Raw genomic sequence first — 144,179 nt, 5'->3', positions numbered from 1 at the left:
ATTTGATTATGATGCATTGGAATCCTTGTATAGTGAGCACATCCATACAGGTGAAATTGATCACTATAATGGTTAGATAAGCAGAATTCAAGCATGTGTATAGAAATGATTCTGACTTAAGATCACTACACATGGTTGATCACTAACCGTGATCACACCAAGCTGGTTCCACTGCATGAACTTATCTTAACTAGTACATGCCTCATCAGCTCGATGAGAAACCGGGTGCTCTCCACAGTGAATACTGTCTCCTGCCCTGACTGTGATAGACTGCTGGGGCCTGGGTCTGACTGGGATCCAGTACTGCTGGGGAATGACTGGGATCTGCCTGACTCTCCCTCCACACACAAGCTTTGTGACTCCAAAAATGGCTGGCTGCCATTGTTCGCTCCTTAATCAAGAATGAAATGTAACTGTCTATGTCAAGAACAGCATGCAATGGGATATAACTGCACAGCTTTTAACTATGATAATTGGCAAAAATACGCCTATGCTTACAATACAATAAAATGGGATCCTCTCATAGTTACTATATACACCCATATCAAATTACGTTGATGATTTTGTCCCTTTTTGATATGAATGAAAAAAACTTACCAGGTGGAAGATGTAGAAGTACCCTTACAGTATGGCCTTCATCCAAAAAGTATAACCCCTGGAGGGACTGGTATAGGGGAGCCAAGAGGGGTTGGGTTCTGTCCACATCTAGAAACCCCTGCATCTCCTTATCTAGATACACTGTGTTCGAATGGAAGCTGATTTCAGTACAGCAGATGTACATGGATTGTACTTTTGATGATAAAAGTACGAGATCAGGCACAATGTGAGCTGGCTAGCTAAACATTGTATGTGTAATTTCGCTATGCTGAGAAATTGTACATTGCATTATTATTTTTTAATTAGCATTATCGTTTGCATGGTCAAGTTCTGGTTTACCTCACGTTAGATATGCCCAACATTTCCATGTAGCGATATACTTTCACAATATACATCGTTTCAGACACATAACATTGTAATACATAATCGTGTGTGTATTATTTATCATTATTATATTATTATTAATTTGATTCCAACGTTATATTGTCCTAAAGTCTATTTCTCACCGTGTACGACTTCCAAAAACACAGCATCCATGGGGGCTGCCATTGTTGCTTCGCGGGCTCTGTGACGTCAGAACTCGTAACTGGGAGTACATCGATCTAGTACGAGTTCACGGGTGGGAAGTCACGGGTTTGACTGCCGTTCCAGTGCACTTTCACGGGTAGAAGGAAAAAAACGAGTTACGGGTTGCCTGGAACGCGGCATTAGATACTAAAGTGATTAATTGAGTGATGATTTTTTGATTATTGAAGACACCTGATGATAATGAGCAGAATCACTGACGGAAAGAGAAACACAAGAAACACAAGAACTACAACTGACTTCAGCCACATTAAATCAACTGAAGATAAAATAAGACATTAAATCTCTCTTATTACAAACCAGATTGATTATATTTCTGACATCTACAGAAGTTCTTATCGAGAATTAACAGAGGTTTAGAGGGTGATGTTTTATTGAAAAACCCATTATGGTGACAAGTGTTTCATTTAGTTCGGCAGTTTGACTCTTGGTTTTTGATATCAGTTTGTGATTTTTGTAACAGTGTTTACACAAACACATAATTAGTTGCAAAAGAAACCATGACCATAAACTGTCTTGTGATATACCTTTCAACTGCATGAAGGAGAATTATATTTGATACATAATAAATAAACTTGGACAATTGTTGTTACTAGATTTCAGAAATCCTTTCTTGCCTGATATCAAATATTCAGAATTTTGTTGCTTAAATATATAGTGAAGAAAACCACTTCATTTTCAGAATATTAATCTCAATGACGGTGACATGCTTCAATGCATGCTGGGATATATAATCATCATGGTATAACACTCATGACTCCCATCATGCATTGCAGCATGTCACCATTGTTGAGATTCATATGATGATTCTTGATGTCTGGGTGCGTAAAAAAAAAAATTTCCACCTAAAAGTATTGAAAAATCTAAATTTAGGATGACTGATCTGCGGCAGTAAAGCATTTATGGTGAAAATCTACTAACATATCACCAAGTCTCTCAAAGATTAGTTTAGTCAAAAAAATGAGATTTAATGTCTTTTCAGTTGATTTCATCTAAGGCTGTGGCTGAAGTCAGTTGTAGTTCTTCTGTTTCTCTTTCCGTATAGAACTATAGTATGCTACAAAGAACGTTGGAGGATCTTTAACAAATTATGACTCAAACTATGGATGAACAAACAAAAATGCTTTTATAGTCACTCCAACACTTAATCAAGAAAATTAAGACTTGAAGGATCAACTGCAATACATTGGTCATACACAAATGCTAGAAAGAATGTTCAGGGATATTTACCAAATATTAACTCCATAAACTGTGCAAAAACTCTCTTAAGCACATGTAAAGACACTTGCCACTGAGCAAAGGCGTACGTTGAAAAGACGTCCACTGAGGAGCCAGAATGAAAGTTTTTATGACGTCTGTTTTTGACGTGTTCTGCATGTCCGATATAGACGTTCATGGAACCTCAAGGTTAAAAACTAGTTCAAATTGTGGACATATTTTCCATTTGTAATTGCAAAGCAACTCACAGACAGTGTGTGTTTGTCCAGATATCATGAAAATAAAAGAAACTTAGCTCACACCTTTAGACACTTTAGACAACTTAGCATCTGTAATTCACACATCTTTGGATCGTGAAAGAATCGTTGGATTCAATCCAGATCTTCTTGCTGTGATGAGACAGTGTTTCCCACTGAGACACTGGTGCTGCCCTTAATCACAGACATAAGACACACTTTGACTATTTCTGTCAGACGTCTACAGAAGCTCTTACTGAGAATTAACAGAGCTTTAGATGTTGATGTTTATGTTTCATTTGAAGTCACCATTGTGGTGGGAAGCGTTTGCTTTAGTTGGGCTCTTGGTCCCCGTATTTGTGTTAACTTTTCTTTGGCAGCTGTAACTGTGTGTGTGTGAAACACAATAGTTATGGCTGAGAAAGCAAAGATAAAGTGACTTCAGGTGTTGTCAGCTCCTTGTTGATGACTAAATCATCAGAAATCTAGAATCTGATGTTGTGCTTTTGAGTTTTATGTTCTTGTTTGGCAAATGATCATTTGAATCAAACAGGAGTGGTCCACTCAAGTGCCGTTATTCCATGCAGCATGTGGGCCAGATCAGTATGTCACAAGGGCCAGATCTGGGCCGACACAATGTTGCTATCTGGGCTGTCTCTTTCCTGGTCATATGCCTCTTCTACTGTCCTGAGATAGCTCACTGGAGGTGTTACAGGGAGTACATGATTGTAAGAGTTTTGGTAGGGTTGATTAAAATGTGTGTGTCCCTGCCAAGTTGTTTGGGGGCGTAAAGCTCGTGGGGGGTCTAATGCTAATCTGGCCTCATTTTCATGTGCATAATATAACATCATAAGGATGTTGCGACGCAATCTCATCTTGGTCAGTGGGTCTTTTATTAGCTTCATCTCAGTCACTACCTGTTTGCCAAATGTTTGATCGACATCCTTACTGGCATCTACTAGTGATTCAGACACATTTTTTTAAAATATTTACTTTCTCCATTTCAAGTTCATCTGATGATTTGTCTCTTGATGTTTGGCCTTGTAATGTGCCCTTTCAGGATTGTTGATTGTGACCTTGGGAGCCATGGATAAGTTTCGTATGATGCACTAGGAATGCATTGCACCATTGAAGCATGTCACCATTGTTGAGATTCATATGCTGATTCTTGATGTCTGTGTGCGAGTAAAACTCACAGGAGCCCAAAATATGTAAATGGTCGATTTTTAATCGTTTGATGTTCTGATTAAATTCTATTATTCTCTTGCTGTAGAATCATAACAATAAAACCAAATTAATAACATACTACCCGTATAAACCTACACCCACATAAACCCACATAATATAAATGAGTTAAGCAAATATACGATGATTATATTCTTATCATCAATCAGCTTACAGCATCTGATTATATTTTCTCTTGCGGTTCTCGCCATAACAAACAGACACAGCTGTCAAGAGAAAAACTAATGTTAAAAAGTCAAGAGCCTGACTAAAGCACACACTGATCGCCACAATGGTAACATCAAATCAAACTATTAAATAAGAAATCAACATCTAAGCCTCTTCTTAATTCTTAATACGAACTTCTTAATACGAACGTCTGACAGAAATAAAGTCAGTCTGGTTAGTAATAAGTGAAGCTAATGTTGATTGTGGAGTTGTTTAATCAGATCTTGAGAGATGTAATGTATTTTATCTTTTGATTTCATCCCAGGCTGTGGCTGGAAGTAGCTCTTGTGTTTCTCGTTCCTTCAGTGATTATGCTTGTTAACAGCAGGTGTTCTTCACTAATACAAAATCATTATTCAATCACTTAATTATCTCATTACCTCCAACACTGATTAAGTGTTACATTAAACAGCCTGTAGTGTGCACACTAAGCAGTGTTCATTTCATCTGGGCAAATCCATGTGGGGCCTACATGGAAACTGGGTGCAAAACTGGCTGGGTCCCAGTTAGATAGCCCAGGTCAAACCCATTTGGGCCCCACATGGCTCTGCTGGCTGGGTGTTTGAAAGCAGATACTATAGAAAGCTCACAAATGTATTTAAAAGTTGAAAAGAACTGTAACAACCAACTTACATTCAGTGTAGACTGAGACACCCGGTGAACAACAAATGGTTGTAGAAACTGCAGGTTATTTAAAATCCATTTCTGTCTGGTAGTTAATTCTTTGTCGCCGCTGCCACTCGGCTTTGAACGGAGTACTTTCCCATATTGTGTTCGGAGGGAAGTAGCTTTTGTTTGGACCTCACCAACTGTAGGTAAGAAATTAGATTACAAATATAGCACATTATTTCTTTGTAATTCTCTCACACTCACACACATACATACACAGTCACGCACAAACACACCCTCACAGTCAGACTCACACACACACACGCGCACCCAGACTCACTCACACACTAACTCACTAAAATCTCTCTAACACACACACACCCTCTCTAACACACAATTTTCTCTATAGCGAAGAAGAATAAAATGAATGATTTGCTATCTTAAAAGTTACAGCTAATTCCAGTACTCACCGGGTTGCTGAAGGGCTTCCGCTATCGTACACCAGCATTTTTCTTTTTGTAATCTGTCGTGGTAGTCCCTCGATGAAACATCGTTCAGGCAAGAGTACTGTTGCCACATCTCCACGAACCTTTCCTCCATTTCATAACTCCACCTAGCCGCACCATCATCTCTCTTGCGTTTCGCCATGTTTGAATCCTGCCAGAATATATATATTTTTACAGTAATTTCTTCACAAATGTATAAAATTCATGCATGTAATTTGAAATAAGGTCAACAATTACTTCAGAAAATATTTTTTTCAGTCAGAACCCCTTCTTTGACCCAAAATCCTGTCAGAATATATATTGTTTTACAGTCATTTCAACCTCTGTTGTCACTGTCATCTAGGCCTAATCACTTTAATTTGATTAGATTTATTTTTTTTGTTGTGAAGTCAGTTATAATTTTTAAAGTTTGTGGAAGAATAAAATGTTTCTCACCTCAGAAAATACTTTGTTGCTGAGTTGTTGCGGAGTTATTGCGAAGTGTGGTGAAGTAAGAAGGGATACAGTGATATTGAACTTGGCAGCAATCCAATCAGCCAATCAGAAGATATCGCCAAGGCACAAGATGACAAGTGGTAACGTTTGGCCAATGATTTCATTTCCACATGTCCCGACGTCCATTGTCGTTTACGAATCCCTACGACACCATACGTCAAATGGATCGTGCCAAATTCGGGCTAAAATCGTGTAGTCTGAACCAGGCATTATGGTAATTGAATAATATTCAAGATTTTAAAATCATGTAGTGCTCAAAAGGTTTAAATCTATGGCATTATTCATACACATGTAGACATCAAGAATCAGCGTTTTAATCTCAACAATGGCGACAATGAAAAGCTTCATGCTGCAGTGCATGCTGGGTACCACCAATCAAAACTCCCCCATGGATCCCAGCATACATTGCGGCTTGAATAAATTATGCATCTGATTTGTGACTAATTTTCTTTAATTCATACAATTTGCTTTTTTTTGCCATAACAAATGTGCTTTATAAAGACAGTTAAATCAATCAACGAAAAACTTAAGTTAATGAGTCAAGGGCCAAGATCCCAACTAAAATGAACACTTATCTCCATCATGGTGACCTAAAATTTCAATACCACGGAATTAAAAACTGTTAGTTCAATTAACTAAACGTTTTTAATTAAATGCTGTTAAAATCTTAAGTACATTAAACTGGAAATGTTTTGTTTTTTTAAACAAGACAAAATTAACTTTTTTAGGGCAACGAGTTTTCATAAATGTTTTAAGTTCAATCAACCGGTAAAGGCTTACAGTGTAGTTACTGTAGTAAAACCATGATTATAGATCGAAAACGACCCCCAACCTGTGGCTGGGGGATGGGGGACACTGGTGACTGTGGTGATGGCATTTGATCTTTTGCTCTTTTTGAGTAGATAAAATTGGGTATGGGTGTATATATATATGTGTATATGTGTATGTGTGTATATATATATATATATATATATATATATATATATATATATATATATATATATATATATATATATATATATATATACACACACATACACATATACACATATATATATACACACACATATATACATATACATATATATATATATATATATATATATATATATATATATATATATATATATATATATATATATATATATATATATATATATATATATATATATATATATATATATATATATACACATGCACAGCAAAAACTCAAGTGTTAAATTAACACTCCTCAGAGTTTATTTGACTCCACACTCAAGAGTGTTAAAAGTAACTCTGAAGAAGTGTTAAAGTTAATGAGATAATTAAGAGATTAATTAAGTGATGATTGACCATTAGTGAAGACACCTGATGATAACAAGCAGAATCACTGAAGGAAAGAGTCACCATTTTTAAGTCACCATTATAGTGATCGGTGTTTGCTTTAGTTGGGCTCGTGATCCTTGACATTATATCATTAGATTTTGTCAAGCCGCTTTATCTGATTTATAGTGGCCAGACAAGTTCAGAGAAAATGTAAGCAGATGATTTTGGTTACGTTTTGACAAAATCTTCATAAGCTAAATCAATGATTCCATTTAGAGCCTAATCTTTGAGTTAGTTTTATTTTATTAATTACAGCATTCCACACAGAGACATCAAGAATCAGCATATGAATCTCAACAATGGTGGCCATCAAAAAGCTTTTTGCAGTGTATTCTGGATGCACCAATGGCTCCCAGCATGAATAAATTATAAGATTAATTGTTTTAGTATTTTTTTTATTGTAATCGTTTTTTTATTTTTGCTTTTTAGTAGCTTTTTTGACTTTTTAGTAGCTTGTTTTGTGATGTTCAGAGTTGTTTAGATTCATACGCTGATTCTTGATGTATGTGTGTGTGTCTAAAGCAACACAGTAGTTGCAAACTTTTTTGTGCAGAATTTCATGCTATAGTTTCACAGAGGTGTTGTACTCAATAATGTAATATCACCACATCACCCACACAATTAGAGGTCTCAGAAACATATTAGATCATCAGGTCACTAAATGATGATTACATTAATAATGTTAATCAAAACAAAATCAACACCTGAACAGATTTTCTCTGTGCTTTATTTGCCATAACAAAATGTGTTTTTAAACACACTATTATAGAAGCTAGAGAAAAAAAACTAATGTTAAAAAGTTGACCCTTGACTTGAAGAGTCCAACGAAAGCAAACATATTGGTGACTTAAATTGGCGACTCTTTCCTTCAGTGATTCTGCTTGTTATCATCAGGTGTCTTCACTAATGCTCAATCATCACTTAATTAATCTCTTAATTATCTCATTAACTTCTCTTGAACTTCTCATTAACAACACTCTTGAGTGTGGAGTCATAGAAACTCTGAAGTGTTAATTTAACACTGGGGTTTTTGCTGTGTGTGTAATATATATATATATATATATATATACACACATACCCATATTTTTTTGTTGTTGTTGTTGTCAAATAATGAATTAAATATCTCAACCAATATATTCCTTTAAGTTTGATGGTTTAATTAAACTTGTTAATAAAAGCAAATGTTGTGCAAATATGCAAATGTCCCCTTGGATATCACTTTTGGCCACTACTGTAGATTTGACAAATGTATTGTGTGAGTTTTAACAGCAATGTGGCATTTGTTTCTTTTGTGTCTTGTAGAAGATGGATTACAGTGCCCAGTTCCATATGGAGGTCACCGGTGAGCTCGCCCTAAAGCCCTCACCTGAGGCAGCGGCTCTTGCCACTGCCTACAGAAAAACATCCACCCCGGGACACTCATGGCCTGCTGCAAGGGTCAAGGAGGAGGCCACTGCTCGTGTGGCAGCAGCGGGAGGTGATGCGTCCGATCACCAGCTGGTGCTGAGCAAAAGCGCCCTGCAGTTCGGTCAGTACAGGGGCAAGACCTTTAAATGGTTGCTCTCCAACGATGTTGGTTACGCAGCCATGGTGCTGGCCGTGCATCAGCGGGAGCATGAGGACAGCGACACCACCCAGTCTCCCCTCATGGACAACAAAGATGCGTTGCTGTGGTATGCTGGCCTGTTTCTGAAAATGGTGGCTGCCATCCGCGAGCGCCGGGTCAGAGAGGGACATGGTACACCAGCCCAGGTGCTCGTTGGATTCGGCAACTTTTCCACGTGTCCTTCACGAACATTTATGAGGCGATGGACCGTGACATCTCTAACAGAGACAGTAGAGAATGTGTAGTGTTGGGGCTTGAGCTAATTCTGTGTCTCTCCATTTCAGCTTCATCAAGTGAGTGAGAAAGCAGATTGCCAGGCCGGGCACGAAAATTGAACTTTTGCAGAAGTACATTCGGAGACGAGACGCTGAGACGCAGTCAGAATCAGCGCCTCCAAGCATGACTTTGTGTTGTTTTTGTAGGGTTTATATTACAATTCTTGCATGAACTCAACACAGTTATTGAACTGAACCCATACTTGACTTGAGATGATAATCTTTTCAGAGCTGCTTTAAAGCAGAGTTTGTATTTGTCTCTTTAATTATCTTTGCATTATTTTTGCATCCTTCTTTGAAACAATCTGAATTGTGTTAAACATTATGTTAATAAAGGCGACAACTTAATTAACACTATTCATCCTGATATTAACAGTGACTGCCTCCAGCTCAGCTTCTGCACTGGAACCATCAGATGAAGATCTGCTTGCTGCAGCGGCCCACATGTTCCAGGTGAGCGTTATCTTTCTCTTTAGTGGGATTAAATCCAGTGTTTCCATTGTTCAGGGGGGGCGCCCCACCCTCCCAAAACGCCCCCCCCCCCAAAAAAAACGCCCCCCCCCCCCAAAAAAAATATTTGTCATTACGGTCGACAAAAGGAATTGCCCGATGGTTCAGTGCCAGCGTGAAAGACACTCCCAGAGCTGCATCTTCACGGAAACTGGTCATTTGCGCATTTTTAAGCCTTGCCAATTTAAATATTCAAGCCAAGCGCTCATAGACGAGAAAGTGTCTCTCAGTTTGATACTCGCAAAGGGCAGCAGCACAACACACACACACGCACGGCCACGCGTCTCACAGCGCGCGAATATTCACACAAAATTATATCAAAATGCCTGTCTTGTTGAGTATCATCGTAAACATAGTCGGTTAGGTCTTTTAAATCAACGTAAACATGAAATGTGCCAGTCACCGCCAGCATTTATGGTCAAGTTTGTAAGTTTTAATGGTCCACAGAATATCTAAACATGCAATATATCAAAAGAAAGAACAGACCCACTGTTTTATTCCAGCTTCATATATTATTTTTTTAATCAACACTTGAATGTTGCAAGTTTCATGAAAAAGCAACATTTTGAACATAAAGCTGAAAAAAATCACGTTTTTGTAAAAGACTAACGTTACGTCTGAACGATGAACAAAACACAGATGTTGTAGATCGAGTCCATCAACACCCCAAAGCTTCACAGTCCTAGAACTCGTCCTGGGTTGACAGTTCATTCAATAACATTAGGCAGTTGTGATGTATATGCTGTTTAATGGTGATGCTCGCGTTATTTTAAATGGTAAATGGACTGCATTTAAATAGCGCTTTTAACAGACCTACGGCCATCCAAAGCGCTTTACATTTTGCCTCACATTCACCCATTCACACACTCATTCACACACCGACAGCGGTGTCAGCCATGCAAGGCGCCATCCAGCTCGTCGGGAGCAGCTGGGGTTAGGTGTCTTGCTCATGGACACCTCGGCACTTGGTCAGTTGGAACCGGGGATCGAACCACCAACCTTCCGGTTTGTAGACAACCTACATGAACCACTGAGCCACTGCCGCCCCTATTTTACACATGCATCTGCTTATGATATCGCACGTTGCTTCTTCGGCAGTGTTTTGATCAGGAGATTCTGTTCTCGTGCAGGAAATGCGCTACAGTGCCCCCTACTGTATAACAGTGAACACACGGAAAGCCGGAAAATATCGTCATTGGCTATATAAATATTGAGATAACAAAAGACAAACAAAAAAAAAAAATCACTCACTGCTCTTGACTGAATAACTTTTAATAAGGATTAATCTGTATTTTTATACAGTGACATATCATTTTATGCAGACTATACAGTGATATTTTACATTTGATTACTATTTTTGTACCTGACAATCTAGTTTAGACTTACATGAAAATAACTGTTTATTTCATTTGTATGTTTGTTCTGCTGTATTTATTTGTGCTTTTGCTCATAATTTGATTATTTGTTCTTATTTTATTACGGACGGTCTTTAACAATATAAAAAAAAATATATGAGTTAGGATATTAGTTTTTAGAGTCATAACCTTATTTATTAAGCTTATATGGCTCAAAAACAATACTAGGCCTATTTTATTTTATTTGTCGTTTTTTTTTGTGGTGCGGTCAGTGAAAATTCTGACAGACCCTGAAATATACCCCCCCCCCCAAAAAAACAACAACAACACGGATTTGCGTGTAGTAACTTTAATGGTAAAAATGTAAAAATGCAATGGAGAAGGTGACGAACCTAAACAGGCAAAAATTAGGTTTTTTTCTTAAAAGCAACAAAAATCCAGAGCAAAAACTCAAGCTAAGCCAACCTCTGTTGTGTTGTAAATAGTTGTGTGATGTATAAAAAAAAATGTTGTTTATATTTATTTACCAAATTAATTTATTTATTGTCTATGGCAACACAGAGTATCCGTAACACTCCCGCTCCGCGACACTATGTACGCGTATGTACACTATATAACCTGTTTTGTTATTATGTATTATCAGCCTTCAGATGGAGGTTTTTGGAAACAGTTAAGGTAGGAAGTGTACTACACCTTCTGGCCGTACCAGCTAACAGGGCTTTCTTTGTTCTTTTTCCTGCTTTTAATAAAATTTAATGACACCTTTTAACACTCTACAGCTTTTTTTTTTCCCCAACACGGCTGCCATTTTTCCAACCTGCTCAGCTTTGAGCATCTATCTTTTTATCATCATCTTTTTGTCATCACATTTTCAATCATTAAATGGATGGCTACAGCTGCTATCACTAATCTTAGCACAATACTAATTTTAAATAGTAGTACTAGAAAATAACACTGAAGGCCTGTTCACACCGGGATGATTTTCGTGCGCGTTTATCAACGACTTTTAACGTCTCGTGACTGAACAATGGGCGCCAATGTGAGTGTGCACACCGATGCGTAAAACGCCAGGCGTAAAAGCGTCATTTAAAAAAAAAAACACCTCGGGTTCGTTTTTTTATTTTGACACGGCGCATTAAAAACTGGTCGACCAATGAGATCAACGCTTTTGTTCACATGCCTGGAGCTCCTGGAGCTGCGCTTGAGCGCCACCAAGTCGTGACAGTAAAACACGACTTGGTGGCGCTCAAGCACAAAACGGTCTTGCCGAGCACACATTGATACGACAAAGAAGTAGTAAGTAGACAAAGAAGATAATGAGCTGATAATGCTGCCTGCCAGTTAGCAAAAAGTGTGTGAATGGTTTTGGCCATAGACATGATATATCTGTGGTTTTGGCAAGCACGTAAATACTGTCTCTCTTCTTCTTCTGTGTGACAAGCGAGTGTCAGAAGCGTAAAGTGCCGCAGCACCACCTTGTGTACCGGAAGCGCTATCTACTGAATGTGCACGTTCACTTGGCGCATCGCCATTGAAAATCGCTTGGGTGTGAACACTCAAGACACGCTGAAAAACGTCACGAAAAACGCTGGCAATAAGCGCGCGTGATATTCATCCCGGTGTGTACAGGCCTTGACCTTGATGGTGCCACTTCTATGCATCTCATTTCCTTTTTCCTTTTATGCCATGCCGCTGATGTGACTCAACAACCACCCAGTCAGCCAGAACCTCTGCCTTCTGCCATGGGAGCTGCTGCGCCAGCGAAGCAGCCTCTGCCCACAGAAGTAGTAAGTAAAATGCTCAGATGGGTAGCCAAAATCAGAAAAAAACAGACCCATGATTTCTCTTTTTCTTCCCCTTACAGCTGCTGCTGCCTGAAGGCTGGAGACAGACCCTGCCCAAAGAGCAGCATCTGTGGGTCAGCAAGGCTCTTTTCACCAGAGACAAGTCTGGGTCACCTGACTCCTTTTATCATGCCAGGCTGTGCCTGTGGGTCCCGTACCGCTTGTGGTCATACAGGCTGCTTTGCTCACAGCCCAACGGTCACCATCTTGGCTTCCCGTTGACAGTATGCGGAATGTACAAGACCGTCAGGAGGGTCTTGGATATCAGTGGCTGGTACTTCATGGCTACAGAGTACCTTGAGTGCCGGTCCTGCAAGAAAAAGCTAGCAGCCTGGTCCCAGGATATTCTTAACCAGCTAGATCCTGTCCACAGGGAAATGTTTCCTGCGGTTTTGACCTACAGGTTGGTACACTATTTAGTCTGATATTGAACTGTGCTTTTTATTTTTTTTATCGTGCAGGCTGTCCTGGGATAAGGAGATTGTCAGGTGGATGCGGGGGCACTCATTGGTGAACAGTGCGACTTTGGTGTACCGAAACCTGTGTGTCAGGCACAGGGAGCAGTGGATTGCCCAGACGACCCATTATCTCTCTGTGATTGGAAAGTTCACCCATGCCACAGACCCTAGCAGTCTCGCTGCCCAGCTTCCTCAGATGACACCTGTGCCTTGTCCGGCATGGCTGCTGTCAGTTTACGCCAAAGACGTACTGACACGGCTGCCGGAACTAAAGGCAAGGGTGACTTCTATATATGGATCCATCCAGAAGATGGATTCCACTAAGAAGGTAAGAAGACACATGCTCATAACATCACCATTAGTAGAGCTTGGTGTAGGCTGCATCACCTTTTCTTGTGGATTTTTCTGTCACAAAATTATATTTAATTCAATGTAAACAGACGGGTCTTTCCATATTAATACTTCTTTTCATCCCATTTCAGGTCACTAAGAAGCTGGCTGGTGAGGCTGCTGGCACAGCGGCATGGGTCACGGATGTGGGTAACGAGTTTGGCCAGGTCCTCATCTGTGTCCTCACTGAGGCGGAGGAAGATGGCCTGCTCCCCATGTGCTCCAGACTCGTGGAACGCTACCGTAGAGCTGGAGAAGCTCCTCCCCAAGTTCTCTACGTGGACCGCGACTGTTGCTCTGCCACTGGGAAAGGAAAGTCGGCAGCAATGTTTACGGAGTAGGACCGGCTAATTTTCAGGCTGGATGTGTGGCACTTCATGCAGAGGTTTGCAATAGGAGTTACCATAGACAGCCACCCACTTTATGGCCCCTTCATGAAACGCCTCACCGCTTGCCTTTTTTAAAGGGATGCTTCGGATGTGGACAGGCTGAAGGAGGCCAAGTGGTCGACAGGATGCCAGCCCACCCCCAAAGAACTTGCAAAGCATTGTCGTCGCCGCACTCGGGGGGCCCAGGAGACCAAGCAGCTTATTGAAAAGCTGCTTAAAGACTTTGGGGAGGCAACAGACACCATGGGCATCAAGCTCCTTGACCAGGAGAGGATGCAGGAGATCTGGAAAACCCAGCAGTGCCACATAGACTGCATCCAGGACACGCCAGGTGTACAGCTGTACAGGAAGACAGGACAGGTGACCAAGGAAGGGGTTCTTCTTCCTTCGTACCACTATGCACGTGGCTCAACATCTCTGGAGGGGTTCCACCTGCACCTGAACCGCTTCGTGCCAGGTTTGCATTACTCAAAAATAAAGTTTTTTGTTTATTTGTGTGTGTGTTTGCACTATATATATATTTTTTTTTTCATTTCTGAATTTGTTTTTTAGGTACAAGTGCAAATGCTCTGCATTTACAAATGTACCTGTTGGAAGGGCTGGTGCAGTGGAACGAGGCATGTGGCGCTGCTGCAGTTGAAGGCGCCAGTAGGCAGGACATCGGCTATGGCGGCCCGCTTCTCCAGTACTGCAATGCACTGAGTCAGCAGCTTCTGGGTCTGAAACTGGCTCAGGATTACACCAGCTCTGGTGCATACACAGGTATTGTGTTCATGCAGACATTTTACTTTTGCAATTTTTCACCTGTGTGTTATTAAAAACATGTATGTGATACTCTCTTTATTTCTACTATTTCTACAGGAGAGCTCATTGGTGTGGAATACCTGTATTCCCAAACCAGCAGAGCTTTGCAGGAGGACTTAGGTTGCTGATCCTGACATTCCGGATGGGATTCAGGATGAAGACCTGCAGGGTGATTTGGAAGGGGATGAGGGGTTTGAGGACATATGCCTTGATGAGCCCATTGAATTTATGGAGCTTGAGGGCAATGTCCTGCAGCCCCTTCAGGAACAACCTATGGGTCTGTCTGCAGCTGAGTCTCCCTCTCCTGCCACTCAGAGCCAGGTAAATGAATACCCATAAACACACTGGCCCTCATTTATCAATCTTGCGTAGAAACGGGCGTATATGTTGGCGTAAGATTATGCTTACACTCCTCTCACCGCCTGATTTATGAAGCTGTGCGCACCTCTGAAATCCAGGCGTACGCAATACCTGCCCTTGATAAATCACTGCATGAAAAGTGGGATTTTCGACCCCGTAAACGCCTGTAGACTCCCGGAAATCTCCCTAATTTTCGGCAGTTTTCGACAATTTAGAGTCGCGTTCGCTGTGCCACAAATTGTCGTACACATGCAAGGTCATTGTTATAAGAATGTTTTCCAGAATTAATGAAAAAACTCTGTATTAATACATTTTCCTGGACAGAATGGAAAATGTATTTAGTACAAAATGCTCACAAATTTGATGGGATTAGGATTGATTGTCTTGATATAGTCAGTTTATGACAGTTTACAAAGAAGGGAGTATAACAACAAACTGATTTTAAGAAATATATTAAATTAACAAGAAAATGAAACAAAAGATTGTTAAGAGGTGAATAAAATAAAAAAAATGTTGATGTATTTTGGCTGTGCGTGTGTGTGTGTGTGTGTGTGTGTGTGTGTGTGTGTGTCTGTGTGTGTGTGTGAGTGCGTGTGATTGTGTGTATGTGTATGTGTATGTGTGTGTGAGAGAGAGAGAGATAGAGAATCACAAGTGTCCGGAAATCAGTCCACAGAGCAGTCCTTCCAGAAAAATGCGGCTTTTTTTTGTGATTGTTGCGGGCAAAAATCCTTGATTATGCGGCACGTTTTCTTAAAAAATGCGATGAAAAATGCGGGATATTTATGCAATTTTATGCGATAAAATTGCGGGAACTTGCAAAAACTGCGGTTTGATGAGAGAGAAAAAAAGCACTACATCACAGAAAGTGCTGGAATATTTAAGTTCTCATCTTGTTTTATTGAAGACCTTAATAATGGCTCAAATTTACAAAACATTTAGTCAATCAAGTTCTGTAGCTTTACAAAAGGAATATGCTACAACTTCTGAAAAAATTAATAAATAACTTCCTGTTTTACAGATGTCGCTATACAAAACAGACATTTGAGTGCTTCCAATGCACAGTGCAATCTCTTAAAGGGTTAGTTCACCTAAAAATGAAAATTCTGTCATTAATGACTTCCCTTTATGTTGTTGGACACAAATTAAGATATTTTAGTTGAATTCCGATGGCTCAGAAAGGCCTCCATTGGCACAATGTACACTCCCAAGACCCATAAAAGGTAGCCTACTAAAGACGTCGTTACAAAGTCCATCTCACTACAGTGGTTCTACAATAACTTTATGAAGCGACGATAATAGTTATTGTGTGCAAAAAAAACTAAATAACGACTTATATAGTGATGATTTCAAAACACAGCATCATGATGCTATGAATCAGAGTCGATTCATGATTCGGATCGCGTGTCAAACTGCTGAAATACGTGACTTTGGCGATCCAACCCGCTGAATCGACTCATTGATTCATAACGCTTCAAACCGCTGAATCAACTCATTGATTCATAACGCTTCAAACCGCTGAATCGACTCATTGATTCATAACGCTTCAAAGCTGTGTTTTGAAATCAGTCAGCACACAGGGAAACTGCTTTGCTCTTTTGCTGTTATTTTTGTTGGCCAATGGGAGTTTGTGCTGCATCATGGTTTCACCGGTATCTATGGTTTCTCCACGGGGTTTGAAGCTTTTCGATGACGTTCGCGTCGGGTAATCACGTCACTTCAAAACGTTCCCATGGCAATAGGCGGAAATGGCGGCTCTTGTGTGAAGTAAACGAAAATTTTTCAACTTTCTGCTAATATATATGACTTTTTTTGCAACGAAAATGCGGGGATTATGAAATCATGATAGCCCCGCATATTTTGCACGCGGAAATAGGCAATTTATGCGGCGAAAGTGCGGCGTATTTGAAAAAATGCGGCCCCCGCATGAATATGCGGACTTTGGCTGATTATGCGTTAAATCACGCGATCGCATAATCGCGTTTTTCTGGAGGGACTGACAGAGGGGCTTAATTTATCCCTATATTCTTCAACCTCATTGAGGTTTCAGACCACCAGCTCCAGAAAAACCTATTATATTTATTTTCACTTTATTTAAGTTAATGGGTGTGGCAAAAGTGCTTCAATTACATATAGGCATAACACCGTAACTTTTTGTTTTGTGTGTATTTTTTTTTACATAACATTGGTTATTGCTAATGACATACAGAGTAATTAATCTACACTGTTAGCCCGGACAAGTTGAATCTACTTAAAAAATTGGAGCAAACTGGTTGCCCTAAAATTTAGTAATGTGAACTAAAACGAGTACATTTAACTTAAAATGTTTTAGTTTAAAAAATTCAGAACCTAGATAAAACTCCCCCTGCTGCTACTCTGATTTGCATTTGTGTAGCTCACAGCATGTTCATTTACATGTTAAAGCCTCCCCTAGAATTAAGGGGAGGGGGGGGTCATGGGGGGACAACTGCCAAGCAAGGCCCACGTCAATTTCCGACAATTTACGGCAGTTTTCGGTGTTGCCTGCAAATTGCTGTGCACAGTCGTAAACCTGAAGTTTCATGGCAATCTACAGTGCCACATACTGACGAAAATCCCACTTTTCATGCAGTGAATGCCGCGGCTGAAAATGATCGTCATTAGAATAACACGGCCCTATAAATTCAAGTCTCGGCCTCCCCCACGCCCTCATTATACGGCATGGACACATGGAAGACGGCAAAGAAGCGAAACTTCTCTGACGTGGAGATCGAGACCATCACCAGGGAAGTGGAAAAAAACTAAATTGTTTTATTTGGGAGTTTAAAGAGTGGGATTAAAGGCGCCCACAAAAAGGTGCACGGTGGAAATCCAGTTTAAATAGCTGTTTGGATGAGAAATTACCTATCACAATTCATTATTTTACAGCACGTTTTGAAATAATTAGCATTTAATTTCGTATCACGTCACAATTATTGGGGTGTACAATAGTGATGATGATGTGATGTGGAGTACCATTCATTCACATTAATAATTGCATGACAATTTGTAAGATTCTTCTTCTTATTATTATGATTTGTATTATTAATGACGCTTATTGTTATTTAGAAGAAGAATGACGTTATTATTATTTATTTTATTATTATTTAAAAGAATAAGAATGTCACTTTTATTATTTTGTCAGTCCGAATTATTTTCAGTCCCAGTCCGTGCGCAGCTGCAGGGCCTAACCAACGTCAGGTAAAGCGCACAGGCTCGCAACTGGAGGAATACATATGCCTACAAATCAAATGCTTTTATAAAGGCACACAAATTAAACATTGAAGTCCATGTTGCACAAAAATAAACACTGAAGTTTATAATTACTATATCCCTCTTCGCACGGGATTAGTATTATCTGGGGAGCTCTGGTGATTTGTAATAATTGCAGAGAATGTCTGTGATCTTAATCCCGTACGAATCGGCCATGTCTGCCAAGTAAAAATTCCCCCGCAAATGACATACCATATTTCACCAAACACAGAGGTCCTGTGATAACATTAGTCCCGTGCGAATCGGCATCTCTGTGATTTGGCCGGGATTAGGCGGATCGTATGTAATTGTTGCAAGGTTTTTGTGTCCTGTGCGCATTTCTATCTTTATCTTTCACAAAAAATGGAGCATATAATGGCACCGTGGATGGAGGAAGTGAAGAGAGGAGAGGCAAAATGAGCAAGGACACTAAATGTAGTTATTGCAAATATGTTTATTTTCTTTTGAATATATATATAAAATATATATATATATTTTCCTTTTTCTAATGTCTGTGTACATTTCTGCTTTATTAGATATGTGTGCAATACTTAAAGTATACCAAGAAAGAGTGACTCAAAAAAATCTATTGAATAACAATATTATGACATGTATCAGGTTTTATAATACCTTAGTAATTTTATTCCATTACATTGCAATACAATACCATTTAAATATAATACAATACGATATTATTTAAACATAACAAAAGGTTTAACATATTTTTAAATAATTTATTATACATTAAATATGATTTAAATTACTTCAAATATAAGGGTCCTGAATGTAATTTATGCATATGGTATGAACAAGACATTTTTTGTAATTCACATTCAAACTATACTAATAAAATACTATTTAAATATAATACAATAACATTTAGATAGAATATAATTTTTTTTTTTTTTTTTTTACATACATTTAACTATTTACACATAGTATGATTTTTTTCAATTTACAATATAAAAGGTCCTGAATAACATTGATGCATAAAGTAAAAACAAGAAATGCTATGGAATTGACATAAAAATTCAAACGTTGAGTGTTATAAACAAAAATAATGTTTAACTATATATAGATTATTATGACAAGCTGTTCACTGACAAGCTGAGCCATATCGCATTAATCATCACGGACGTATCGCCTGCGATAATTAATGCGATATGGCTCAGCTTGTCAGTGAACTACGGCTCTGTGTAGTAAATGCCGCTCTATCTGAAAGCAGGTGATGGCGATTTACTACTAATCAAGGAAGGGGCTTTACTGACGAGATGCGCCTAACAATGTCATGCGATATATCGCCCAGCCCTACGCAGAAGGCGTGTTTCGCGCGGCGCGAAGGACGCGAATCCGCCTCATTCGCGCATCCAATTCGCGCCATTTTGAGCGTCTTGCGCGATACGCGCGTTACACGCGGGTGGTGCTTTTGTGCATTCACACATTTGACGCGAATTCGTGTCTGACGCCCGAGTTGAAAAATTTGAACTTTGCCGTCAATTCGCCCCGCGTTAACCAATCAGGAGCCTGCTCGCTGCGGTCACGTGGTAAAGTGACGTGATGAGAAACCCTGCATAATTTAAAGATACTACTATTGTGTAACAAAATTTAGTTTTAAGACTTTTTCAGGTGAGAATGTAGTTGTTTAAAGCTCAATTCTGTGGTTTATTTATAAAGAGAGCGCCTATTTAAATTAATAATCTTGTGTTTTTGGAGTTGTGAGATCCAGGCGATCACCGGGCACTCAGCACTCATAACCCCGGCGAGAGCAGCCTTTCCTCGGCCAGTCCTTCTGCCGTTTGCCGCTGGCTCTGATGTCCTGTAATGGTGCGATCTTTGGTGTCATGAATCTATCATTTGTTGTCTGCCAAATCGTTTTGACTGAGGGCAAAGAGAAGTTTCATAACTTGATTTTTTAAGGATATTTAAATATACATGCAGTGAAGATAATGTAGGAGTTGCCTGGACCACATTTGTGTGGCTATTAATGTTTAATATACATTTGTAATGAAAATGAAAAGAGGCAGAGTGGTGTTTTATGACATATTTCTCCTGAAGCACCTTGAACGCGTGTCTATTTCGCTTCAAACACTCGATTTCTACGCGCGTCCAATTCGCCGCAGACCCACAAATGCATTCAAAATGTTTGCGCGTGAAACTAGACGCGGTAGACGCGATTTTGCCGCTCTATTTGCATTTGGTGTGAACGCAGCATTACAGCGCTTTGAACCAGTTGGTTGGAAATTAAGTGACTTACCACCACCTCCTGGTGGTTTATTGTATTTAAAAGTATGTGTTTAAACCAAGCCTGCAGTGCTCCTGTCAGAAACTGAAGCTTCCGCGCCTCGATCGCCCCCCCCGGTGGCCGGTCCCAGTATAGCTCCTAAACCCCACCCCTCCATGTATTTGAATGGATGCGAGACACACTAAACAATTCAATTACACTTCAAATAATTGTTTCCTAAAGATGGTTTCTGTCATTTTAGGCAGTTTTTATTACGATAATTTCATTTCAAGTGTTCGTTTTTTAAATAAGTGTAGTTTTAGTGAGTTATTTGATGCTATAAAAACGGGGGGGTGTGAAGTCATGATTGACAGCTGAGATTGACGGCTTCTATGAGTGAAGTTGTCACTGAGGCACTAACAGACTTTTTTCGGGATTTTTGGGAGGAGATTGGAGCTTTAGCTTTAATTTCTAAATTTCCATAACTGTTTATTTCACACCAACAAAATGAATTATTCTGCATCTGCGAGAGTGTGGGAGGGCTTTTGATAATCGCGCCTCTACTTCCTGTTCTCTACTGTGCAACTCCGGTCCCGAGATCGCTACTGCGCAGACTCGGCCCCAAGATGTCAGCGCCGTGAGCGGGCCTATGAAAGCTTCAACTATGGTCAGCGGAAGTCAATGAAGTCGCGTCGTCCATATTTTTTTACGGTCTATGGTTTAAACATTTCTTATTTGTATAGGCCTATTCAAAATGTTATTTAACCCTTAAAGACAGAGACAGCCGCCCGCGGCTAAAAATAACTACCGTTCTAAAATGTTTAATAACTTTTAAACCGCTAATCCAATCTGTATGCTGTAAAATACAGCATAAAGAGGAGAATCTCAGCTTTCACATTTTTCGCGATTGATTATTTAGAGGCTCTGTGGTGAGCGTGGATGCGTCATCAAAATCTGCAGCATTGATTCGTCAAGGAAACGCATGTGGGTTGTTCCCCTGAGCCAAACAGAAACGATTGTTGATCATTAGTTCCACCCACCCTATAGTAAATTTTTTGTCTGGCTATCACCAGACCAAGCTCAATTTAAGATTGAACATTGGTCTGGAGAGTCTGCAATGTATTTTCTACTGCACAAGAGGCGTGATAAACGCATAATTCAAATTCAAATGTACGCAATTGGATAGTCCTTCAACCAATAAGACCACAAGAGGCATGATCAACGGGCCACGACCCATCGCTTCTTTATCCGTCATCGTGTTAAACCCGCCAATAGCGCCCCAGGTGGATAAGCCAGTCTGTGATTGGTTCCCGCAAAAGTGTAACAGAAGCAGTAGAAATTAATGTACAGACTGAGCTGCAGGGCGAAATCAAATCGAGGGCATATCAGGCTGGGTTTACCCAGTCTAGTACATTTTTTTATAAATATTTTTTTAAGCTGAGGAAAATGTTACTTCCCAATAAATTAATACCACCAAAAAGCTTGGTTATACGATACTTTGTGGGGATAAATTGGGCTTTTGTTGTTACATTACACTGTAGTGGACATCAGTGAACATCTCAAATATGTTATGAAAGATACAACAGAATGATTTGATATACTATTTTACTTTATGCAATATGTGTGTAAAATGGCCATAACTAGTTGGTGTGACCGGTCTGAATCGTCGCTCTGCATTGTGTTGTGTTGGCAATTAAAGGTGGGGTAGGTAAGTCTGATCTAAAACAGTTTTGTCCAAATTTGTTTAAACTGTCTTTATATTTCAATACATAATTAAAATTTAAGTACTCTGAAAAAGAGAGTATAAAAATCGAGTGACTCTAGACTTTTTAATCTGCAATAAACACTGCTCATTATTTTCGTTCGGGCCGAATCAAGTGATTGGCTTGGGCGCCTGTCACTCTCTCTCGTTACCATGGCAACCGCCGCTTTTGCTCCAGGATCTGCCCACATGCGCGCACCCCACTGTTACCAAGTCGGGCTACTTCAAACGCTGTTGCCGCGGCTGTTTTTCATGTCCGCGGGTTGAAGCGACCCCAATTATGTGATGTTTTGCCCCGGGATTTGCGAATTTTAGCAGGCAGCCCTACCAAAAAGACACATATTTTACCCCCCAAACACAATTTTTACCGGAGAAACACGATTGGGCTTGTTTTGGGCTAGTTTTGAGTAGCAATTGGGCGGATTTTGTTGTGAAAACCTGGCAACCCTGGCCCACCCGTTTGATTTGAGGAGTTCACGAGGCTGTATTTCTGCTGGACAGGTAATCTTTCATTTTGATTATTCATTTTTTTGGTTTATGTTTTCATGAAGCATGTCTCACTAGCACACGTAGCTGCCTTATATAGCTAACATAACATTACTTAGCATAAAGTTACAATGTTATACACCTAGCGAGCCATTAGTTGAGATGATAAATACTCAATATGCTTAGCTCAAGTTGATCGCTGTTGTGTAGAATTTCGCAAAATGTAACTTTAGATAACAAAATGCATGTGTAAAAAGCTAGTAGCCTACACCGCATCCAGGAACTTTTTTTAGAACTAAGTTAGCTTTAGATACTACCCTCTGTCTAAACTCTTTTACCATGTTCACCGGAAACTTTACCTGTAACGTTACGTTTATTTCGGCCCTTGGTTTGTTTTTATATACTCTACCTATGTTTTTATCTTGTATCTGTGTGTGTCGTAGACACTGTGTTGTGTGTGTATTTTGAACTTTACTAGTATCATTATTCTAGCTTGAGAGTGAGTACTAAAAGACATCTTATTTGTTTATATTCATAATGATAAAGTTAGATTTTTTTTATTACATGTGATTCTGACATGATGTCACTATATGCACTCCGCTCCTTGTTCTCTGCTCGCCTCAGGTAAATTACTGTGCGTTCAGACCGCCGCCGGCGAGAGCGTCAAACTTCGCTCTGGCCGCCATGCCATCGACGCTGTAGAAGATTCGTGGACGCGCTGCCGCTCTGACGTAGATCGAATGCTTGGTCTTTTTTGAAACGGCATTTAAAGGGGCTGCAAAGCAAACATTCATGTTGACCGGCATTTGTGCTGACTGACCACAAGTAGGGTAGAACCGTATAATATAACCTCATGAAATCATTTAAATGTGAAAGTTTAAAAAAAGCAGATCGATGGAAAGAACTTAACAATTATAGTTACATGTTTGCTAACGAAATAAACCAATTAAAAGCCATTTGTGTGGTGGATAAATAATGTTGCACGTCTTCTTATCAAACCCGCAGCACCAGCAGTGATCAACCTCCTCTATTTTGCTTGGGAACTAATGTGGTAGGAACCGAAGTTTACAGCGCTGCGTTCTCTAGAATCATCTCAAGCGGAGCACTACTACATTCCCATTGGTTGCCGCCGGCTGCCGCCGAACCGCGTCATAGCTCATTACCATAAAGTTGACCTGACTTCAACTCTCCTTGACGCCCAAATCGTCCAAGACGCGCCGCGCCGCTCTCGCCGGAGCTCGCCGCCGGGCTCCCATTGAGAATGAATGACTTCCAGCCACTTTGACGCTCTCGCCGGCGGCGGTGTGAACGCACAGTAATGCGTCTTCCAGCTGACGGTCAGCGTAGCGCGTTCATGTGTTTTGGGGGCGTGGCTTTGGAAAGAGCCCAGAAGGGAGAAGGTGGAGTGAATGGAAATAATGAACTGTCTTTAAAACAGTCGTGAGAGGTCTACAGACACTCAATTTTTATACTTTCTTTTTCAGAGTACTTACATTTTAATTATGTATTGATATATAAAGAAAGTTTAAACAAATTTGGAAAAAAAGTTTTTTAACCAAATCCTACCTACCCTACCTTTAAGGCAGACCGGACAACAGAAATTCCTCAGACCATTTTTTATTCTGGGTGAATAAAAAAAGACACGTTGTGAAAAAGAGGCCTTCACCGTTTCACCATTGGCATTTCCCCAGCCGCGCTTACCACAAACTGAACTTCATATTACAATTTTCAGATTGCATATGACCAGATCAACAATATTTAACATTTTTCTTAAATTCAAAACAATATTAACAGGAACATGGATGTAAAACATACCTGGGTGAATAGGCCTTCACCGTTTCACCATTGGCCTGTCAGTCAAAACGGATAATTTTAGCCACAGATCTTGGTAAAACACATTTTTAAAACGAATACATATCATGTTCCATTAGCCTTCAATAAGATTAAACTTCATTTCTAGCACAAAAAAATTGATATTTAATGGCAAGAAACAAACTCATTGTTAGCTTCTTAGAGAGAGCTCAAACAAACCTCACCTTTCCCCAGCCACGCTTACCGCGAACTGAAGGAAAGCAACCGGAACTCTTTTCTTAAAGGGGACAGGTACCATATTCAACAATTACAACAAACACTTTAGAAATGCATATATAAACATAGAAAACAGCTCAAATAACAGAAAATAATATTAATAGAATACAAAATAATTGTGTAAATTGATAAAGGGAGAGATTTTGTGAAATTAATAAATTGATATAACATCTGTTACATTGGCAACATTTTCATTAGAATATCTAATATTTCATGGGAATATTGATACGTAATTTATTTTCCTGTTCACTCATTGTCTTCCAAAATGCCTGATTTACATGCTTTAAGTGCTTTTAAGTTGCTCTGATGTCCACTACAGTGGATGCACGAAATCGGGGTCCTATTTAGTTACATACACTCTAAAAACGCCAATTAATAAAATGTTGGAAGAGCAAAAAAATATATGTTGAACTAATTTTCTTTCTTGTGCTTAGTTAAGAAGACATATTATATTAAGTCTGCAGAAATATATTTGAAAAACATTCAATTAATTGATATTTTCAAATCCAGTTAACATTTAGAATTGCAAATGTTGACTGGACTAAAAAACGCAAATCCAGTCAATATTTTATAAAAGTAGGCTATTAAGGCCAACACAATATTTTACACACAATATTTTACTATGGAAAATATATTTTAGTTTGTGCTGTTGAAATGGGCTGTTAGAAATATTTTATATTATATATTAAAACAACATTTGTGAAATTAGATGTATTTTTGATGTTTAGTTTATGATGGTAGGCTTATCTGCATTATGATGAGAAGATGGATAACACTTTACACTTCTATATACATATTTAATATAAATATATAGTTCATTAACATATGTAGTTAATTTTTTTATTTAATCTGCCTAATTTTAATGAATAAATACGTACAAGAGCTCATTTGACTTTTCTGAATTTTCTGTATTGCTCGTTTGACTTCGCGGAAGGATCTGTATTGCTCGTTTGACTTCGCGGAAGGATTGTTACAGATCAAAGGACTTCGCGCAGTTCGCAGGTTTCTTTCACCAGGAGACAGCATATCAGCAGCATAATGTGTTGATAAAAGCGTAAACTATATTTAATGATATTTGTGTGGATATTTAACGTTAGAAGTGTTTTGTAAGTTATATATCCAAGGGAAATGGGGATATTTAAGTGATGTCTATGTCAAGTTCACTCGTCACCGAATAAATGCTCATATAAAACTAACGTTAACGTTAATTATTTTATGTAAAAACGTACAAAGTTGAACATATTCAATGTTTTAGTATTTATCAGCGTTTTATGAGGTAACGTTAACGATATTTCCCATGTCAATGAGAGCGAACGTTATTTGAGGCGCGTTTCCACCAGCAGCCGCGCGCAGTCCTACATCACCGGACTAATTTTCCTAATCTTCCCGGTACTTTAGACCGCAGTGGAAACGCAGACAGTAGCAGGTCTGGGGGGGGAAAGTTCCTGTAAAAAAAGGCTTTACGTTACGTTAACGTGGTCTTTAACCACGTTTAAGTAATACAACTTATGTTAGTGTTAAAAAACTGTAATACTATAATGTATTTTAGTCTTAATCTCAGCATGTTGTGTGCTACTAATTCTTCTTAAAGGGATCCCATGGCGTTAAGACTTGTATTATTTACTTTTCACTTTAGACATAACCAACTGTGTTTATGTAAACCTTGCGTGTATTTGACAGTATTAGCATGAATGATAACTTTGTCCAGTACTGTACTTTTTAATTGACCTGACAACAGTACATTATTAATAAACATTTAGAACACAGATTTTCTCCCCCAGGGGATTCCGACTCCACCCGACCCCCACCATCCCAGCCAACAGAGCCATGTGGGGCCCAAATGGGTTTGACCTGGGCTATCTAAATGGGACCCAGCCAGTTTTGCACCCAGTTTCCATGTAGGCCCCACATGGATTTGCCCAGATGAAATGAACACTGCTTAGTGTGCACACTACAGGCTGTTCAATGTAACACTTAATCAGTGTTGGAGGTAATGAGATAATTAAGTGATTGAATAACGATTTTGTATTAGTGAAGAACACCTGCTGTTAACAAGCATAATCACTGAAGGAAAGAGAAACACAAGAACTACTTCCAGCCACAGCCTTGGATGAAATCAACTGAACATAAAATACATTACATCTCTCAAGATCTGATTAAACAACTCCACAAACAACATTAGCTTCACTTATTACTAACCAGACTGACTTTATTTCTGTCAGACATCTACAGAAGTTCGTATTAAGAATTAAGAAGAGGCTTAGATGTTGATTATTTGAAAGTAATAGTTTGATTTGATGTTACCATTGTGGCGATCAGTGTGTGCTTTAGTCCGGCTCTTGACTTTTTAACATTAGTTTTTCTCTTGACAGCTGTGTCTGTTTGTTATGGCGAGAACAGCAAGAGAAAATATAATCAGATGCTGTAAGCTGATTGATGATAAGAATATAATCATCATATATTGGCTTAACTCATTGATATTATGTGGGAGGTTTATATGGGTAGTATGTTATTAATTCTGTTTTATTGTTATGATTCTACATTTTGTAACTAGTTCCACAGCAATTTCTAGTAATGATTAGAACAATTTAAAAATGACGAAACCCCTAATTAAAACGTTTTAGTTGAATTAATTATGAAACAATTTGAATAAATGTACATTTTAACGTTGAAGTCAAGTTTAAGCCAACTAAAAAATATTAATTCAACTAACTTTAAAACTAATTGAGTAAACATACATTTTAATGTTGAAGTCAAGTTTGAGGCAATTAAAAATAACTGGATTGTCATCCTCTTCTATTGGGGGATCTGGGCATCCCTGCTTTTTTAGGTAGTTGTGAAGAACAGCTGTTACAATGATGACAGTGCAGCATCTACTTGGTTTGAATCTGGTGTTTGGAAGAGTCGTTTTCAGTGCCTTAGGAAAACTCTCAAACATGTGCTCGACTAAACCCCTTGTGCGCATATGAGCCTGGTTGTAGCGCAGTTGTTCAGCTGTTGTTGGGTGCAAGTATGGCGTAAACAAGAAATCCTTCTGAGCATACCCACTGTCACCAAGCAAAATTCCATTATGATCTCTTCTTTCAAATGAAGTGTACAGAGATGAGTTGAGGAAAATTCGGAAATCATGAGTTGCACCTTTCCACCGGGCAACAATGTTTGAAAACTCTAACTTGGGAGTGCATACACCTTGGACATTTATGGAAAGCCAGTTCTTTCGGTTCCTGTATTCCTCAGCATCTGGAATAGAGGGACGCTTTATGGGAATATGGGTTCCATCTATGCAACCTATGACTCCTGGGAAATTTCCATATTCATAGAATAGTACCTTGTAGTTAGCCTGGGTTCTAGCATCAGGGAAGTTTATGTAATGTCCTTTTAATTCACAAATGGCCCTGCACACTCTGTGAATGACTTTACATCCTGTTGGTTCACTGACACCACATAAATCCCCAGTTTCTCTATGAAAGGTGCCACATGCCAAGAACCTTAAAGTTATGAGCACCTGGAGACAAACTGGAATAAGCTGTCCTCTTTGGGTCACAGATGAAAGCCTGGGTTCTAAGAGTGAAATTATCTCCACTGCATTTACTTTATGCATGCGGAAAAGATCTCGAAAACTTTTCATCAAAACGTTGCAATGGGTCACTTCTGTCTGCAAGAACTTGCCTGGCTGGTGGAAAGCGCTGATCATCATTCACTGTAAAAAAATGTATAATCTTCCCAACTCAAAATTTTCTAGTGACTGGTCACATCTAAAATTTTCAATTGGCCAAATTTAATTTCTGTGAATTGAATTTTATCCATTGTGGCAACAGTCTGTTAACATGGGCTCAATTAGAAATAATATGTTGAGCCAATGGAAAATTTTAATTTACCAACACTGTAAAAAATGTCAGGCCTCTCCAATTTAAAATTTTCTATTGACCGATCACATCTAAATTTTTCAATTTGGCCAACTAAAAAATTTAGATGTGATCAGTCACTAGAAAATTTTGAATTGGAGAAATGTTTTACAGTGAAACTGTGTGGCTGGTCCAATTAAATATTTTAAATTGTAGTAACAATTGTTTATTTCTCACTGTCCCAAAAGACAAAAATGACTAAAAACATAAATATATTAAGCAAAATACAGAAACAGACAACAGGGTTGACATTTTATCACATTACTTTATTAAAAAGTAAATTCCAACACAGGATATTTGGGTGAAAATACTCTGAATACATTCAAGAAGTCTTCTGCATAACAGGATGTCTTAATGTGACAGGATTCACACCCAAGATGGCGGCGCGAGTAGTTCGCGAGGCTTTGGGTCTCTCCAGATTCTGCAATTTTGCTGTATTTTTCCTGCTCATCTCGGGTCTGTTTGTTCAGAATAGTTGTGCCTTAACATCGTACACCCGTGGTGAGATTTTGGATATTGGTTTGCGAATTTCCGACAGTTTCATGGACAATCTTCGACTCCTTCCTGAGATCGCTAGGACACCCGAGGCTATGCACTCTACCCGGCCGGGCGGAAGTGCTCGCAGGCGGCGCCGAGATCGTAAACAAAGGCGGTGGAAACGCGGAGGACTGAGAGCTAAGCTAAGGCTAAAGCTAAGGCTAACCCCACATCGGCTCTCTTTACCCAGTATTTTCCTTGCCAATGTACGGTCGCTAGTGAACAAAATGGAGGAGATTCGACTCAGCATCACACACAGCATGAAACTTTTGCACTGTAACGTCCTAATCTTCACGGAAACCTGGTTACGGAATACCACACACCGCTATTGAGCTAGCGGGATGCCACCCACTCCGGGCGGATAGAATATTAGATGGCTCCGGTAAGACCAGAGGTGGTGGATTGTGCATTTACATTAACAAAGCCTGGTGCACAAACTCTGCTATTGTTGGGAGTCATTGTTCAGCTAACCTCGAGTTTCTCATAGTTAAATGTAGACCGTTTTATCTACCGCGGGAGTTCACTTCCACCATTATAACTGCAGCCTATATTCCCCCGGATGCTGATGCCAAGCTTGCTATGAAAGAACTTCATGCAGCCATCAGTAAACAACATGATCACCCGGAAGCTGCTTTTATTGTTGCAGGTGACTTTAATCATTCAAACTTAAAGTCAGTGCTACCCAAGTTTCACCAGCATGTTTCCTGCCACACCAGAGGAAACAAAACCTTAGACCATGTTTACACAAACATGGCTGGCGCTTACGTTGCGACACCCCTCCCCCACCTGGGACAGTCAGATCACCTTTCTTTGTTCCTCATCCCCAAATATGCACCCCTCATCAACCGTGTGAAGCCATCAGTGAAGACCATCAAGGTGTGGCCTGCGGGGGTTGATTCCACACTCCAGGAAAGGTTTCTACACACAGACTGGAGTGTGTTTGCTTCTCAAGCCACCAGTGGCGCTCACACGGACATTGACTTCTACACCTCCTCTGTATTGGATCATATCAATACCACCATTGACAGTGTTACAACCCAGAAACAGATCACCACATACCCAAATCAGAAGCCATGGATGAACAGGGAAGTGCGACTCCGGCTGAAGTCACGCAATACTGCCTTCAGATCAGGAGATGCAAAAGCCTACAGTACATCCAGAGCAAACCTGAAGAGGGGGATCAAAAAGGCCAAGCACTGCTACAAGCTAAAGATAGAGGGTCACTTTTCCAACTCTGACCCTCGACGCATGTGGCAGGGCATTCAGGCCATCAGTGACTACAAACCCCCCCACTCCACCCCCGCAGCCACTGATGTCAACTTCCTGAACGAGCTAAATCACTTTTATGCTCGCTTTGAAAGAGACAACAGAGAAACTGCCACCAAGCTCAAACCCTCAGCTGACCCACCAATCACACTCTCCACCACAGATGTCTGCAAGTCACTGAGCCGGATCAGCGTGCACAAGGCTGCTGGACCAGACAACATCCCTGGTTGTGTTCTCAGGGCATGTGCGGAGCAGCTTGCTGAGGTTTTTACAGACATTTTCAACCTGTCTCTTGCCCAAGCAGCTGTACCTTCATGCTTTAAACGCACTTCCATTGTGCCAGTGCCAAAACACTCTAACCCGAGGTGCCCTAATGACTACCGCCCTGTAGCACTCACACCCATCGTCATGAAGTGCTTTGAGCGGCTGGTCCTGGAACACCTAAAAGACTCTCTACCATCCACATTGGACTCACACCAGTTCGCCTACCGCAGCAATAGGAGCACAGAGGATGCCGTTTCCATGGCACTGCACTCTGTGCTCACTCACCTGGACAATAAAAACACTTACGCACATATGCTGTTTGTTGACTTCAACTCAGCATTCAACACTGTCATCCCAACCAAGTTAATAGCCAAACTTGGAGACCTGGGCATCAATACCTCAATGTGCAACTGGATTTTGGACTTGCTAACTGACAGACCCCAGAATGTTCGTTCAGGATTCACCTGCTCCACATCCATCACTCTTAACACTGGTGTACCACAGGGCTGTGTGCTAAGCCCGTTTCTCTACTCCCTCTTCACCGCCGACTGCAAGCCTGTGTATGGATCTAATTCTATCGTCAAGTTTGCGGACGACACAACGGTGATTGGTCTCATCAGCAACAACGATGAGACTGCCTATAGGGAGGAGATCCAGCACCTGGCTACATGGTGCACCGAAAATAACCTGCTCCTCAACACCACCAAAACGAAGGAGCTCATCGTGGACTTCAGGAAGGAGTCAAGAGGCACACACGACACCATCCACATCAATGGAATGGCTGTTGAACGTGTCTCCAGTTTCAAGTTCCTGGGGATCCACATCTCGGCGGACATGTCGTGGACGACCAACACCTCCAGCCTGGTCAAGAAGGCTCACCAGCGCCTCTTCTTCCTGAGGACACTGAGGAAGAATCAGCTCTCCTCGGCTATCCTGGTGAACTTCTATCGCTGCCCAATAGAAAGCATCCTGACCAACTGTGTGGCAGTGTGGTATGGGAGCTGCTCTGTTGCGGAGCGCAAGGCACTGCAGCGGGTGGTGAAAACTGCCCAGCGCATCACAGGGACTCCACTACCTGCCATCGAGCACATCCAGAGGAAACGCTGCCTGCATCGAGCTTGCAGCATCCTCAAGGACTCCTCTCACCCAGCACACAGACTGTTTTCTCTCCTGCCCTCCGGCAGGCGTTTCAGGATTCACCAGACCAGGACCAGCAGACTAAAGAACAGTTTTTTTCCCCAGAGCTGTCTCTTTACTGAACTCAAACCCCCGTTGATCCACTCCCCTCATATACTGATAACTCTCCTACCTCACATCCGCCTTCACTTTGTTATTTGCACTACCGACTGTTTATTACAGTAACAACTGTTTACTTATGCATTTTGCACTACCACACCGTAACTGGATTATGCTCATTTGCACTGCCGACTGTTATTTACAGTACCAACTGTTTACATTTGTATTTTGCACCGTACTTCTAACTGTAATATGCAATCACTTTCCACTGCACTTTTACACTTTTTTTCGGATAGCTTCTGTCCATAATTTATTGCACTACCTTAATCCACTGCCATATTCCTCATTTTAGCCTAACATATCATTGTATACCTCTATCTGTAAAATTCTGTTTATAGTAATAGCCATCTGTATATTATATTATATTCATAGTACATATCCACCTGTAAATTCTGTTTATAGTAATAACCATCTGTATATTATTCACTGTACATATTCACCTGCAAATTCTGTTTATAGTAATAACCATCTCTCTATTTATAGATATATTTATATATATTCAGTACATATCCATGTCCTGCACTTATGCAAACGTTGTATATCCTGCACTTGCTGCTATTGCACTTCTGGTTAGACCTAAACTGCATTTCGTTGCCTTGTACTTGTACTTGTGTAATGACAATAAAGTTGAATCTAATCTAATCTAATGTGGTGAAGAAAACGCAGCACTGCAGGCTAAAAACCTGCAAATAAAAATAAAAACTAACATTAATGACAAAGCTCCCCTGCATCACATCTGGCAAGAGACAGAACAGAAGTTTCTTCATTATATAATGAGGATGAGACGAATGAATGGACATAAGAAAACCACGAACTTGATGTGTTTGATATTAAAAGGCAATAACTTAAGCCCTGAAAGAGGCCGACGCCAAACGCACCGTGTTCAACAGTCGCATGCCGCACATATCACACAAATGACTTAATTTGCTTATTACCTATTGTTTTAGACATATAAGACATGAGGAAAATAAAACTATTGGCTACAGGCTACCATTAGATAATTATGTGGTAAACGAGAACACACTCATGAAACCAATGAATGCATGAACTCGTGATTCTACAAAATGTCTTTTAAACTTCATACCCGGTCATAAAGCAAAACTCTGGAGAATAATTTCAGTGCTAAATACTCACCAACGTCTTTGTGAGATGAATATCTCTATTCTCTTGGGAATGTCTGTTTCGGTCTTCAGCACCTGCTGGTTCGGCTCCGCTCGCGCTCCCGCGCTCCGCATTTGAAATCTCCTCACGAACGGTTTTCTTCAAGTGCATTTTGCGCATGCATATACCGTTTTTCGGACGTAGGACTTGTTCAGCCAACATGGATTTTTCACTTTGACTTCATAGATTGACTGAGCACAATCAAATATGTTCGGTGAATATACAATTTTAATTTTGAGTGAAGACCTTAAGCTATGATTAGTACAATGCATCTTTTTGCATGGCGATAATTATTTGGAAGTCATTTATTGGGCCAATATGTAATGATCAATTTGCACAATTTTTCCCCCCAATTTTTTTTTACAGTGTTGACATAGTCCAAGTAATCCATGTGTCCTCCAAATGAAGTTAAACCTGCCTCCTGGTAGGTTTAATTTAAGCCTCAATTTAGTCCTGAAGTTGCTCTAGTCTTCCTCCAGGAAATTAGCCTATTGAATTCTGGACTAGACCAAGTCTTAGACTTTTTAAAACCATGACAATGAAAGCACATTTCTGTTAATCTGATTTAAATGGCCATTTTAGTCTAGGACTAGGTTTAATCTTGGTCTGGGAAACCACCCCTAAATCTCTGAAGATCTCAGCAGAGGAGGACTAAACAACTCCACAAACAGCATTACCAGATTCACACATTAATACCCAGACTAACTTTATTTATATTGAAAATAATAGTTTCGTTTGAATTCACCATGATGGTGTTCAGTGTTTGCTTTTGTTGAAATCTTGACCCTTGACAAAAAAAATGTTTTGCTCTGGCTGCTTTAACTGTGTTTACAAAGTACATTTGTTATGGTAAGAAAAGCCAAGAGAAAATGTGATCAGCTGGTGTTGATTGTTTTTTGCCGATGATATTATCGTAACATAGTGACTGAATCACTGATCTCATTCAGAGTCTAATGATCTGGGCCCGGTTTTTCAAAAGGTTTAATCCGGATAAAATGTATCCGGATTTAGTAATCCTTTTTTTGCGATCCTTGATCACGTAATCCAACTTACTTTTGGAGTCAGTTTTTTAAAGCAACATCGGATTGGATCAATCTGATCCGGATAGGAACTTTTCAGGATCACCAAATCTGGATAACCAGTGCTCAAACAGGATAGGAAATCACAATGAAGAACTATAGATATGTAAAGAGCAACAAGTAGAATAGCCAGTGTGGGGTCAATAAAAGTTTATTTTTATTTGAAATGAAAACACACACATTTAAAAAAAACCAAAAACAAGAAAAAACCCACCCCATCCTCTTCCAGCAGTCCGCTCATCTGAGACCTACAACACAAACACTGTACATTGAGGATATTTATAACAAGTATCAAGTATCCCAGCCAGCACAGTCATGTGGGGCCCATATGGGCGTCACCTGGGCTGTCTAACTGGGGCCCAGCTAGTTTTGTCCTCAGTTTCCATGTAGGCCCCACATGGATTTGCCCAGATGAACTGAACACTGCTCAGTGTGCACACTACAGGCTGTTAAATGTAACTGAATCAGTGTTGGAGTTAATGAGATAATTAAGTGATTAATAGAGTAAAGACTGAATATTACTGAAGACTCCTGATGATAACAAGCAGAATCACTGAAGGACAGAGAAACACAAAAGACTTCAGACACAACTTCACAAAAGCATTATCAGCTTCCCTTTTTACCTATTAGATTGACTTTCTGTTATCTTAGTTTTTATTGATAATTCCCACTGAGCAAAGGTGTACGTTGAAAAGACGTCCACTGAGGAGCCAGAATGAAAGTTTTTATGACGTCTGTTTTTGACGTGTTCTGCACGTCCGATATAGACATTCATGGAACCTCAAGGTTAAAAACTAGTTCAAATTGTGGACATATTTTCCATTTGTAATTGCAAAGCAACTCACAGAGAGTGTGTGTTTGTCCAGAAATCATGAAAATAAAAGAAACTTAGCTCACACCTTTTAGACACTTTAGAAAATGTATCATCTGTAATTCACACATCTTTGGATCGTGAGAGAATCGTGGGATTCAATCCAGATCTTCTTGCTGTGATGAGACAGTGTTTCCCACTGAGACACTGGTGCTGCCCTTAATCACAGACATAAGACACACTTTGACTATTTCTGTCAGACGTCTACAGAAGCTCTTACTGAGAATTAACAGAGGTTTAGATGTTGATGTTTATGTTTCATTTGAAGTCACCATTGTGGTGGGAAGCGTTTGCTTTAGTTGGGCTCTTGGTCCCCGTATTTGTGTTAGCTTTTCTTTGGCTGCTGTAACTGTGTGTGTGAGAAACACAATAGTTGTGGCTGAGAAAGCAAAGATAAAGTGACGTCAGGTGTTGTCAGCTCCTTGTTGATGACTAAATCATCAGAAGTCTAGAATCTGATGTTATGCTTTTGAGTTTTGTGTTCTTGTTTGGCAAATAATGTGTTTATATACTATAACCTTGTGAATCCACTGTATCGGGACTATTAGCAATAAAATAATCACTTATCCTGAAAGATGATAAAACAGCATGTGCACATTGTTTTGAGAAGATATTTCACATAGTCACACGCAGACATCAAGATTTTGCTTATGATTCACAACAACGGTGACAATCATAACAAAAAAACTTAATGCTGCAATGCATGATGGGTAGCTTCAAAGTACAAAACTCATGCTTGATTGTCACCGTTGTTGTGAATCATATGCAAAATCTTGATGTCTTGTGAAATATTTTCTCAAAACAATGTGCTCCTGCTGTTTTATCATCTTTCAGGATGAGTGAATTGTTTTTTTGCTATTGGTGTCGATACAGCAGATTCACAAGGTTATAGTATATAAACAAATTATTATTTGCCGAACAAGAACCTAAAACTCAAAAGCACAACATCAGATTCTAGACTTCTGATGATTCAGTCATCAACAAGGCGCTGACAACACCTGAAGTCACTTTATCTTTGCTTTCTCAGCCATAAGTATTGTGTTTCACACACAGTTATAACATCCAAAGAAAAGCTAACTCAAGTACAGGGACCAAGAGCCCAACTAAAGCAAACGCTTCCCACCACAATGGTGACTTCAAATTCACCATAAATATCAACATCTAAACCTCTGTTAATTCTCAGTAAGAGCTTCTGTAGACGTCTGACAGAAATAGTCAAAGTGTGTCTTATGTCTGTGATTAAGGGCAGCACCAGTGTCTCAGTGGGAAACACTGTCTCCTCACAGCAAGAAGATCCTGGATTGAATCCCACGATTCTCTCACGATCCAAAGATGTGTGAATTACAGATGCTAAATTGTCTAAAGTGTCCAAAGGTGTGAGCTAAGTTTCTTTTATTTTCATGATTTCTGGACCAACACACACTGTCTGTGAGTTGCTTTGCAATTACAAATGGGAAATATGTCCACAATGAGCACATTCAAACTAGTTTATAACCTTGAGGTTCCATGAACGTCTATATCGGACGTGCAGAACACGTCAAAAACAGTCGTCATAAAAACTTTCATTCTGGCTCCTCAGTGAACGTCTTTTCAACGTACACCTTTGCTCAGTGGGAATTATCAATAAAAACTAAGATAACAGAAAGTCAATCTAATAGGTAAAAAGGGAAGCTGATAATGCTTTTGTGAAGTTGTGTCTGAAGTCTGTTGTGTTTCTCTGTCCTTCAGTGATTCTGCTTGTTATCATCAGGAGTCTTCAGTAATATTCACTCATTACTCATTAATCACTTAATTATCTCATTAACTCCAACACTGATTCAGTTACATTTAACAGCCTGTAGTGTGCACACTGAGCAGTGTTCAGTTCATCTGGGCTAGCCCATGTGGGGCCTACATGGAAACTGAGGACAAAACTGGCTGGGCCCCAGTTAGACAGCCCAGGTGACGCCCATATGGGCCCCACATGACTGTGCTGGCTGGGATAGATGTATTGAATATAAAAAAAAGACAATGTCAAATACTCCACAATAATTTCAGACTTCCTCATCTGATGTGGAGAGACCAGCTTGTCTGAGCGTAGCCTTTAGGAGGCGGATCTCAAGTCTGGCCTTGGTTTGCTGCAGTTTGGTCAGAGTCAGTTGTTCCTCTGCCAGACGAAGCTGTGCTTCTGCCCTTTCAGTCTCTTTTTGCAGAAGTGCCTTGTAATCATCATCTTTGTTTGATGAAGGGCACTTCAAGCCTTTCCTCTAAGGGTGCATTCCATTCTACAGGGTCCCCACGCACTGTTCACTGCTCCCTACTCCCTGAGCACGGTAAATCAGCTGAAGTGGACTTCGCTGACAATAATTGCTCATTTGGAACGCCCTGCAACGCCATCAAAGAAAGGCAACGACGGGTGCAGATTACGATATAACATAATATTGTAATTTACTTTACTTTCAAATTGAAAACCATATAATAAGCATATACAGTTAAAAAACACACAGTATAGGCTATCTAAAACATATAATCAAAACATTGTCCATTAGTTTTATTAGTTTACTTATATAACCTGTATTGACTATGAACAGATTTGAAGCTGCACCTGTCATTCAATATGAAAATACTTTGATTTGGTTAACTATGTTTGTAGGCTATTCTTAATGGTCTTTGTAGCGTCTCATCTTGTGCGCTTTCTTTCCCAAGTGCAGCTGCACAGTAAACATTCCTGTGGTAAATAAAGTAAAATATAAAACATGACAGCCCTCAGGTGCTTCTCAACACTTTTAATTTGTTTACATATTCATCAAATATAATATACAAATGTAACAGTTATTGCCATAACCATTCATAAATACTCTAGTTTGTATAATAACTATGAATATTCAAATGCATGTGTAAACTTCTTAATCGCAGAGCTGTTTAAAAACTCTTCCAACCAACAGCTCTGCACCATCATTAGTTCAGTCAGGTGATGCACGCGGCGCGCAAAGACATTTGGGTGATTTTCCCTCTCTACTTCCTGTGAAGTGATGTATCGATGTTCCCTTCTTCCCTGCGCCGTTCGCAGTACCCTTCGGACTGAACATGTTCGCTCCCTTTGGATTGGAATCTCACTTAAGATGGCAGAATACCCTCTGAAGTCCACTTCGCAGTCCACTTATGGTCGAATGGAACGCACCCTATGATCCTGTGGCAACTACCACTGGCTCAACCAATGAGGATCCAGCTTCTTCCTCAGGAACAGAGCTGAGATTCAATATAAATACGCTCTCTGGATCAGCCTCAGGAGGAACTGGCAGATTCTCCTCCTCCTCCTCAATCCAAGGCTCGCCATCCCCTACAACACCTTGAATACCATGGAGAGCTTGCGACTTCTCACCTCCAATGATGTCGAGGACCACATCTGTGTAATCTCCCCTCTTAAATGGCTTGTTGCCTGTTTGTGGGTTTTTGGCTTCAGCATGGTCCTTTGTTGCCCTGGCCTTAAAGGGGTGGTAAAACACATTCTTTTGAAGGCTTGACTGTGTTTGTGGGGTGCACTGTAACATGTGTTCATGCTTCGTTTTAAAAAAAATTGCCTTATTTTTCATATATTTGACCTTTATTCTACACTGCTCTGTCCCTCCTTGTAAAAACGGTCTGATGCTTTCCGGGTTGTATGAAGCCAGTCCCTCAAAAATACGCAATGGGCTCAGATTGGTTAGCTGGCCCAGTGTGTTGTGATTCGCTTACCGCAGTGCACGTTTGTCGGAAACGTCACGCCCCTTACCTTTACCGGAGGCTGTGCTTTGGTCAGTATTAGAAACAATGGCGTCAATAAAACCATTTGAGCCCGAATCAGACCCAGAACATTTGAGTGAAGATGATCGAGCAGAACCTTTTCAGTCCTCAAGAGTAAAGACTGCGGCTCTATAGTGATCGCTACTGAATGGCACTTTAACTTTTGTATTTTTAGAACGATTATAGCCAAATATCTGTCGCAAGAACTAACCCAAAACGAACACTAAGCACTGGCTTTAACTAGTAAGTTAGCCAAATCACACACAGAACCATTTTTAGCATGCCTGTAGATAAACAATACATAAAAGCTCTAATCAAAGAATCATTTACACTAATGCCAGGTTCGCTGTTGAGATTTTAACGTTAGTGTTTGTAACGTTAGGTGTTCGTCGGATAACGTTAAGTATGAATGAGCATTTAACAGACTGGTTTGCAGAACAGCGCTGTCATCTGTTTACTTCCTTGCTACAACCTATTACAGGAAAACACATCGATGAAATATAAATCAGACTTACAGGTTGTGGCCCGTAAACAGCTTCTGTTTGTAAATCCAGCTTTCAGGACAAGCCGTTGTGCATATCCTGTATTAAACTCGCGAAGTTTGTGGAAGTTGTCCTCCGTGAAATGTGCAGCGCGCGCGTCGTGCATCCACGCACCGGCAGTGTTTTTTTCAAGCAGCTGACGTTGTGCAAATCCGGCATTGAAATCGCGAAGACGGTGGATGTTTTCCTCCGTGAGATGTGCTGCAGGGAGCCCCGCGCGCGCCTGTTCCCCGTCTCAAACACACGTGCATATAACATGCTGTATGTTAAACGCTCTGCAACGCACCCCCGTCCCAAGGAAGGCTGAACAGAGCAAGTACCCCAGACCTGCAATCCGGATGAAAATAACAGCGTTTCCTCTGCATCGCGGCAACAACACTCCAGCCTAACTATACCACAACAGCGCCGCGATACAAAATGGCCTCACCCCCCCCCCTTATTTAATATTCTCGGAGGAGGGGTTTATGTAAATATTGAGCCTGTTGATGTCACCAACCCTGGAGGAATGTGTGTAGTCGCCTACAGGCCGTTTGCTGTAGTTCTTAGAAACTGATTTCTTTAAAAGCAAATATCTCCCTTTGCTTTAAACTTTGAACGTTGTAACTTTGCAGATGTTGTTTATGCTCAAGCAGCAACATTACACGCTAGCTAAAGTTAGAATAGTGAAATCGTGGTTTACCACCCCTTTAAGATTCTTCCACCGCAATTTGATTTGGTCTGTGGTCCTCCTCTGGCCAGACCCTATGGCATTCACATTTTCAGTGATTAAAATCTAAACATCATTTTTCTTTTTGTTGGTATCCTTAGCAGAATTAAAACTTCCCACTATTGTTCCATAATGGCACCGAACACCCTCTAGTAGTGCATTGGTTTCAGCAGCAGTGAAGTTACAGCTTCTTGAGTCCATGGTTCCGTTGCTTTACTATAGTGAACATTGTTCATCAATAATAGGCCTTGGGTCCAATTGCCTCAATTGAACACAAGCCAAAACTAATCAGTTGTAATAGGTGTGTTTGAAAAGACCAGCTACACAGCCATATAAATCAGCCTTTCTCAGAGGATTCAGAGAGACAGTCAAATGGCAGGTTTTGTCCACCGCCACCACCACTTTGCCAGGAGAGGATACCGTCAAAGGGTGTATGTTGAACGTACCAAGCCACTGGAGCAATACACCACTGAGGAGCTGTATGTCCGGTTTCGCTTTGGGAAGGCTGATATAGAGTACCTTGTGAACCTTCTCAGGCCAAAACTTCAACACAGAACCCAAAGGAGTCACAGTCTGTCTGTGGAAGACCAGATCCTCATTGCTCTCCAATTTGATGCATGTGGGACTTTCTATCAAGTTGTTGGTGACTATATGGGAGTGGTGAAATCAGCTGAGTGTGATGTGGTGAGAGATGTGTCAGTCGCACTGGCCAGCCTGGTCAATGAATTTGTTTCTTTTCCAAAGGACAACCAGATTGCCCAGGCCAAGCGCAGCTTTTTTCTTTTGGGGAATATGCCCAATACTATTGGAGCAATCAACTGCACAAATGTGCATATACAAGCACCTCGTGAGAATGAATGGGAGTTTATAAACAGAAAGGGGAGGTACAGCATCAATGTCCAACTTGTGTGTGATGCTGACCTCATCATCACCAACTGCGTTGTCAAGTGGCCTGGGTCTGTCCATGATGCACACATCCTGAGGGAGAGCGCTCTATATAGAGACCTCCAAACCAAACGACGGGATGGCATAATATTAGGAGACAGTGCCTACCCACTCCTACCATGGCTGATGACTCCTTTTCTAACAGCAAATACACCGGCGCAGGCACGCTTCAACACTGCTCATTGCAGAGCAAGATGTGCAATTGAGCGTTTAAATGGAGTTCTTAAGAGGTGCTTTGCATGCCCTAACTACCTGAGAGCGGAACCACAGAAAGCATGCAACATAACCCTTGCCTGTATTGTCCTGCACAACATCGCTACTAAGCCTAAGCGCAATGTCCCTCTCTGTGATGACAATGATGCACCTGAGCCCCTTGGAGACCCTAACCAACCTCCTGCATTCTGCCAGAACGAGCAAACAGGACGTGCAACAAGGGACGCAATAGTTAGACACTATTTCTGATTTGGATTTGTTTTGGATTTCAAAAATCAGTGATTGCCATTCTTTGAATTGTTTTGGTTATTCTGTAATCATTGCATGCATCACTAATAAATATTCTAAAAACAAAAATATTTCGATTGTGATGAATATATATATATAAATTTGTGACAGAATAAAATGTATTGTTTTTGCTCAATTTTGACAGCTGTTATTGATACTCCATATTGATACTGATACTTGATATTGCTGAACCTTCCCTATATTGAGTGAAACAGCTGAAATACACAAAGTCAAATCTAGTAAGTTAAAGGGTTAGTTCACCCAAAAATGAAAATTCTGTCATTAATTACTTACCCTCATGTCGTTCGACACCCGTCAGATATCAAGGCATCATGAAGCTTCGAAGCGTTATGAATCGTTGAGTCGAATCAGCGGTTTGAATCGCCAAATTTCAGCAGTTTGGCGGTTTGACACGCGATCCGAATCATCATTCGGCTCACTGATTCATAACGCTTCGAAGCTTCATGATGCCTTGTTTTGAAATCATCATCACTATGTAAGTCGTTATTTAGGGTTTTTTTGCGCACAAAAACTATTGTCGCCGATTCATAAAGTTATTTTAGAACCACTGTAGTGAGACTTTGTAACGACGTCTTTAGTACCTTTTAAGGGTCTTGAGAGTGTAAAGTGCCATTGAGCCAATGGAGGCCTTTCAGAGACATCAGATTTCAACTAAAATATCTTAATTTCTGTTCCAAAGATGAACGGAGGTCTGACGGGTGTCGAACGACATGAGGGTAAGTAATTAATGACAGAATTTTCATTTTTGGGTGAACTAACCCTTTAAGCCAGGGGTCTCCAAACTCAGTCCTGGAGGGCCACTGTCCTGCAGAGTTTAGCTCCAACCCCAATTAAACACACCTGAACCAGCTAATCAGTGTCTAACTAGGGCCTTGTAAGACACCGATTAGCTGGTTCAGGTGTGTTTATTTTGGTTGGAGCTAAACTCTGCAGGACAGTGGCCCTCCAGGACCGAGTTTGGAGACCCCTGCTTTAAGCTAACTCATTAAATTTGGAGACACTGATTACCTTAATTCTTTTAATTTTTAGAAAACAATAGTTATGAGTATTTTGAAATTATTTCAATTGAGTTCACTAAAATAAGACACTCATTGAAATCAAGAAATTAAGTGATTAATTAAGTGATATTGCACATTAGCGATGAACACCTGATGATAATGAGCAGAATCACAGAAGGAAAGAGAAACACAAGAACTACAAATGACTTAAGCCACAGCTTTAGATGAAATAACAGAATATAAAATAAGACATTAAATCGCTGAAGATCTCAGCAGAGGAGGATTAAACAACTCCACAAACAACACCAGATTCAAACATTACTAACCAGACTGACTTTATTTCTGTCATTTCTGTTTTAATGAAAATAATAGTTTAATTGAAGTCACCATGATGGAAGATTTAAAAGTGTTTGCTTTAGTTGGGCTCTTGACCCTTAAATTGTTAACATTAGTATTTTTCTCTGGCTGCTTTATCTGTGTGTTTAGAAAGCATATTCGCTATGGTAAGGAATACCAAGAGAAAATGTGATTAAGTGATATTGGCTATACAATGATGGTTGGTATAATCATCATGTAGGGGCTTAAGTCACTAATCTCACTCAGAGTCTTATGCTCCGGTTACAGCGGTTTTGTGTTGTTAATTATTGTAATATTCATAATGTTGGCTACATGACTCAATAGCACAATATCCAGCACTGTTGTGATAATTGATTAATCTTTTAGATTATAAAATCATGTAGTGTTCAAAAGGTTTTAATCAATGGCATTACTTAGAAACACACAGACATCAAGAATCTGCGTATGATTCTCAACAATGGTGACAATCAATGAAAAGCTTCATGCTGCAGTGCATGCTGGGTACCACCGATCAAAACCCCCTCATGGGTCCCAGCATGCATTGCTGTATGAATAAATTATGCATCTGAATTGTGAATAATTTTCTTTGATTCTTATTTGCTTTTACTTTTACTGTGTTTGTTGTGATTTTTTTGTAGCTTGTTTTATGTTCAAAGTTGATCTGTTTATCTGAATATTTTTTTTAATAGTCACCATTGTTGAGATTCATATTCTGATTCTTGATGTCTGGTTGTGTCCAAGAAGTGTTGTAGATTAAAACATTATATGCATTAATTTTATTCGTTTAAATCCTGCATATTGTTAGATTACCACAACCATCCTGGATTTTGTGCTGCAGAATCACATAAATTCTATTATGAATCGTACAAAAAAATAATAACACAAAACCTCTATAACCAGATTATTAGACTCTGATTGAGATCAGTGATTCAGTCACTTCATGACGATGATATCATCAGCAAAACCAGCTGATAACATTTTCTGTTGACTATTCTAACAAAAAATGGTTGACTAAACTCATCACTGCCTAATACTTTTAATTAATAATATTCACCAACAATACTTTCTTTCCAGAGATCAGACATTCTGAATTTAGATTTTTTAAATACATTCTAGGGAAAAAAAAGTTTAGACGAACACAGATATCAAGAATCAGCATATGAATCTCAACAATGCTGACAATAGGCTTGTTTGAGATGAGCGAAATCTGCACAGAACCGATCACCGGTGATCAGCGCGAGATGCATTCCGGTTAGAAAAGTGTCAGAGGGTGGTCCGCCTTGCTCTGATGTCATGCTGACGTATGTCAAAAAACTCTCGCGAGCGAAAGGCGGATGTGTCGGATTCTGCAGTCGAGCGCAGTTGCTCTCCACCGACTGCGCGGAGCAAAAGCATGATGGGAAACGACTTGCTGACGACACAGCTTAATGCTTATTGGTTTAAACAACCGTGATGTATGGTTCTTTTTTTTAAATGTTTGATTTTAAAACTCTGAGATCATTTTATGTGTGAATATTCCCAAACTCTCTAACAAACACTGTTGTCTTTTATGTGATTGTTGTAATATTTATAAAATATATATATAAAAACATGTATGTAGGCCTAATTAAAGTAAAAATGATTGATAAACACGTCTTTCGAATGGAAATAAATAACAAAAACTTTGGGTGTCTTGTTCATAATATTTATTTTCATATAAAAGTAACAGAACTTTAATTACATCCAGTTTATCAGCAACAAAGTGCACGAGATATCCGCGATATCCGCCTTTGATCTCGCAGGTGTCTGATCCACTACGAGAAGAGAGAACTGTCCGGCTTGCCTGCACTTTTTTCACTCCTCCCCTTACTGCAGTCGCCTAGTCTCGGCTGAACTGCAGGCGAGGCGAGGAGCATCTCAAACAAGCCTATACTTAATGCTGCAATGCATGCTGGGAGCCATGAATTTTATACTGTGGTAGTTTAGTAGGGTTGGAGCTAAACTCTGCAGGACATCAGCTGTCACAGGTCGGGGCGGGCCAAGCCAGACTGCACCCACCCCTGAAAAACCCGGGAACCACCTCGAGGAACGTGTCAAGGACCAGACAGACAAGGGAATAAAATACAGTTTATTTATATTAAAAAAATTGATGAATTGGATAAGTCCTAATTAAAATCTTCTTCTTGCCGCCAGGAAAGTTCAAGAGTCTCTAGACCTCCTGGGACAGGAGGGGGAGGAACGATCGTGGCGGACCGGAGGCCCGTCGAAGGGGAATCAGGGGGGGAATCCCCGCGCCGTCCAGGTAGGTCACTGGGTAAGTACTCCTCTACGGGATCCAAGAGGGGAGGTCGTGGTCATACGAACCCCATTCAGATTGGAACCAGGTAAGTATGCAGATGCGGAGGCGAAGCGAGTCACTGGTGTTACTCCGGGGGGAGGTACTCAGATGTGGGGGCAAGCGAGCCACTGGAACGATACAGCAAGGTTTAACTGTCCAACAGTATATGGAACATTCAACTGAATTACCTCTCTTCTTCTGAACAGGGTAAAGGCTTCCAATAAGGGCGTGTGGGGACCACCAGGCGGGGAGGACACTTTGGGGCAAAACGCTCCACTTCCGCTGAGCTCTGGAACAGTACAACAAGGTCTCAACGGTTCAACAGTATGTGAAGCTTTCCCACTGATATACCTTCTCTTCTTCTGAACAGGGTAAAGGCTTCCAATAGGGGCGTGTGGAGACCACCAGGCGGGAAGGGCGCTTTGAGCGGGACGCTCACTTCGGCCGAGCACTGGAACAGACACAGCACAGTTTCAACGGTTCAACAGTACATGAAGCTTTTCAACTGATATACCTTCTCTTCTTTTGAGCAGGGTAAAGGCTTCCAATAAGGGCGTGTGGAGACCACCAGGCGGGAAGGGTGCTTTGAGCGAAACGCTCACTTCGGCTGAGCACTGGAACAGACACAGCACAGTTTCAACAGTACATGATATATGAAGCACTCAGCATTAACGGGGCCGGGTCTTCTCAAAGCAGGAAGTTGGGCGGTTGCTTTATCAAAACCCTTCGTTAGAGACAGCGGGTGGAAGACTGTAGGAGGAGAGTGCACGGCAGACTTCTATTACTTCTCCACACACCAAGTTCACTTCACAGCACAAACCGTGGGAATCGTCACTTCAGGCACTGCAATTCCACTCGTACACCGTGCATTCGGGCCAGCACTCACCCACCGGTCTTTTCTCCCACCAGATCGGATCTAGTCCTCGATCAGGGCTTGACTTCGCTCCGGAAAAGCAGAAGAACGGTGCAGCGATCATCACATTCAGCAAGGAGAGGACAGAAGTTAGAGACAGATCATTAATTCACTCGATGTAATAGTTCACTCGTGCCACACATTTTCCAAACTCTCCACACCACTTCAGTGTTAGTGCATATAAACAACGGATCCGATACTCATCACTTGCGTCTTTCTCACTGCTGACGATATTCCTCAAGTCTTCGCTGACAAATCCTTCACTCCTTCCTTTCTCTTCCACAGCTTCAATCTTCCCCACTCCACAGCCCAGCCTCAATAAAAAGAACAACCCGCTGACAAACAGAGCATCATACGGGAGGAGATCCACCACACAGTCTGTTTTCTCTCTGTTTTTAAAGCCCCATCTGAATATGTGTCCCTCTCACAGCGTTCTCTGTAATTGCCCCACACCTGCTGTCACTCAGGCAATCAGCCCCGCTGCCATGGCAACAGATTCACAGTGCATAGAACGGATGTTCACTGGAAAATCCTGAATAACTGCATTCACCAGGATCTTAGTCCCGTTCGGTTTTTGTCACCCCGTGACATCAGCTCTCCAGGACCGAACTTGCCTACCCCTGACTTATGCTGCGTTCACACCAAACGCGAATTGAGCGTCAAAATCGCGTCTACCGCGTCTAGTTTCACGCGCGAACATTTTGAATGCATTCGCGCGTCAGCAGAGAATTGGACGCGCGTAGAAATCGAGCGTTTGAAGCGAAATTGACGCGTGTTCAAGGCACTCCAGGAGAAATATGTCATAAAACACCACTCTGCCTCTTTTCATTTTCATTAAACATATATATTAAGCATTAATAGCCACACAAATGTGGTCCAGGCAACTCCTACATCATCTTCAGTACATGTATATTTAAATATCCTTAAAATATAAAGTTATTAAACTTCTCTTTGCCCTCAGTCAAAACGATTTGGCAGACAACAAATTATAGATTCATGAGAGCAAAGCTCGGCCGTTAGATCTACACAAAACAAACCACTACAGGACATCAGAGCCAGCGGCAGACGCCAGAAGGACTGGCCGAGGAAAGGCTGCCTTCGCCGGGGTTATGAGCAGTGATTGCCCGGTGATCGCCTGGATCTCACAACTCCAAAAACACAAGATTATTTTTTTAAAATAGGCGCTCTCTTTATAAATAAACCACAGATTTGAGCTTTAAACAACTGAATTCCCACCTGAAAACGTCCTAAAACTACATTTTGTGACACAATAGTACTGTTTTTAATTTATGCAGGGTTTCTCATACACGTCACTTTACCACGTGACAGCAGCGAGCAGGCTCCTGATTGGTTAACGCGGCGCGAATTGACGCCAAAGTTCAAATTTTTCAACTCGGGCGTCAGACGCGAATTCGCTTCAAACGCGTGAATGCACAAAAGCACCATTCGCGTGTAACGCGCGTATCGCGCAAGACGCTCAATTCGCGTCCAATTCGCGCCATTCGCGCGAACTGGACGCGCGAATGAAGCGGATTCGCGTCCTTCGCGCCGCGCGTAACGCGCCTTCCGCGCCGCGGGACCTCCAGACGCGCGTCAACGCGCCTTTCCATTGACTTAACATTGAAATCACTCGCGCCTGACGCTCAATTCGCGTTTGGTGTGAACGCAGCATAAGAGGTACAAAAATGTACCCTTAAAGGGCAGCTATTATGCAAAATCCACTTTTACATGATGTTTGAACATAAATGTGTGTTGACAGTGTGTGTAAACAACCACCCTATAACGATAAAAATCCACCCAGTATTTTTTTTTAATCCCCAAAAATCATAAGCAGTGTTTCAGAACAAGCTGTTCTCAGATTCTCTGCAGTGTGACATCAACCCCGCAAGGTTTGACTGACACTGCCATTTTAACATAGATCCGCCCTGTGAGACCTGTATGCAATCTTCCATGCACAGGAGAGATGCATATGCTATATGCCCTCTTCCAAAGACGGGGTGGAGATATGCAGCTCATTTACATTTAAAGCGGTACACACCAAAACAGCGCTTTTTATAGACAGGCCTCAAAATACATTTTCAACACGTTATAATAAATTATCAGTGGTGTATTTTGTGCTGAAACTTCATAATATGTGACCTTTAAGGGTACCATCCCAGTGACGGCCACTTGTACCTTAAAAGGTACAATTTTGTACTCTTTTTTTTTGAGAGTGTACATATGTAATGTGTATTTCTATCACAGGTTTGGTCTTAAATTTCACATAATGTGGTATTAAAAAGGTCTTAAAAAGTCTTAAATTGAACTTATCTGTAGACACCCCGTGAATAAGTTCACAGAAGTATGTATGAGAGTTGGATGAGAGCTGTGGGAAGTTAGAAAAGAGAATGAGATCAGGATTGATTGACATGCAGTGATAGACTGAAAAAGTGGCTGAAAAGTGGTCACGTTTGGGTATAGGGGTGAGTTAGTGGCTAAAAGATATCTATATAATAGTCAAATATATTTACATAAAATCAATTAATAATTAAAATATGATATATTTGTATAGTTTTTTTATGTCCTGTAACTGAAAGGTACACCAGAAGCTTTGCATAGGGCAAATAAATTGTTAATTTAGAAAATTGCACTTTGTACATCATTTATAAAGAAGATCTGTAAATGATATGAAACACAGTTACATGTGAGTTTACACTTTATATGAGGTGAATGTGAATGATTTACTGCATTTGCTGGCAAGCAACAATTCTCCATTCATTCAAGGTGACTGATATTTTCAAGGTAATGTTGATTCCAGCAACCACTCATGCCTTTCTCACATGCTGCTTACACAATGCTGTCACATTTGTGAAAATACTTATACAACAGGTTCATAGTGTCGCAGAAAATATATTGTTCCAGCTTTAAAATGACCTGTTGTGTTAATTTAATACATTTTCATTTCAAAATATTTTATCCACATAATACTGACTGAAAAATAAAATTGAAAAAATTAAGATGAATCTCATTTCATATGGGTTTTCCCAATTTTCTTTCAATGACAGCAGCACTAAAGTGCTTGAACTCCAGAAGTGTGTGTAAAACCTGATGATCATGTTCTCCAGCATGATTTGAGATGATCTAAAGAGCATCTTATGAAGAGTGAGAATTTTATAAACCATGTACATAAAACATGATGCAATTACAAAATTACACAACTGAATAGATGAATGTCTATTAATATATTCTGTATACATACCAAGAACACATAAAACAATAAAGGTTTTAGAACAAACTATAACATTTTTTTATTAAAAACATTGTTTGTGTAGGAAGTGAGAACATGAGCAGGTGTTGGATGGTGCTGATAAACAAACTCCCCTCCAGTATATATAAAAAGAAAAACCAGGGCTCCACAATGCGACGTCCAGACATTGACATTGATCTACTGAACTGGTTCGTGTTACAAAAAATACATAATTGAACCATGTAAACTTTGTAATAATTATTTATGTATAATTCTGTTTTAAATTCTATGCAGAGTTCCAGTGTTCTTTGGCAAACAATGGCAGCCTGGACTGTCTACCTGTCTCTCTGTCTTATTGTAGCTTTGAGTGCTTCAGGTAAGACCATTATTCCACGTTTCACATCATACTGTTATTTTAACATTAACTGTAGCACATCTAATAGGCTATGATTTTGGCAGGCAGAGAGTATTTCTTTGCAAACTTTGCTAAAATAGAAGAATAGAATAGAAGTTCAAAATATACTGCAAAATGATTTTCTTCGTATTTCTGTCTTGTTCCAGTACAAATATCTAAACAGTCTTAAATCAAGATACATTTACTTAAAAAGAAAAATTATTTAAGATATTACATCTTTTTTTCTAAAATGTGTCGAAAGGAAGTGAGTTTTTGTTTAAGACATAAAAAATATCTGTCATCGGGGCAAGTTTTCCCCTTTTAATTGTATTTTTTTTCTGACCCCAGATTTTTATTTTCAGCTTGTTTTCAGCTTAAACTAACTTAATACACTGGGGAAGTAAATCAGATAATACAAATACAGCTGGAAACCTGTGAAAAATCAACCTTATTAATTATTCAAACCCCAATGCTTGATGGGAGCGCCAGTATCAGAAAAGTTTAATAGTTTTATTTCAATTTATAATGTTGATTTTTATGCTAATTTTCTTAAATTACTTTTAACTTGAACTGAGCAACTGAGAAGTCATGTTGCTTCTCATCAGTGGCGGCTCCAGGATTTTTTTTCTTAAAGGGGTACTTAACAGTTCAGGGGGGGTGCTAAGAATTTATTTATTTATTTAAGTAATTTTTTATTTTTCCAGTTTTGGAAGCTGGGAAGGACTACACAGTCAATTGGGAGGCCAAATACCCAAACTCTAGGCACTTCGATTGTTACCCTGAAGCGGGTTCTGATCAGGCCAAATGTGAAGCCCGCGGCTGCATCTGGGAGGTCAGAGAGAGAGGAGATTCAATATTCAATCCTATTGTTTACCCTATTTGTTGTGACACGGTTTGATTTGTTACTGTTCTAATGTGATTCAACACATTTATAGCCTTCAGATATTCCCAACGAGCCCTGGTGTTATTACGCCCAGACCCACGGCTACATCACCTTCAACATGGTTGAAACAGCAAGCGGCATCATTGTAGATATAGAGCGCAATACCGATTTCCCAAGCCAACGTTCTCAATCTCGAGATGTTAGCAAGCTCCGTGTGGAAATCACATACCTAAGTGGAAAAAGCCTACGCTGGAAGGTATGCTTTTCAAAATTTAGGATTAAGACCAAGACAATGACTAAATATACCATTTACATTTATGCATTTGGCTCTATTGTTGAGCTTTTTAGGAATTAAGAAAATAAATGATTACATTTATCACTGATTTTGGTCCTGTTGATCTAGATCTTTGACCCAGCCAATGCTCGCTACGAGGTCCCCGTTCCCCTCGAGCTGCCAGCCAGACCAGAGACAGAGGAAAAAAACAGACTGTACAGGGTTCAGATCCAGCGCAAGCCATTCGGGATCCAAGTGATCAGAAAGGGCTCAGAAGAAATCATGTGAGTAATACACCGTAATTAATCTGCTAACATGGAGTCCAGAGAGCTTCTTTTGGCAAACATGTGGTTCTTTTACTGTAGTTTTCACTACCCAGCCAGCAGAGCCATGTGGGGCCCAAATGGGTTTGACCTGGGCTATCTAAGTGGGACCCAGCCAGTTTTGCACCCAGTTTCCATGTAGGCCCCACATGGATTTGCCCAGATGAAATGAACACTGCTTAGTGTGCACACTACAGGCTGTTTAATGTAACACTTAATCAGTGTTGGAGGTAATGAGATAATTAAGTGATTGAATAATGATTTTGTATTAGTGAAGAACACCTGCTGTTAACACGCATAATCACTGAAGGAACGAGAAACACAAGAACTACTTCTAGCCACAGCCTGGGATGAAATCAAAAGATAAAATACATTACATCTCTCAAGATCTGATTAAACAACTCCACAATCAACATTAGCTTCACTTATTACTAACCAGACTGACTTTATTTCTGTCAGACGTTTGTATTAAGAAGTTCGTATTAAGAATTAAGAAGAGGCTTAGATGTTGATTACTTATTTGAAAGTAATAGTTTGATTTGATGTTACCATTGTGGCGATCAGTGTGTGCTTTAGTCAGGCTCATGACTTTTTAACATTAGTTTTTCTCTTGACAGCTGTGTCTGTTTGTTATGACGAGAACAGCAAGAGAAAATATAATCAGATGCTGTAAGCTGATTGATGATAAGAATATAATCATCATATATTGGCTTAACTCATTGATATTATGTGGGAGGTTCATACAGGTGGTATGTTATTAATTTGGTTTTATTGTTATGATTCTACAGCAAGAAAATAGTAGAATTTAATCAGAACATCAAATGATTAATAACACACCATTTATATATTTTGGGCTCCTGTGAGTTTTACTCGCACACAGACATCAAGAATCAGCATATGAATCTGAACAATGGTGACATGCTTCAATGGTGCAATGCATTCTGAGTGCATCATACGAAACTTATCCATGGCTCCCAGAATGCATTGCACCATTGAAGCATGTCACCATTGTTGAGATTCATATGCTGATTCTTGATGTCTGTGTGCGAGTAAAACTCATAGGAGCCCAAAATATGTAAATGGTGTGTTATTAATCGTTTGATGTTCTGATTAAATTCTATTATTCTCTTGCTGTAGAATCATAACAATAAAACCGAATTAATAACATACTACCCGTATAAAGTTCTCTTTCCTTCAGTGATAATGCTTGTTAACAGCAGGTGTTCTTCACTAATACAAAATCATTATTCAATCACTTAATTATCTCATTACCTCCAACACTGATTAAGTGTTACATTAAACAGCCTGTAATGTGCACACTAAGCAGTGTTCATTTCATCTGGGCAAATCCATGTGGGGCCTACATGGAAACTGGGTGCAAAACTGGCTGGGTCCCAGTTAGATAGCCCAGGTCAAACCCATTTGGGCCCCACATGGCTCTGCTGGCTGGGTATGGTGCACTTTTAGGGTTTTCTCAGAGTTAAAGAAAAAATATTTTTTTTTTTATAAAAGCCCTGTTTGCCTGCTTGAAGAAAGGTGTTCTCAATGTTTGGTTAAATCTGTTTTTCTTTAGATGGGACTCTGCCGTGCCAGGGCTCACATTCTCCGATCAGCTCCTTCAGATCTCCACACTCCTCCCCTCAAACTATGTCTATGGTTTTGGTGAAACCGAGCACCCCAGCTACAATCATGACCTCAACTATCACACTTACGGCCTGTTTGCCAAAGACCAGCCTCCAGGGGTGAGTGTCAGAACTAGTGCTGATGTTTTAAAAGTGTGATATAATGTCATCTGCACTTCACATCAGATCACAATACAGCCGACACTAGTGTCAGGTTGGACCAATCAGAGCAGGAATCACTGTGACCTTTGATGAAATTATAAATGAAGCTTATTTCAGGGCCATTACATTTTGGTTACATTTTGACTTTATCAGTTATATCTGTTTTTTTTTTACTTGACTTGACTTGACTCACTTCATGACAATGCCCAAAGAAAGAGAAGTAAAAGGAGAGCTACATGAAATAAGAGAGAGAGAGAGAGAGAGAGAGAGAGAGAGAGAGAGAAAGAGAGAGAGAGATGTAATGAGGCTAATTTAAACAGAGAAATTGAATTTGCAGGTTTCTTGCCTTTAAGCCAAATAAAAATCTCTCATTAACATTTAATTGTGTGTTAAACACTGAGGACAACTGAAATCCTATCACAAAATCTAAACTCTGACCTCTTTCTACCCATCTGTAGTTTAAATTGAACAGTTATGGAGTCCATCCCTTCTACATGGGTCTGGAGAAATCAGGAAACGCTCACGGCGTCCTCCTGCTCAACAGCAATGCCATGGGTGAGTCCAACCACACACCACACACGTGTGTCTCACTCGGACCCACCAGCCACAACCTGTGCTGAATACTCTAAGACCAACCTAAATATTTCTTAAACCAGCCTAAGATGGTTTGCTGGTTTAAACTGGTCTAGTTGGCAGCTTGTTCATGGACAAAAGCAATGCAGACACTTAATTAATAAACAAAAGCCTATTATTTCACAACTAAGGTTAGTGGTTAGAAAAGAAAATTATTGTTTATTTTAATTAATAAAAAGTCTATTATTTATATAATTCATTTTTAATTTATTGTATTTATTTTCTGGAGTTTTCTATTATATGTTATCTATAATTTAGGGAGATGGTTCACATTCTTTTTAGCATTTTATTAGACTAAATTTGGATGTGTGCATACTAATGAGTTTTTAAGAAATATATAATAAATTATATTTTGCTTAAAGGGATAGTTCACCCAAAAATGTTTATTTTTTATTTTTGGGTGAACCATCCCTTTAAGTAAAGGCTAGAATGTTAAGCCTATAAAAAAAAAATATATAATAAAAAATGATATGAGCAAATTAAGCATGTGCACTCCCAGGCACAGAATGTCAATGTGACGTCAGGAAGACATTGGACTCCAAATAAGCCAATGTCAGTCAGTTTGTTTAACACCAAGCTCCAAAATTGGGCAGATGTTGATTTTTGGTTGGAACTAACACCCAAATATTGTCAAGTAAGACAATATCATCTGATAAAAATGTTTCTTGCCATAATAAACACAGTTACAACAGTTAAAGAAAAACTAATGCTAAAAAGTCAGGTCAAACTACCCAACTAAAGTAAACACTGATCACCATAATGGTGACATCAAACTAAACTGTTTCAATAAAACATCAACATCTAAACCTCTGTTAATTCTCAATAAGAGCTTCTATAGTCGTCTAACAGAAATAAAGTCAATCTGGTTAGTAATGTGTGAAGCTCGTAAAGCTGTTTGTGGAGTTGTTTAATGCGATTGAGATTTGCAGTGCTTATTCCAACCAAAATTAAATGTCTGTCTGACGTTGGAGCTTGATGTCAAACAAACGTTGGGTTTAGACATCAACCCGATTTTCATTTTCAACCAAAATATGACGTCTGACTGACGTTGGATTAGTTGAAGTCCAATGTCTTTCATGATGTCACATTGACGTGCCTGCTGGGTTTCTATGTCCCACTCTCATTGCCATATTGTCATAAAGATAGTAATAAATATTATAAATAAAAATCAGTTATTTTCAGGGAAACGCACTGCTGTAGTAGTTCCAGGCAGGTCTTGACCACATTACAGTTCCATATCACTTCGCCAAATGATTTTAGTTATTTCAAAGGTCCTTACAGCCGACAAGAGCAAGAGAACCAAAACCGACACTGACCAAGCAAATAAATATAGTAAACAATAGGATAAAACAACATTATTTTCATGTTTCTGCCACAAATTTTAAATTTTATAATGTACGGAAACCACATAAAACCTCTCCCACTCAAACGGAAACCTCTCCCACTCAAACACACACACACACGTACAGTACAGACACACACTCGCACAGAATCGTGTTGTCAGTGCTGCTCTGATGATTTTATTAGTAAAATAGTTTAAGAACTTAAAAGCTACAAGACATTTCTCATTAGGGAGGTAATAACGCTGCTGTTCTTAAAGCAGATAAACTGATACATTTACAGACACTGCTGCCGAAAACTGTTGAGAGTCACACAGACTCGGGTAATTCACAAATGCTTAATATCTCTCTCTATGAGCTGAGGCCACACATTGAGTCACAGGGAAGATGTCCTCCTTTTCTTATTCTGCTCTTAGATGTGACCTTCCTGCCGACTCCAGCTCTGACCTACCGCACCATTGGAGGGATCTTGGACTTCTACATGGTGATGGGACCCACTCCAGAAGCTGTGGTTCAGCAATACACTGAGGTGTGTGTGTGTGTGTGTGTGTGTGTGTGTGTGTGTGTGTGTGTGTGTGTGTGTGTGTGTGTGTGTGTGTGTGTGTGTGTGTGTGTGTGTGTGTGTGTGTGTGTGTGTGTATGTGTGTGTGTGTGTGTGTGTGTGTGAGACATTGGAATAACATTGTATAAATTAAATACATAAATATTCATGTCACATAGACAGAAGGGGCCATTCAATTCTCTTAAGCCACTTGAATATTTCTGTTCTAAAATGTATTTTTATAAAATGTAAAAAAAATTGACAGATGATCGGCCGTCCGGTTCTTCCAGCCTATTGGTCGCTTGGATTCCAGCTTTGTCGCTACGGCTACGCCAATGATGCGGAAATCGCAGATCTTTACAATGACATGAAAGCTGCTAAAATTCCTTATGTAAGTGATCTCATCTTTTTGTGTATGCATGTGTGACTTTCAGTCTCCCCCTGAACGCAACAACAAACAGTGATGTAACTCTGACCGACTTTCAGAACTTGCATTGGTCATTAAGTTTAATGATCATAATATTTGACATTTGATCCCTCAAAGGATGTTCAGTATTCAGACATTGAATACATGGAGAGGCAGATGGACTTTACGTTGGACAAAGTGAACTTCAAGGGACTGCCTACTCTGGTGGACAGCATGAGGGCAGAGGGGATGCGTTTCATCTTCATTTTGGTACCAGCAATTTCTCAATTACTCGGAAAAACTAAGTTTCTTCCATTTTGGTAAAATGGTAAAGGATGTTGTAATGAGAACAGAGCTCATAAATATACCCAGCAGGCACAGTATGTCAATGTGACGTCAGGAAGATGTTTGACTCCAACTAATCCAACTTCAGTCAGACGTTGGATTTTGGTTGAAAATGAAAATTGGTTTGACGTCTAAATCCAACGTTTGTTTGACGTCAAGCTCCATGGTTGGGCAGATGCTGATTTTTGGTTGGAATAAACAAATTTCTGTCATCTACAGATCCAGGCATCTACAGAAGTTCTTATTGCAAATTAACAGAGGTTTAGATGTTAATGTTTTGTTGACATCACCATTATGGTGATCCGTGTTTGCTTTAGTTGGGCAGTTTGACATGATCTTTTAACAATAGTCTTACTCTTATTGCTGTAACTATGTTTGTTATGGCAAAAATTGCAAGATAAGTTTTGTTTAGATCATGTCAGCTACTTGATGATGGTGAAGATATAATCATCATACAGATATGATCATTATGTAGTGTTTGATTCACTTATTTTATTCAAAGTCTATTTTTTGTTTAGATATCATGTTATTAATTTCTCATTGATGATTGTAATAGTCCTGTGATTAACCAGCAATGTACGAATCTGAGGGACTGTGCACCTTAATGATACACACAGATATTAAAGAATCAGAATATGAATCTCAATAACGGTGACATGCTTCATGCTGCAATGCATTCTGGGTGCATTATACATAACTAGTCTACAGCTCCCAGAATGCACTGTGGCATTAAGCACGTCACCATTGTTGAGATTCATATGCTGATTATTGATCTCTGAGTGAGTCTTATAGATGGTGGAGATCAAAATGTTCAGTAGACAATGCAGCATTACAGTCTTGCTATAATTAATAGTTCAAAATGATCATGAATCAAAAGATTAGATTCTGGGTGGCATCAGTGAAATAAACCACTATATAATTATAACATTTTTATCATCAAGTAAGACAATATCATCTGATCACATTTTCTCTTGCATTTCTTGCTATAACAAACAAAGTTGCAGCAGCCAAAGAAAAACTAATGTTAAAAAGTCAAGTCAAACTACCTAACTAAAGTAAACACCAGTCATCATAATGGTGCTGTCAAACTAAACTGTCAACATCAACAACAAAACCTTAGTACTGTGTGAAGCTGGTAATGCTGTTTATGGAGTTGCTGTTTGTTCTCCTCTGGTGAGATCTTCAGATATTTAATGTGCTGCCACACATTTGACCCTTTTTTGCAACAGTAAGATTTTTTTTTACCCTGCTGGGTAAATGTATGTAGTCTGAAATCAGTATGGCCAGAAAAATGCAGTGAAATGTGTTCTGTAGAATAACTACATGCTTTATTTGTTTGTGCGCTTCAGGATCCGGCTATAGCGGCCAATGAGACTAAAGGCTCCTACCCTGCATTTGATACTGGGATTGATCAAGATGTTTTCATCAAATGGCCTCGTGAGCTCAGCGATGACATTGTGTGGGGAAAGGTATGACAGACGCAAAGAGGAACATATATTGATGTATAATGAGTCAATAGTTTTGTTCTCTGTTTGGTGTTCTTCATGTACTGCGGTACCTTGAACTCTGTATTTTTTCAACATTGGTTTGCTTGTGTTTTAATTTAAGTATAATATGATTATCTACGCAACAGGAAATGCCTGATAGGATGGAAATAAAGAAAGCTAGCCATTGCTCAACGAGGGATTGACAGTTAGTTTACATAAAAACTGAGTTTGTAAATTATTATTATATTATCATACCAATATCCATAATTTTCTCAAACATGATGCATGTTTTATAGTAAAACAAACCAAATGATGCCACAAAACATTGAAAAACCGAATTAATCAAATCCATTGCTAATGCTTACTGCTGTTTGTGCATCCTAGAGAATGTCCCAAATTGGAATTAATCAACCCATACTTCAGTGGAAGAATTCAGAATTCAGAGTTACTTAAGGTTAAGGTGGAACATTTCATCTGAAATTTCACATTAGTTGAAGTGATTTTATGATTAGTTTAGAGCATTTTGATTAGAGAACCTGTTCATTTGATGTTTTCAGACATATACAGTATGACGTGGACATGTACTGAAAGCAGGAATGATCCTGAAACGCTGATTTTAGCTGTTGTTTCTGTTTGTCACAGGTGTGGCCTGATTATCCCAATGTAACTGTGGACAATTCTTTGGACTGGGATACTCAAGTAAAGGTATCTGCCCCTCTCTCTCTTCTTCTGTTTTATTATCTTTCTCGATATATCACTTTCTTTCTCTTTCCATCTCTCTATAATCAAAGAACCGGGCTTCACTTTTGAAAACAGTTCTCTCGTATTGCGTCTAAACTCCTTTTCTCGAAAATACTGAAGCCTTTATTTTAAAACTCAGTGCAGCTGCATAGCCAACATAGTGCATAGCTATGAGCATGCTGATTGGCTGGGCTGCGGGAACTGCACGAACCTATGGCGAGGCAGCGTAACTGCGCAAACCAACCAGGCAGCGTCCCACCACCAGCGAGCTGAGCCCGCCGAACTGGGCGAAGCTACTGGCTATAAAAGCGGCCCATTTCGCCATAGAAATCAGATTTATTCTCCTTCAGCGATGATTCACCTCTTTGCTGATTTCTCCTGCTTGAAAGCCTTTTCGCCATTGACTGAGCCCAGCAGTGTAACGCAGCAAATCTTCAACAGCAGTTCAGCGGACGACACTTCAAAATTCCATGAATAATTATGTATTACGAATTATTCTGATTTTTAGAAAGCATTTTAAGAATACTTTATCCATCAACCGTTTAAAATGAACAACAAAGAGGAGTCAAAGAGGAGCGCACTGATGTAAACAGACCCAACATGCATGAGCAGCACAGTGACCATTGAACATGTATGTGTGCACAACAGCTACCCACAACCTAACCACAAGCTCAACTCTTCACCACAATGGTAACCAATATATATATACACCTGTAAGTATATATACTATTGTCAATGTTCAAAATAACTAAACATTAAACACTTAAACTCTAACAGGTCTTTCCATTTTCTTACAAAAAACAGAAAACTCGCAACTCTTCACAAAGGCATCAGTCTGAACAGCAACCGCACTAGTTGGCTCAACAAGAGTGAATTATGTTCAGGAAACATTCACAGAATATGTCAAAAGAAACTGGTGTGATCTTCAATTGGCTTTATGCACAGCTGCATTACTTCCTGAACTTCAGCCAGCTCCTTTGTTTCCTGTCTGCCATTATTGGACAAACTGATTAATCCAGGTGTGTCTGATTATTGTTGTGGTGACTACAGAGGTCAGGCACACCTGGATTAATCAGATTGTCCAATAATGGCAGACAGGAAACAAAGGAGCTGGCTGAAGTTCAGGAAGTAATGCAGCTGTGCATAAAGCCAATTGGATGAATTTTACTCATCAGTGCAATTAACCCAGTTGAAGTTCAAATAAATCAGTTCAACTGTGTGGAAATAGGTGTCATAATTGTATTAAGTTAGACCAACAAGATATTTTTTTTGAGTGTGTCCAACCCAACCCAATTTCTTTCAGTTATTCCGAGCTTTTGTGGCATTCCCTGATTTCTTCAAGACCAGTACAGCAGAGTGGTGGGGAAAGCAGATTAAAGACTATTACAACAACGTCATGAAGTTTGACGGACTTTGGATTGTAAGTGCTTTGTTTTGTTTTTGTTTTTTGTTGTTGTCATTTTTCATGTTGGACTGAATTGAAGTAAAGCAATTCATGAAATAAAATTGTATGAGATATTCTTTGAGGACATCTGTGCCATTACACGCCATTGTTTCTCTTAAAACAACTAATCTAACTTTAACCGTAACAATTAAATGCCTCTAAAATTGAGGAAAACAATTGAGTCATAAGAATGCTAATGAAAAAATGAAAAAAATCGAAGGATGTTGATTCAGGAATACATCTAACTTGACAAAGTCAAGTGGAGCTTTGCAAGAACAAGTGAAAGTTTAGCATAGCCACGCCCATTTATAGCTCATTTGCATATCACCACTGTTTTCTCCTTTGGATTCATTGTATGATAACACTGTCATTGTGTTTTGCTTTCTGAAGGACATGAACGAGCCAGCCAGTTTTGTGCATGGCACCACTGGAGAGAAGTGTCTAGGGGATCAATCTCTGGAAAATCCTCCATACATGCCCCGTAAGTTCTTATGAGCGCATCCTGGTATGTATATATGGCTACATAGATTTTACTACGCCATGATCTGCCTCTGACTAAAGATATTTCTAGCTGATTAGTAGTCATTCAGTTAAGCCATGAGTCGACTAATCGCATGTTTATTCTAACTTAAATACGAACTAAACCATAACGAGCCTTTAATATTTAGGCCCAATCCCATTTCTACCCCTTAGCCCTTCTCTTTCCCCTACCCCTTCGTTTTGCGCGTTCACGTGAAGGGGTAGGGGTGTCTCGATTCTTTTTTGGCTGGAGTGGTAGGGGTAAGGGGAAGGGCCAGATAGCCCTTCAAACGAAGATTTTTCAGGACCACACTTCGAACGAAGGGGTATGAGAAGTTTCCCTCCACCGGCTACCGTGCTGCTAGAATGTGTGTGTGTTGCCACTCGGGATCGATCACTTGCGTGTCGCCTGGCTGCCGTTTCTCCGTAGCTTGCTAAACTCACTATTTGGGTGATTTGAACACATATTAATAATAGTAAAAAAATATATATCTGGTCATCCTTCATAACGATATTTACATATCGTCTGTAAACTCTCGCGTTACCAAGGCAACGACTGACTTGACGTATAACGTATGAACATTATCGCAGCACCACAGTGGATAACGAAACCATATCCGTACCGGCCGGCTCGGATCAGCACGGAATGGAACGGTTAATAAACAAAGAGAACAGTTTGGTCCAATGGAAAAGCGGCTTCACTAGTCTTGTATGTTCTGTATCATTCTGTATCATCTTAGGAAACTCTGGCTCATATGTTTTTGAACTGAAAACGAGCGCCATTTTATTAAGTCCAAATACAGCGCAAAACTCTGATGGGAGTGAGTAATTTGTTAAACGTGCTCGCGCCTGATTTCTGTTAGATATAGCCTACGCACTTCATTGCTGTTCATACTGGTTAAATGTCACAGGATTTTATAATAAAAGAAACGGGGTATGATGACGTGTAATGGTACAGTAGTGGTGTCCCATTTCTTAGGGGAATATTTTCACCCCTACTCCTTGGCACTCTGTTTCAAGGGGCAAGGGGAACAGGTAGGTGTAGGGGTAGGGGAAGGCGAAGGGGTATAAAGTAGAATTGGGATTGGGCCATAGTCTTTTCCAGATATTTGAATTATTTATTAATAAACTAGTGTTTTCTGAGTCAGTGTCAGCTGCAAAGATAAAGTAGATGATGCTGACTCTTCATCTCCTGCGCCTTTACAGAGAAATGCACCTTTCATACGGATTACATAAGCAGCGTATTTGTTTTTTATTTGAATTGGTTCATTTAAAAGTAGACATTTTGAGCATTAAATTGATATGTATCATGCCTGTGAGGTAAGTATAAAGTATGAGTATGAGTTTTGGTTCATTTTTGTGACGCACTCCAAAAAGAAGTTCACAGAGACTGAGACGGTTTGTTTGTTTGTTTTCTTTATTTTACAAGGTACAACATCTTGTTATTGTGAGTTTACACAAATAAAACAGTTTTGAATGGTGTATTACTCTTATCTGAATGACCAAAAATTTTGAGTTGTTTCTGCTGTTATCAGGAAAAAAATTATAAACACAAATGATAGCGCTGTCCCTTCCATGTTGTGCAGTAAAGCGAGCTAATACTTTAGCTTCCACACTCTGTACAATCACTTGGATATGTGCCTAATAATAGCGCACATTTATCTAGGTTAATGTTAGAGTTATGTAAAGTTGCTACTTACATGTTTCAAATGGTAAGCCATATTTGAGGTTGATGGATGATAGGTGAAGGTTTAGATTTCCTGCCTGAGATACTGTAATTACCACAAGGGAGGTACATTTTCTGCAATTAACCAACGGATAAAATATTAAGCCTCTTCTCAACTAACATTTAGTGGACTATTAACGGGGCAGCCTAAACATTTACACCTGTAAATACCCAACATGAATCTGCCTATTTGTGATCTTTTTCCAGCACTGGAGTCCATGCACAGAGGTCTGAACCACAAGACTATGTGCATGAACAGCGAGCAGATCCTCGCTGATGGCACACGCGTCAAGCATTATGATGTCCACAACTTGTACGGTTGGTCTCACACAAAACCCACTTATGAGTGAGTTTTCTGTTCCTCCATATTCAATACTATATTTATTTCTTGGTTGTTCTGGAACAAGTTTTAATTGCTGTGTGTGTTTATGTGTATTTCACAGTGCTCTGCTTAGTACCACTGGAAAGAGAGGTGTGGTTATTACCCGTTCAACATACCCGTCTAGTGGTCGCTGGGCAGGACATTGGCTGGGAGATAACTACTCTCGCTGGGACCAGCTTCTGAAGTCCATCATTGGTGTGATGATGCTGCTTATTATTTGATGCTTCTTGGTATCTACATTTCAGTGTATAAACTGAGTATATGTATACATCAAAACCAAACTCCCTCTCCCTCTTTCTATCTCTCAGGCATGATGGAGTTCAGCATATTTGGTATCCCTTACGTAAGTGCCTCTCTCGACCTATTGATTCTTAATTTGTGCTTTATCAAATAATGTTTTAGTTCAGTTGGGTGTGATACATGAGCATGCAGCCATTACACTGACTCCAGAGTCCAGAGTTTATTAATGAATGAATTTGAGATCTATACACAGTAAATTCCCCGGTGTTGAATTAACACCGCTCGGTGTTCATATGGGAACCACCAGCAGGGTGTTAAAGTAACACTGAAGCAGTGTTATGCTGCGTTCACACCAAACGCGAATTGAGCGTCAAAATCGCGTCTACCGCGTGTAGTTTCACGCGCGAACACTTTGAATGCATTCGCGCGTCCGCAGAGAATTGGACGCGCGTAGAAATCGAGCGCTGGAAGCGAAATTGACGCGCGTTCAAGGCACTCCAGGAGAAATATGTCATAAAACACCACTCTGCCTCTTTTCATTTTCATTAAAAATATATATTGAACATTAATAGCCACACAAATGTGGTCCAGGCAACTCCTACATTATCTTCACTGCATGTATATTTAAATATCCTTAAAATATAACGTTATGAAACTTCTCTTTGCCCTCAGTCAAAACGATTTGGCAGACAACAAATTATAGATTCATGAGAGCAAAGCTCGGCTGTTAGATCTACACAAAACGAACCACTACAGGACATCAGAGCCAGCGTCAGACGGCAGAAGGACTGGCCGAGGAAAGGCTGCCTTCGCCGGGGTTATGAGCAGTGATTGCCGGGTGATTGCCTGGATCTCACAACTCCAAAAACACAAGATTATTTTTTTTTAAATAGGCGCTCTCTTTATAAATAAACCACAGATTTGACCTTTAAACAACTACATCCACCTGAAAAAGTATTAAAACTACATTTTGTGACACAATAGTACTATTTTTAATTTATGCAGGGTTTCTCATACACGTCACTTTACCACGTGACAGCAGCAAGCAGGCTCCTGATTGGTTGACGCGGCGCGAATTGACGCCAAAGTTCAAATTTTTCAACTCGGGCGTCAGACGCGAATTCGCTTCAAACGCGTGAATGCACAAATGCGTGAATGCTCAATTCGCGTTTGGTGTGAACGCAGCATAAGAGTTAATAAGATACTAAAGTGATTAATTGAGTGATGATTTTTTGATTATTGAAGACACCTGATGATAATGAGCAGAATCACTGACGGAAAGAGAAACACAAGAACTACAACTGACTTCAGCCACATTAAATCAATTGAAGATAAAATAAGACATTACATCTTATTTTATATTGATTTAATGTGGCTGAAGTCAGTTGTAGTTCTTGTGTTTCTCTTTCCGTCAGTGATTCGTAACACTGCTTCAGTGTTACTTTAACACCCTGCTGGTGGTTCCCATATGAACACCGAGCGGTGTTAATTCAACACCGGGGAATTTACTGTGTATTTGTGTTTCTCTTTCCACTTGCGTTCCAGACCGGCGCTGATATCTGTGGCTTCTTTAACCCTGCTGAATATGAGATGTGCCTGCGTTGGATGCAGCTCGGAGCTTTCTACCCGTTCTCCAGAAACCACAACACCATAAACATGCCAGTAAGAACACATACAGCACTTGTTTATGGGCAGATTGAGGATTTCTGGACCAGTGTGACGCCAACACTTGATTATCTTATTCTAAGCCTATACACTCTCAAAATTGTACCTTTTAAGGTACTTGTGGCCTTCACTGGGTTGGTACCCTTAAGGGTACATTTTTGTACCTCTTAAGTCAGGGGTAGGCAAGTTTGGTCCTAGAGAGCTGGGCCCGTATTTATCAAGCTTCTCAAAGTGCCATTTTAGTCTTAAGTGCTGAGAATTCATGAAATTTACTCCTGCTTTTAAACTTAAGTATAAAAGCAAGTTATCAAATTTCTTAAAGCTAAGACTCACTCTTACTCTCCCAGTTATTTAAGACAGCTCGAGAGGTCTCTCAAGTGGTAAGGAGTTGCCAGTAGGGGCTTGTGATGGCACTGAGGTGACAGAGACATGCGCAAATCTTTCAGGAGAGGAAGGAAAAATGTTTTTGAAATATTTGACGACGAGCGGTTTGGACTGAGCAAGCATCATCTTTTTCAGTGCTGGTTAAAAGTAGCGCTTCTTCCTCCCACCAATTCGGTATTCTTTTGGATTATATAATAAAATCTAGCCTATATATAGGCAGGTGAGTTAACAGCACACTGGTATAAAAATTGTAATTTGTAAGACATGGGGGAAAAAGTGTTTATCTTTCATTTCTAATGTGAATATCATAATGTATTCTCTTGAAAATTCTTTATTGTGTGTTGAATGCCAACTCCCCTTAATTCCTAGCCTGACAAGCCAGACCCACATCAAGATGTTGGGTCTGGAAACTCACCATTGACAGAGCTCAATCCGATGGGTGGGATAAACGGTTGTCTTTCAAATTCGCTCTGCATGTAATTGGATAGCGCCATGGGCGCTAACCAACCAGAGCAAAGAAGAAGGTGAAGCCGAGCTAACCAACATTAGTTGATAGACTTTCGCCGTATCCGGTAGGCAAAACTTCGAACATATCTTCTTTTCTTAAGAATGACTTGTGCCGTTCTTTGTTCTTTTCTCAGAGAAAAGCTTAACTCCAAGTCTTCCAGAGTCGCGAGTCGCGGCCAAAGCCGATTCAAAAGACCGCTGTTTGTCAGCTTCTTTGTTTACGAGTAGCACGCGGAACCTCTGCAACTCTGCCGTGATGTGCCATCATTATGTTAAGCCTGCCCACCGACTCTACACACGCTGTGATTGGCCTGACCAGAGTTTGGTTTTTCCAGCTCTCAGGTCTACCGAGAGTTGCTAGACTACACTCGTGGCAAAATATATTTTCTGCCGCTAGGGTGCGTCTAGATTTCTAGGCTACTTAATTCCACCATTCAATGTGAATTTATCTGAGAATATTCTTAAATAAGGACATCTATTCAGTGATTGGTTCATGCCTATGACATCATCCAAAATCCCGTTTGTGGCACAGCAAAGTGTCGTAAATCAACTCTAAGACTGACTGACATTGAATGGTGAAATTCCTAAGAGGAGTATACATTCAACACACATTTGACAATAAAGAATTTTCAAGACAATACATTATAATATAGACATTTAAAATGAAAGATGTTTTCCACCATAATTTTTAATTACATTTTTTAAACTGGTGTGCTGTTAACTGACCTGACTATATATGGCCTAGATTTTTTTATATAATCTGCCACCATGGATTCCAAAAGAAAACCGAACTGGCGGGAGGAAGAAGCGCTACTGCTTGCTGAATTAGTTGAACAGCATAATGTTATAAAAGGCAAGTTCAGCCCAACAATATCTAGCAATGACAAAGATGATGCCTGCTCCGTCCAAACAATACCGTTTAAGCTTTAAGAAATTTGATAACTTGCTTTTATACTTAAGTTTCAAAGTAACAAAATTCTCAGCACTTAAGACTAAAATGGCACTTTAAGAAGCTTGATAAATACGGGCCCTGAAGTCCTGCAGAGTTTAGCTCCAACCCTACTAAGCCACCACAGTATAAAACCCATGGCTCCCAGCGTGCATTAAAGCATTTAGTATGTCACCATTGTTGAGATTCATATGCTGATTCTTGATATTTGTGTGCGTCTAAACTTTTTTTCATCTAGAATGTATTTAAAAATCAGAGTTCAGAATGTCTGATCTCTGGCAAGAAAATATTGTTGGTGAATATTATTTAGTAACAGTTTTAGTCAGTGATGAGTTTAGCCAAACATTTTTCTTCATGATAATTTTTGTTTATGGCTTTTTTTGAGTTGAATAGATTATGTGTTTTGTTAACACTGTAACAAAAACCACAAACTCACATAAAAAGCCAAGATTCAAACTGGCCAACTAAAGGAAACACTGTATCACCAAATATTTTTAATAAAACCAACATCTAAACCGCTGTTAATTCTCAATAAGAGCTTCTATAGACGTCTTTCAGGGTTGGAGCCAAACTCTGCAGGACAGCGACTCACTTGGACCGAACTTGCCTGCTAATGGTTAATTGTAGGGGTAATGGTACCATAAGGACCAATTGTGTACCTTTAAAGGTACAGTTATACGTTTTGTTCCCCAAGGAACAAAATTGTACCTCCACTGTACCTTTTTGTCTGAGAGTGTAGGTAAGATGTTAGAATGAATGTACTGTCAGAGATCTTTAATCTTTTAAAAGCTCTCATGGTTTTCATCACATTATAACATTTTTTGGATCTAAAAATAGTTTTTTTTAGATCCTTCATCACTGTGCTGATGAAGCTCGGGTGAGAATCCCTTCACGTTTTCTTCAGAAGTGCTGAATGATTATGATCTGATGAGTTTCTGTGATCTTTCACAGAGGCAGGATCCCGTGGCCTGGGGAGCGGAGTTTGCTGCTGTGTCTCGTGATGTGCTGAATATTCGCTACACCCTCCTGCCATATTTGTACACACTGATGTACGAAGCTCATGCTCACGGAAACACTGTGGTTAGACCCCTGCTGCACGAGTGAGTGTTTCTCAAGAGTTCAGGCACACATGAAAATCACCCAAAACCATGAGCCAGATGTTCAGCAGAACGCTAATGCAGTTCTCTTCTTCCATGCAGTAGAAGTAAATGAGAGGAATTAATGACACTTCCACTATCCCTTTATTCATTCATCTTCACCCCTCTTTCACCCCATCTTCATCACACCATCTTTTCTTTCTGACACTATTTTTAGTTCATTCTTGCGTTTCAATTACATCTCCCCCAAAGCATCATGGGAATGACAAATCAGAACTTGGGCCAAATTCTCAGTTTAACATGCTCTAAACTTCTGTCTTTGCCTCCAGTATTGATGAGATCATGTTCTGTATTGCAGGTTTGTCACAGATGAAAACACATGGAAGATTGACAGGCACCCAGCCAGCACAGTCATGTGGGGCCCATATGGGCGTCACCTGGGCTGTCTAACTGGGGCCCAGCCAGTTTTGTCCTCAGTTTCCATGTAGGCCCCACATGGGCTAGCCCAGATGAACTGAACACTGCTCAGTGTGCACACTACAGGCTGTTAAATGTAACTGAATCAGTGTTGGAGTTAATGAGATAATTAAGTGATTAATGAGTAATGAGTGAATATTACTGAAGACTCCTGATGATAACAAGCAGAATCACTGAAGGACAGAGAAAAACACAAAAGACTTCAGACACAACTTCACAAACAGCATTATCAGCTTCCCTTTTTACCTATTAGATTGACTTTCTGTTATCTTAGTTTTTATTGATAATTCCCACTGAGCAAAGGTGTACGTTGAAAAGACGTCCACTGAGGAGCCAGAATGAAAGTTTTTATGACGTCTGTTTTTGACGTGTTCTGCACGTCCGATATAGACGTTCATGGAACCTCAAGGTTAAAAACTAGTTTGAATGTGCTCATTGTGGACATATTTCCCATTTGTAATTGCAAAGCAACTCACAGACAGTGTGTGTTTGTCCAGAAATCATGAAAATAAAAGAAACTTAGCTCACACCTTTGGACACTTTAGACAATTTAGCATCTGTAATTCACACATCTTTGGATCGTGAGAGAATCGTGGGATTCAATCCAGGATCTTCTTGCTGTGAGGAGACAGTGTTTCCCACTGAGACACTGGAGCTGCCCTTAATCACAGACATAAGACACACTTTGACTATTTCTGTCAGACGTCTACAGAAGCTCTTACTGAGAATTAACAGAGGTTTAGATGTTGATATTTATGGTGAATTTGAAGTCACCATTGTGGTGGGAAGCGTTTGCTTTAGTTGGGCTTTTGGTCCCTGTACTTGAGTTAGCTTTTCTTTGGATGTTATAACTGTGTGTGAAACACAATACTTATGGCTGAGAAAGCAAAGATAAAGTGACTTCAGGTGTTGTCAGCTCCATGTTGATGACTGAATCATCAGAAGTCTAGAATCTGATGTTGTGCTTTTGAGTTTTAGGTTCTTGTTCGGCAAATAATAATTTGTTTATATACTATAACCTTGTGAATCTGCTGTATCGACACCAATAGCAAAAAAACAATTCACTCATCCTGAAAGATGATAAAACAGCAGGTGCACATTGTTTTGAGAAAATATTTCACATAGTCACACGCAGACATCAAGATTTTGCATATGATTCACAACAACGGTGACAATCAAGCATGAGTTTTGTACTTTGAAGCTACCCATCATGCATTGCAGCATGAAGTTTTTTTGTTATGATTGTCACCGTTGTTGTGAATCATAAGCAAAATCTTGATGTCTGCGTGTGACTATGTGAAATATTTTCTCAAAACAATGTGCACATGCATTTTTATCATCTTTCAGGATAAGTGATTATTTTATTGCTATTAGTCCCGATACAGTGGATTCACAAGGTTATAGTATATAAACACATTATTTGCCAAACAAGAACACAAAACTCAAAAGCATAACATCAGATTCTAGACTTCTGATGATTTAGTCATCAACAAGGAGCTGACAACACCTGACGTCACTTTATCTTTGCTTTCTCAGCCACAACTATTGTGTTTCTCACACACTCAGTTACAGCAGCCAAAGAAAAGCTAACACAAATACGGGGACCAAGAGCCCAACTAAAGCAAACGCTTCCCACCACAATGGTGACTTCAAATGAAACATAAACATCAACATCTAAACCTCTGTTAATTCTCAGTAAGAGCTTCTGTAGACGTCTGACAGAAATAGTCAAAGTGTGTCTTATGTCTGTGATTAAGGGCAGCACCAGTGTCTCAGTGGGAAACAATGTCTCCTCACAGCAAGAAGATCCTGGATTGAATCCCACGATTCTCTCACGATCCAAAGATGTGTGAATTACAGATGATACGTTTTCTAAAGTGTCTAAAGGTGTGAGCTAAGTTTCTTTTATTTTCATGATTTCTGGACAAACACACACTCTCTGTGAGTTGCTTTGCAATTACAAATGGAAAATATGTCCACAATTTGAACTAGTTTTTAACCTTGAGGTTCCATGAATGTCTATATCGGACGTGCAGAACACGTCAAAAACAGACGTCATAAAAACTTTCATTCTGGCTCCTCAGTGGACGTCTTTTCAACGTACACCTTTGCTCAGTGGGAATTATCAATAAAAACTAAGATAACAGAAAGTCAATCTAATAGGTAAAAAGGGAAGCTGATAATGCTTTTGTGAAGTTGTGTCTGAAGTCTTTTGTGTTTCTCTGTCCTTCAGTGATTCTGCTTGTTATCATCAGGAGTCTTCAGTAATATTCAGTCTTTACTCTATTAATCACTTAATTATCTCATTAACTCCAACACTGATTCAGTTACATTTAACAGCCTGTAGTGTGCACACTGAGCAGTGTTCAGTTCATCTGGGCTAGCCCATGTGGGGCCTACATGGAAACTGAGGACAAAACTGGCTGGGCCCCAGTTAGACAGCCCAGGTGACGCCCATATGGGCCCCACATGACTGTGCTGGCTGGGCAGTTCCTCTGGGGTCCCGCTCTTCTGATCACACCTGCTCTGGACCCGGTACTGTATGCACACAAACACAACTCCACTGTGTTCTCACTACAAGCCGGAGTCTCCATTAATCACGTTTGAGTTTTTGTTAACAAAACCCTGAACTAACCCACTCTGTTGTTTGTGTTGTTGTTTGTTAATTTCTCCTTGGTTGTATTTTGTGAAGGGCGTTACTGTGATCAAGGGCTACGTGCCAAACGCCCGCTGGTACGATTACCACACGGTGAGCATTTTATTAGCAAGCAAGGAAGATTTTAGTAGCATGTCAATGAAAGTCGTCATAATGCAGTGGCTTCCAATCAAACTAAACCTGCAATACGTTGTCCTCTGTAATGGCTTCTCTCATCTGCTAGTATGTGATTTATCCACCAGGGTGAAGTTGTTGGAGTGCGAGGACAGTTTGTGGATATGGATACACCATTATGGAAAATTAACCTGCATGTGAGAGGAGGACACATCCTGCCCTGGCAGAAAGCAGAGACCAACACACGCTACAGGTCAAGAAGCTGCCTGCCATCTTTATTAAGACTTCTGACATTTCTCTAGAGTTGCATAGGTTTTCTTTACTTCTTGCTACACAAACATTAACAGTCCATTTTCTTGTGTCCATATTCTGTGTCTTTGAGAGTTCATATTGTTGTTTATCAAGATAACCAAGTATTTAAGTGTCCCTATTATGCCTTTTCAGATATTAAATTTTATGCAGTGCTGTAATAGAGCTGTTTGTGATGGTAAAGTACAAATTGCAGATAAATTGAGTTTTTGTCTCCTAAAAGAAGCGATTTTAAACTGAAACGAGTCGTCAGTAATTCCAGTCTCACTTCCTGCTGAACCTATGCAGGTTTTGAACTAATTTGCATAATGTCAGCCTATGCTCTTCATTGGCCGAATAGCATCTGCGTTGCCCCGCCCTCAAACACTGTAGTTGTAGCTGTCGAGAAGTAGCTGTTTTCTGCAGCCAAAGCAAATCCAATTTAATGAGATTGGTATGGTAAAGCCCACGTCATCCTTACTGTTTGTATCACTGTGTATCAAGTGCTGAGATTCAGATATGCTAATGAGTGTTTGGTTTCTGACCAATCAGAGCAGAGCAGGCTCTCAGAAAGGCAGGGTTTAGAGAGACTGAATCAGTTTCAGACTCTTGTGAGAAAGGAGCTGATGATGAAAATTAAAGTGTTTTTTGATCTTGGATGCATGTAAACCTGTTGTAGGAGACTCCAAAACAACATTAGGAGCCTTTAAATATTATAATAGGGCACTTTAATACGTAAATGTAGGTGTTAATGTTTATTCTTTGATGTCAACACTAATGAAATGTTCACTATTTTGTTTGTTGTTTTTCCACTTGTAGTCGTCTGAATCCTCTGGGTCTTCTTGTTGCTCTTGATGATGGAGGTTCAGCACATGGATCCTTGTTCTGGGATGACGGAGAGGGAATTGGTAAGTTATATTTGTATGTGTGTAAGGATGGGATTTGTGAGGAATTTAATGTTTTCACGCCAGTAAAGCCATATATGTATAGCTGTTTTTGTGATGCAAATGTCAAAATGTATTAGTTTACAACAGTTACAATATTTCGTTTTTGGAGATTTGTACTTTTGATGAGCTGAGTTGGATTTATTACTTTTTCCTAATAGTAAATGCTATTATTGGTAACATCATTAAATGCAAGGTCTCATCAGCACTACAGACAATAAATATATATATAATTTTTTATCATTCTAAAATCAGAGTAATTTTATCAGAGATTTTTTGTCCTTTCCTGTTCTAATGTTCTTTTCTTCATTCTCCTTACAGATACGGTTCAGAATAAACGTTTCCTCTTGACAACTTTCGCTGCGTCTTCGGTATGTTCATATGTTTTTCATTCTTTTCTAGTCAGTTCTAAGTGAGTGAATCTCAAGAAGCATGTCATATGAGTTTTTGCATTGTGTTATTATTTTCATGATAATTATAATTTAACTGGATGTTTTACTGTCAGCAGTTATAATTTGCAATAGCAGGTTTGCTCACATTGTAAATGTGCATGTGTGTAACCCTTGTCCTGTGTGTTTATACACTCACCTAAAGGATTATTAGGAACACCATACTAATACTGTGTTTGACCCCCTTTTTGCCTTCAGAACTGCCTTAATTCTACGTGGCATTGATTCAGCAAGGTGCTGAAAGCATTCTTTAGAAATGTTGGCCCATATTGATAGGATAGCATCTTGCAGTTGATGGAGATTTGTGGGATGCACATCCAGGGCACGAAGCTCCCGTTCCACCACAACCCAAAGATGCTCTATTGGGTTGAGATCTGGTGACTATGGGGGCCATTTTAGTACAGTGAACTCTTTATCATGTTCAAGACACCAATTTGAAATGATTGGAGCTTTGTGACATGGTGCATTATCCTGCTGGAAGTAGTCATCAGAGGATGGGTACATGGTGGTCATAAAGGGATGGACATGGTCAGAAACAATGCTCAGGTAGGCCGTGGCATTTTAACGTTCCCCAATAGGCACTAAGGGGCCTAAAGTGTGCCAAGAAAACATCCCCCACACCATTACACCACCACCACCAGCCTGCACAGTGGTAACAAGGCATGATGGATCCATGTTCTCATTCTGTTTACGCCAAATTCTGACTCTACCATCTGAATGTCTCAACAGAAATCGAGACTCATCAGACCAGGCAACATTTTTCCAGTCTACAACGGTCCAATTTTGGTGAGCTCGTGCAAATTGTAGCCTCTTTTTCCTATTTGTAGTGGAGATGAGGGGTACCCGGTGGGGTCTTCTGCTGTTGTAGCCCATCCGCCTTAAGGTTGTGCGTGTTGTGGCTTCACAAATGCTTTGCTGCATACCTCGGTTGTAACGAATGGTTATTTCAGTCAAAGTTGCTCTTCTATCAGCTTGAATCCGTCGGCCCATTCTCCTCTGACCTCTAGCATCAACAAGGCATTTTCGCCCACAGGACTGCCGCATACTGGATGTTTCCCTTTTCACACCATTGTTTGTAAACCCTAGAAATGGTTGTGCGTGAAAATCCCAGTAACTGAGCAGATTGTGAAATACTCAGACCGGCCCGCCTGGCACCAACAACCATGCCATGCTCAAAATTGCTTAAATCACCTTTCTTTCCCATTCTGACATTCAGTTTGGAGTTCAGGAGATTGTCTTGACCAGGACCACACCCCTAAATGCATTGAAGCAACTGCCATGTGATTGGTTGATTAGATAATTGCATTAATGAGAAATTGAACAGGTGTTCCTAATAATCATTTAGGTGAGTGTATGTGTGTAACAACTGTACTGTGTGTTTATATGTGTGTAATGGCTGTCCTGTGTGTTTATATGTGTGTAACGGCTGTCCTGTGTGTTTATATGTGTGTAACGTCTGTCCTGTGTGTTTATATGTGTGTAACGGCTGTCCTGTGTGTTGTATAGGGTGTTCTGACCAGTGCGGTTCCCACAGACGGTCTGGCTGAGGCCGACAGGTTGACCCTGGGTCTGGTGAAGGTGTGGGGTGTAACAGCGCACATCACTCGTGTTACCATGAGCGTAACTGGCCAGCCTGATGCCAACCTGCCATTCACATATAACGCTGAGGTCAGACGCTTCATGCAAACATATACTTCAGCTTCATACTGTCAGAACCATTTATTTTGTATTCAGTAACTATTAATTTGTAGTATTTAATAAAATTCATATATCACAGTGTTTTAAAAAGTAAAATGTCATTTAAACATATTTAATAGTTATTTAATAAATGTAATAATTATTACATGGAACTATTTATTTATTTATTTTTTAATTTTGCCAAAATTTGCTGTATATGATGAACTTTTCATTTAAAGAGGATTTGCGTAGTAACTGCTGAGTGTGTAGTTAGCTTGACAAACTCTGTCTCGTCCTCCCCCTCAGGTTCAGGAGTTGCAGTTTGATGCAACATCACAATCTCACACCATTGAAAAGCCTTTCACAATCAGCTGGAACACAGTTTAGACTCGGACACCAGTCTATGGAAAGAGCAATCGCAGGCTTTTTATGAAAGATATCATCTGGATTTGAAATTTTAAATGATTTCTTCCAAAATAAATATGATACAGCAAAACTAATACTAATACATTTAATAAAGTATAATTGATAAGAGAATTAATACATATACACCAATCAGGCATAACATTATGATCCTAATATTGTGTTGGTCGCCTTTTTGCTGCCAAAACAGCCCTGACCCGTCGAGGCATGGACTTCACTAAACCCCTGAAGGTGTGCTATGGTATCTTACACCAAGATGTTAGCAGCAGTCCTGTAAGTTACACAGCAAAATCCCCAGAGTTAAATTAACTCTACTCAGAGTACATATGGTCCCTCTCTGCATATCTGATCACCATGAAAACAATTTTCAACACAAAAAAAAAACACAACTCTGTTAATTCTCGATATAAGAGCTTCTAAACGTCTGACAGAAATAAAGTTAAGCTGGTAATGCTGTTTGTGGAGCTGTTAAATCCTCCTCTGCTGAGATCTTCAGATATTCTTTGTCTTCTCATGCCTAGTTCAGACTGCACGATTTTCAAACTCGTCGGATCACTGCTCTTTTCACACTGCATGACTCTCTGGGCCAGCATTCAGTCACTGCTGTGTTCACACTGACCGATGGATCGGCAACAGGGGGTTTCACACTGCATAACTGTAAAAGAGGAAGAATCACAGACAGCTCTGTCCCGTCCACAAATTATGTTTCACAAGCAAACACACGCGAGAAGTGAGAAGGAAACAACGTGAGATCACGTGTCAGACCGGAGTTCTCGCGTGAGACTGGAATTATTATTAAAAATATAGACTGCAGTGCAGAAACTTGCAGTCTAAATTGTCTGTGCGCTGATTTGCTGCAAAAGGGAGAAAAAGAAAAAAGATTATGGCGGAGGAAATGGTTGGAGAGACACAGGGAGCAATGATTGTGTTCTGCAAAGAGAGTTTTGCAATGTACCAGCCTACTGTTGCCGCTGATCAAGCAAAGGTTTGTACTTTGTTTCTGTTTGATATAATTGTAAATATATCTATTAAAATACTGATATTCTGGTCTATAATTCATCTCTGAACCTCCCGCTGCCCTGTATCTTGCTCTCTCATTGGCTGTTGGTCATCGCTGATGTATTTTTCAGTCAGAAAACAGTTCACACAGCAGGAGTTTGAATCACCGACAGGTCCAGATATTTAGCATGCCAAATATCTTGCGGCCGCCGGCGACTCATCTGCGATTCTCTCTGATCGCGTCTTTGATAATTCACACTGCGTGATTGTCACTCACGTGCACAAGCACTGATTTGCCTATGATTTCGGGCATTTGTCTGCGATTTCGCAAAACCTGTTGGCGAGTCAAAATCGGGGCTAAAATCAGGCAGTCTGAACTAGGCATTAGGCTGTGGCTGAAGTCAGTTGTAGTTGTTGTTTCTCTGTCCTTCAGTGATTATGCTTGTTAACATCAGATGTTTATCACTAATGCTCAATCATCACTTAATTACCTAATTAACTTTAACACTGATTCAGAGTTATTTTAACTCTATGCAGAGAGGGACCATATGCACTCTGAGTAGAGTTTAACTCGGGGGATTTTGCTGTGTATAAACAGTAAAGCAACAGAATTCCTTGCATTCACAGTTCAACTGCAAGCTGGTTTCGCTTTACAGGTAGGCTACAGCATCTGCATCAGTGCAGAAGCACAAATCACTGTGCAATACACTAAACTGTGTATAAAACAAAGCCATAATAAAAACAGCGGGGATTCCCTCCATCTCTGCTGAGGGCGCGGGTGCAGCCGACCCACGAGCAGGTAAACAATAGCCACTTTTTCTCCATCGGGCTAAACGGTTCTTAGAATGGTAAGGAATGTTCCAGCTGTGTTTCCACTTGAGGCTGGTACGGCACGATTGCAAACCGTTCTTAGCCTGGAATTCTCGGCATGGTTAGCTAGAACCGTGCTGGTAGAATGCGTGTAGTGATGTCGCCACTCAGGATTTGTCACTTGTCTGTTGCCTGGCTACCAGTTTCTCTGTAGCTGGCTAAGCACACTATTTGAGCGACGTAAATACAAATTAATAATGAAAAAAAAAAAAAAACCTGATCGCCCTCCATAACGCGAAATAACGTGAACAATTAGAACCAGCCTTTAAAAGCTGATGCTGGCAGTCCTCCTGCTGTGGATCTTGTTTCCAAATGGATGAAGATTCAGCAGTCTTGAAGTATCTATTTTTTTTCTGTTTATCTTGGTTACGTCGTTCTTTTTTACCTTTGTATTTTCATTACATTTTGTGCTCCACTATCATACTTTCTTTCGGACATTTAGCCGTCTTGCAAAAGCAGTGACTTAAATGAAAATTATTGACATGATTTGACCAGCTGCTGATCGGACAGATGAGACCCAAGTCACCTGCCTTTTTAACTTTTCTTATGGGCCAATGAGGGTCTTTTTTTGTTGGCTCTGAAGTAAATAAAAAAAAGTGTGGCCAATCCAGGGCCCCTGCAAACGTGGGGCAGCCTAGACAAGCCTGTGCATTAATCCGCTCCTGTATATAGTGCTGTGAATCAATAAAAAAAAATGAACAAATTAATCAAATTTTTTCTGTAATTAATCATGATTAATCGCAATTAAAAAAAACATTGGAGTTTTTAATATTTTGATATTGTAATAATTACAGTTACTCTCCAAATGAATGAAGAAACTATTTAAATATTTGTTGTAATGGCCTCTTTTTATGAATGGCCAGTATCACTGATACTAATGTCTCTATGAAACATTAATGACATTACATTACAGTACAACTGAAAGCTACCAATTTCAACATTTATTAGGCTTTAAAAAATAACAACTTTTAATTTAAGTGAATGTAGCAAGTGCCCTCAACGTACGTTAGAGCAATGGACCAGTTTCTAGGTTAGTGGAGAACAGAATTAATTCTGGCAGTAAATAAATCACAGAAGCATAGATGGGAGATTGAAGAAAAAATATATTGTAATTCAACAGTCACATAGACAAAATAAACAAGATTTGGAAAATAATAATAAAACAATAAGTTGATTCACAAAATATGACTTCTCTGTTTTGTCTTGTTTTCTTCTCTTAGTCTTTTAAGATGTTCCCTTGTTTTCTTCTTGGAATAATTCAATCTTCTTTGTCTCAGTTTGCATAGATTGTAGTAAGACTTTTATTTAACTTTGCTGTATTTTGGACAGCTATCAAGCTTCACTGTCTTTTTTTTTCTTTTTTTAAAGAATTCGGGATTCTTGTTCTATTTTGCGTTTGAGTTAGAACTTTCTTTACCGTTTAAACAAAAATATCCCCTTGAACAAAGTAAAATAATCACAATTTAACCAGTCAGCAAAACTAGAACTTATCACACTGAAATGGTCAAAAAAACAAATAGATGAAATTCAAAATTTACATGTGACTCACACTCAATAAACAATACCCTTTTTAGAAGTATTTGTCTGAATTGTCTTTTGAATATTGCCCAGGAAGTCCTTTAACAAATCCAATGGATGAGTGCCAAATCAGTTAAATTCTACCAGTTCAAAGAAATGTCCAAGAGAAAGGGAATTGTCCTCCTAAAGAAAGTTGACATCTACAGCGCAACGAAATGTCCTTGTGACACAGAAAAAGTACATTTCCACAGGTTAAGGAGTCAGCATTCAATTTGTCGTCTTTCCAGCAGGAGGTGTTCAAGGACAATGATGAGATGGTCCAGGACTTAACAGGACTTCCATCCTATGCCAAGATGATGGTCATCTTCACCTTCTTGTCAGGATTCCTAAAGGAGGGTCCTGGGCTGACTCCTTTTCACTGCTTTTTAATGACTCTAATGAGAATGAGATTGGATTTACCACTGTACTTTTTGACATATATATTTCATGTGTCAAAACCTACTGCAAGTCGAATTTTTAATAGTACATTGAATGTCATGTACAGTAGGTTGTCTTCATTCATAGTGTGGCCCAGTAAGGAACAGATTCAAATCAGTTTACCCATGTGTTTCAAAAACAGTAGTTACAGAAATTGTACTTCCATAATAGATTGTTTTGAAATTTTCATTGAGAAGCCCAAGAACATGAGAGCCCGTGCACAAACATATTCACAATATAAGCATCATAATACTGTTAAGTATTTGATATCAATAACTCCACAGGGAGTCATTTCATTTGTGTCTACTGGTTGGGGGGGGGGGGGGTAACTAATTCTAGTTATTATAGAATAACTCTATTCCGTTCAATAGAGTTAGTATGCTAAATTACGTTTCATTATACAAGTGATAATACAAGCGATGTGCTTTACCATCATTAATGAGCTATTAAGTTCAGTGATGCTGATGCTATTTGTGTAATGTTATAATCGTTTGAATAACAGACTTCCACTTACCCTTCCAGTGATCAAGAACATTTTCTTCATCTCCAGATGATACATTTTGGCATCGTTAACCCATCCTGAAGTGAAATAGCGGTAGGCTTCAGTGCTTTTAAATGCCTTGAGCGCTTCGCCGGTGTACGGGGAGGGATTGTGGATGAGGTAGATATAAATATCAGCAAACCCCAAATTTGGCAAGGTTTTACTAGACTTCAGTGGAGTCAGCAGTTCACTTGGCAGTAAATAAGGATCTAATCCTAAAGTATCAATTTTATTTACATATCGTTGCTTTTCGTCGGTGGTGAGGTGCGCTATTTTGGTGTGTGACATCTTTCCGCTCATCAAGCAGGTCCTAAAGATGGCGGCCGCGACAAAAAAGTCACGTGACTGAAACCCATGAATATTTGCCCATGGCCTTCCCTGTTAGAACTAGTCTACACAAATTGAATAAAGTTATCAGTACCTTTCTTAACTGCATAAATAATAAATGAAATATAGATTAATCATCATTAAAGCTACATTTTTTTTCTGTTCCCGTTGTTCTTTGATGAACATTAATGGGCATGCGCACATCAATATTGTGTCATTTAATTCCTGCATTTGCATTATTGTAAGGGCATGTTTAGGGTTGGGGTAGGGGTAGGTGTAGGCGTTAATAAAACACATCTGGTAAGTAGCACATTTATTTATTGTTATTTTATTGTGAGATTTGGCCTCACATCCCACTGTTGACATTATAACATGACATTATAACATCGCGACTACATGAAAAGAGGCTTTACTGTTATAAAAAAAACTGATTTGTGAGCATTAGTGGAATTGAAGGTTTTAGAATAAACATGGAGATCACACGTGATCGCTGTCATGCGGTGAATCCGGCCAATCGTAGAACAGCTGTGTCGTCATCAGAGTTAGAGTTAGAGTTCTGTAGAAGCTGCGCAAAATGCACCAGCCGGCTGCTCTCGAGTCGCTCTCGTGGCACTTTGTTGACATACGTCACACGTCACTGCCTCAGGTCGGACAAAATTTCTAACCAGCATGCACTGCTTCAAGTCAGCCAGCGATCGGTTTGCGCATCACTGCGTGAAGTCAAACAAGCCTAATGACTCTGCAGGCAGTGTTTGTGCATGAAGGCACCTCACAAAACTTATTTCGGACAGACTTCTTAGGCAGTGTAAGAGTTTAATGATCTACAGCAAAATAGAGAGAGCTTTGGTGAGAACTGAAAAAATATTTAATTACTACTATAGTAATTTCTCGCTAGAAATGACATCAGAAGTGGAAAATGTTGGTCAAAAACGTACATTAACACACAAACTGACGAGGAAACACACCTTTCGGATGCCATCTTTTTTCCAGCTCAACTCTCACCAAATGGAACGCACAGGATTGTGGGATATCAAAGGCAGTGAAGGATACAAATATGCCACCTTCAAAAAGCGACCAGATGAAGGTATCTCAGGAGAAAGGAAGTGAAGCTAACATTAGATTATGATGTGCCTTGATGCCTTCCTACCTTGAAATGTGTCCTCCGAATTATGAAACTACTGATTTAAAGATGTTGATTGTTCTTATATATACAAATATTAGAAAGAAATAATATAGACTGAAGGTTTAATAACAGCTTATCATCTATTAACAACTTTATAGCTCACAGTAGGTCTGTCTTTAAAAGTTTATAAGTTACCGTTAAAAATACTTTTTGTTAAAATATTGGGTTACACTTTTTTTAAGGGTCCAGAATAATGCATTAGTTAAGCATTAATTAATGATTAACTTGTTCTCAACTAAACATTAGTTAAGCATGAACACACTAGTAATTAATGATTAACTTCACATTTCAAGGGTCCTCTATTATGCATTAGTTAAGTGTAAATAAATTAGTAATTACTCATTAACTTGTTTACAATTATGGATTAGTTAAGCACGAACACACTAGTAATTAATTATTAACTCAACATATAGAACGGGCTTATTAGTCATTATTTACAATTTATTAACATTTGAATGATACATATTTATGGTCTAAAATAAACGAAAAATAAGCTATTAATTAATGATTAACTGAATGTACATGACTTTTAGCCACTATTTACCACCCATTTAGCCATATATTATTTTTGTGTAGTGATGTAATTATATTTCTGATGCACCATCTATCAAGTTAACTGAACAATAAGCTAGTAATTATGTTTAATTAGCACTGGTTTTGCAGTTATACATCGCTAAAATAGTGTAATAAAGGCCATTTGACCCCCTATTCTAAACTGAAAGTTGTATCTTTTTTTATCACTTATTAGGTGATATTCAACTTTATTAACCAGAATAAGCCAATAATTAAGCCTAACTACCATTAATACAGTACTAATAAAGGCAATTTGACCCCCTATTCTAAAGTGAAAGTTATATCCTCATTAATTATGACACTTATTAGGTGATATTCAACTTTATTAACCAGAATAAGCCAATTATTAAGGCTAAACTGCCTGTAGTGATAACGGAGTCACAAAAAGTCACAGAATAGGAACACAAATACAGAAAGGGCTTATGCAGGTTGAACAGATAGATGGCTGAACTATCATTTTACTCACAAACAGGGAGAACACTGCATAATAAGAATACAACAATAGTAATAAGACAACTCAAATTAGGTGTTGTTTGTTCAGAGTGAAATTGGAGACCTTTAAACAAACAAACAAGCATGCAAAGGTTTACTTTAAACAAGCAAACTTCAGAGATGCAGATTTAGTCAAACTTTAGTTGTAGCTATGCTGTAAAGGTAGGAGCTCATCGTTTTCTTTCAATTTTTTGCTTTATTGAAATAGGCATCAATGAATTGCACCTTTTTGCGAATTCAAGGATCGTTTCCTTGTTAGATTTGTTTAATTCCTGGTAAAAACCAGGATCTGCAATTGCCAGCTCTGCAATTGAAGCTGTTGAAGCAATGGTTCCTCTGCCCACCCCATGCCGGTGGAAGGCTGTAGACATTGTTTGAACTTTTTTGAATGTCTTTAGCACTTCCTTATATCTGTCACAGAGACAAACTCCATGCTTCCCTCCTCTGACCATCGGAGGGAGCCCTCTCCCAAATACTGACTCACACTTACACTGACTCACTACATTTCCCAGAAGCCCGTGCCTTGGACTGATCACTGTGCCAGCTGACACCACTGTCATCACTGGGTTCTATAAGTACCCACTTACCTCTCAGTACATTGTGAAGTCTTGTTTTGCCGTGGTGAACATTTCTAAGCGTTATCTCCTAATCTGACTGTCTGTTACTGATCCTGCTTCCCATCCGTTATCGACCCCTTTGCTGCCTGCCTCTGACCCTTGCCTGTTACATTGACCTGTGAGTGATATCTGCCTGTTTTGACCTACTGCCTGTCTACTGTTTACGATTATGCCTGCCCCTGTTATACCTGTTTTCTCCTGTCTGACCCTGCCTGTACAACTACGATTGTTATTAATGAATCGTGCAGACTTTACCTTTAAAAAGGCTGAAACTGCCCCTACATCTTTAAAATCAGGAACTGCAGTATTTATGATGTGTTTCAATTGTAGAGATACATTTCTGTACAGCAAATCTTTAAGACCTGGTATTTCTTCACCAGATACATTGAGATGTGCTCCACACACAATAGGCTCTTCAAGTAGCCAGTGCAGGGACATTAAAGGTTCCATCCATTGATGCTTAAACAGACTCCATACTTCAAAGAGACTTCGATAAAAAACAGAAACTCCTCTAAAATCAAGTTTTTTTTAATCCATTAAAAACAAAGCAGTGTCCAGGCCAAGTCCACTTATTCTGCGTAAAATGCATTGAGCCACTGGTCTCCATACCAGTCTTTCAGATCCCAGTATAAACTTCTGCAAAAACTGAAGACGATAAGCAGCACATCTACTTGCCAAATGCACTAGACCTTGGCCTCCATCTTCTTTAGCTAGAAACAAGACACTTTTAGGGATCCAATGTAAACTGTCCCAAAAGAAGTCCACCATTTCTGCTTGAATTTTTGATAAAAGACCGACAGAAGTCCACAGGGAGGAAGCTGCCAGATTGTTGATAACAAATGTGCATCCTTTAAAAGACAGTTGAGGAAGCAGCCATTTCCATTTTTTTAAATGTCCTGTTACTTTATCTGCCATTCCTTCCCAGTTCTTCTGCATGAAAGAGTCATTGCCTAAGAAAACACCAAGGTATTTTAACCCATCTCTTCTCCATAATAAACCTCCAGATAGAATGGGATATCCTTCCTCCCAGTTCCCAAGCAATAAAGCATCACTTTTTCCCCAATTTACAATTACTGATGAATCATCCTTAAAATCATTAACAGTTTGTTGTAACATTCGAACATCATCACTGTCATTTATAAAAACAATAAAATCATCAGCATATGCAGATAAATAAAAAGCAGTATTACACAGTGGCAATGTCAAACCCTTTAACTTGCTTCGTAACATAAAAAGCAGAGGTTCTATAGCCAGCACATAATAACCCAGATATGGCACAACCTTGTCTGACCCCTCTCTGTACTTTAAAAGGGGTACACAAACCACCATTAATTTTGATCACACTCTCAATTTCACAATACATTGTTCTGATCATATCAATAAAACTAGAAAGAAACCCAAAGGTTTTTAATGTATGCCACAAATAAAGGTATATAACGCAATCAAAAGCCTTCTCTTGATCCAAAGAAATAAGGCCAGTATTAATACCAAAAAGCTTTGAAACCTATATCACATCTCTGATTAGAGTTATGTTATCAAAAATGGATCTATTTGGTATACAATAAGTTTGATCGTAATGTATCACATTCCCTATTATTTTACTTAATCTTGTAGCCAAAGCTTTGGACAGGATCTTGTACTCAGAGCACAAGAGAGTAATAGGCTTCCAATTTTTTATATTTTGGAGATCACCTTTTTTGGGCAATAGAGTGATAACTGCCCTTCTGCAACTTAGTGGAAGAAAACCTTTATTCAGAATTTCATCAAACACTGTTAAGAGATCTTCAACTATGATGGGCCAGAATGCTTTATAGAATTCAATGGGTAAACCATCAATTCCAGGGGATTTCCCATTCTCCATACTCAGCATCGCGGTATAAAGTTCTTGTACTGTCAGAGTTAGTTTCAAACTTTCATTGCTCTCTTCATTGAGTTTTGGCAGACCTTCTTTCATTTATTAAATCAGCTGAATACAATTTTTCATAAAACTGCACGGCAACTTCTCTTATCTCAGAAGAGTTAGTTACTTCCTGTCCTGTGTCAGAAACCAAGGAATTAATTATTCTGCTTTGACTATTTTTTTTCTCCATACTGAAGAAAAATTTGGAAGGTGCGTCCATTTGTGTGACTTTCTGGAAACGCGAGCGAACCTTTGCCTTAATGTCCAACAGGTTTGACAGTAAAGTTCTCTTTGATGTCAGGGCCTCAATATGTTCTTTTTTGCCTGTAGATGCAGACAAACTGTACAGATTGACAATCTCAGCCTCTAGAGTATTCAATGATCGAGTTATTTCTCTTGTAACATTAAGAGTGTATTGTTGGCAGAAGCTTTTAATTTGTATTTTCCCGCAATCCCACCACTGTTGTAGAGAGCTATATAAATACTTTTGTTGTTTAAAAACATCCCAGAAAAAAATAAAAGAATCTTTAAAATTTTTATCATCAAGCAAAGATGTATTAAAATGCCAATAGGCACTGTTTGACTTGACATTCCTCACTAATACAGAACAAAGAACCGCACTGTGGTCTGAGAATCCTACAGGATTAATCTTACAAGATTTAAAAATATTATACTGGTGCTTAAAAGTGTAAAAACGATCAAGACATGCAAAAAACAATGAATTATCCTTACAATGAACCCATGTGCATTGTCTTAACTTTTTATGTATATTTCTCCAAACATCACAGAGATCAAAAGTTTCCACTAATTGCTTGATAACCCTTTGAGATGCAACATGTGGTTCCAAATGATTTCTATCTACTTTATTATTCTCAGTACAATTAAAATCTCCACCTAAAACTAAGAACTTATCTGTATTTAGGTTTTTCAGAGTAGTGTTGATTAAATTTAAAAACAAAACTCTTTCCTTTCCACTATTAGCATATATATATATATATATATATATATATATATATATATATATATATATATATATATATATATATATATATATATATATATATATATATATATATATATAAACATAATCTTTTCAAATTTAACAATAACTTAAATAACAACCTTTTAAATTTTCACAAATTCATAAGATACTGGAGTCACATTTTTAGAAAATAAAATTCCCACATGTCCACTAATAGAGGATTTATGACTGAGGAAAAGTTGATCTCCCCATTCTCTTTTCCAGTCCACCTCATTTATTTTATCACGATGCGTTTCCTGTATAAACATGACATCAACAGACTTCTGATTCATAAACTCATACAACATCATCCTTTTCTGAACATCTCTAGCTCCATTTAAATTTAGAGTTGCTATTTTTAGCTGACTCATTGTGTTATTTAAGTTCAACAAGAAGCTAAGAGGGAAAAGAGCTGAGATGCATATGACCAAAAAACCCAAACTTGGGGATTTAAACCATGGCATTCTTCTCATCTCTAAGAATTAGTTTTTTTTACCTTGTTTACAAATTTCCGTAAACGGTACACTTCAAGATCAGAGAAAGCCCCTTCTTTCATCAAATATCTGGTATCCTTCACAAACTGTGCACGGTTAGGAAAATAATCCTCAATCTGTACGCCTTTTAGCCCTTTTGTTTCCTAGAGGATTTTTAAAAGTCGATTCAACTTCCATAATATCCAGTTCACAGTCATTCAATCTCAAGTCTCCACCCAGCTAGCAATTAGGAGCGGGCCGCTTCCGTAAAACCTGCGGCGCTGTCGGCTGAGTCGCGGCATCGGCTGAGTTGTGGCAGCCGCAATTGGGCCACGTCATTTTGCCACCTGCAGACAGGCACTTGTTCACTTTTGGCTCATCTACCAATTGGGTCACAGAAACAAAATGCCGGCCAACATCAGTTTTAAGATGTCAAAATATTTTTCTACCTGCTATTTTTAAGGTGTGACGTTAGACTATAATCTTGTGTTTACAGGATTGCTAGCCTACATGTACAGCGTCTTGTTAGCAATATTGAGTCTGCAATTCATTTTACTGGCCAATTAAAAATTTTACCAGCACCGGTGACGGCTGTTGTTAAACTCTGGGCACTCTGGTCAGACCAGGGTTGCCAGGTTTTCACAACAAAACCCGCCCGATTGCTACTCAAAACTAGCCCAAAACAAGCCCAATCGCATTTCAGGGGGGTTCTCCGGTAAAAATTGCGTTTGTGGGATAAAATGTGTTTTTTTGGCATGGTTGCCTGCTAAAATTCACATACCCGGGGCTAAATATCACATAATTGGGGTCGCTTCAACCCGCGGACATGAAAAACAGCCCGCGGCAACAGTGTTGAAGAAGCCCAATTCCGCGGGAAAACCGCGGACTTGGCAACACTGGCTCAGACCCTTTTTACCAGTATGAAGCCGATTTCAACAGATTTCTTTTATTTTTTATTATTATTATTTTAATTATTATTCATGTAAAAACAAATTACAATAGTGCAAACATGCATGTCTTTGAAATCTATAACATTTCCAATAGGGCAGTCAAAAGATTAATCACGATTAATCGCATCTAAAATAAAAGTTTGTGTTTACATAATATATGTGTGTGTACTCATGCAGTACATGCTTGTGTGTGTATTTATATATAAATAATAATTACCAGAGTACACACACATATATTATGTAAACACAAACTTTTATTTTGGATGCGATTAATCGCGATTAATCTTTTAACAGCCCTAATTTCCACAATTTTGGGTGAGATAAAATTCAACGCCTGATGTGAATCATCCCTTTTCGATCCTGCGCCATTACGGTGAACTGAGGTAAGTCTTGTGTTCCATATTTCCTTAAGAGAACATCAATATTTCACGCCACGCATGATTTCAGAGTTCTCTTAACATCCTATGAATTGTACGTATTTCAAACTGTTGCTGATTAAATGTTGATTATCGATCCGTCTAAATTTGTTCGTAACGTTAGTTCAATTCGATATGTGCTTCCCTGAAACGAAAATAAATTATTCACACATCTAATTATTAAAACAACAACAGAAAACTTGTTTATCATGTCTGAGTAAAGTAGTGCAAGTTGAGGGTACGTTAATATGAAATTGGCTCTGACTTGGCACGAACGAAGCTAGCTAACACTATTTAGCACGTGGCAAACATTGACTAGCTTGGCAAAGAATTTGTCGCACTCGCTATGTAGCTGCACGATTATTAATATTATAGCACGATATGTTAAAATATTCTTAAATGACCACGATTGGGCCTATGTCTTTGATGCTCGTATTTCACATTGTGATCATGCATGGACAGTGCATATTTTGCCGCTTGCCCATTGGCGTAGATTACGATTCGTTGACCGAAAATGCCTGCAGGTCCCCTACCCTCTTGATGGAGGCCAACGCAGTCAGGAGTATTGTCTTTAACAACAAGATTTTCAACTCAGCTGACTGCAAAGGCTCAAAGGGCGCTCTCTGTAGTGCAGTTAGCACCAGAGTTAAGTCCCAAGAGGGTATAGAGGGAGGGCGAGGCGGATTTAGTCTCCTCGCCCCCCTCAGGAACCTGACGATCAGATCGTGCTCACCTAGAGATTTTCCATCTACTAGCTCATGATTAGCGGCGATAGCGGCAACATAGACTTTAAGGGTGGAGGGAGACAGCCTTCGCTCCAACCCATCTTGTAGAAAGGAAAGCAAAGACCTGATCGAACATCTTCGGGGGTCTTCTCGGTGAGAAAAGCACCAATCGACGAACAGGTTCCACTTCAACGCATAGAGGCGCCTCATAGAGGGGGCTCTAGCGGAAGTGATGGTGTCAACTACCGCTTACGGTAGGCCACCTAGCACCTCCGCGTCCCGTCAGGGACCAGACATGGAGTTTCCAGAGGTCCGGACGCGGGTGCTATAGGGTGCCCCGTTTCTGAGTCAGGAGGTCCTTCCTCAGAGGAATGGGCCAAGGAGGTGCTGTCGCAAGGAGCACTAGTTCCGGGAACCATGTCCGGTTGGGCCAATATAGAGCGACCAACAGGACTTGCTCCTCGTCCTCCCTTACCTTGCAAAGTGTCTGTGCAAGAAGACTCACTAGGGGGACGCATATTTGCGTAGGCCCCGGGGCCAGCTGTGTGCCAGAGCATCCAAGCCGAAGGTCCCCTCAGTCAGGAAGTAAAACCACTGGCAATGGGTAGTGTCCGGGGCGACAAACAGGTCTACCTGTGCGGACCCGAAATGACTCCATATCAGCTGGACCACCTGGGGATGGAGTCTCCACTCTCCCAGGAGCACTGGCTGTCGTGAGAGCTCTTTGGCTGCACGATTGAGCAGGCCCGGAATGTGAATGGCACGAAGCGACCTCAGATGCTTCTGATTCCATAAGAGGAGATGGCGGGCGAGTTGTGACATGCGACGGGAGCGTAGACCACCCTGTTTGTTGACGTACGCAACAGCCGTAGTGTTGTCCGTACGGACCAGAACGTGCTTGCCTCTGAGCGGAACTTTGAAGCGGCTGAGTGCAAGACAAACTGCTAACAACTCGAGGCAATTGATATGCCATTGCAGTTGAGGCCCGGTCCACAGACCCGAAACTGCAAGCCCGTTGTACGTGGCACCCCAGCCGGTGGATGAGGCATCTGTGGAGACAACAGAATGCCTGGACACTTGTTCTAGGGGAATTCCCGCCCATAGAAACGAAGGGTCCGACCACGGGCTGAAGGTTTGGCGGCACCTCAGAGTCACTTGGACACGGAGGGAACCGCTGCACCACGCCCATCTCAGGACTCAGTCGTGTAGCCAGTGTTGAAGCGGTCTCATATGAAGCAATCCCAACGGCGTTACTGCGGCTGTGGATGCCATATGCCCCAGGAGCCTCAGAAAGTGTTTCAGTGGTGCCGCTGTCCTGCCTCTGAACGAATTCAGGCAGTTCAACACTGACTGGACGCGCTCCTCAGTGAGGCGCGCTGTCATGGCGACCGAGTCTATCTCCATACCGAGAAAAGAGATCCTCTGTGTGGGACAGAGTTTGCTCTTCTCCCAGTTGACCCGAAGTCCCAACTGGCTGAGGTGACTGAGCACCTTGTCCCTGTGTTCGCACAACTGCTCTCGCGACTGGGCAAGGATCAGCCAGTCGTCGAGGTAGTTGAGAATGCGAACACCATGCTCTCTCATGGGAGCAATGGCCGCCTCTGCAACCTTCGTAAAAACGTGAGGCGACAGGGACAGGCCGAAGGGCAAGACGCAGTACTGATATGCCTGTCCCTCGAACGCGAAGCGCAGAAAGGGCCGGTGTCGAGGGGGAATCGAGACATGAAAATACATGTCCTTCAGGTCGATCGTTGCAAACCAATCTTGGGGACGGACGCACCTGAAGATGCGCTTCTGCGTTAGCATTCTGAACGGCAGCCTGTGAAGGGACCGGTTCAGGAATCGCAGGTCCAAGATCGGCCGTAACCCACCACCTTTCTTGGGTACAATGAAGTACGGGCTGTAGAACCCAGACCTCATATCAGCTGGAGTGACCGGCTCTATCACGTCCTTCGCCAGTAGGACTGCGATCTCCGCCCGGAGCACGGGGGCGCTCTCCTTCGCTACTGTCGTGAAGTGAACGCCCCTGAACTTAGGGGGACGCCGGGCGAACTGAATCGCATAGCCAAGTCTGATGGTTCGGCACCGAGACGGGCTGGGAAGCACTAGCCAGGCTCCCAGACACCGAGCAAGGGGATTAACCACTGACGTACCCGCAGCGGGGCAGCGACGCGGAATGCAGGGATCCGACTCGGACGGCATGGGAGCGGCCCGAAGTGGGATCTGAGTGTGCTGTGCAACACTTACCTGCGTCTGCGGAGGGGGCGTGCGAGTGTGGGGAGGCGGCTTGAGTGCGTTCCCACAGCCGGCGCCCCCTGCTGGCAAAGGGAGAGGCGTCTGAGGGTGGTGAGCCAAGGGCATGGGAGCGTCTACCACTGCCAAGCGCGCTCTCCAAATGAAGGAGGGGCTGAGCGTGGCAAGGCTTTGTGGCGTTGCGCACGGTCTGCCTCACCTTCTTCCTCAGCGGGGAACAAGAGTGGCGAGGCATAGCGTCGCGCACTGTTGTCCACGCACCGCTGAGAAGAGGGGAATGAGAGTGGCGAGGCTTAATAGCGTCACACACTGCCATTCTTGCCCTCTTGTGGGGAGGGGAATGAAAGCGGGGAGGCTTTGTAGCGTCACACGCTGCCATTCCTGAACTCCTGAGACCCAGAGGTATTGTACTGCTCTTATTTTTTATTATTTTTTTAATTTAATTTGGGTACCACTGGCTGTTTTTAACACCAGTGGTGGAACAGAATTACTAATGGTTTTCCACCCGGCCTTCCTCCGAGGAAGAACAGTTCCAGACCGAATCCGGGTCAATGGTGTTTCTGGACCAGGGTGGACATCGTCTAGCCAAGGGCCAGCGCTGTGCGCAGCTCAACCTCGGCTCAGAACTACCCTCGTGCACTAAGCAGGGCGGAGGTGGCCTGCCAGTGGCACTGCCACCCCACCGATGAGGGTAGTGAGAGAGAGGAAAACTTTATACAGATTATGGCCCTATTGGTGTTCCATATTTTGACACCAATAGTTCCACAAAGCCAAAGCCTTCCAATGCACATCCGAGAAAAGGCAAGGGGCAGGCAAGGCGATTTATGCTTTGCACTATGCCTCAGCCATCCGGGAAAGCATGGCTTTCAAGTATGAATCTGATTCAGCAAGAGCGCCCACTATTACGGTGGGAATCTCAGCATCATCTTCATTTTCAACACATAACAACCCTCTCTCCGATGCAGCAATTGACATCTGTCCTCTGCTAGAGCCCCAAATGAAACGCTAGGTCCCCTTTTAAGGACCAGCAATCCCATCTGTAAGCTACCAGCAGACATGTAAGATAGTGAGCGTGGCCGTGAGACGGCACACGGTGCGCTGAACACTTAAGCCCTTATGAAAAAGGCAAGACGAACAACGCGCCGACGTGGCTATGCTCTCATGAGAGAGCATAGACCACCCACAAACACAGTCTCAACATGCTTGCGATGCGATAGAGGAGTGAGGGGCCCACAGAGGTGTACGCGGTGGGGAAGCCTCACTGTAATCCTCAGTTCACCCAGGCTTATCAGCCAAAATAGCCCCCCCCCGTGGTGCACCAGAAAAGAGACTAGATCGGGGTATAAGCGAAGGGACTCAACCCTGTTTGAGGCATCATAGTCTCGACCGCGCATCGGAGGTGCCGAGTGACACACGCTGAGTTGCCGTGGCAACCCGCGCTGTCACCCGGCAGCTAGACGGCACACGGCGCGCTGAACACTCAAACCCTCACGCGGAAGGTGAGATGATAAGCGGGTCGACGTGATCCCGTTCCCCTGAGAGAACACGGATCACCCACGAACACAGTCTCAACATGTTTATGCGAGAGGGATCGTGGCCGTTAGGACAGGAAACAACCGCATCCAGAAACGCACGAGTGGAATGACGTCTTGAAAAACACGCAGTCACACCCGTGTTGCTCTTTTATGAGGAAACGCTCTTTCAACAGTGCTGAAGCACCCAGGGGAAGACCGCGGCAACACACAGGCGGTAAGTGCAGTCCTGTGTTTGCACTCACTGAAACAAACGCCCTCACCAAACCGACAGTTGCTGTGAGAACAGCAGTTTGTTATGCTGATGCAGCGGTGAGCATGCGGTTGCGCTGATTGTGCCTTTTCGCCAACACAGAGCGTCCTTCTCGTTCTCTGGAGCATCTCTCTTGCAGATAGGCTCTCTTTTAGAAAAGCAGTCTTGCTTCATGAACGCCGTTCGGCTCCGAAGTGAATGACAGCGTGCATTCGCTCTCGCTTCCTGTTTATACCCGCGGCGCGGGGGGGAGCGCGAGATGCAAATCTCGCACGCCAATGGCCCATTGGCCTGTTCTCTATATCTTGAAGCTGATAGGGGCTCCCTGAAGTGATCCCAATTCATCGGTACATCCGACGTACGTCGAACGTGACCGACTGAAAGGGAACCCGGTAGTTTATTCATCGGAGAGAATGCATCGGAGAGGGGGCTGTTATATGTTGGAAATGGTGATGCTGAGATTCCCACTATAATAGTGGGCGCTCGTGCTGAATCAGATTCATACTTGACAGCCATGCTTTCCCGGGTGGCTGAGGCGTAGTGCAACGCGTAAATCGCCTTGCCCGCCCCTTGCCTTTTTCCCGGATGTGCATTGGAAGGCTTTGGCATTGTGGAACTATTTGGTGCCAAAATATGGAACACCAAAAGGGCCATAATCTGTATAAAGTTTTCCTCTCTCTCACTTCCCTCATCAGTGGGGTGGCAGTGCCACTGGCAGGCCACCTCCGCCCTGCTTAGTGCACGAGGGTAGTTCTGAGCTGAGGTTGAGCTGCGCACAGCGCTGGCCCTTGGCCAGACGATGTCCACCCTGGTCCAGAAACACCATTGACTCGGATTTGGTCAGGAGCTGCTCTTCCCCCGGAGGAGGGCCGGGTGGAAAACCATTGGTAATTCTGTTCTGCCACTGGTTCACACACTGGTTCTGTTCACACACGTCAGCTCTCATTCCCCTCCCCACAAGAGGGCGAGAATGGCAGTGTGTGTGACGCTACAAAGCCTCGCCACTCCCATTCCCCTCTTCTCAGCGGTGCGAGGATGACCGTGTGCGACGCTATGCCTCGCCGCTCTTGTTCCCCGCTGAGGAAGGAGGTGAGGCAGGCCGTGTGCGACGCCACAAAGCCTTGCCACGCTCAGCCCCTCCTTCAATCGGAGAGTGCGTTTGCCGGTGAATGATGCTCCCATGCGTTGTCACCCCCTGGTGCCTCTCCAAGTTGCCAGCAGGGGGTGCTGGCTGTGGGGATGCACATAAGAGGCCTTCCCACACTCGCACACCCCCTCAGCGGAAGCAGGTAGTGTTGCACAGCACACTTCGGGCCGCTATCATGCCGTCCGAGTCGGGTCCCTGCACGCCGCTACGCTGCCCTGCTGCGGGTACGTCTGTGGTGCTGTTAGTCAGCTTGCACGGTCACTGGGAGCCTGGCTAGTGCTTCCCAGCTCGTCTCGCCGGCTCGTCCGTACCATCAGACTCGGCTGTACAATTCAGTTAGTCTGGCGCTCCCCCAAGCTCAGGGGCGTTCACTTCACCTCCGTGTCGAAGGAGGACGCCCCTGTGCTCCACGCGGAGATTGCAGTCCTACTGGCGAAGGACGCAATAGAGCCGGTCCCTCCAGCCGATATGAAGTCCGGGTTCTACAGCCCGTACTTCATTGTACCCAAGAAAGCGGCGGGTTATGGCCGATCTTGGATCTGCAAATTCTTGAATCGGTCCCTAAAAGAAATGCCATTCAGAATGCTAAACGCAGAAACGCATCTTCAGGTGCATCTGTCCCCAAGATTGGCTGGCAGCGATCGACCTGAGGGACATGTACTTTTATGTCACGGTTTTCCCTTGACGCAGACCGTTCCTACGCATTGCGTTCGAGGGACATATGGCATATGGGGCATATGGCAGCAGCAGTAACGCCGCTGGGATTGCTTCATATGAGACCACTTCAACGCTGACTACTCGGCCAAGTCCCGAGATGGGCGTGGCACAGCGGAACCCTCCGTGTCCAAGTGACGCCGATATGCCGCCAAACCTTCAGCCCGTGGTTGGACCCTTCATTTTTACGGGCAAGAGTGCCTCTATAATAAGTGTCCAGGCAAGCTTTTATTTCCAACGGATGCCTCATCCACCGGCTGGGGCGTCACGTACAACGGGCTTGCAGTTTTGGGTCTGTGGACGGGGCCTCAACTGCAATGGCATATCAATTGCCTGGAGTTGTTAGCAGTTCGTCTTGCACTCGGCCGCTTCAAGGAGCCGCTCAGAGGCAAGCACGTTCTGGTCCGTACGAACAGCACGGCGGCTGTTGCGTACATCAAAGAAAACAGGGTGGTCTACGCTCCCATCGCATGTCACAACTCGCCCGCCATCTCCTCCTCCTCTGGAGTCAGAAGCATCTGAGGTCGCTTCATGCCATTCACATTCCGGGCCTGCTCAATCGTGCAGCCGACGAGCTCTCACGTCAGCAAGTGTTCCCGGGAGAGTGGAGACACCATCCCCAGGTGGTCCAGCTGATCTGGAGTTGCTTCGGGACCGCACAGGTAGACCTGTTTGCCGCCCCGGACACGACCCACTGCCAGTTGTTTTATTCCCTGACCGAGGGGACCCTCGGCTCGGATGCTCTGGCACACAGCTGGCCCCGGGGCCTACGCAAATATGCGTTTTCCCCAGTGAGCCTTCTTGCACAGACACTGTGCAATGTCAGGGAGGACGAGGAGCAAGTCCTGTTGGTTGCCCTGTATTGGTCCAACCAGACTTGGTTCCCGGAACTGGTACCCGCGTCCGGACCTCTGGAAACTCCATGTCTGTTCCCTGGACGGGACGCGGAGGTTCTAGATGGCCTGCCACAGAATGTGGTAGACACCATCACTTCCGCTAGAGCTCCCTCTACGAGGCACCTCTATGCGTTGAAGTGGAACCTGTTCGTCGATTGGTGTTCTTCTCGCCGAGAAGACCCCCGGAGATGCTCGATCGGTTCAGTGCTTTCCTTCCTACAAGATGGGTTGGAATGAAGGCTGTCTCCCTCCACCCTCTAAATTTATGTTGCCGCAAACCATGACATGGTAGATGGTAAGTCTGTTGGGAAGCACAATCTGATCGTCAGGTTCCTGAGGGGGGTGAGGAGACTAAATCCACCTCGTCCTCCCTCTATACCCTCTTGGGACTTAACTCTGGTGCTAACCGCACTACAGAGAGCGCCCTCTGAGCCTTTGCAGCTGGCAGAGTTGAAAATCCTGTCTCTAAAGACAGTACTTCTGACTGCATTGGCCTCGATCAAGAGGGTAGGGGACCTGCAGGCATTTTCGGTCGACGAATCATGCCTGGAGTTCGGGCCTGGTAACTCTCATGTAATCCTGAGACCCTGGCCTGGATATGTGCCCAAGGTTCCCACCACTCCCTTCCGGGACCAGGTGGTGAGCCTGCAAGCGCTGCCTTTGGAGGAGGCAGACCCAGCCCTAGCTTTTCTCTGTCCGTTCCGCGCCCTGTGGACTTACGTCAACAGAACGCAAAGCTTCAGGACCTCAGAGCAGCTCTTCGTCTGTTACGGAGGACAGCAGAAGGGAAAGGCTGTCTCCAAGCAGAGGATGGCCCACTGGATAGTGGATGCCATCATCTTGGCGTATGAAACCCAAGGCGTGCCCTGCCCGCTCGGGTTAAGAGCCCACTCCACTAGGGGTGTTGCTTCTTCCTGGGCGTTGGCTCATGGCGCCTTGCTGACAGATATTTTAGAGCTGCGGGCTGGGCGACACCTAACACGTTCCCTAGATTCTATAGCCTGCGTGTAGAGCCGGTAGCTTCCTGTCTGCTCACTGCCCATAGTCAGTAACACCGGAGTGCCCGTTCTAGTGTCGGCTTGCTGCGCCATTCCCTTCCCCATGTAACGGATACGTGCGCTTATCTCCAGTCGAGTTCCCCTAAGGATTGGCGAACCCTGTCGAGTCCTCCACAACCCGCGGCAGTCGGACGTGGCGGAGCGTCCGACGCCAGGTTTAACACTCATATGCATTGGTGGAATTTGTGTTAGGCTGGGTTCCATTTGTTGTGACCCCCACGGCGGTCCCATATGTGTATTCTTCCACGGTACAGCTCCCTATGGCAAGCTCGTGTCTTTCCCTCGGCAGAGGCTCCTCTGCCGTCCCAGTACGGTGTTGTTCTCCCGCCGTAATTGGCCAGAGCCACCCCTGGGACTTCAGTATGTTGCACTGCCCAAGGCCAGTCCATACGTGTATTCTCCACATGGTAACTCCCTCCGGGCATGATGTGCCTTCCCAGCGTTATCCAATAGTCTGCTGAGTGGGTCTTGCGGAACAGCAGTGTGACTCTCCCTGCATGAGTTTTCACGCCCGGAACAGACGGGGTCTGAGGGGCTCTTCGCTGGGCGCTGGAAGTGGTAGTATCTGTGGCGTTTTCCAAAGGGATCCCAATTCGTCTGTGACGTCTAGGGTTGGGAATCGTGAGAAATTTTCCGGTTCCGGTTCCGGTTCCGCCTAACGATTCCGGTTCCGATTCCGGTTCCATTAAAATTATTAAACAAATAGAGGTAAAGGAAAAAGGCACAATACGCAACTCAAACAATCCATTTTGTGTTTATTACTTGCTCTAAAATTTATTTACAGGTTGGCAATGTCAAAAAAGTCCTGTACTGTACATATATTACAGTATTAATTAAGCCATTCTTGCAGCACATTTTTTTTCAAATGAACACCTCTGAAATTGTCTTATTACATTTTATCTCTCTGTCTCTGAATAAAACCAAGTTATAAATTATATTTATTAGTTATATTTATTAATTATTTATATATTAATTTAATAGTAATTCAGTTATTCAGTGAACTTGTAAATAATAAATTGCAATTCAGCATTACAAAGGTAATTGTGCCTAAACGCTTACCTAGACCATGGTGACTCAACGGTTGACAAATACATATATATATATATATATATATATATATATATATATATATATATATATATATATATATATATATATATATATATATATATATATATATATATGCCTTTCACTATAAATCTGGTATAAGCCCTGTGGCACTCTGTGCTGTAGCAAATGTTTTGTCAAATTGCTAGTGCAGCCTCCTTTGCATGTTATTAACTTTTCACGTGTTACATTTTGCTTCATTATCATTCTGCTTCATTATCATTCATTCTTTGGAAATGAATCCATACTTGTGACTTTCTCCTCGCCATGCTGGTGGTCAACGAGAAAATATCTGACGCAAAACCGTAAATGTGTAGCGCGAGGGCTTTCAGTGCTGAACCGCGTTGCACTCCTGGAAGCGGCAGGCAACGTAATTAATATTCATGATGAGGTGAGCCAGGGTTGCCAGGTTTTCACAACAAAACCCGCACAATTGCACAATCGTTTCAACCCGCGGACATGAAACACAGCCCGCGGCAACAGTGGAAAACGGGAAAGCGGGAAAATCACGGAGTTGGCAACACTGACTGTCACTCGCTATTAAAGGATACGCTTCCAGCGCTTCGCACACACATTGCACCAGAACCGTTTTCGGAACCGAAACTTAGGAATTTCGCGCGGTTCTGGTATTTTTCAAAAATCAGTTTCGGTTCTGCATAAGAACCGGTTCTCGGTTCCCAACCCTAGTGACGTCCGACGTACGTCGAACGTGACCGACTGAAAGGGAACGTCATGGTTTCGTATGGTAACCCTCGTTCCCTTAAGGAGGGAACGGAGACGTACGTCCCGTCGCCACAGTTGCTGTACCATCACTGCATGGCCGAGCTCCTCAGTGAAAAACAATAGTGTGCTGCTCTCACTTCCTGTTTATACCCGCAGTGCGGGGCGGAGCGCGAGATGCAAATCTCGCACGCCAATGGCCCATTCTCTATATCTCGAAGCTGATAGGGGCTCACTGAAGTGATCCCAATTCGTCGGTGACGTCCGACGTACGTCTCCGTTCCCTCCTTCAGGGAACGAGGGTTACCATAGGTAATCGAGACGTTTCCACAAATGAGGCAGCACAACTGTTTTCAAAACTAATAATCATAAATGTTTGTTAAAAATCAAATCCTCATATTATAATTTCTGAAGAATCATGTGACACTGAAGACTGGAGTAATGATGATAATTTCAGCTCATCACAGGAATAAATTATAAACATTTTAACTCTTCACATGGATAACAGCTGCTTTACATTCGAATATTTCAGTTTTACTTTTTTACTGCATTTTTTTTCTCTCTGAAAAGCTGCCTATGTTAATGAATGATGACCGGGAGCGCTAAAGCAAAATCCCAACCTCTAATCAATATTCTGTTTCACTTGGAAATGCATCACAATGAACGCTGAAATAAAGTTGGTTGTATCTTGCGGACTTTAAAAAATGTATTAACAAATGCTGATTCAATCCAATAATGAAACAAAGTCTTGATGAATAAGACGTTAACTTATTCAATTCAAATTTTCTATTTAGTTCTCAGGTAATATTGCTTTTGCTGTTCCATTTTAACAAACACTTCTAAGGTAAGAATGGCTGATCAAATACATTCTTTCAAATCTAATCTGAGAAATCGGTGTCTAACTTGCTGCACAAGTAACATAAGGAGCCCTTCCATTTAGACCTAATCTGCATTTGTGTTGACAGACGTATATGAGATTGCCTGTGCAAAGCTGCTAGAGGCTACAATTACCTCTGATCTAAATACTGAAGATGAGGACAACAGGCCAGAGTACATGAAGAGAAAGAATAGGTAGGAGTGGCTACCCCCCCTCCCCCAACCATCTGACAAAACCAACTTTTAAAATTTTTTATTAAATATAATTTATTTACTGCAATGACAAACGGACATCCCAATATAATCAATTTTAGAGGCTGTAAAAGAATAGTAAGCAGCAGTGAAGAGGAAGAGGAGAAGGGGAGGACTGCTGCACCTCGTGCCTAAACCAAAAATAAATATTACACCCCACTTGCACCAGCCCCTTGCATCCCATCTCTTGGTGGTAGGCCCGTTACAGTGGTTTTCATTAAGCTTTTATTAAGCATCTGGGTGAAACTAACATAATGGCCAAATGCACCTTTGTGACAGCTCTAGGTGAAGGGAGTCAGCCAGCTGGTCAAGGTTTTTGGTCGCCTGGCCATATTTCAATTGATCCCCCTTCTGATGCAAACAGCTCGGCAGCAGGTCTGTGGGCTTCTCCCCCTTCAGCGAACATCCCAGCGGCTAGTCCACCACCGTGGTCTCCAGTCTCCACTACCAACAGCCCGATAGCTGGTCATAGTCAATGGGCTACACCTCCTACTGACACCCCAACCCATGCAGCAGCTGGCAGAAGTCAATCAGGCCAAACTGGACCTCAAGTAAGGGCAAGAAAGTTTGAATACTCTATAGCTCATGGGAAAAAACACTTTTGTATATGTGTGATGAGATTAAAAAATAGTTTTCTTCTTTTCTTTTAGCACACCCCACCCGTTCATGGCACACAGGACAGGTCTTGAGAGAAGGCTGTGCCCAAAGTTAGAAATTCTGTAGGTCTGTGGGCTTCTCCCCCTTCAGCGAACATCCCAGCAGCTAGTCCACCACGTGGTCTTCAGTCTCCACTACCAACTACCATAGTCAATGGGCTACACTTCCTACTGACACCCCAACCCATGCAGCAGCTGGTAGAAGTCAGTCATCAGGCCAAAATGGATATCAAGTAAGAGGGGCAAGAAAGCTATTCTATAGCTCATGGAAACAAAAATTCACTTTGGTATATGAGTGATGAGATTAAAATATATTTTTCTTCTTTTCTTTTAGAACACCCCACAAGTATATGACGCACACAACAAGTCTTCTCGGGAGGCTGTGCCTACAGGTAGGAATTCTACAAAGTGATCTTTTTCAGTTTACTGAATTAGTTTTGCTACTAATTTGATATGCCTGCTTTTTCTTGTTTTACAGCAATTGCCAAAGAGATCCTCATCCAGATGGATTCTATCAGAGAGCAGCAGTTGCTCATCCTGGTGCAGCTCCAAAAAATTTTCCAGCAGTCAAGCGGTTCCAGACATCATGCCAGACCCAACACATTTTGGGCTCCCACTTTCAACTATTGAGGAGCAACAACGTTTGGAAGAGACATTAAAGAATCTAGAGGAAAAGAAGAATTTGGTGAGTTAAATGATGCATTAATCAGAATTTCGTCATTAGAATCGTTTATAAATATGTTGGTATTAACAAAGTTTGTCACATGATCTTTCAGAAATCATTCTCGAATGCTGAAGAATGCTAAAACTTCACTATAATGAGTAAAACAACAGAAATTACAAACTTTAAATGAACTCAGAGAGCTTGCTAGTTAATGCTAGCTCACAATAGCACACACAAAGTCAAACCTAATGAGTTAAGCAAACTCATTACATTTGAGGAAACTTATTACCTCAAATAATTTGAGTTTAAAAACTAACAGTTATGAGTACTCTAAGCTCATTTCAGTTGAGTTCACTAATATAATTTTTTTTAATGATTCTTAATATATGTTGCAGTTTAGTAATTAAGTGATTAATTAAGTGATGATTGGGCATTAATTATGAACACCTGATGATAATGAGCAGAATAACAGAAGGAAAGAGAAACACAAGAACTACAACTGAATTAAGCCTCAGCTTTAGATGAAATAACAGAAGATAAAATAAGACATTAAATCTCTGAAGATCTCAGCAGAGGAGGATTAAACAACTCCACAAACAGCACTACCAGCTTCACACATTACTAACCAGACTGACTTTATTTTATAAATGACAAAAAAAAGACTCTTCTTTTATCTTCAGTTGATTTCATCTAAAGCTGTGGCTGAAGTCAGTTGTAGTTCTTGTGTTTCTATTTCCTTCAGTGATTCTGCTCATTACCATCATCAGGTGTCACAACCAATTCGCAATTATCACTTATTTAATCACTTAACAATATAATTATTATCCAATTATCATGCTGGGAACTAGAAATGTTCTATAACTCATTCAATTTGAGTTCTGTTTCAGTCATTGTGTCCACACAACATTCGGTAATGTTTGAGTACAGTGAACTCATTTTTATTTAGTACATACAACTGTTAGGTTTTACAGTGTGGACATTCTTGGAGGTGCAGAGTATCTGAGTTAGACCCATCATGCTCTCGCTTAGGTTGGAGAGCCTGGCCCCTTTAACCAAGGGTTCTTCAAGCAACCAGAACAAGAAGTCTGTTTTCTCCAGTCTATGAATGATAAAATGTCTCCAAACTTTGAAAAGTCCACGGTTAATGGTAATCCATTAAGGCAAATGTTCTTATGGTCCATTAGAAAGAGTGCAGAGTCCATACCAAGACCTTCTACTCTCTGTAAGATTGTTTTGGCCATCATTAGCCATACCAAATCTGCAGACCCCTTCAAAAACGTTTGAACAAATTGTAGGCGGAAAGTCGCTAGCCTACTTTGCAAGTGCACCATGAGGTGATGCCCTGCAATGAGGTGATGTGAGCCCCACCGACATCACAGCCCCCTGTGGTTCCTGTCAACCCCTGAAAACCAGGGTTGGCCAGGCAAGGCCAGACCATTCCAGAAGTCTGTACCTTAATCAACGAACAGGACACTGCAGTACCAGCTGTTTGGCTCAACATGCAATATGGTCACACACTAAACCACACGCTGGGCTTCTTCCAACCTTCATCTGAATGTGTGGAACTTGGACTCAGTCTGGAAGCCACACCACTCACTGAACTGTCATCCCGTGTAGTCTACATCCTGTTCAACTTCTGCACAGCAATGGACTTCAGGATTCCCAAGGCCTACCGCCTGGGATGGGTAGTGAGTCACGACTTCCATGACTTTGAACTCACCTTACCAGTCATTAGTCCAATCCCATCTTCGATGATCCCAGAAGGGAACACAGACAACACAGTGTTCACAGCCTCCTTCAAAATCATCTCCAGCATTTCTGTCATGCCGATGGCCAAAGATCAAGTGTGCAGAACAGAGCTGACAGAGGACCATCATCTTACAGTATGCACATTCACTAGCAAGCCTGACTGTGAGACTGACGACAGTGAAAGATGACACCACAACAGAGGAGCCGTATCCAGGATTTGAGACGCAAGTCCAGCAAATTTTGAGAGACACAGATGCCATAAAGAATGATGCTGAACGTCAAGAACTCAGACAAGTCCTTTACAAATACAAAGCGTCATTTGCCAAAGACTCTTTAGACTGTGGTCTCACTTACCTCCACACAGTGTGCATACCAACGCACCCTTATGCTCCTCCCACTCTCATCAAGCAGTACAAGATCTCCATCGCCTCACTCGAACTGGCGCAGGAGATCACTGACTCTATACTCGAGAAGGTGTCATCCGTCCCTGCAACAGCGCCTACTCTGCTCCTATCTGGCCATCCTCAAATCAAACTGTCATGATGGCCCATGACCCAGCTGGAGCAGGAAATACCCAGAGTCAAAGAAGCCACAATCATCAATACACTTGATGCGGCCTCTGGATTCTGGACCATTCCAGTGCATCCAGAAGATCAGCACCAGCTGTCTTCCACCTTCTGCAACTGACAGCATACATTCACAAGGTGCCCACTCGGCTATGCCAACTCACCAGCCGAGTTCAACATCTTACGGAACAAAGTATGCCCAGACACCAGAATAAGAGGCAACCTCATCTGCGAAGATGATGTTTTCATGAAGAGCACAACGCTCTTCTGAAGAAGGACTGCCCATTCGTCTGGACAGAAGCTCAAGCAAATGCCATGAATGAACTGAAGCAACATCTATGCATAGCTCCATGTCTTGCTCACCCTGACACACAACAGGAGTTCCACTTGAAAGCTTGATTCTCCAAACACTGCCTTAGTGCTGGTCTATGCCAAAACATGACCAAGACAAAAAGAATGGTTGCACAGGCAAGCAAGACATTTCTTCCACCAGAGAGCAGATACTCTTGACTGTGAAAAGGCTCTTCTCTGCACCGTATGGGCCATCCAGCGATTCTCTGATTACATCGGAGCATAAAAGGTTATTATAGAGACATTCCAACAGCCTGTAATGTGCTCAACAGCCAACGCATCCGAGATGGCGTTGGTACCAATTCACATGGTTGATGACCCTTCAGGGCCGCAATGTTGAGGCATGTTAAGCCCAGAATGGACTGGGAAACGGCCTGGCTGCCTGCCAAAACTGTTCTGATGACACACCATCCATCCCCAGCCAGCAGAGCCATGTGGGGCCCAAATGGGTTTGACCTGGGCTATCTAACTGGGACCCAGCCAGTTTTGCACCCGGTTTCCATGTAGGCCCCACATGGATTTGCCCAGATTAAATGAACACTGCTTAGTGTGCACACAGGCTGTTTAATGTAACACTTAATCAGTGTTGGAGGTAATGAGATAATTAAGTGATTGAATAATGATTTTGTATTAGTGAAGAACACCTGCTGTTAACAAGCATAATCACTGAAGGAAAGAGAAACACAAGAACTACTTCCAGCCACAGCCTGGGATGAAATCAACTAAAGATAAAATACATTACATCTCTCAAGATCTGATTAAACAACTCCACAAACAACATTAGCTTCACTTATTACTAACCAGACTGACTTTATTTCTGTCAGACGTTTGTATTAAGAAGTTCGTATTAAGAATTAAGCAGAGGCTTAGATGTTGATTACTTTATTGAAAGTAATAGTTTGATTTGATGTTACCATTGTGGCGATCAGTGTGTGCTTTAGTCAGGCTCTTGACTTTTTAACATTAGTTTTACTCTTGACAACTGTGTCTGTTTGTTATGACGAGAACAGCAAGAGAAAATATAATTAGATGCTGTAAGCTGATTGATGTTAAGAATATAATTGTCATATATTGGCTTAACTTATTGCTATTATGTGGGAGGTTTATACGGGTAGTATGTTATTAATTCTGTTTTATTGTTATGATTCGACAGCAAGAAAATAATAGAATTTAATCAGAACAACAAACGATTTATAACATACCATTTCCATATTTTGAGCTCCTGTGAGTTTTACTCGCACACAGACATCAAGAATCAGCATATGAATCTCAACAATGGTGACATGGTTCAATGGTGCAATGCATTCTGGGAGCCATGGATAAGTTTCGTATGATGCATTCGGAATGCATTGCACCATGAAGCATGTCACCATTGTTGAGATTCATTGTTGGGTGTGTGCAGTGGCGGTGCGTTCACCAAATGTGATAATTTCCCTTGTGGTGAGTGTGTGAAATTTATCACGTGTGAGTGGGGTGTTGTGTTATGGATGTCCATTGCTCGGGCCACTAGTCTCCCACTGGTAAGTTTCAGCCCTAGCTTCACCTCGCGTGTGTGTGTTGTGATTAGAGTATATTGTGTGTTTGTTATTTGATTTGGTGTCTTACATTCTAGTCTCTGTGAAATTCGCACTATGTTTGTTGTGAAATCTTGAATGTTTGGAGTGACTCTGGTGTGTATGGCTCCATGGGTTGTACATTTTTATAAAAAGTAAAAGAAGAGAAATTAAAAATATTATTTTTGTACTTGACCACTGTCTCTGGCTGATCCTTGCACGAACCTGAGTGTCTTGTTAGCAAAAAACCATTAAATCTTTGGGTGTAAGTCCCATCGTGGCGTAGTCTGCTATTTGTCTGGGTCTAGCCCAGCTATATATATTCCCCCTGCCACAGTAACATCAAATCAAACTATAACTTTCAAATAAGTAATCAACATCTAAGCCTCTTCTTAATTCTTAATACAAACTTCTTAATACGAACGTCTGACAGAAATAAAGTCAGTCTGGTTAGTATTAAGTGAAGCTAATTTTGTTTGTGGATTTGCTTAATCAGATCTTGAGAGATGTAATGTATTTTATCTTCAGTTGATTACATCCCAGGCTGTGGCTGTGATTATGCTTGTTAACAGCAGGTGTTCTTCACTAATACAAAATCATTATTCAATCACTTAATTATCTAATTACCTCCAACACTGATTAAGTGTTACATTAAACAGCCTGTAGTGTGCACACTAAGCAGTGTTCATTTAATCTGGGCAAATCCATGTGGGGCCTACATGGAAACTGGGTGCAAAACTGGCTGGGTCCCAGTTAGATAGCCCAGGTCAAACCCATTTGGGCCCCACATGGCTCTGCTGGCTGGGTCAGTGACACAGCTGACATGCAAGCCTCTGACACTGCAATACAAGCTATGAGTAACCACCTCTCAGACCCCTCCAACCACCCTGTCACGACTTCTGACTTCACTGCTACCACAGGCCTCAGACGACCACATGACGTCACACCATGCTGTGTGCGACATTCTGTGGTATGCCTCTGATGACCTCACAGCGCTAAGGCTCTGAAACAAGCGGCATACTGGCCTGGCATGCAGCAAGTCGTGCCAGAGTATGTCAGAGAGTGTCTGTTTTGCCAATAATCCCAACCGGCAAACCCAGATAGAGCCCCACTGCAACGCAGAGGAGTCACAGTCCCGTGGTCAAACCCCCAAACAGACTGGGCAGGATCCCTACCAGTGATGCGCGGGTTGATCCAAAATGAGCGGGTGCCCGCGGCCACCCGCGGTTACCCGCGGTTACGAGTCATCCAAAAATATTTTTAATGATATTCGGGTCACGGTCGGTCGGATCGTCAATAAATCCTTATTTACCTTTTGAATGTTGAGCGTTATTAACTTTTGAATAAATGCTGACGCGGGACAAAATGCCCGATTTCCCAAAACGTTGAACTGAGCAATGCCATTGTACCATTTTAATAGGCTACTTTTAAACGCATTTAAAGTCAGTTTTATGTATTTTCTGAGAGGGGGCGGGATTTTTGTTGGGAAAGTCGGGGGAGAGACGCACACTTCGATTAGACTGGATAAACACATGCAGCATCTTAATTGTTAAGAAAATTTAACGAAATAAATGAATAAATCAAGCCTGTATTACATAACACTAGGCTATATCATACAGCATTCAGAAAAATAACAGTTTGCGCTCCTAAGGGCTTTCACACTTTTCCAAATGTTTTCCAAATGTGGGCTGATGAATTCTTCAAGCCAGGTCGAAACATAAACATCGCGTTCATCAATAATATGCATCTGGAGCTGAAATGGAAAATGATGGGCCGCCTCAAGAACTTCCTGCTCTCGCTGCTGCACCTCTGAGCGCACCACGCCAGGGCCTGAAACATTTTCTCAATGGCCCAATGAGCTACGATGAGCATTTACTACTTTTAAAAAATGCGGGTCAGGAAGCGGGTCGGGTACAATATTTTCTTCTTTTTTTTTGCGGTCCGAGTTGCGGGCGGGTTAGTTGAAAACGTCGGTCGGGTGCGGGTTGTTTATACATTGACCCGCGCATCACTGATCCCTACCCAGATCGACGAGGGACAACAAGTACTTCCTCACATTTGTATGCCAGTTCTCCAAGTGAGTAAAATGTCTTCCAGCTCCCAACGACACCAAGTTGAACGAACCAACCGAACTGGGGTCAACATGCTGAGAAAGTATGTGTCTGCCATCCAGAAAAACTGGGATGTGAAACTTCCGTTGGTGCTCATGGCCATCAGAGCCACCCCGCATGAATCAACTCATGTGTCTACCTTTGAACTTGTGACTGGGTGGCAGATGACCCAGATAGCATTGTGACATTGAGTCAATGTTGAAATTCCATCAGAATCATCAATTTGATTGAGGTTGAAATGTCAATGCTAAATAATATTGGATCAATGTTGAAAATTCGATGCAAAATAAATAGTGGACCAATGTTGAAAATGCAATGCTAAATAATATTGGATCAATGTTGATAATTCCATGCTTTTCAGTATTGAAAATACAAACATTGGGAATCAATGTTGATTTTTGGTCAGCTTAATTCTCCACTGGTGAGGCTTACTCAATCTATCCGTCCCATCATTCAACATGTTAAAGCAAATCCAAATCAATTGGGTACATTTCTGTGAAATGTGAGCACATTCATTCTCCTCAAAGGATGAATCTCCACCAACAAGTGTGTGGATTAACAAAGAACTACTACCATAAATTTAACTCAGTGGGACGAACCAGTTTATTATTATTAGTAGGCATATTGTTAATATTACTGTTTTAATTATTGTTTTAAAATCGCCTCCATCATGGCAAACATCTCCAATCCTCTAGTGTTTTCGGCTAGCTACATCACATGCAGAGAGATATATAATGACTGTCACAGAGTCCTTAATTCTTGTGGTCATCCAGTTATATAAATCATAGCCTGTTTTAAATTTATAAAATGTAGGCTATTATTGTTATTTAAATCATGTATAATTTATATACAGGGTTAATAAAGAATTTTGAATATTTTCCCCTACCGATCGAATGCGCCACAATCCAATCCAGTAGGTGGCGGTAATGCACATTCAGATCAAAGCGCGACTTAACAGACTTCAAGCACAAAAAAGACAGAGACAGGACAGCAACCGTGTTTTTTTAGAGGTAAGTACAAAAAGATTAATACAATTCATCTCAATTTTCATTTCGTGTTTTCATTTATCTTTATTTCTTACAACTTGTGTGCTTCTCCTGGACGAGTCAGAGTGAACTGCAATGTTAATAGAGTCACGTGAATGCCCTCCGTACACAACCAACGCCAAGGATATTCTTTAATACATTGAATTTCAGTTTGTTTTTCACCAAACCAAACCCTATCATATTTTTTTATTAATCTTTATTTCTTAAGCTGGGCATACACGGTGCAATTTTCGTCCGATTTTGAGCCGAATTCTGACTCGTGCAACTCTTATTTGGGTCAGGACGATTTTCTGCTTTGTCGTGCGTCGTTTGTTGTGAGGTGTTCGCATGATTTTAGAATCAAAATGATTCATCTGTGCGTGCAACGAGTAAGATGTGCATTTGTGCATCCAGTGCCACGCATGCATTCATTGACTCGTTTGTGAATGGATCCTATTTGATTCATATGAGTTAATGAATGCATGCGCGGCACCTGATCCACAAATGCACATCTTACTCGTTGCACGCAAAGATTCTGACCAACATTAATACAAAATCGAAGTTATGCATTCACAATTATGTCTATTTGTACAAAATGCTGCACATTCATGCAATTCTGTATTTAGCACACATAAGTTGAAAGGCCCCACTGAGTTATGTCCAAAAGATGTCTTTTCAATGTCTTTGCCCCTAGAGGCGTACGTTGAAAAGACGTCCACTGAGGAGCCAGAATGAAAGTTTTTATGACGTCTGATTTTGACGTGTTCTGCACGTCCGATATAGACGTTCATGGAACCTCAAGGTTAAAAACTAGTTCAAATTTTGGACATATTTTCCATTTGTAATTGCAAAGCAACTCACAGACAGTGTGTGTCCAAAAATCATGAAAATAAAAGAAACTTAGCTCACACCTTTAGACACTTTAGACAACTTAGCATCTGTAATTCACACATCTTTGGATCGTGAGAGAATCGTGGGATTCAATCCAGGATCTTCTTGCTGTGAGGAGACAGTGTTTCCCACTGAGACACTGGTGCTGCCCTTAATCACAGACATAAGAGACACTTTGACTATTTCTGTCAGACGTCTACAGAAGCTCTTACTGAGAATTAACAGAGGTTTAGATGTTGATATTTATGTTTCATTTGAAGTCACCATTGTGGTGGGAAGTGTTTGCTTTAGTTGGGCTCTTGGTCCCTGTTTATATGTTAGCTTTTCTTTGGCTGCTGTAACTGTGTGTGTGAAGCACAATAGTTGTGGCTGAGAAAGCAAAGATAAAGTGACATCAGGTGTTGTCAGCTTCTTGTTGATGACTAAACTTATGGAAAGTGAGCATCTGATGTTTGTTTTATAGCTTTATAGATTTGAGCAAATATTTCACATAGTCACACACAGACATCAAGATTATGCCTATGATTCACAACAACGGTGACAATCAAGCATGAGCTTTGTACTATGAAGCTACCCGTCAAGCATTGCAGCATGAAGAAGACATAATAGACATAATTGTGAATGCAAAACTTCGATTTTCTATTAATGTTGGTCAGAATCTGTGCTAGGGCTGTGCAATTAATCGAATTTCGATTTCGATTTCGCCTCCCAACGATCACCAAAATAGTACAATCGAGAAAAAACGATTATTTTGCCATGTTCAGTTTTGCAAGAACACTCTTATTTTGTCTTGCGTTCTGAATGAAACGCGCACGCGCTCATCCGCCCCTCCCGAAGCCACAAACGTTCTCAGTTCGTGAGTCTTGTGAGCATATCATCCGCTGGAATTTAAAAACTCGGTGCGTGTAAAGATGGCAGAAGGAGGGCAGTTACAGCAGCGTTTGGTGAGCAAAAAAGGCAAAACCAACTCCGTTGTCTGGAAACAGTTTGGCTTCGAGGAATCAGACGACGAGCAGAAACATGCGACGTGCAAGATTTGCTACATGGTAGTGGCTGCAACGCAAGGGAACACCACGAATTTGTTTAACCACTTGAAAATTAAACAGATTGACCTATGACAATCTAATAAAGAAACAAAAACTGACGAGAGCAGGGGTGCCGTGTAAACGTCCTTTTTTCCCCTCATATTTTTCAAATAATTCTCTCTTTGTAAATTTTGTTCAATGCATGCGAGTGCTGCCGTATGTTCGAATATGACCAGTCGTTTTCACGTCATCACCCGGGTTTAGTGCCAGAAGACGCGAATGAGAAGCCGCGCGCGCTGTGAGGAAATGTATCTCTGTGCGCTCATCCGAGAGCGCGCACACGTCTCTCAGCGTGCAAATATTGAGTTCTCTTTCAAGTTTTGCTCTTGAACGGACAAACTCACACAAAACGTATGTCAACATGTCCATCTTGATGAGTATCCTAGCAGACATAGTCTGTATATGCCTTAAGTGAACTTTATACAGTCGATAAAGACGACGCATATCCGATCCGGATAGCTTTTGTAAGTTTAATAGGATTCATCTTTAATTTATGCACTCAAATATGCAATGTTATTTTACATTTGATACATTTCTGTACCTGAAAACTAATGTTAGACGTACCTGAAAAGCATATCTAGCCGAACCATATTGTTGATCTTATTTATTTGTGGTTATCATTTTTACGTGAATACTTTTATACTTTGATTTGAATATATGTTATATTATTTATTTTAATAGTTCAAAAAGTACAACAAATGTTACAATTTCAATTTAATTGTTGAAAGGTGTATTTTTAATAAATACAACACATTCCCAAAGTCATGTGAAATAATCATGTTACATAATCGTGATTTCAATATTGACCAAAATAATCGTCATTATGATTTTTTCCATAATCGAGCAGCCCTAATCTGTGCGTGCAACGAGTAAGATGTGCATTTGTGGATCCGTTGCCGCGCATGCATTCATTAACTCATATGAATCAAATAGGATCCACTCACAAACGAGACAATGAATGCATGCGCGGCACTGGATCCACAAATGCACATCTTACTCGTTGCACGCACAGATTAATCATTTTGATTCTAATATCACACGAACACCTCACAACAAACGACGCACAATAAAGCAGAAAATCGTCCCGACCCAAATAAGAGTTGCACGAGTCAGAATTTGGCTCGAAATCGGACGAAAATTGCACCGTGTATGCCCAGCTTAAGAAATAAAGATTAATAAAAAAATATGATAGGGTTTGGTTTGGTGAAAAAAAAACTGAAATTCAATGTATTAAAGAATATCCTTGGCGTTGGTTGTGTACGGAGGGCGTTCACGTGACTCTATTAACGTTGCAGTTCACTCTGACTCGCCCAGGAGAAGCACACAAGTTGTAAGAAATAAAGGTAAATGATAACACAAAATGAAAATTGAGATTAATTGTATTAATCTTTTTGTACTTACCTCCAAAAAACACAGTTGCTGTGCTGTCACTGTCTTTTTCGTGTTTGAAGTCTGTTAAGCCACGCTTTGATCATTGTATGATGATTATATTCTCATCATCAATCAGCTTACAGCATCTGATTATATTTTCTCTTGCTGTTCTCACCATAACAAACAGACACAGCTGTCACGAGTAAAACTAATGTTAAAAAGTTAAGAGCCTGACTAAAGCACACACTGATCGCCACAATGGTAACATCAAATCAAACTATTACTTTCAAATAAGTAATCAACATCTAAGCCTCTTCTTAATTCTTAATACGAACTTCTTAATACGAACGTCTGACAGAAATAAAGTCAGTCTGGTTAGTAATAAGTGAAGCTAATGTTGTTTGTGGAGTCGTTTAATCAGATCTTGAGCGATGTAATGTATTTTATCTTCAGTTGATTTCTTGTTGGGCTCTTGGTCCCTGTATTTGAGTTCGCTTTTCTTTGGCTGCTGTAACTGTGTGAGAAACACAGTAGTTGTGGCTGAGAAAGCAAAGATAAAATGATTTCAGGTGCTGTCAGCTCCTTGTGGATGAAGTCTAGAATCTGATGTTGTGCTTTTGAGTTTTATGTTCTTGTTTGGCAAATAATCATTTGTTTATAGCCACTTTAACCATGTGAGTCCACAGTTTCGGGACTAATAGCAATAAAATAATCACTTATCCTAAAAGATGAAAAAACAGCATGTGCACATTGTTTTGAGCAAATATTTCACATTGTCACACACAGACATTAAGATTTTGCCTATGATTAAGACATTTGTTGTTAACCATATATATATATATATATATATATATATATATATATATATATATATATATATATATATATATATATATATATATATATATATTTGTTTTTTTTTTTGTTTTTTTTTTGGATAAAGTGACCTTTATTTTTATATTTTTTATAGACCAATTCATTTGTTTGTTTGTTTTTTTGCCATGAATCTAATAAAAAGCTGGTTTTGTTCTCCTGGGGGCATATTACAGAAACGTCTTAACTTTAGAATCCTATCTTATCTGTTTGGTAACCATGGCAATTTCAGTTAGGACCACATTTAGGACAAACGTTATTACAGAATGACATTTCGTAAGTGCATAATCTTATCTTAACTATGGATAGGAAACGGGTATTACAGAAGCATCCTAACTCGACAAAAAATCCTAAAAGCTGCCTTAAAGGAAATGTATGTAAGATTGTGGCCAAAACTGGTACTGCAATCACTTTCAAATTACTGTAGAGCAGTGTATTCCCTCTCCCCCTCCCCCTGACTCGAGGTTGCCAGATAGGCTGCGGGATCCAGCAGGAACGTAGGCTGCTACAAGGAGCTTCCAATGGCAAGTGACGAGTCCTACACAGCAAGTTTTTTTTCATTGTCACAACGTTTTTCTGATTCATAACGAGGTCTTTTAGGTTTCGTAAAGTTTTATTTTTTATCCAAAAAGTTTGTAGCTGCAGCTCAACTAGAGCAGAGCTGGCAACCCGGATGCCGAAACACTACTGACTTCGTGATTGGTAGATAGGTGGAGGGTGGCGCTTCAGGCCAAAACACAACATGTCAACATCAACATCAGTTGAGGGCTGCAACTTCACTTTTAAATGACAATATCCTGGCCGGACTACTGTTGTTAGTGATATAAATATTTGAAATTAACATGATTTCTTAATGTCTAATGACATATCAGGGCGAATTTATGATTAATTGAAATACATTTCTTACATACAGTTCCTTTAACTTTAGGACAACCCCACTGGTGTCCTAACTTCAAACCTCTTTGAAATCCAACGGAAAATTCACAGTACAAAAGACTTGTTCGAGAATGGCGTTACATTTATTAATTATACAAGATGAAGAGCAGCGACATTTGATGGTGGAGAGACTTTTGGAGGACCCAGAGGACGTGCTGCGCTTTGATGATAAAACACTCGTAAATAATTACAGACTCCCACGACATATGATTCTGCAGTTAGTTGACGAATTGCGACCAACATTACAGAGGCCAACGAGCCGTCACGGAGCATTACCGGTCACTGTTCAAGTGACTAACGTCTTACGTTTTTTTGCAAAAGGCGATTTTCAAAGTGAGGTCGTTTCTATAGCAAAAATGTCACAACCTGGCATATCTAAAAATCTTACAGAAGTGGCCAGGGCAATCAGTGATTTAGCATCTACATACATTCGGTTTCCAAGGGGAGAGGAGCTGTCGACCATCAAAACACGTTTTTCCGGACAAGTAGGATGCCGGGGGTAATAGGACTAGTGGTTGGCTCACTCTTTCCAATGAAGGCCCCTAGTGGAGAGAATGAGGTGGCCTATGTGTGCCGAAAAGGGTATCATAATCTCAATGTCCAGGCCATAGGAGATCACAATATGATGATAAGACATTGGGAGGCAAAGTGGCCTGGATCAACGCACGATGCCTTCATTTTTAATACAAGGTAGGTTAGGGTTTGATTGCAGATTTCATTAGACTAATATAAATAGTATAATATAACCATTAATTTAGTGGTGACATAGGCACTAATTTTATTTATTTTATTTTATTTTTTACAATTATGCTCAATATACAATATCAACTCATTACTAAATTAATTACAATTATTGAAATAGTTTAAAAAAAAATGTCGTTGTTCCTGGCAATACACTACTATGATCATCTGATAAACGTATGTGTGAACTGCATAGTCCTTAATACAAAAGCCTTTATTGCAATGACATCAATGCATATCTGGAGGAAAGTGGACAAAATGGTTGGCTGCTAGGTGATTCAGGATATCCTTTAAAGCCATTCCTGATGACTCCTGTGATCAATGAGCAAACACCAGCAGAAATGCGGTATGACATACAGATAGAGATCTTTAATCTACTATATAGTGTACTATACTATACTACACTGTACTGCAATAATAATGTAATAGGTAAGCAGTGTTGCCTGTTATATTATATTTTGTTTACAATTCAGATATAACCAGGCACATAAAAGATGCAGTTCTAGACAGGAGTGTCTCTTTGGAGTTTGGAAGATCAGATATTCCAAAACAAAAATATTTAACTCTTATATGCTGTTGGGTACTGCGGCGACCACATTTTCGCATTTGCTGAAATAATAATAATAATTATAATAATTTGTAACTTTTAGATGGAGATGTCATTACCTCCAGTATTCCCCAGAGAAAGTTGCTCTCTTCATCAAAGCCTGGGCTGTCTTGCACAACATATGCAGACTAGCAAAACTGCCAGACCCCGACGTAGATGCAGCAGAGGAGGATGAAGCAAGACCTCAACCAGAAGGACATAACCCAGGGCTCTACATAAGGAATCAGCTTATTCAGATTTTTTGCAAATTAGACGTAGTTGTAGAATAACTAATAGCATGACATAACCTCTTTAATCGATATACATTTTATTTAGTTCAATGAACATTGCAGAGAAGAACAAAAATAATAAATGGCATGAAATCACTTTTTGAATTATGTTTTTTTATTTATTAAATAAACATTGCGGTGAAAAAAAAAGAAAGGAAATGGGTGACATCAATCAAGAAAAACTCAAATCAAAGAAGCCTAAAACATTAAGGATCTACAGTTCCTGCCTGCACCTTTTACAAAGCTGTGACCTTTCCAGCTGAAGTCTTTCTTTCTCTAACTCCAACCTCTACTTCTCAATGGCCACTCGCTCTCTGAACAACTCAAGTTTCTCCCTCTCTATCTCTAGCAACTGTGTTGCATGGCTCGAAGAGGTAACTTTCTGTCTTTTTGCTGTAAAGCAACATAAGCTTAATTACATGCACAGAATTCAACATAGAGACAATGGGAGAATTAATGCATAACATCGTACATGGGGGTAACTGACGAGGCACTGATGTTCCCTCCTCCAGATCTGACAGCTGTATTGTTGACATTTCATGCTGCTCCATCTGCAGTCCTACCTCGTAACCACCAGGGATGCCTGGGTCAATAACCAAATTATAGCTTCATATTAGCACTAACGTTTATTTGCTACCTTCAATCCAAACGTTACAAAACAACTTGCTCTGTGTTGTCTTACCTTCATAATGCACCTTGTCAATGACACCCAACATTCGTGTTTCCGAAGGGGTGAGTGATGGAGCGTTGCTCGTTCCCCCTTCCGTTTTCTTTATCTCCTTTGCCTGTATAGAAGCTTTCTTTTTGTTTCACTTGCAAGAGTGGTGAATTTTTTCTTCACAGACTCTGCACTACGAAAAACGCCAGATACCGCAGACACATTTTTGGCAACTCTTGCCCACTCTCTTTCTTTATCGTCGTGAGAGAGCGAAGGTGAAAACTTGCCGAATAAAACAGGCTTTACCTTTTCAACAGAGCTTATCAAAATTTCAATCTCTGCCGCACTGAAATTAAAAGCACGCCGTTGTTTCTCCATTTTGATTGTAGGTTTAATGTTACCTCAGAAGCAGTTTGCGTGTGGTTTGTTGCTTGGTAACAGACCTGACTGTTGATTACCGAACTCAATGGAGCGGTTTAAGATCTCCTAACTACAGTTAAGATGAGATTTTGTAAGATAGGATAAGAATCCTAAATCAAGTTAAGATTTGCTTCTGTAATACGAATTTGTGAAAAATCCTAAATTTACTTATCATATCTTATGTTAAGACCTAAGATAGAAAGTTTCTGTAATACGCCCCCTGTTTCCCAAAGCCTGTGATTTGAAACTTGTGTGTTGACCCCATGTTAAAATGACCCCACCATAGCCTCCTTTATCCTGTTGTCCGTGCATTTTACAGTGAGGCACACAGTCTAAAAAAATGGGGCTATATGGCACTTAAAGTGTTGCTTAGCTCGTAATCATAGGGGAACCACTTTTGGTGTTCTGTATATGGTAGCAGTGCTATAGCACCTCAGTCAGCAGTACTATATAGCACCTCAGCCAAAGAACCGCTGAATAACCACTGAAGCACCAAGATTTGGTGCTATACAGCACTTAAAGTTGCTCCCCTATGATTACGAGCCAAAGAACCACTTTTAGTGCCATATAGCACCATTTTTTTTTTTAGTTTATTTCTTTGTGCAGACAGAGATATTGTTCTTTCATATGGTTTTACATGCCATTTTGGATACAGTGATTATAGGGCTATGATGTTTGTCCATGTATCTACACGGTAAATTAAGAAATGGGAAAGTAAAGTAATAGGTAGTGAAGTTACTTTTCAAATGCAGTAACTAGTAAAGTAATCTCATTACAATTTACAGAAGTAACTAGTAAATAATTACTTTTTTTGAGTAACTACCCCAACACTGATATATTGCATAAATACCTAGGTTAGGTATTCCTCTTTTTGGGTATTTTTGGAGATTTATGATTAATCATAAATCCCTAAATATTAATACCCATAATTCCCTATTGAGCTAAATTTTATTGAATAATATGTAACCCTAACGCTACATAGCCTAGAAATCTAGACGCACCCTAGTGGCAGCAAATCTAATTTGCCACGAGTGTAGTCTAGCAACTCTGGGTAGACCTGCGAGCTGGAAAAACCAGACTCTGGTCAGGCCAATCACATCGTGTATAGAGTCGGTGGGCGGGCTTAATATAATGACGGAGCAGAGTTGCGGAGGTTTCCAGGGGATACACGTAAACAAAGAAGCTGACGAACAGCAGCCTTTCGAATCGGCTTTGGCCGCGACTCTGGAAGACTTGGAGTTAAGCTTTTCTTTGAGGAAAGAACACAGAACGGCACTGAAGTCATTCTTTAGAAAGGAAGATGTGTTCGGAGTTTTGCCGACCGGATAAGGCGAAAGTTTAATCTATCAACTAACGTTAGCTCCACTTCGGTTGGTTGTGGCGCTATCCAATTGCGTGCAAAGGGAATTTGAAAGACAAACGTTTATCCCGCCCCTCGGATTGAGCCCTGTCAATGGTGAGTTTCCAGACCCAACATCTTGAAGTGGGTCTGGCTTGTCAGGCTAACCAGCTCCTCAACCCGGGTAGCTATAACACTATACCTCCTCCTCATTGTAAATATCTAAATGAACCTTTTTTGATCCAGAAACACACAATACAACATGTGATGCTGTAGTCATTTATTCATGTAGAAAGCAAAGATAAACAAAGAAGGGTAAATACACACCCCGCTGGATCAAACTGGGGTTAAGAATCAGGTGAAATTTAAAAACCATTTCAAACCTTTACTGAATGTGCACTGAAACTGATCTTTTATCTTGAGGATAAAATGTCCATAGGTAAAATTAAACTAATTAAAAAAGTGCAACATTAGAATTGCTCGGAAAAGAGTAGTTTGGTATTTTGCTTGTAGGATCAGTGGACTGTGGTGTAACATCATCTCATTCCACTCTCTCTGGCAATGAAAAACAGAAGAAAAAAAATTAAGACAATGTACACATTGTAACAGTTTGGTTCTGGACAAGAAGCACACGATGACGAAGAAAATAAATGAAATAGCTTTTAATCATAAACACAGGAGATTCAGGAGAAGGGCAACCAAACATTAGCACTCATACTTACATAAAGGACAGGGAGACTCTGGATCAATACAGCCCATCCCTTAAACGAACAGAGACAAACAAAATAATTAATGAACTCACGTGGAAACTAATGAACTAATCAACAACAGAGAAAACTAGGTCACAGAGGGCAGAACTAAAAACACAAACGATCAGACATGTGACACACGTAGTATATGTATTTATATATTTTTATATATATATATATATATATATATATATATATATATATATATATATATATATATATATATATATATATATATATATATATATATATATATATATATATATATATATATATATATATATATATATATATATATATATATATATATATATATATATATATATATATATATATATACAGGGAGTGCAGAATTATTAGGCACGTTGATTTTCTGATCGTATTTTTTTTCCAGGCACATTTGACCAATTCCAAACCACAGTAATCCTAATAACTACTATTGATTTAGTATTTAATAATGTATAAGTGATATATAATTGTTCATGAAGGCTGGAAATGAAAATCACCTTATATTCAGGTGTGCAGAATTATTAGGCATGTTTTCTTTTACAGATAAATTGAGCCAAAAAAGAGATTTAACTCAAGGCTTGTTACATACATTTTTTTGTTATTCTATTCTTAGGTGACAGGAACAGCAAGAGGTTAAGGAGAAAAAAGACAATTTTTTTATTGCAATACTCTTTCTTTATTTTACTTAAAAGAATTGAAAAACCTTACTTAAACTTAAAACTTTACTTAAAAAAACCCTTGTACACATTCCTAGTGTATTGGATAATATATAATAAATATATATAAAGATTTACACTGGCAGCTCAGAGCTGTACAGCAGCATTTAAGTCTGAAATTGAATGAATTAATGTAAAAATAAAACACTACATAGACTTCACTATAAAATATACATTAATTCTTAGCTACTGTATTAGTTTTTCAGTCAAGAGCAGTGAGTGATTTTCTCTGTCTTTTGTTGTTGTATTAACATTAAAGGGATATTTCACTCAAAAATGAAAATTCTGTCATCGAGAAATGAATACAGGTTTGGAACAATATTAGAGTGAGTAAATAATTACATAATTTTATAGGTGAACTGTCCCTTTAAAGATCGCGTGTTCACTGCCCTGTTGTCAATTTAAGACCTGCGTGCACCAGCATACAGACACGATTGCGATTTTACTTTCACTTTAGACATAACCGACTGTGTTTATGTTAACCTTGTGTGTATTTGACAGTATTAGCGCAGACGAATACTAGTAAAGTCCAGTAATCACCTGTTTGACAGGCTTTTAGTGCGCGCGCTCTGAAAAGCGCATGTTAAAACCGCGCACGCTAATAAAACCGGCAAGGCTTTAAAACGCATGTAAATAATGAAATTTCGTGATTGTGAATAACTATAGTGTTCCGTGAGTATAACTCTACCACTAACGTGTGATGTGAATTTATGTCGCGTTGTTCAGTATATTGGGATGGAGGCAAATGATAGAATTTGTAGAAAAATAATTAATTAAATGCGAAACCGAAAAAAAACGCAATTCACAAGCGCGTATTGAACCGTGAATGCCATACCGAACGGTTCAATATTATATTGAGAATTGTGGCATCCCTAATATATATATATATATATATATATATATATATATATATATATATATATATATATATATATATATATATATGTACACCGTCTCTCTCCTTTTATCACTCACCTGCATACACCTCAACCTCACACAGTGTGAGAAATTCCTTGTGGAGTAACTTGGGTATGAAAATATTGACATATCGGCCCTTAATAGGCCTAAATGCAAATGTTTTTGTCTTTCCAGGTGGGATGGACTCAACAGTTGCAGCTCTGTGAAGACACACAGTAACAGAGAAATAGAGATGGGCGCATCAAAACAGCATGAAGCATATATTAAATATACTTCTGTCAAATATAAGTTTGTATTAAAAAGATTCATTCAAAGTCATTGTATCTTATTTACTCATTTTCTAACCAAGTATTAAGAGAGAGAAAATACTTACAGCTCATTATCGTTGCCATTATTGTCCAGCCAGTTGCCGATACGGATCTGAGCACCATTTATCCTCTCTGCAAAACCATCTCCTCGATTAGTGATGCTAACTCTGGTTACCGCTTGTTCTTCCAGCAGGTCAAGTCTCCACCAGGGGTTCCTCTCCTCTCTAGTATGACTGCATGACCCACCATCCATAATTGAATTCCTGTTGCCATCAACAGCATTTTGAGCATCTGCCTTGAGCCGCGGGTGTGTGGAAGACTGGACAGCTGTGCCTCCGAGAGCAAGATTCCCTGTTTAACATAAAATAATAAACAATAACTTTTTTTTTATTTAATGTGCTAAAGTATAATCCCAATATAATAGGAAAAATAATGCTATATTATATATAAGCTACTTTTTTGTTAATTTGCAATTTTCCTCAATAAAAATATATATGTCACTGACAACATTCAAAGTAATGAAGAACACTCACTTGGAGCACAAGCGTACTTTGGTGTGTACTTTTCTGTTAATAAAATAACAGTTATACGCACATTAATAAGCACATTAACAAATTATATCACAGTCGTCTTCTCTCTCCGTCACTTACCTCCAAACACCTCGACCTCACACAGTGTGAGATATTCACTGCGCGCAGGAATAAAAATGTTGACATATTGCCCCATAATAGGCTCAAACTCAAATGTTTTTGTCTCTCCGGGTGGGATGGACTCAACAGTTGCAGCTCTGTGAAGACACACAGTAACAGAGAAATAGAAATGGGCACATCAAAACAGCATGAAGCATATTAAATATACTTCTGTCAAAGACAAGTTTTTATTAAAAAGATTCATTCAAAGTCATTGTATATTATTTACTCATTTTCTAACCAAGTATTAACAGAGAGAAAATACTTACAGCTCATTATTGTTGCCATTATTTTCCAGGCTGTTGCCGATACGGATCTGAGCACCATTTATCCTCTCTGCAAAACCATCTCCTCGATTAGTGATGCTAACTCTGGTTACCTCGTAAACTTCCAGCAGGTCAATTCTCCACCAGGGGTTCATTTCCCCCTTAGTTTGACTGCATGACCCAACATTGAAAATTGAATTCCTGTTGCCATCAACAGCATTTTGAGCAGGTGCCTTGAACGTCTCATTTGTAGAGGACTGGACAGCTGGGGCCCCGAGAGCAAGATTCCCTGTTTGACACAAAATAATAAACAATTTTTTTATAATGTGTGTCAAATTATTTATTTGTGGTTAGTAACCATATAATAAGCCGGGGTCCTGATCAGCCTGCCAGGGTTAATTTTGACACAACAACCAATAAGGGATAACGTACATGAAGACAGTTATCAAATGTACAGTAAGAATATTATATGTGTGTTACTGACAACATTCAAAGTAATGAAGAACACTTACTTGGACCACAAGGGCACAATGACATGATCTTTTCTGTTAATAAAGTAATGACAGTTAGACACACATCATTAAGTACATACATTTAATCTGGTTACAGATTTTTAAATCCAATAATTTTTACTTGTATTATTCTAAATGTACCTGTGGAATCAGCGACGCACATCCCAGTAAAAAGTGTTAAAAACAAAATCCCATGAACGGCCATCCTGAAATAAGACACAACAACACATCACCTCATCTGAGCATATGAAGGAATCATTTTCAATTTCTCATCCTCATTTAAACAAAGAAACTGGTGACTAACCTGCCTCCGTTCTTTGGGTTTTAATTGTCTTTGCTGAATTTGCTCTAGTTTTAACTTATATACACTACCGGTCAAAAGCTTTTGGATGGTAAGATGTGTTAAATGTTTTTAAAAGAAGTCTCTTCTGCTCACCAAGGCTTCATTTATTTGATCCAAAATACAGCAAAACAGGAATATTGTGATTGTGAAATATTTTTACTATTTAAAATAACTGTTTTCTATTTGAATATGCAATTTGTTCCTGTGATCAAAGCTGAATTTATCATCATTACTCCAGTCTTCAGTGTCACATGATCCTTCACAAATCATTCTGATGAGGATTTGCTTATTATCAATGTTGAAAACAGGATTATTTTATGAATAGAACGTTCAAAAGAACAGCATTTATTCTGAAATAGTAAGCTTTTGTAACATTATCACTAGGTACTGTTCAAAAGTTTTTTTTTGTTGAAAGAAGTTAATATATTTATTCAGCAAGGATGCATTAAATTGATCAAAAGTGACAGTATAGAAATTTATAATGTTGAATAGTTTTATATGTATTAAATGTTCAGTGTTATTTAATCAACAATATTGTTTAGCCACATTTTGCCCTTTTTTAAAAGACAGATTGTCAATAAAACTGATTCTTGTTGAATGTTCTCTTGTCATTATTGGATTGATTATTTTGTGTTATTTTGAAGTATGAACGTGACATTTACTCTGATATTATGTTTTTGAAAAAGGAAACATTCAACATTAATTAAAGAACAGTAGCGTTACAAGAGTGAACGGCTTAAAGTTTAGTGCCAAGATTTGTGCAAATGTATCACTAATAAAACTGATCAACTGTATTCAATACATTTTCATTTCTATTATAATTGCACCCTGGTGTAGAGAGTTCATAAACATTCATCACTCACCTGGAAATCATCAATGAATCAGCCTCACAGAAGACCTTCACAATTCAGCAGTTATCTGTAAATAATACATAGTAAATAATAAGTTTTATATAATAAATAAATTACATTATTAATATTTGTTTATAAACAATTGCTATATTTATTATTTATCCAATACATTATTCATATGAGGAATATTATGCCCTATCAAAACATTACAAACAAAAAATGTACCATTAAACATATGAATATTAATCCTCACCAGCAGTCTATGTAGAGGGTCCAGTTGAATAATATTGTACTCAGAATTGATGCTCTATTTATTGGTGAATTAAGATCCTCCCAACCAAAAGAGTCTTATCTGATATCAGTAAAATCAACATTAAATGGACCTATTACAAAAGATTTCCTGTTTTTTTGATACCATGACTGCCCTAGTTCAAACATTACTTTGCAGTTTGAACATTCTGACACACAAAGTGAATCGCCCACATGATTGTACACAAAATGATGCTTTATTTCGTCCTTGATCATGTCACGTGACTGTGAGACAAATACACTCCTGGATACGGGGCTTGGAGATTGTGCTGTGTGTTTGATATGCGCCTCGAAGCTTCAGTGTTATTCATAACATCACTAGCGTGTTTTGTGAAGAGCGCAAACTGCAATCCAGGGGAGAGTCCAGAAACCTTCAAGTTATGACAAACACAATTCAGACAGGACCAATTTGTCAAATACTTTGAGTTTATTGAAACACAAGTTATCTTTGGTGGTATGGTTCCTTTCTTGCTCCATAATTAATAGAACATACAAGAGCTTTAGCATTAACCCCCCATGGAACCATCAGCTTGAATGATACACAGATGATTAGTAATGCTATTAGCAACACTATTGTTTGGCCGATTTTTGCTTAATTATTAGAGACAAATTGTCAATAAAACTGATTATTGTTGAATGTTCTTTTGACTCTATTATATACTACATCTTTACACCCTGACTTGTCCAAACAAAAGTTTAGTTATTAGTAAAATCTCCATTGCATATCATGCTCTATACAAAGTGCATAAAGCAAACAGAACTGGGAACAAAGAGGATTGGAACGTCTATTAAGAAATCAAAACTAAAATTAATAGGAAAAAGAAAATAATATTTTACAAAGTTAAAATAAGTGAATATAAATATGATGGTAAAAAATGTGGAGTACAGTCAATTAAACAATGGGTAAGAAATCAGACTAAACTCCTTTTATTGATACATTTGAGTCCTTTTTAACTATGCAAATGTAAATTATTTAATAATTTTTTTCTAGGCCGTTCATTCGATTAATTAGTTACGGTAAAAAATAACGCATTTAACGCACTTGCCCTGCCCCAGACCTTAGGTCATCTAACATTTCATACAGTTGATTGATGAAGAATATAATGCAGGGCAACAACTCACTGTGTGAGGAAGCCTATAGAATGCAGTTAGAATGCCCCTAAAATTCAATCTATGGGGCAAAAATGCCCAAGTTTTTGTCTCAGGGTGTTTTTACACTGGGCACGTTTGTTGTGCTCCACATCAGAGCACGATTGTTCCCTCCGGTGCGTGAATACATTGCAGGCTCACTCTTGCTCGTATCCAAGGTAAATAATCAACAATATCATGTGTTTTATTGAACTAAATACATCGTCATCTGATAAAACGGATGCGGAGGTTACTTTTCTAGCGCACCAAGTCAGTGAATCATGGGACAGTTTGAGCGCAAGTTGTGCAACCAAACTCAAACCACTTCCTTCAGGCAGTCTCGGGTTCAGTTCCCCTGAGCTCAGCTCACCCGGGTCCTCATGGAAGCTTTCACATTACCAATTTTTCATGTGAACCGTGCCCCGTTTCAAACTAAACTGCCAGTGTGAAAACACCCTCACATTTACATCATTATATGTATAAAAAAAATATATATAAAAAAATCATAATTTTACAGAAAATAACTACATTTTTACAGTATTTATTAGTAATTTTAAATTTTGTTTAAAATATGTAAAATTACAAACAATATTTGTAAACTAGAGGTGTAAAGTTTGTAAACAAACTTTGAAGTTGGCTTGAGCAAAGCTGGAACATAATTATTTACTAATTTGTAGTACTTTTATGCTACACTTACAGCCACAATTATTTTAGCATATAACGACGCATGCGCGAGAATATGACGCAGATCCGGCGTTCGGACATATGACCCAGAAGCGATTCTACATTGATCGTGCTTTAAGTCTCGGCGTAGTGCTCAAAATGGGGCTTAAGTGTGTATTTCATGGATTCCCGAACACCGGCGCTACGTCATATTCTCGCGCATGCGTCGTGGAGGCATACACGGAAGTCGAGAACAAGTTGGAAAAAGGTGTTATTTTGATTTTTTTTTGCGCACAAAAACTATTGTCATCGCATTGTAAGATTATTGTAGAGCCACTGTGGTGAGATAGACTTTGTAACGACGTTTTAAGTGCCTTTCATGGATCTTGGAAGTGTCAATGTACTGAATGCCAATGGAGGCCTGTCTGAAGCCTTTCTCAGCCATCAGCTTTCAACTAAAATATCTTCATTTGTGTTCCGAATATGAACGGAGGTCTTACGGGTGTCCAACGACATGAGGGTGAACTAACCCTTTAATGGTTTTTATACTGTACAAACTGTACATTCTATCCCCCTACACTACCCCTATGCCTACATATCGCACGCACACACACACACACACACACACACACACACACACACACACACACACACACACACACACACACACACACACACACACACACACACACACACACACACACACACACACACACACACACACTACCCCTAAACCTACCATCACAGAAAACATTCAGCATTTTTACATTTTTATTAAAACATTGTTTGATATACGGGGACACATGAAATGTCTTCATAAACCATGATTATGTTGTTATAAACACCCCTCCAACACACCCATTTCTGAGGCTTTGCCCATTTCCACTGACTGACATCTCTGATGTGTGTGTCGTGTTTCAAGCAATTTCAAGCATGCTAAGAGCCTCAAAAACAGCCAAAAGATGATTAAACTTTGACACACTGCCATGGCAACAGTATTTAAAATATCAGGAATACATTCGTATGTCTACATCTGCCATGTTTTGTCATTATACTGATGAAGTTCGAAGTAAATCGGGTGAAAACAAGACAGTGATTTAGCATTTTTGAAAGTGACACACTTCCTGCTGCCAGTTGGTGGACACACAAACACACACACGTTTGTTTTTGTGAAATGTGAGGACATTCCATAGGCGTAATGGTTTTTATACCGTACAAACCGTATTTTCTATAACCTTACACTGCCCCTGCCCCTAAACCTACCCATCACAGGAGACTGTGCAGTTCACTTTCTGTGCAAAAAAAACTTGTTCTGTGTGATTAATAAGCATTTTGAAAAGTGAGGACATGGGGAATGTCCTCATATTTCACCCTCTTTTTGTAATACCTATGTCATACCCATGTCATTATACACATTTGTGTCCTGATATTTCACAAAAACATGCCCACACACACACACACACACACACACACACACACACACACACACACACATACCTACTTAACCACAATGTGAGGACGTATGACTGGAAACCCTACCTTTAGGGACACCCCTTTCTGAAGGGTCTAGAGACAAAAGAAAGATATGACTGCACTGCTGGAGAAGCTGTGATCACAAATATCACTTGATTTTATCAATAAAAGCCTTCCTTAAAGACCTGATTTTTTACCTTCACTTTAGGGACATTATTTTATATGTCACTTTTGGGGACATTATACACAAACTCTGATGAAGTCATACTTTGAGGACATTGGTGATACACAAACTCTGATGAAGTCATACTTTGAGGACATTGGTGATACACATACTCTGGTTAAGGTATACTTTCAGGACATTGTTGAGATGTTATATATTATTTATCCTAAGAAGACAGAAGTAGAATATTACAATTCAAAGTTCCAATACTGGACAGTGAAATCAAGCTAGTGCAGAGATACAGGTGTGAGAGAGTAACTGGGTTTCTTCTTTTCTTCAAGATCACTGTAAATGGGTAGCCTACATTTTTTGTCTGATTTGTAGCTTGAGATCAAGTGCCTTTGGCTGCTCAGTTGGGGAATGGCAATTAACATTCAGAAATATTATTGATTTGACTGATTGACTATCAGAAGCAAAAGATGAACAGAATTGAGCTGAATAATGACACTATTGTCTTCAATTTCAACTGTTAAACAGCTCTACAGAAGTCATTTCATAATTGTTGAAATTTGCAAGTTATTTTATGTGTGTGAAGCTCCTTTGAAACCATCTGCATTGTATAATGCGCTATAGAAATAAAACAGACTTCACTTCATGGCAGAGAACCTTTCACTGACCACCGGCTGCATCGACTGTAAACTAATCATTATCACAAAAACATCTTAAGGAGTTTTCCTCACCAGAGTCATCTTTGGCTACACACTGGGGTTTTAAGACATTAGTCATGTTCTTCTGTAAAGTGTAGTAATTGTCAAAAAACTCTATACAAATAAAAATAGTGACACACACACTCCGATTAAATGACCCTTTGGGGACTCGAGTGACACACACACTCTGATTAAATGACCCTTTGGGGACTCGAGAGACACACACTCCGATTAAATGACCCTTTGGGGACTCGAGTGATACACACACTCCGATTAAATGACCCTTTGGGGACTCTAGTGACACACACACTCTGATTAAATGACCCTTTGGGGACTCTAGTGACACACACACTCCGATTAAATGACCTTTTGGGGACTCAAGAGATACACACACACTCCGATTAAATGACCCTTTGGGGACTCTAATGACACACACACTCCTATTAAATGACCCTTTGGGGACTCTAGTGACACACACACACTCCTATTAAATTACCCTTTGGGGACTCGAGTGATACACACACTCCGATTAAATGACCCTTTGGGGACTCGAGTGACACACACTCCGATTAAATGACCCTTTGGGGACTCGAGTGACACACACACTGATTAATTGACCCTTTGGGGACTCGAGTGACACACACACTCTGATTAAATGACCCTTTGGGGACTCTAGTGACACACACACTCCGATTAAATGACCTTTTGGGGACTCAAGAGATACACACACACTCCGATTAAATGACCCTTTGAGGACTCGAGTGACATACACACTCCGATTAAAATGACCCTTTGGGGACTCGAGAGACACACACTCCGATTAAATTACCCTTTGCGGACTCGAGTGACACACACACTCCGATTAAATGACTCTTTATTATTATTAACATTCTTGGACACATTATGTTGAACGTGCACATTGCAGTTTATGACAAAATTTATATATTTTTTTAAAGAACAATGAAATATTAACTTGGAGGTGGAAATGCTTCTCAATGCCCAACTATCCTCTGTACTTCCTCATCTACCCTTCTTCAAAATCTCTCTACTTCCTCCTTTACATTCTCTCCTCCCTCTTTACTCCTCTTCATCCTCTTTAACTCTACTCCTCCATCTTTTTACCCGCTTTACTCCTCCTCTTCATCCTCTTTAACTCTACTCCGCACTCTTTTCACCCGCTTTACACCTCCCTCTTTTCATCCTCTTTACATTCACTCCCTCTATTCATCCTTTATATTAGCTGTGCTGGACATGGGCTGTGGCTGGATGTAACCTATTGGTGAGAGTTGCCGTGTGCAGACGAGAAGAGCTGAAAACTGAGATGTGATGTCAGACACTTTCTGCTTCCCGTAGTGACGCTCATGCTAAGTTTGCATACTTTACCACAGCTGAAGTGGAATAAACGCATTATTTTCCAAATACACCGATATTTCAGAGACATTTTCATTCAATACATGCACTGCTTAATACAGTGTCTGTTTGTACAAGAATAAAATTCAACATAAGCCTAAATACCAGTGAAGTGGGGTGTACATTGTTTTATTTTGATGTTATAAAGAACAGATTTGTGATCCTTAGTGGAACTGAAGGTGTGAGAAGAAACATGAAACGCACGTGATCGTTGTCAATCGGTGTACTCTGCCAATCGTGGATTAGCTGTGTCATCAGCAGAGCTCGTGAGTCGCTCTGGAGAATCTGCTCTGGCTGAGTCCTCCTGCTCTCCAATCGCTCTCGCTATACTCTGATGCCTTATGGCACAGTCACGGGGGTCGCTGTCTGAAGTCGGACACAAGTTCTAACCGTCAAGCACTGCTCAAGTTAGCCGCTGATCGTTCTGTGCAGCGCTGCATGAAGTCCAACAAGCCTAATGCTTTTCTTCCCTCCCTCTTTACATTCTCTCCTCCCTCTTTACGTCCCCTTTACATTCTCTTTACGTCCCCTTTACATTCTCTTTACGTCCTCTTTACATTCTCTTTACGTCCCCTTTACATTCTCTCCTCCCTCTTTACGTCCTCTTTACATTCTCTCCTCCCTCTTTACATTCTCTTTACGTCCCCTTTACATTCTCTCCTCCCTCTTTACGTCCTCTTTACATTCTCTCCTCCCTCTTTACATTCTCTTTACGTCCCCTTTACATTCTCTCCTCCCTCTTTACGTCCCCTTTACATTCTCTCCTCCCTCTTTACGTCCCCTTTACATTCTCTCCTCCCTCTTTACGTCCTCTTTACATTCTCTTTACGTCCTCTTTACGTCCTCTTTACATTCTCTTTACGTCCCCTTTACATTCTCTCCTCCCTCTTTACGTCCTCTTTACATTCTCTTTACGTCCCCTTTACATTCTCTCCTCCCTCTTTACATTCTCTCCTCCCTCTTTACGTCCCCTTTACGTCCCCTTTACATTCTCTCCTCCCTCTTTACATCCCCTTTACATTCTCTCCTCCCTCTTTACGTCCCCTTTACGTCCCCTTTACATTCTCTCCTCCCTCTTTACATCCCCTTTACATTCTCTCCTCCCTCTTTACATCCCCTTTACATTCTCTCCTCCCTCTTTACATTCTCTCCTCCCTCTTTACGTCCCCTTTACATTCTCTCCTCCCTCTTTACGTCCCCTTTACATTCTCTCCTCCCTCTTTACATTCTCTCCTCCCTCTTTACATTCTCTCCTCCCTCTTTACATTCTCTCCTCCCTCTTTACATTCTCTCCTCCCTCTTTACATTCTCTCCTCCCTCTTTACATTCTCTCCTCCCTCTTTACATTCTCTCCTCCCTCTTTACATTCTCTCCTCCCTCTTTACATTCTCTCCTCCCTCTTTACATTCTCTCCTCTTTCCAGCCCCTTTACATTAGGCTTGTTGGACTTCATGCAGCGCTGCACAGAACGATCAGCGGCTAACTTGAGCAGTGCTTGACGGTTAGAACTTGTGTCCGACTTCAGACAGCGACCCCCGTGACTGTGCCATAAGGCATCAGAGTACAGCGAGAGCGATTGGAGAGCAGGAGGACTCAGCCAGAGCAGATTCTCCAGAGCGACTCACGAGCTCTGCTGATGACACAGCTAATCCACGATTGGCAGAGTACACCGATTGACAACGATCACGTGCGTTTCATGTTTCTTCTCACACCTTCAGTTCCACTAAGGATCACAAATCTGTTCTTTATAACATCAAAATAAAACAATGTACACCCCACTTCACTGGTATTTAGGCTTATGTTGAATTTTATTCTTGTACAAACAGACACTGTATTAAGCAGTGCATGTATTGAATGAAAATGTCTCTGAAATATCGGTGTATTTGGAAAATAATTAATTTTTTCCACTTCACAGGACTTTGACATCCTGAGTGAAAGGAATGATCTGTGGTGTGTTCCACTTGGCTTCTTTCAATGTAGTTATAGCACCAGCAGAAATGTACTCATTCCACCTTGCCTGGTGTATTTTCCTGAAGTCTCGGGCACACTCAGCACGCTCATGATCTCCATACATCATGGCATTACTCTGAAATATCGGTGTATTTGGAAAATAATGAATTTTTTCCACTTCAGCTGTGGTAAAGTATGCAAACAGCGTGAGCGTCTCTTATTTTTAATGTCTACACTTTTATCTTCACATCTTTTAATTTAGCTCCATTTCTTACAAAAAGAGCATAATGTGCAAAGTGTTGAAGTGTTTGTGCCTCCCTACAAACCACCCTTTCTTTTAAGAGTCGTGATCCTGTTCCGCACAATTTTTCACACCAGTCCATGTTCGCTGCTTCAAAGCTTCTGGCTCTGCGTCACTACGGGAAGCAGAAAGTGTCTGACATCACATCTCAGTTTTCAGCTCTTCTCGTCTGCACACGGCAACTCTCACCAATAGGTTACATCCAGCCACAGCCCATGTCCAGTTTAGCTATTCACTCTTCCCTTTTTTATCATCTTTACATTCTCCCCTCCCTCTATGACAGAAATATCAAAAAGTTTAACATGACATTTCATCCAACTTCATTGTAACTGAACAAAGAAAATGGACTATCTTACTATTCTCTACTTCTTCATTAGCCTTCTTATACTCTAACTTTTTACTTTATATTCGGTTTCATTCCATCCACAAAATATTTCTACATCCTCATTTCTTTTAATTTAGCTCCATTTCTTACAAAAAGAGCATAATGTGCAAAGTGTTAAAGTGTTTGTGCCTCCCTACAAACCACCCTTTCTTTTAAGAGTTGTGATCCTGTTCCGCACATAATTTTTCACACCAGTCCATGTTCGCTGCTTCAAAGCTTCTGGCTCTGCGTGAATGCATCTTTCACAGTCTTGCTTACCAGGAACTTTGCATGTCTTGATGAAACTCATCATGTGTCTCTCTACTGCTTTTACCTCACTGTCCTCCCATTTCTTTTTTGGAGCATTTGAAGAACCTATGAAATAATTAAAAAGTAAATTCTCATAACACATTCTTATTACAACTAAATCGGTGAGTAAAGAGCAAATCAAGACTGTGTCCTAATACATATATTTTTTGAATTTGTCTGGATATTGCTGAATTTGTCTGGACATTGCTGGATATATAGCTAATTCATGTTGATTTGATTATTGTTGTTTGTGCAATGTAGAGATTTTGCTTACCTTGATCCTCCTGTGAAACAGCTTGATCAGATTGAACAAGTTGATCAGTCTGTACTGGTGCTGGTGCTGTTGTCTGAGATAGGTCACTGGAATCCTCCTCATCATCACTTGACATGGAATCACCTTGGGCCTCAAGTTGCTCTTAATAATTAATTAACAAAAAATGAACAATTTATTGCTTATACCTAGCATCTGTGACATGAATATATGCATTGTTTTGCAAATATGTACAGCACAGATACACACAGAGCAAGTATACTCATACCATTTGGGTCGATTTCAATGTCATCAAGTTTCTTTCCTTTGTAGTCAGACAGTGTTCCTTTCTCCATGGCCATTAGGACTTTACTCATTTTTGCCAGCTGCAGTGTTCCCTCCGGTAACCGATAATACTGTCTGTGGATTCTGATATCGTGACCAAGGAAATCAGCCAGTTGGTCTGCTTCATTCTCATCAAGGTTAAGAATTTTAGACATGGTTGCTATGTGTTTCCTGAGCCTAGTTGATGACAGTGCTTCAGGGTTCTTTATGCCACATTCGCAAGCAGCTTTGCTGATGCACTCTCCTCCTCTGTAGGCAGACATTGCTCCACATCTGGCAAACATAAAGGGATTCTCTGTTGGAACACCACAAAGCTCACGCATTTCAACGAGCAGCTCCAAAGCAGAAACCATGGAAGGCTTAAGGAGCACAGGAACCTTTCTCCCTCGTTTACCGCGGATCTCAACTCTTGTGAAGTGCAGACACAGCTTCCTCTCAAACTCAGACAGACAGATGGCAATGTCTTTATGTAGCTCAGAAGAATCCCTGCTTTTAAAAGCTGACAAAAGCATCCGGGATACTTCACCTTCTCTCCTTCGGTTGAACAGGATGACCTGGGACAGCGTGACCTTGGCTAGAGCAGCGTAGTTGTCAGCAGAAGGGCAAGATCTGAGCTTACTTAGGAGCTCATTGTGTTTCTTTTCAAGATGTGTGTGCAGGACTTTGACATCCTGAGTGAAAGGAATGATCTGTGGTGTGTTCCACTTGGCTTCTTTCAATGTAGTTATAGCACCAGCAGAAATGTACTCATTCCACCTTGCCTGGTGTATTTTCCTGAAGTCTCGGGCACACTCAGCACGCTCATGATCTCCATTCATCATGGCATTACTCTCAACAATGCTAGATATCTTGTTTAAAGAATGCCCAAGTTTGAGAGCTAAAGAAGGAATGCGGTAGGAGTTTTTCTCTTCATCATACCCAGACACAACTTTAACTGCTGCTATGACATGTTTGAAGTTTGCTGGTATGAAGAAGTCTACCATTGTTCTCAGTGGGGTAATCTTCCTTGCTTCAAGAAGAAGTCTGCCTACTTCTCTCATCTTCTGTCTGATGTAGTCATGTTTGGTCACATCAGACCCCATCCTGTTGAACATGTGCTCCCCCAGCTGCATGATGCATCTGTCAGAATGAACTGCACGCGAAACTTCATCATAGTTCATAAAGGACAGTATTTTCTTGAATCCATTGCTCACTTCTAAGCCGACTGGTGTGTTTAGAGCACACATGGATCGAACTCTTTTCCTGCCCTGGGCATCATCATTTTTTGGTTTCAGGGGACAGTTTTTGATATGTTTCCAAAGGCTGCGCTTGTTATAAAGCCCTTGGCAGTATATGCAGTGAATAAATTCTTTGGCTCTTTGTCTATTTTTTGGTCGGTAGCAGGCAATCATCTCCCCATGTCCTTGTCTCACCACATCGGTGTTGTGGGCAAAGTTTCCCTTTTTTCTAAGGAGGTTTAACTGGACTCGTCTTTCTTTGGAATGTTTTGGAAATGCTACTGCCTTTACAACCCCCACTTCGTTGCGATGGACAAACTCAAGGTGTCTGGCCATTTTTGAATATGGCTTACAGCAATAAAGGCAATACTGCTTTTTGTTGTACGACTTGCGTTCCTGCTTTGGTGATGGCATTGACTGAATAAAACTCTTATTACCAGATAAGGTGTTTGTCTCTTTAGATTGGCATTTCATCTTTTTTGGTGATGGTGCGGTCATAAATTGATCAGATAAACTACCTGCCTCTTTGGGAGATATTGGATGTATCAAAGCACTTTTGACCATGTCATGTCCAGAAGAACTACCATCCGAATCATCTGAGCTGATTTTTGGTATGTAGTCAACATCGCTGTAGTCTGTGACATCGCTGTAGTCTGTATCACAGACGACACTTCCTGAATACTGATTGAGAGAATTTAACACTTACTCAAATAGTACAAAATGGTTTGTGTTTTTTTTCAATTATATTTTTTAGTGATCACACGAGTACACCACTGCCAAAATCTAACAGAACAGGTAGTATGTGGGCATAGTAGGGATGGGACGAAATATCGTTTGACAAAATATCGCGATACAATAACGTGACGAAACGCATCGAGGTCGAAAAAAAATGGATCGCGAAATAAAGATAGATGGCACTGCTGCATGATTTGCGTAGTATATAGATAATTTAGTGTATTATATGTGTGTGTATGTATATAGGGCTGACATACAGTCTATGGTGGCAGGCTGGCAGGACCATCTGCTGATCAAGCAGGGTAAAACTAAATGAAAAAATATATATCCGGGGAACGGTGCGGTACGTCGTCACGTCAAGTCAGCGCATGTTGCAACAACAACACTGCAGTCTACAGCGAGCTAACAAATAGCATTAGTACCAACTGCCTTGCTCCCAAACAGCCGACCATGGTCAAATGAGGTCGAAATTGAGGACGCTCCGCCTGGATACAAGTCATGTCTGGCAGTATTTTGGCTTTCTCATTAAAAAAGACAAAGACGGCAATAGAGTAACTGACAAGACTAAAACTGTGTGTAAAGGCGGGCGTACACGGTGCGAGTTCGGACACTCGGGAGGTCGTGAGATATTGCACACGTTACGAGTCAGTTAAAATGATAATCACGTCAAAGCAGCTGGTACACGGCACGACTGTCCGCATGAGTTTTATCCCGAGCCGGCGGCAATCACGTGAGCCTTTGCGCTTAACACAGAGACCGGAGCTTTCAATGTTGCAGCTATAGCTTCAGATAGAAAAATGACGGAAATATTGTGCAAATGATTTGTTGAAAAGCAACAGTAGCCATTCCGTTAAACATAACTTATGAGAGAGAGAGAGAGATAGAGGATTTTGAATTTCAAAATCTATTTATTACAAAAAGTACACACTGTTAAAAGAGAGACAGTGTTTGCACACACTGTGTGGTTGCTGCCACGGAGATATAGCCCCATCGATCTAACCTGCGTGGTTGTGTATGATTTGGCAATAAGTTGTTGTTATACAGTAATATTTTTGTCTTTTTTTTTCCTTTTTTGATATCGTATCGTGACGTATCGTATCGTGACCCTGGCATATCGAGGTGCATCATATCGTGAGTTTTAGTGTATCGTCCCATCCCTAGGGCATAGTGGGTATGGCAGTGGATCATGTAACATTACTTTTCATCATTTGCGGATACTGGCAAGCAAAGCCATGATTATGCAAAAAATATTGAGCGTATAAATTATCACATGGCAAGACACATACCTGTCTTTTTCTTGATGGCCTTAAAGAGGATATCTGGAAGAGGAGAAATACAAATAAATATAAATAATATATAATTTCATATAATCTATTGTTAGTTCTACCAGTCCAAAAATGAATCTACCCACCTCCCTTAATGAGGGGGTCTCAGACGCCTGTGATGAGTGAACCACAGGTGTTGATGCAGCACAGGGTGAAGATGAGGATGATGAAGGCGGCGATGAAGGCTGTGCAGGCGAGGATGAGGAGCATAAGGGCTGCACATGAGAAGGTGATGAGGGCTGCACAGGCAAGGATGAGGAGCATAAGGGCTGCAGAGATGAGGATGATGAGGGCTGCGCATGAGAAGGCGATGAGGGCTGCACAGGCAAGGATGAGTATAAGGGCTGCACAGGCGAGGATGAGGAGCATAAGGGCTGCAGAGATGAGGATGATGAGGGCTGCACATGAGAAGGCGATGAGGGCTGCGCAGGCGAGGATGAGGAGCATAAGGGCTGCAGAGGCGAGGATGATGAGGGCTGCGCATGAGAAGGCGATGAGGGCTGCACAGGCAAGGATGAGTATAAGGGCTGCACAGGCGAGGATGAGGAGCATAAGGGCTGCACAGCCGAGGTTGAAGGTGACATGGGTGGCGCAGGAGGTGTTGACGGTGATGAGGACAGGGCAGGAGGGCATGAGGTTGATAAGGCCATTATAGAGGTGAACAAAGCACAAGGTGCAGATGAAGAGGGTGCATCAGATGTGGATGCGACTGAGGATGACTGTAACAGTCTTGATTGAAACTGCTTCTGCAGATATAATAAGAGGTATTTAGCTTAAATAAGAATAGAATGCACTTTAACAATATTGAAAACTGTGGCACCCATATAAGACAAGAACAAACACACTGTAGGGGTGATCAAAAAATAAAGAAACATGTTTTGCACATTTCAAAGCAAAGATCATTAATAAAGTAATGAAATAAAAAACTCTAACCAAACATTTATACAAACTTTACATACAAATTGTGACAATAGTCACATTAAGAGTTACATTGGTTCAGACATTAAAACACTGAACAAATAACTAGTTAAAGGATTAGTTCACTTCATAAATAATTTCCTGATAGTTTACTCTCCTCCACGTCATCCAAGATGTTCATGTCTTTCTTTCTTTAGTGAAAAAGAAATTAAGATTTTTGAGTAAAACATTCCAGGACTTTACACCATATAGTGACTTCAATGGAGTCCAATGGGATAAAGGTCCAAATGTGAGTTTCAGTGCAGCTTCAAAGTCTCGACACGATGCCAGCCGAGGAATAAGAGTCGCATCTAGACAAACCAGCAGCAATTTTATAAAAATACTAAACATTTATATACTTTTAACCATAAATGCTTGCACTAGCTGTAATGCGTCACACATTACGTAATCACGTTGAAAGGTCATGCGGAAGGTAGGCAGAAGTACTGATCCAGTGTTTACAAAGCGAACGTGCAAAGACAGAGTCAAACGCCATTTAAACAATGATGTCGAATGATTTTGAAGTTGGATGAGAAAACAAGTTGTTTATTTTTGTTAAAAAACGGTCGCTGGTTTGGCTAGATAAGACTCTTATTCCTCGGCTAGAGGTAGTAAGTAGGGCTGTCACTGTTTATTCGATATTCGAATATGCATTCGAACATGACGTGAAATATCCGTAATCAAACTATAAATAAACTATCCGGTTTTTAAAGTGCCATGTAGCGCATTTTTTACAGTCTATGATTAGACCGTTTGTTTTTTTATTTTATTGTTTGCCATAAGGAGATTAAAAACTAAATGCCGGAACCTCCTCTCTCCGCAGACAGCAACACTGCACTGAGAGACACAGACTGTAACAAATACCTACTTCTCTCAACATCGACGCGCAAATACCTGTGTGTGCCAGGCACGTCTGTGCACTTCGAACGAGTGTTCTCCACCGCAGGGAACAAAATAAATAAAACTTGCGTGCAAATGAATGAATGTAATGCGGAACGACACGATAAGTGGGTTCTTTAGGGACACCTAATCTGTAGCCCCGCATTTGTTTATACTTTCGCTTGCCTCCGCAGCACGAGCCTCCGCTGACTGCGTGCGCGCCTCCCCAAATGGACTAGGCATTCTCGGCGTGCTCGCCGGTATAGGCCTACTATTCTTTGAAACGACAGGGTACGACGCGGTGCAATTGTCCTCTAAACCATCAGGAATCAGCGGTGAGAAGTAAGGTACACCCGTGGATGTTTATTTTAGTACAAGAACACTTAAGTTCACTAAAACCACACTACAAAAGAATCATGTAAAGCAGTACACCAGATTTTTTGTTGTGACATTAGAAGAAAAAAATGGATATGAGAATGTAACCTACAACTATATTAACGTTATCTTACATATTATCTAAACATTTTTATTTAGTTTTGTGAATCTTTTTATTAAACATGGCCATTTATTTTTATTTAAAGGGCTTATGTCTGCTATTGTAGGCTCATGTTGTTAATGTAAGCAACTAATTTAGACGCAAGAACTGGGTGCCGGTGCTGTGAGATGTACATGCTCGGCCAGATTCGGCTTGCAGTCGTGCATCTTCGGATGCGGAGCCGCGCGCGCTAAAGCCATGCACTGCACACCACCACGAGACATGGGGCCTTGCGCACCCAACTGCCTACACCGACCGCAATGACAACATTTTTTGCCGCTTGTAGATATTCGAATACATTGCTTGATATTTGATATCCGTTCGAATTCGATTTTTCAAAAAAATTACAGCCCTAGTAGTAAGGTGCTAAATTTACTCCATACCATTTAAAGCTGCTGTCCATAACTTTTTTAGGTTAAAAATTATCCAAAATAAATGTTTGAGCAAGTACATAACCAGCCAGTGTTCAAAACTCTCTGCTTGCCTTAGCTCGATTCAAAACGGTAAGCCTGTAATAATGTTTTTAATTCCAGTGGTACTAGTGGATTTCCGTGGGAGATTCAAGCATTTTTTGTGTCATTACGTCACTTCTGTACACATAGAGAAGGAGTTTCAAATATATATTGTATTGTATGTGAGGATGATGGAGGTGGAGATTTATGACCTTTCCTCACAGCAGGGCTAAACGTGAAATTAAGATATAATTAAACTTATTAATTTGATGGCGGATCCAGAAATGTTCAAACAACAATCACCAGTGACAACTGAGTTTCACCCGTTGTAAAATGCAAAACACTTTGGACTTTTGGAGTGGCTACAGATAAAAAGAGAGTGCAACCGCCTGGCCCACGCGAAAACAAGGATAAATGTCTGAAGGGCATTAAATGTAATCACGCAATGCTGATGTTGTTAACATTAACAAATTGAGAACAAAGTATAGTTTGCACGGTTTGACGTGATATGACAAGCGATCGTTAGATTTAAGCAGTGTGATTTACTGCAATGCTTTTCCCCTTAGTTGGTCAGAACAAAAGTGGATGTTACTTACTTGTTCAGTGTCATTTTCCGGTGAACATTCTTATGTTGGTCATGACTCATACTTCCAAAAAGTATAATGCACTGTAATAAGTGCACTGTAAGTCGCTTTGGATAAAAGCGTCTGCCAAATGCATAAATTTAAATGTAAATGTAAATAATCTGTAATTGCGAATGACAGTATCCACACCGACGCGGTGACTGACAGCAGCGCGTTCTCCTCAAAATATTGGATTCATCCGAATGAATCCTGTGCCGTGTCAAAGCACAACCCACGTAAAGTTGATAATTCCACGAATGACTGCAATTGCAAATTTTGAACAGAAATGGCGACAAAGATGAAAAACTAGGACTGCAGCTTTAAATAATTTCTTTCTTTTTTTTTTTTTTTGGGTACATTTAAGTTTGGGTAAATACATTTCAAATGATACAGGTTCTGGATGAAGTGGATTTGCACCTACAAATCAACTATAACCAAACCATTCTGTGGTTTGCCAGCGATAAAGATATTTTCAATTTGAACACCTGAGCACCAGCTGATAGTGGTTGCCTGAGTTGCGTGTTCATTATTTTGGGGGCGGAGCAATGAAGGGAGGGGTGTGTTTGTTTGGGTGTCGATTTCAAATATTAAGTGTTTCTCAGAAATCATTACTGCACTTTTAACTAGCTGGCAGTAAACATCAGTAGATAGTTGCTGCATATTTGAGATGGTTACCGTTTTATTCCTTGATGTTCTTGCTTTGCCTGACTGCTTATGATTATCATTGCTGTTCACATTGTCCAATTCAGGAGAGGAAACAGAAGCTGCACAATGGGGCTGCATGTCAGAAAAGAAACCAGTGAATATCAAAATCAGAATATTTGTTAAGGACAAAAAAACTTGTTCATGTTCATTCCTCTAGCTGTCCTACACTTTATCTATCAGTCCACACACAACTCTATGCTAAAAGAGTCAATAATATAGAATAATGATACAGATGTTTTAAAGTGGACTTACCGATTTATGCGGGCGCAAACTGCTGGCTGGCTTTTTATCAGTGGATTCTGCTGATGCTTTATTCAAAGGCTTGAGAAATACGAGACCACAATCACATGGTAACTAATCAGAATTAAGAGTAAAAGATTATCATGAATTACTGATCAATCTCTTCAGCATTTTATTGATAGTACCTTGACTCGCCATGGCCAATCTGAGTCTCCATAATTGTAAGTGATTTCCTCTCCTGGTAGAATGTCTCGTACAGCAAACAGACACAGGTGAGGTTTTCTGCTCACTTCAACAGTTCTCATTTTGCAAGTAGGATTTCTCGTCTCATCGTTTGCAAGTCTTCCCAAGGACGAATCTTCTTTAGATGCATCCATGCTATAAAAACATAAAATTACCACTAAACACTTATAATCGTAGTATATATGCTAGACATGTACAGTTATTTTTACAAGTGGTTCTGAACCTTAGTTCTAGGAACCCACCGCTCTGCATATGCTGTATGTCTCGTGTTTTAATCCACCTGATTCAGATGAGGAGTTCATCATCAGAACATGGTTCTATGAACTCAACTGAGTGCATCAGGTGAAGGAGACATACAGAATCTGCAGAGAGGAGGGTCTGAGAACCACTGATCTATATGACAGTGTACTGCAACATCCTCTCAGCTCTCAGATAAAGGCATCTAAAAGTTACCATTTTGTTCTCTTTAGGGAATACAGGGGGAATTTTTTTTTGATGACTCAAAGAAACTACACTCTGTACTCTATGTCAGTTCATGGTGAATTTGAAGTATTAGGGTGTGTCTGTTCACATTAGAGCCCTGCATTTCAGCCCGACGGGCCCCGACTTTTTTATGCCCCTAGGGCCGGGCTTCGTGCCAATTTTCACGTCATAGTTCACATGCGGGCCGGGCCGGGCCTCTGGCCTTATTTTTTTATTTGCCTTTTTTTATATTTTTAGACATTAATTAAAAAAAAATATGAGAAGTTGACGTCAATGATAGAAAAAAAAACATAGAAAGACATATCATAACCTGTTTTAATCTTATAATTACACTGACATTAGCCTGGTTAAAACCAGACCATTCTCAGTAGTAACTGAGTTAGGGTCTGGCAAAGCTTCATAGACACTTCATTTCCAAAGGGGCGTCACCAACGGACGTCGCTCAAATGCCTCTGGGCGCAATTGGATAGACCTAAAGCCAATCAGAGAGATGAAGGAGATGACAGAGACAGCGATAGGCTGCCTCCTTGTCATTTATGACTTAAGGTGTACAGCAAACAAGCTAATAAACCCAGAAATAAGTTTTTATAAGCTGTCAACCCCCAAAAAACGAGTGTTTAAGGACATAAAAGTGGATCAGGCAGTTAGACAGAGCGTGTCTCATTACTCTGAGAACGTACGCACACTGAAGGAGAACGTCATCGGCGACACTGGATAGCTTATCTTACAGAAATATATTAAATTGACATTTGGATATTTGACTCACCAGTGACAAAATGTTTAACTTACTGCACACGTAACTGTATTTTTAGTGCATACTGAGTGTCAGGAGCCCACAATTTAACTGTGTGAACAATTTCTAAAAAAAAATTTATTGAGAAGATTGATGCTATTAGATCAAATATATCATCTTCGCTGATTTTCCAACCTATTAATTTCGAGCGCCCTGCTGTCTTAAATCAGTTTGAGCCGGTGTCCCTTGTCTCATTGAGGGAGACTCTTGGTAAAATGAAATTATTTACATGTCACACTGACATTGTTCCTCCACGACTCTTAAAGGATGCATTTGATGCTATTAGCTCTTCGGTTCTTGCTATTATTAACAGTAGCCTGGCTACGGGAGTTGTACCCAAATCTTTTAAACATGCAGTGGTGGAACCGGTTATCAAGAAAAGTAATCTGGATCCATCAGTCTTTGCTAATTTTAGACCCATCTCTAGACTTTCGTTCTTGTCTAAATTACTCGAAAAGGTTGTATTTGAACAGTTGAATGCATTTTTATGTTTAAATGGTATCCACGAAGTGTTTCTATTTTAGAATTAACTTCAAAATTTAGATTTTTGTTAATTTTTAATTTTGAGTTTTTTTTTTAAATCACTTCATGGCCTTGCTCCTAAGTATATGTCAGAACTGATTAGGAAATACGCTCTGTCAAGAGCGCTTAGGTCTGCTGACCATTTGCTGTTGGTTGTCCCTCGTGTGAAACTAAAAAGCAGAGGTGAAAGAGCATTCGCTGTAGCTGGACCGAAGCTCTGGAATAGTTTGCCCCTGCATATCAGACAGGCTCAAACCCTTGCTATTTTTAAATCGAATCTCAAAACCTACTACTACAGTTTGGCATTTGATGCTATGTGAGAGTATTGTTTTATGGTTGTTTTTTTATTCCTTTTATTTTAAGTCATGTTGGTTGAGTGCATTATTGATAACGGATATGTGTGTACAGCACTTTGTTAAACACCTGTTTTTTAAAAAGTGCTATATAAATAAACTTTGACTTGACTTGACAATTTGCTCGTTCCAGTCTGTATCCACTTTTATGTCCTCCAAACGCTCATTTTTTGGGGTCGACAGCTTATAAAAACTTATTTCTGGGTTTATTTATCAGAACGACGGAGAAACATCTGAAACTCTGACAGCAATTCTCTGTTTGTGATTTCCTCGCTTCGCTGTCGTCATCGTGTAAAGCCCGTCCCAACGTTTCTGATTGGTGCCGTGATTTCTCGGCATTAGAAATGGGCTTGAATGGGCTCTTTGCCAGACTAACTTGCAGAGCAAATCTAAATTTGCCGGAAATTGTCTGGGTTTTCCCAGGCTACACTGACATATGACTGACATGACAGTCTCGCGCACGCGCACAGAAGGTTTGCGCAATTCGATTCACCTCACTGTGGATGCTGTTCTTTTTCTCCACGATGCTCTGTAAGAGACTGTTCTAACTTTTCGTTTGATTGAACTTCATTTTCGTTTAACTGTTGGAAACTACTGATATTTTTCGTTTGGTTGGACCTTATTTTCTTTTAACTGTTGGAAACTACTGGAAAAAAGAATGGCCATGTTCTGTGGTGCATTTTTGAGGTAACGTTAAGATAACCTACAAGTTTGTTTTGGAATTAATTTAATTTGTTTAGATTGTAGGCTATTGCTCATTTAGTTTGAGAGCGCTGTTGTGAGCAGCCATGGGCCTGCCACCAAAAAAAATTGTTTTAGCATACTCACTGTGGTTTAATAAATAAACATTTATTAAACTAACTGTCTGGATATGCTTTAAGTGTTTTATATCTATGGATTTTATTTTAGCCAAGTTAAGTAGCCTGTTAGCGTTGATTTTAGAGCCTTTTATGAGACTAGCTGCAGTTATGTCGTGATATCACCGTGTCGTGATTAGGTTTTGTCTGCTATATTTAGCCTACTTAGGCCTATTATTTATTAAATCTAGGCTAAATTTGGCTAATGAAACATTGATTAAAATTAAGATACAATTAATACAAAACGAAATTCACATCAAAGAAAGGCTTTGTGTTTTCTGTTTGAGGTTTCTATGAAAGTTTTAAAGCATGCTTTTAGTGCCGCTTTCAGAGCGGTCACGTCAACATTGTTTTTTCCTCAAACGCGAACACGAAAAATTAAATAAAATGAATATTTTATGTTCTGTGGAGAGCAGTAGCTTGGAGAGCTTACATTAGTAAGCTACAGGACATCGTCTTTCAAAAAAAAAGAATGCTGATGTTTTTTAGACTGTTAATGTGGTGCATTTAAATAAATGTGAACGCTGCCATCTGAAACCTGGTGCGACCAAACAAGCGGACTGAGATGCTGAAAAGAATTGTCTAAGTTGGCTTCCAAATGAACTCTGGTGCAGTTCAAATGAAATATGAACGTAACATGGACCAGAGACATGTAAATCAACTAAAAACAGAAAGATGTGACCCTAAAAAGGACAGACTGGTCAAGCATAACTTAGGTTCGACGATAGAAATGCCAATCTGAACACTAAGCGTATCCAGACCAAAAGAAATGAGCGAACAGAACTACAGGCATAAACTAAGTATCTTACTGTTCCAGATATTTTAGCATCCCTAATACATCAATCCAACAGTTCTGTACTCACCACCAATTTTTGCCATGCCACTGAAAATCAAACAGGAACGTGTTCTCAGCTTCAGTGTAGTGTTCAGTTCGGTCCAGACTCTCCTGTGAACTCAGAAGTTCACCTCTGTATTCAAGAACAAAATCACCTCTGAAAAAAGCTCCAGTGGTGAAAACTCCACGCCCTGAAGAGCAGAAATACATTAGCTTCAGTTTCTTTAATGTCAACTATTATTTTGATTATTACTAAAAGTTCTCTACCATATGATGTACATTATATGATGTAGAAGGGAAATTACTGAAGGAAAATAGTCAGCCAGGCTAATCTCAAAGCATGCTTTGCTTTTCATACTTTTAAGTCTTAAAATTCTACAGTTAAAATTACATAAATTTTCTTACACAAACAATATTATCATGGCTATATATTGTTTAAAACAGAGTGCTGCAGTGATGGCGTATTTTTGCAGGCCAACCCGGTAGTTCACCTCCCCTAGTTCCCTCCACAAAAACCTTATAGGATTTTAGAACCCTATATAAAATCCATATCCTTGTGTAATAATGTTTCTACATTGTTGCAATTAAGGCTGGGCGATTTTTATCGATTCTGCGATATAAATCGATATTTTTTTTCCCAAGAAAGTATCGATTTTTAAGCCGCGAGTAACGATACATATAGTCCCATTCAAATCCCCCGTGTTTACCCCCGTTCGCGTTGCAGGACGAGCGATTTGTATGGCGTCTCAAAACTCGCGCACATACAATCTAGGCGCGTGCACAGGATACGCGGGCAAAGAACAGTATCCGCGCACAGAATGGCATCCTCGCACGTGTGATTTGGTCAGCCAGCCGCTATAGTCTCGTGCTGATGCTGATAGCGTGCTGAATCTGATGCTCGTTAGAACAGCTGATGCGCTGTTCTAACGAGCGCTTTTCTGAGCACGAACACGTGAAGCACATAGGCACTGTCTAACAGCGCAGAGTAACCTGGGCCTGGTTACTGGACTAAGTTATATTTCGAGTCTTATTGCGCTAATACACAAGGTTTACATAAACAAAGTTGGTTATGTCTAAAGTGAAAGCAAAAAATCTGACGCATCACGTGAGACACAGTAGCCAATAGTAAACATTCTGCTGCTTGTCCTTAAAGGGAAAGTTCACGCAAAAATAAAAATTCTGTCATTATTTACTCACTCTAATGTTGTTCCAAACCTGTATTCATTTCTTTATTGTGCTGAACACAAAAGAAGATATTATTTTGAAGAATGTGGGTAACCAGACAGTTGCTGGTCCC

General features: G+C 40.4%; 5 protein-coding genes and 1 pseudogene across 6 annotated transcripts; 2 read left to right on the top strand and 4 right to left on the bottom strand.

Annotated features, from left to right (window-relative positions):
* Window positions 1-24,624: 24,624 nt before the first annotated feature.
* LOC307130275 (putative nuclease HARBI1) lies at window positions 24,625-40,471 on the bottom strand (annotated as a pseudogene). The gene is made up of 6 exons: window positions 40,391-40,471; window positions 38,443-38,724; window positions 37,300-37,506; window positions 34,604-34,637; window positions 27,620-28,581; window positions 24,625-24,643 (listed from the first exon to the last, which is right to left on the bottom strand). The product of its transcript is annotated as a putative nuclease HARBI1 (transcript).
* A 171-nt stretch (window positions 40,472-40,642) lies between these two features.
* On the top strand, window positions 40,643-51,387 carry LOC307130274 (putative nuclease HARBI1; the record flags this gene model as incomplete). Its single annotated transcript, XM_079823246.1, has 5 exons — window positions 40,643-41,659; window positions 45,265-45,373; window positions 50,647-50,774; window positions 50,878-51,081; window positions 51,229-51,387. 5 exons carry the CDS (start codon window positions 40,643-40,645, stop codon window positions 51,385-51,387), a joined length of 1,617 nt encoding a protein of 538 aa, XP_079679372.1.
* Window positions 51,388-52,855: 1,468 nt separating this feature from the next.
* Window positions 52,856-74,709, top strand: LOC307130273 (sucrase-isomaltase, intestinal-like; the record flags this gene model as incomplete). Its single annotated transcript, XM_079823245.1, has 23 exons — window positions 52,856-52,872; window positions 52,996-53,164; window positions 53,665-53,761; window positions 55,596-55,708; window positions 55,986-56,111; window positions 56,265-56,396; window positions 57,821-57,940; window positions 58,601-58,663; window positions 60,003-60,119; window positions 60,534-60,624; window positions 62,596-62,734; window positions 62,832-62,965; window positions 63,079-63,113; window positions 64,556-64,672; window positions 67,467-67,615; window positions 67,971-68,013; window positions 70,580-70,624; window positions 70,782-70,838; window positions 70,988-71,112; window positions 71,967-72,055; window positions 72,413-72,462; window positions 74,047-74,208; window positions 74,524-74,709. The coding sequence occupies 23 exons, from the start codon at window positions 52,856-52,858 to the stop codon at window positions 74,602-74,604; spliced, it is 2,271 nt and encodes a 756-aa protein (XP_079679371.1). The 3' UTR covers window positions 74,605-74,709.
* A 41,952-nt stretch (window positions 74,710-116,661) lies between these two features.
* Window positions 116,662-119,440, bottom strand: LOC307130993 (fucolectin-1-like). The gene is made up of 4 exons (XM_079824356.1): window positions 119,161-119,440; window positions 118,845-118,987; window positions 117,118-117,156; window positions 116,662-116,950 (listed from the first exon to the last, which is right to left on the bottom strand). Coding segments are annotated over exons 1-4 (372 nt in total). The 5' UTR covers window positions 119,349-119,440; the 3' UTR covers window positions 116,662-116,948.
* Window positions 119,441-119,605: 165 nt separating this feature from the next.
* LOC307131124 (fucolectin-like) lies at window positions 119,606-121,824 on the bottom strand (the record flags this gene model as incomplete). Its single annotated transcript, XM_079824613.1, has 6 exons — window positions 121,769-121,824; window positions 120,704-120,768; window positions 120,563-120,595; window positions 120,054-120,339; window positions 119,746-119,882; window positions 119,606-119,661 (listed from the first exon to the last, which is right to left on the bottom strand). The coding sequence occupies exons 1-6, from the start codon at window positions 121,777-121,779 to the stop codon at window positions 119,606-119,608; spliced, it is 588 nt and encodes a 195-aa protein (XP_079680739.1). The 5' UTR covers window positions 121,780-121,824.
* An 8,438-nt stretch (window positions 121,825-130,262) lies between these two features.
* Window positions 130,263-143,592, bottom strand: LOC307131035 (uncharacterized protein). Its single transcript, XM_079824434.1, has 9 exons — window positions 142,911-143,592; window positions 138,982-139,174; window positions 138,809-138,877; window positions 138,527-138,628; window positions 134,492-135,151; window positions 134,367-134,399; window positions 131,073-133,026; window positions 130,808-130,948; window positions 130,263-130,599 (listed from the first exon to the last, which is right to left on the bottom strand). Exons 1-9 carry the CDS (start codon window positions 143,090-143,092, stop codon window positions 130,379-130,381), a joined length of 3,555 nt encoding a protein of 1,184 aa, XP_079680560.1. The 5' UTR covers window positions 143,093-143,592; the 3' UTR covers window positions 130,263-130,378.
* Between the last annotated feature and the right edge of the window lie 587 nt (window positions 143,593-144,179).

The sequence above is a fragment of the Gobio gobio genome (assembly GCF_949357685.1).
Source record: "Gobio gobio genome assembly, chromosome: 8".
In the NCBI taxonomy this organism is placed as follows: Eukaryota; Metazoa; Chordata; class Actinopteri; order Cypriniformes; family Gobionidae; genus Gobio; species Gobio gobio.
Note: the sequence above shows the minus strand (reverse complement) of the source record. Positions and strands in the feature narration are given on the sequence as shown.

Coding starts and splice junctions, on each gene's coding strand:
- LOC307130993 (XM_079824356.1), bottom strand. CDS start 119,348: ATGGATGGTGGGTCATGCAGTCATACTAGAGAGGAGAGGAACCCCTGG. Junction 118,988..119,160: donor AATGGCAACGATAATGAGCT/GTAAGTATTTTC, acceptor GTGTCTTCACAG/AGCTGCAACTGTTGAGTCCA. Junction 117,157..118,844: donor TGAGGTTGAGGTGTATGCAG/GTGAGTGATAAA, acceptor TGTTCGTTTAAG/GGATGGGCTGTATTGATCCA.
- LOC307131035 (XM_079824434.1), bottom strand. CDS start 143,092: ATGTATTTCTGCTCTTCAGGGCGTGGAGTTTTCACCACTGGAGCTTTT. Junction 139,175..142,910: donor TGGCATGGCAAAAATTGGTG/GTGAGTACAGAA, acceptor ATGTTTTTATAG/CATGGATGCATCTAAAGAAG. Junction 135,152..138,526: donor GAACATCAAGGAATAAAACG/GTAACCATCTCA, acceptor TTATATCTGCAG/AAGCAGTTTCAATCAAGACT.